General features: G+C 44.1%; 1 protein-coding gene across 1 annotated transcript; it reads right to left on the bottom strand.

The window, feature by feature from the left end:
* Positions 1 to 59,321: 59,321 nt before the first annotated feature.
* On the bottom strand, positions 59,322 to 121,599 carry LOC144699769 (multimerin-1-like). Its single transcript, XM_078571029.1, has 8 exons — positions 121,173 to 121,599; positions 114,596 to 114,715; positions 95,294 to 95,400; positions 88,455 to 88,550; positions 85,348 to 85,521; positions 79,666 to 81,708; positions 67,109 to 67,255; positions 59,322 to 59,813 (listed from the first exon to the last, which is right to left on the bottom strand). The coding sequence occupies exons 1-8, from the start codon at positions 121,580 to 121,582 to the stop codon at positions 59,392 to 59,394; spliced, it is 3,519 nt and encodes a 1,172-aa protein (XP_078427155.1). The 5' UTR covers positions 121,583 to 121,599; the 3' UTR covers positions 59,322 to 59,391.
* Between the last annotated feature and the right edge of the window lie 12,205 nt (positions 121,600 to 133,804).

Below are 133,804 nucleotides of genomic sequence, written 5' to 3' on the forward strand. Positions count from 1 at the left end.
TGTGCAGTGCAATGAACTCCCTGATTATATTATTGTGAAATTCAGCTTAATTCTGTGAATACGGAACTTCCTTAATTTTACCATCACCTTTTTTTTTGCTAGAAAGTCACTGGGAAATCACACTGTTTGAAATGTTATTGATGGGACAACAGGAAAATCAGGGCAGACAGAGGGCGATAAGATTGGCTCTGGCTCTGAGAAAGAAGAAGCAAAATCTTCCATATAGCAACTTCTTGCATTTATACAGCTTCTTTAATACAGGACAACTTCCCAAGACATTTCACTTCACAGAAGCATGTAATTGGATATGTAATAAGTTCTACAATCAGTAAGGATCTTCCATGGGAAATATCATTAGCCTTCCTGTAGGCAGGAGTGTGCAACTTCAATTTACATATTCTTTACATATTTTAAATTATAGCCAAAATAGAATACTATTTTTCTTGTTTTTAGTTTACTTGCATATTGTGCACCACGTCTCTCTCTACATAAATATGTCTTCCATTGAAAGATTATTATTTCACTGCACATGACCTTCATCCAAATTTGTCAATAAAGCAGGAGAAAGAAAGATCTGGGGTGAATCAAAAAATAGTGGTAAACTGATCACAAGCATGAATTTTAAAATCTTGCAGATTATAGAAAGGAGGAAAGATTTGAGGGAGGTAAGGAGTTTGTCAGTTTTAAGTGCCCCATCTATGAGCATCGCAATTTTAAGACATCAGTGCAAAATTAGACACTGCTTGCTTGATCTGAAATAGGTTGCGATGAAGCTCATCTGTCCATTTAAAGCTGTCTTTTTAGTTATTCATTTGCACAATGAATCTTTAATTCTAGCCAGGTTAGGAATAAAATGGGAACAATAAGCCATGAGATGCAGAGGCATAGCATCAGTGAAGACCTTCATGCCGTGGTGTGCAGCAGGCTATGTTATTCCACTGAGGTCTCCACATGCTGCCTGAAAGCCTGTTGCAAAGAAGTTGAGTGTGACATTGACCTTCAGAGCTACAGGCATTGGGTGCCCCCCAATGCAGTTGGAGATCTCTGGAGGGGATGATGATCATATTGTCCTTTCAGACTTTCCCTGTTTTATCAAGATTTGGTCAAAATATTCACCCATTTAATTGCCTTTGTGTCATATCCCTTGATATTGTTACCCAGCAAAATATCTGCCATACTCAGTCTTAAATTTCTGTTGATCCAGCACCCACAGCATTTTTGCTGATACAAGTTCCAGATTTCCACTCCAATTTGTGCAAAAAAAGTGCATCCTGATTTCACTCTTTGTGCACAATTGGTTTAGCCCTCCATGACTGGATCTAGCTTGACCACCTCAAACCACAGCAGGCATTGCTCTCCTCTGTCAAAATTATTTACTACTCCAGAATCATCCTGGTGAGCAAAGATAGTCTAAGGTTCCTTTTCCCTAACCAACTGCTTTCCTCACCCCATCTCCACTCTCACCCCTAACAATAAATTTGAGGAGCACATGGATTTATTTTTCTCCAAGATTGAGATGATTCATCCAGGTTTCTTTACTGCATACTCCATTACCTTTCTCCCCCCAAAAACAAAACCTCGCTCTAGTATCATTCCCATACTACTCCTGAACCACCAATCCCCAAGTTTCTCCTTATGTCCCCTTTGCCTTCTACAAGCTCATCTCATCCAATGACAACAACAGCTTAGATTTGTAGTGTTCAATTTTTCTGTGTTTGATTATTTGAGTCTGTTTAATGATGCTCATTGTGTTTGTTTGATTAAGCCTAGGTGTGGACTCAGAGAAAAGTAAACAAACTGTAGAAGGAGCTGTAAGCCAGAGCTGTAGCATGGGGAAGACATTTAAAGAACTGTAAAATCTGTCACACTCATAGAAACTAGTGTCATCTTTGCATATATCTGAGATTATAAAATATATAATAATTTATATAGCACCTTTTAATGTAATGAAATGTCCCAAGGTATTACACAGAGCATTATGAAATTAAGTGTGAGCTACATAAGGAGACATTAGGTCAAATGATCAAAAGCTTTGTCAAAAAGGTAGGTTTTAAGGAATGTCTTAAAGGAGAAAAGCAAGGGAGAGAGGCAGAGAGATGTAGGGAGGGAATTCCAGAATTTGGGGTCTAGACAACTGACAGCACAGCCACCAGTGATGGTGGAGCAATTAAAATTGGGGATGCACAAGAGGTTAGAATTAGAGGAGCACAGATAGCTTAGCGCAATGTGGAGCTGGAGGAAGTTACAGAGATGGGGAGAGGAAAGGCCATGGAGGGATTTGAAAGCAAGGATGAAAATTTTAAAATCAAGATATTGCTTAACTGTTCAATGTAGGTTATCGAGCACAGGGGTGATAGGGACTTGGTGTGAGTTAAGACGTGAGTAGCAGAGATTCTGAGCGCCCTCCAGTTTAGAGGATAGAATGTGGGAAACCAGCCAGGAATGCATTAGAATAGTTGAGTCTTGGGGTAAAGAAGGCATGAAAGTGGGTTTGAACAACAGATGAGCTGAGACAGGGGTGAAGTTGGGCAATGTTACGGAGGTGGAAATAGGCGATCTTAACGTTGGCACGAATATGAGGTCGGAAGCTCACCTCAAGATCAAACATGACAGCAATGTTGTGAACAGACTGGCTAAATGTCAGACTGTTGCCAAGGTGAGGGATGGAATTGATAGCTAGGAATTGGGAGCAGGGACAGGAAACAATGGCTTTGGTCTTCCTAATATTTAATCAGAGGAAATTTCTGCTTCTCCAGTACTGGATATGAGATAAGCAGTCTGATAACTCAACAGTAGTGGAGTTGAGAAAGCTGGGTGTTGTCAGCATGCCTCTAAATGTGAGAACTAATGCTGTGCCTTCAGATGATGTTGACCAGGGGCCGCATGTAGATGAGAAATAGGAGGGGGGGGTGCGGGGCAAGGATAAATCCTTGAGGGACGCCAGAGGTAACGATGCAGGAGCAGGAAGAGAAGCCATTGCAATTGATTCTCTTGCAATGATGAGACAGATATGACAACTTCCCCCTGTTCCTGTAACCCAAATTCCATTAAATTCCTGGCCTCCATTTTAACCAATATTGAAAATGGATTCCTCCCTTCAGGTGTTCTCCATCCACCTCTCAAAACTGTTTTTATCTCCCCATTCCTCCCAAAACTCACCCTTGAACTCTACTGTCTCATTTCCAACCTTCCTTTCTTCTCCCAGGACCTTGAGCTTATTGTCACCTTCAAGATTCATGCTCACATTTCCCACAAATCCCACTTTGTCACACCCCAGCCAAGCAGCAAAACCAGTTTAAGCAAAGTAACATTCTCTGCAAGACCACAATGCAGCAGCATCCCTCATTGATCTCTCTACAACCTTTCACACATCAATCATACGATTCTCCTCTAACACTTTTCCTTAGTTTTCAGTTTTCTGGGACTGCCCTCACATGCTTCCATGTTAATTTTCCCCAATTATAGCCAAATCACCTCAAGTAACGGCTTTTTTCCCACTTCTGCACCATCATCTCTGGCATTGCCCATGGATCCATCTTTACTCCACTACTCCTGTTCAACTACATGCTGCTCGTTGGTGAATTCATCCAACATCACATTCAGCTCTACCTCCCAACAGCTCTCTCGAACTCTACAATTCCTCCGCATTGTCAGATTGTTTGTTTAATATCCAGTCTTACATGAGCCATAACTTACTCCAGCTAACCATTATAAATATATTGTCTTTGGCCCCCAGCATAGATCCCACTGACTCCCACCCTCTTTCTTGGCCTATGCTTCAACCTGAACCTGACTGTTTGCAATTTCAACATCCTATTTGATTTGAAGCAGAATGTCCAATCCCATATCCCCTCCATCGCCACCAACTTCCACCTCTGACCCTACCTTACCTGTCACTGAAAAGCTCATTCATCTCTTGTCACTAACATTGTTTCAATGATCTCCTGTCCAGCCCACCCTTACTTAATCCTATGTCAAGTCATGTTTGCCCATCTGTTATGGCACAGCCGATGTTAAAAGCTGAGTTATTCAAATCCCAAAGGGAAACTTGAAACAACTGCCAAAGGTGTTTTGCAATTAGTATAAATTTCAAGATGCATGCCTTCAATTCAGTAGTAATAAGACCACTGAGTCTTATAGGTTTTTACAAAACTAGATTAAACATTTATTAATAGAAGAAATGACTTTAAATACACACATAGATTGACAAATTATGACTATGATAACTTCTAAATCCCCTACTTAATCTAACTCCCAGTTACACTTTCATTAAGGCAACAGTAAGACACCTAGATTTTAAAAGATGCAGGCAAAATGAACGATACCCTGAACAGCCAAATTCAAAATGAGTTTTCTTAACTTCAGTCCCTGGAGGCAGCAGTTTGGTACATACAGGCTGAAGGCATTCCACATTTGTTGAATCTTAGACTGCCCTCCCTTACACACAGCCTTTGCTCCTTTATACATAATTTCCCTTCTGAATGCAAATACCCATTGTTTATGTCTCTGGACTTTACCTTCCTGATAATAAAAATCTCTCATAGCACTAAGTTTTACCAGTAATCTTTGGGAGAAATAAATACACTCTTTCTAAACTTCACCTGGCTAGGTGACACATTTCACTCCCTCTTTTGTAAACAATCTAGTCTGGTTTATTTAAAAATGCAAATGTTCCCTTGACACCTATGTTTCTAAACTTCCCCATGTTTACCTAATTAACATTTCAAACCTAACTTCTCTTCTTACATCAAAGCACCCGGACTAGCTGCCTCTAATTCAATTAAGTCCCTCTCTCTCTCTCACACACACACACACTCTCTCACACACACACACACACACATAGATGCATCCAACCATTACTCTATTTTACAATAAATTCCAATAACCATTAGGAAAATTATTATATCTTCCTGACACCATTGCCACCAACCTCACTATAGCTACTTTGGCAACTAGACCCCAGTGCTCAAACTTTAAAATTCTCTAATTGTGTTTAAATCCTAACCGTGCCCTCACCACTCACTATTGCTGTAACCTGTTTCACCCCAACAAAGTGTCCCCGCATTTGACTATGACCTGTTGGGCGCTCCTGATTTCCCTTGCCCACCATTGATTACCATTATTTGAACATCCAGAACCAATTTCTGGGATGAGCTCCTTAACCTTCGCTGGCTTTCTACCTCCTTCTCCTCTTGTAAGACAATTATGCGAACTACCTCATTAAACAACCTCCTAGTCATCCTGCTTAAACTATCCTTCTTTGGCTTAACATCTTTGGGAAGTCTTTGCACTTTATTAAAGATTAAATAGTGTTAAATTGTTAAAATTAAAAATTAAGTCTTACAAATGTTTTTAATTTTCCTCCACGTTCTTCTGCAGAGGGATTGGTATCTTTTGATTTCACTGAGCGACAGGAATAATTATGCAGCTTCACTTGCTCAACCTTCATAAGAACATAACATAAGAAATAGGAGCAGGAGGAGGCCATTCAGCTCTTTGAGCCCACTCTGCCATTTAATGAGATTGTGACTGATCTTCTACTTCAACGCCATTTTCCTGCACTATCCCAGATCCCCTTAACGTTTTTAATATGTAGAAATCTATCGATCTTAGCCTTGAATATACTTGAGAACTAACTACCAACTTCAGTGTTTGCAGAATGACTCCATATATAACTATGTATCCTGTGCTGCTGTAGGTAGTAGGCAGCTGGGCCTTCCCTTCACAAGCTTGATGTGAATCAAAAAATGTGTCAAATGGGATGGGACCTTACTTGAGAATCAAACCAGCAATAAAAGCTTGCTAACTGGACTTGTCGATAAAACATTGTCGACAATATTCCACTGCAACCAGAAGTAACAGTGCCTTGGGCTATATGTCCTGAAGGTGCGCAATATGTGACTTATCCATATCATTAATTCTTACATTATCATTATCATTACATTATCTTACCTAATCATTAATTCTTGGCCTTTATTTCAAAGGGAATGGAGTATAAAAATAGGGAAGTCTTGCTAAAACTATACAAGTTAGTACTAGTTAGACCACACCTAGAATACTGTGAACAATTTTGGTCCCCTTATCTAAGGAAAGATGTACTGGCATTGGAGGCAGTCCAGAGACGATTCACTAGGTTGATCCCGGGTATGGAGGGATTTTCTTATGAGGAGAGGTTGAGTAGGCTGGGCCTGTATTCATTGGAGTTTAGAAGAATGAGGGGCGATCTCATTGAAACATATAGGGAAATATTTTTCCCCCCATTTTGGGGGGGGGGGTGGGGAGTGCAGGAGCAGGCATGGGCAGGTGTGCCTCAGATTGGTGCCCCCGTTTGGGGCGTGCTGCCATTTTACGTGGGCGGGCCAATTAAGGCCCGCCCAGCGTGATGTCCGCCAGGAAGCGCTATGCGCTCCCTGTGCAGGCAGTGGGGAATTCCCTCAGCTGGGAGTGCACTCTTTCGCACATGTGCACGAAAGAGCACACTAATCTCCCTGAGGCTAAGTGCTGCCTCAGGGAGATCAGCTCCGAATTAAAAATTGCAATAAAAATGATAGGAAAATTTCCCTGACATGTCCCCTCATGTGACACTGTCACATTAGTTGGGATATGCCCATAACTTTAACTGAAACCTTTATTAAAAATTTAAATACCCTCGTGAAACCTCATCCCACCCATGGATGAGGTTTCATGCTTTTGCTGAAGCCCACCAGGGCTCCCGGCCTGCCCGCCAACCTGAAGGTTGGATGGGCAGGTCCATTAATGATTTTAATTAGTTTCTCAATGGTCTCAATAGGCCGTTGACAGGTCGGCTGGCGCGCAGCTGACTCGGCTGCTACTCCACCGACCTGAAAATGGAAATGATGTGGGGTGATGTTGGGAGTTCCACCCAACGTCATTTTATGTGTTAGCGAGTGGGCCCCGCCCCTGCTTGCCAACCATAAGATCCTGCCAAGATTCTTAGGGGGCTTGACAGGGTAGATGCTGAGAGGTTGTTTATCCTTGTGGGAGAGTCTAGGACTGGAGGGCATAATCTCAGAACAAAGGGGCACCCATTTAAAACCAAAAAATTAGAGGGTAGTCAATCTGTGGAATTCTTTACTGCAGAGGACTATAGAGGCTGGGTCACTAAGTATATTCAAGGCTGAGATAGACACAGATTTTTAATCAGTGAGGGAATCAAGAGTTATGGGGATGAGGCAGGAAAGTGGAGTTGAGGATTATCAGAAGAGCCATGATCTCAATGAATGGCAGAGCAGACTTGATGGGCCAAATGGCCTACTTCTGCTCCTATGTCTTATGGTCTATATTGTAATTGGCTTGTGATTGCAAAGATTTGTTGAAGATTTCTTAGCTTTAACTTGATTAAACCATTCTTGGTATCTGGCAACATGTTGAAAATATCTACAAAGACTCTTCCTCAATATGGAAAAGTAAATTTCATTTTCACATCAGAGATAGACTTTCTTATGATTCAAAATGGTATGTTTAGCACTGAATTTCCGAATTGCTGTGTTACTTGCATTGCTTAAATCAAATCCCTAACAACATTGTGGGAGTACCTATACCAAATAGACTGTGGCAGTTCAAGAAGACAGCTCACCACCACCTGCTCAAGGGCAAATGAGGATGAGAAACAAATTTGTCAGCAACGCTCATCCCGAGAACAAAAAGTTTCAACCTTTGAGACCAAAAAGTGTCCACAAACTTCTCACACTTCACATGAGAGGATAGGATGTGGGAATGGTCAAACTGTTGGTCATTGGGAAGAGGAGCCTGATATTGTTGGTGGACTCACGCCATTGAAAGAAAGTCACAGCATAGCTTGGATTGGCCAAGCCATCTCTATAGTGTAAGGCCTGACTTCTGGGTGCCAGATGAACACAGATTTGATTACGTGGAGTTAGAAGCTGGCGGTGGTGTTACATTTCACTTGGATTCAGATTTGCTGTGGCAACATGCACTTCCACATGCCTGTTGTAGTCTGGAGTCATGGATAGTGATGGTGGAAGCTTCATAGTTCTTTCCATCACATGGCTGACCAGGAAACTTTCCCACTCTTACCACCTGCCTTTGGTGTGCATTGGAAGAATTTGAAGGCTGATACTCAACCTGTTTGAGCCAGTCTCTAGCCATCAAGTTCTGGAGTGGGGCTCGAACCTAAAGCTTCTTGTTCAGAGGCAGGGTGCTACCCATTGTACCACAAGATCCGATGCTAGTTAAAAGCAACAGCAGTGAAATAGAAATAGATAACCTTGATTAGGATAGGAAATCCATGTTCAATAGTTCCATGGACCAGGACAGTTGACAAAGCCATTCTACAGAGCAGCTGTGTCGTGGTGAGGTGTTGGATACAGGGTGGTTGAAAGGAGTATAGAAGGCATATTCACATCTAAAAAAAAAAATCAGTAAAGCACCTAACCCTTTGATCCGACCCCTCCAAAGTGTGACAAGACAATTGTAGGCCCACCTAATCTGAGAGATGTTGGGCTTAATGAGTTAAATCTTCTATGAGATGTGATACCTAGTTTATAATTAGGGGGATGATAACACATGGGAGTATACCTAAGTGTTGAAGAATCTCCATAAAGGAAAACATTTGACTTAGTTTACATATGAAAATCTTCTTCGCATGCAAGTTTTTATGTGTAATTCTTGTGGAATACTAACAGCTGTGTTGATTGCGAAAACAGGCCATGGAGTAGTTTACAACCTTGGGGTCAAATCGGATTGGTAAAAAAATAATCAAGCATAACTTAAAGACACTTAGAAATGTGACCTATGAGGACAAATGAGTCACAGGTTTCTCTATCTACCACCTGGCGAATCATCGCATGTTTGAAATTTATCAAAAGTGTTGTGAATTTGATGGATATTTTGTATCTGTAAGGAGAATGTGAACCTGTGGTTGACAATGGAACTGGGGAATCTTTCAGTGACTAATAACACAGGCACAGATCCATTTTAAAGACGAGGCATTCACAATTCACAACAGTGAAAGGAAGGAACAACAAGACAGCTGCTAGTGCTAGTGGTTCAATTGTTGGCGATCAATAAGTCTGTTCAAGAGGATTGGCAACAGGACGCAACCTAAGAATAACTGATATGGGTAAGATAAAGGATTGAATGCAATCAAACAAAGGAGACCATCAGATGGGAAAATTGGTTGAAGGGACAGGTCTGTGATTATTGATCATAACCAGCATTAGCAATAGACAGAGTAGCTGAGGTGACAAAACCTGGCAAATTGTCAGGTAATACAAAGTGGCTTGATTTAAAATTCAACTTTTCCATGGGAAATATCAAATCATTTGTGTTTAGGGTTTAATACCTGGACCTGTTAGATATGAGATAGTTTTTCATAGGATAACATGGGCCCAGTAAGTCTTTTAATATTTTGTAACTAAGAGTGTGAAACTGTCACTTTAGTTCATTCATTCATTTCCTTCAGTAGTTCCCAATCTTGAGTCACAAAAACAAGCTCCAATCACCCTATCCACTCTGTCTAGCAAGACGTGACAGTGCATGGTGCAAACCCATATCTTGGTCATCCAAAACTGAGGCATGTGTCCAAACTGGCACCAAGGCCCATTCATCCATCATCCCAATGCTTGCTGACCTACATTGGTTCCCAGTTAAGCAAAAGCTCAATTTAAAAATTTTCATCCTTTGTTTTCAGATTCTACCATGGTCTTGCTCTTCCCATCTCTATCATATCATCCAGCCCTACAATCCTCTGAGATATCTACACTCCTTCAAAAGCCCCTTGCACATCCTTGATTTTGATCAGTCCATCATTGGTGGCTGTGCCTTCAGCTGCTGAGGCCCTAAGCTCAAGAATTCCGTCACCAACTCTCTACGGCTCTCTAATTTCTTCCTTTAAGATGCTTTTTAAAATCTACCTTTTTCACCAAGCATTTGATCATGTAAGCTAATAGCATGTTATGTGGCTTGGTGTCAAATTGTTTGATAATGCTCCTGTGAAGCACCTTGGGACATTTTACTGCATTAATTGATGCTATTGTTGTTGCTCTTGCTGTAACTGGATCAAAAGTTTTGATGCATTTAACTTAATCGGAGGATAACTGGTGAGAAAGAAAATTGCTGGTCTCCAACAACGATGCATTGAAAGTTACAAGTATCCTTTCTCTACCCTTGTGCTGGAGGATAAAAGAAATGCCTCTTTGCCAGAACTATGACACAAAATGGAGCTTCACTGCTTGTGTGCTATGCAATCCGTTCACATATGCACATCCAATGAAACCTGATTTTGTCTCCTTCACAGATTTTGACCAAAGTCATTTCTTTCATTTCCAGACTTCAGTTTCCTTCTCACCCTTAAGCTCATTGGCACCATATTATCTGGCACTCATTTTAAATTTAAATAATTTATTATCGAAGCACTAAAAAGGAGGAGGCTCCAATTAGCTTGAAGCAAAGAACTTGAATTAAATTTTGGACTGAAAAGAAATTGCTCATTTATACACTATTAAAGAAATTATATCCAATTTGACTCTACCTATGAGTAGTATCTATAACTGCCAGCATATAAAATAATCAACATCGTCTCTATGAGAACAATCATATTGAAGTATGGGTTATCATAAAAGTTTCTTTCAAGAGTGAATGGTTGGTTGTCTTTGAGCAAGTTTGATCTTCATTTAATTTGATTATTTGGAATAAAATGACATAAGATGCAGTAAAAGGAAAGCTGAGCATAATTAGATGGTTTTAAAACCAAGTCCGAACAGATCTCCAAAAGCAGCATCACCCATGATGAATTTTATACTGGCTTCATGCCATGGTCATGCCATTGCCTCATGTTGTGTGGGACTAGCAACGCCAAAGTAAATTTGCTGAATCTGCTGAGGCCAACCACCAGGAAGCCTGAGTAAAAATGTAAGCACATCCGCCAAGATTACCTTGGGGTTGTCGGCTGTGTTAGACTCGCACACTAACACAGCTCAAAAAAACACACAAGCAGTTTATGGGGAACGCTACACACTGGAAATCATTAGACTCATTAAAAAATTACAGCACAGAGATACACCATTTGGCCTATCTGGTTGAAGTTTCATAGAAGCTGTCCACTCAAATCCCATTTCATTGATCACCATCACTCCCCTGCACCACCCCCACCTTACCCTCAAGATACCAAGCCCCAAAATGGCATTGGCAACCATGGACTTCAATTGGATTGGTCCATGATTATGCTTGGCAAACTAATACCATGATTGGCTATTGCCTTTTGCAGTGTGGTCGACCAGGAAGCTCTCCTGTTCTTACCACCTGCTACCAGGCAACTGGAAGGATTTACAGGCTGATAATCAACCTTCTCTGCTAAACTAAACACAGGCTATTTTTTTTTCCAAGCTCTTAACATAACTGCATACACTCATCCCAATGTTCATCCACATGAATCTATGTTGTAACCTTTTTCCTTTGTCCCAGCATCCAATCCAGAATGGGATGTGACTAACTTCAGATGGTGCCCCAACTGTTCGCTAATCAGTGCTTTACTTACAAAATATACAATATCATTTCCTAGTTAAATGCTCGTTGTACACCCAGATCACCATTACAGATTATTAATGCATTCAGTATATTTTCACTTTGTCTTTTTCTTGTAACAACATTTTCTTCACATTTACCTTTGAAATGTATTTACATTTTTCCTCAGTTTGCCATGCACACCCTCCTCATCGACCTCCCTTTGCCTTCCCCCACAATTTGGTAGCAACAGCAATTTTGATATAATTCCCTCTGTTATGCCTAAATTGTAGATAATAGAGGTCTCAAAGCTGGTTAGCTACTGGCTGTTTCTTGTTGACCTGAGAAGCAATCATCCTTCAATGTACGCCGTAATTTTAATATTGTAGGCTTGATCATCACAAGTCACTCATTTGGCATTCTTTTTGACAATTACAGAGCTTTTCATGGCCACCAAACAGCTCTGAGTTTTACTTTTGAAATATTGTTGTAATATGTCACTGTTGTAACATGGGAAGCACATGTACATATCCACAACATTTTCATGTATGTTTGACTAATTGGGTATATTAATCAAACACAATTTCCCCTATACAAATCCATCTTAACAGTACTTGATCTGTAAATATATTTAAGTGCTCATTGATGCTAACTTTTATTATGGTCTCCAGCACTACTTCTGGTGTAAACGGAAAATTAACTGATGTATAATTACCAAAGTTTATTCATTATTTGAAGAGGGTTACAAGTGACTTCAAATGACAAAGGTATGTGCAATGTTTCTAACCAACTCTGTATATATAAAAAAAATAACTGCAGTCTCCAGAATTCTGAACAAGACTCCAGTTTCTATAACAGACCTGGGCAAATACAACCCAATAGCTCCTTTCAATCACCCACAGATTTAAATTGCGTTAATCTTTTGGAGGACTGATTTGTAAAATCAAACAAGTATTTCAATCAAAAGGCTTCAAAAATGATTTTAATTTTTACTCTTTGTGGGGATTAAGTTTCAAGGCAGTAGAAAATCAGTGTCAAAGGTTTTCAGTTTCACCTCCCATTACAATAATGTCATTCAAAACAGGATTCAGTCTAAAATGTGACTGATGGCTAATCACCTCTGACAATTGACCTAGTCATATTACAGTGGCCAGGGCTTCACACTGGTTCAATTCACAATGGCTCTTGACTCAACTCCCCTCCCCCACACCTTCCACCTCTGATTGAATAGAGGCAACACTCACAATGAAGTGAAAATATGCTGGAAAATATCTCAAATGGAAATCAAAGGGGCTTTTCTATGAATTTTTTTAAAGTGGTACACTGTAACTTTAAAGCTATCTTGAATTTCTCCAAGCAAATGGTTGATGTCGGAACTGAAGAAATGTAAAAAATGAATCTAAGCACATGCCTGAATGGAATATAATAAGATGTTAGGTGCACTTTATGAAGTTCGCACTGGATCACATGTAATAGAATGTCAATTATTTTGATTTCTGTCCCTCTGCTGTACCTATTTGCCTGGCACTGATCAATAATCCAAATGGAAACAGATACTTCCATGGCACAAATCTTTTTAAACTAATATCTATTTTTTTTTAAAAATAGATTATTTTCTTGATTATAAGGAGCATAACCATTTATTTTTGCATTGGATATTTGTGTATGCAACCACTGTCTTTGCATCAGGCATTTAAACCTTAACAAATCACCCTGTCGTCAAGAATATTTGTTTTAATTTTCTTCCTTTTCTGCCCTGAAGGTGCTGACTCCTACTGCAGTAGAGTGTCATGGACAGGGGGAATTCATTCTGATATCTCTTCCATCCTTTAGACAGGATCCTTGACAATGGCTGATCATTCAGTTGCTGAAGCCATTGTAACTGAGTCCAGTCCCAATGTCAACTCAATGATCTTTCCAGCGTTATTTCAATGCATGGCAATCAGAAGCAGTAATGCTGGCAGACAGCCCTCGAGCTCAATGGTGGCGAGCTGGCTGCTTTAAATAGTCCAATCACCATCTTAGCTGAAATTGACTAATGCCACAGAGCTGCAATAAATAATGGGGCCTGTGTGGTGAGCTTAGCCCACAACAAGCAATTCATTTGCCAACTAAGTTAGTTGTGATAGTAGAAGCTTACTAGATTGCAGCTTCGCCTCTGACACAATGGGCTCAAGTCTCATGAGAGAGATTTGGGTATAAAGTCCAGGCTGACACTTTGAGGTGATGCTGAGGGAGTGCTGCACTGTTGGAGGTGGCATCTTTCAGATGAGCTCTAAACTGAGGCACATCTGCCTTCTTAACTGGACATAAGAGATCCTGTAGTACTACTTTAAAGAGGAGCAGAGGAATTTGCCCTGGTGAATATTTGTCCCTCAACCAACATCACAAAAAAGATCATCTGGTCAGTTCCACATTGCTCTTTATGGGAGCTTGCTGTGTGCAGTTTGGTTGTTGTGTTTCCTACATTATAACAGCGACTACACTTGGAAAAAGTGTTTAATTGGCTGTGATGCAGTTTGGGATAGTCTAAAGGCTTGAAAGGAGTTATAAAAATGTAAATCTTAAGTCTTGAGGGAGCTGGTGAACAATATTTATATGTATATATTTACAAAAACGTTGTGTTGCTCTTATATCTTCAATCGCATAATCTGCCTTTTAATATGTTGCACCCACCTGCCACAACACACCAAATCTTTAGCAACCATCTAATAAACATTCCTTTCAAGACATTAATGATTATGGAAAGGAGTCTCAAAGGAGGTTATTAGGGGTAGGTTTCCTACTCTGGACATGGTCAATGCATTTAGCATGGCTACAATGGTAATGAGTCTTGAGGGAATAGCTTGATACGTAAGGGACTCTCTGGATCATGCTCTCCGTTTCTGTGCACCCACATCAGTCAGTCTTTGGCAGGTGCTTGCATTAGAAATTTTGCTGCTCAATGGTCCGCAGGTTCATAGAAATAATTGCCAGCCTTATAAAACCAGTAATGTTTGTCCAACAAGTTACTGCAAACCATTAAACCTTTCCACACTGCTATTCACAAGAAACAGATATGTTTGAGATGTGAAATACTGAAGTAATATTATGAACATAGGGACATAGGAAATAGGAGCAGGAGTAGACAATTCGACCCCTTGAGCCTGGTCCGCCACTCAACTAGATCATGGCTGATCTTCTGTCTCAATGCCATTTTCCCCACTATCCCCATGGGCAGAACTTTTTTTACACTCCCCCCGCCAGCAGATTTGTAGGTGGGGGTTGAGCGTAAAATTCCTCAGATTGGCTTCTTGTTGGGTTCCCACCCACCCCAACCCCTCTGCAATTTTACCCTGGGGTAGGAGAGGCTGGCCGACATGCCCTTGCCCCAATTGAGGCCCTTAAGTGGCCAATTATTGACCACTCAAGGGCCATTTTCCACCCAGCCTCAATTTCAGGCTGGCGGGAGGCATCCCAGGGTATGGGGGAAGCCCAAAAATAAATTGGATTCAGGCCTCGGGTGGGAGGGTTGGGGGCGGAGCCCCCATCAACAGCCCCGTTTTAACCCTTAAGGTCCGGTACCCACAGATCCTCCCTGCTGCCACTAACTTTTCCACTGACACCCCAATCCCTTCTGTCCATCCCCTACCCTCCCCACCCTGAGACCCCAAAAACTTACCTGTTCCTGGAATCCCAGGACTTGCGCTCCAGGGACTGATTGCAGTCCAGCCATACCCACCACAGCTTCTGGCGCTGTATGGACTAGCGAGCTGCTGGCCACAGAGATTAACCAGTAGCTCTCTAAGGCAGGACTTCCCCTCGAGTGAGGCCTGGAAGTCTCGACTCCTGACAGGGAAACCCCTGTTCCCTGACAGGGAAACACTGCCATCCTAAAAATCCTAGCCCATATCCCTCGATATCTTGACTATCTAGTAATCTATCGATAAAGGCAAAATACAGCGGATGCTGGAAATCTGAAACAAAAACATAAAATGCTGGAAAAACTCAGCAGGTCTGACAGCATCTGTGGAGAGAAAGACAGAGTTAACGTTTTGAGTCCGTATGACTCTTCTTCAGAGCTTCAGATCGATTTCTGTCTTGAACATAGTCAATGACTGAGCCTCCTTAGCCCTCCAGGGTACAGAATTTCAAAGATTCACCACCCTCTGATTGAAGAAATTCCTCCTCATCTCGGTCTCATATGGCCTACCTTTTATTCTGAGACTCTGTCCTCTGGTTCTAGACCCCCAGGGGAAACATCCTTCCTGCACCTACCCTGTTGAACCCTGAAGAATTTTGGATGCTTCAATGAGATCACCTCTCATTCTTCGAAACTCTAGAGAATACAGGCCCAGTCTCCTCGATCTCTCCTCAAAGGACAATCCCACCGTCCTAGGAATCAGTCTGGTGAACCTTGTCAGAGGGCTCCCTCTATGACAAATATATCCTTCCTTAGGTAAGGAGACCAAAACTGTACATAATAATTCAGGTGCAGTCTCACCAAGGGTCAATTGCAGCAGGGCATTTTTACTCCTGTACTCAAATCCTCTTGCAATAAAGGGCAACATACCATTTGCCTTCCTAGTTGCTTGCTGCACCTGCATGTTAGCTTTCAGTGGCTCATGAACAAGGGCACCTGGGTCCCTTTGAACATTGACACTCCCCAACCTCTCACCATTTAGGAAATATTCTGTTATTCCTACCAAGAGGATAACTTCACAATTTTTCCAGTTATATTCTATGTTCTTGCCCACTCGCTTGGTCTGTCTAAATCCCCTTGAAGCCTCTTTGCATCTTCCTCACAACTCCCATTCCCACCTAGTTTTGTGTCATTAGCAAACTTGGAAATATTACACTTAATCCCCACATCCAAATCATCGACATAGATTGTGAATATCTGGGGCCCAAGCACTGATCCTTGCTGTACCCCACAAGTCACCGCCGGTCAACCCGAGAATGACCAGTTTATTCCTATTATTTTTTTCTGTTCATTAAAATCCATGCTAGTATTTTACCCCCAATCCCCTGTGCTCTAATTTTGTATACTAACCTCTTGTGTGGGAGCTTATTGCAAGCCTCTGACAATCCAAATTTACAATGGTTCCCACTTATCAATTCTGCTAGCTACATCCTCAAACTCCAACAGGTTTGTCAAATATGATTTCCCTTTCATAAATCCATGTTGGCTCTGCCAAATCTCCTACCATTATTTTCTAATGTCCAGTTATCACATCCTTTATGGTAGATTCTAGCATTTTCCCTACTACTGATGTTATGATAACAGGTCTGTAGTTCCCTATTTTCACACTCCCACCTTTTTTAAATAGTGGGGTGACATTTGCTACCTTCCAATCCGAAGGAACCATCCTAGAGTGTAAACAATGTTGAAAAATAATCACCAATGCATCCACTATCTCTACAGCCACCTCTTTGAACCCTCTGGGATGTAGATCATCAAGTCCAGGGTGTTTACCAACTTTCAGTCCCATTTATTTTTCCTGCACTACTTTTTTACTGTGTTACTCTTGTTACATACTCCTCTAATTTGATTTATATTGTGCCCTATGTTACCACTACTGTCTGGTGGCCTATTTAAATAAAAAAAACTCCCACCAAGTGTTTGCTGCCTCTTGCTGTTTCTGAGCTCCACCCAAACTGATTCTACTTCTTGGTCTTCTGATCTAAGATCCTCTTTCACTAATGTACTGATCTCATCCCTTATTAACAGTGCAACCCACCTCCTTTCTCTTTTTGCCTATCCTTCCTAAATGTTAAATACCAATGAATATTCATTTTTGAATGCTGTGTGCATTCAGAGAGTGCCTTTAATTTAGGCTTTTTAACATTTTTTTTCATATTTTGACTCTATTTGATGCTGGCCTTTGTTTCTGTTGCCTTCTGATTTTGCTTCTTGCTTTTCTTCCAACCATTACTAACTTTGTTTCTCTCCTACTGAATTCCCTTTCAGGTTCCCACCCCCCGCTGACAAGCTAGTTTAAACCCTCCTCAACAGCACTAGCAAATCTCCTTGCGAGGATATTGGTCCTGGCCATGCTAAAGTGTAACCCATCCTCCTTATACAGGTCCCACCTGCCCCAGAACCAGTCCCAATGCTTCAGAGATCTAAAGCCCTCCCTCCTGCACCACCTCTCTCTCTCCAGTTGCATTTTCATTTGCTCTATCTACCTATTTCTGTACTCACTAGCACATGGCACTCAGAGTAATCCTGAGATTACTGACTTTTGAAGTCCTGCTTTTTAAACACTTTTCTAGCTCCCTAAAATCTGCTATCAGGACCTCCTGTCTCTTTTTACCAATGTCGTTGGTACCTACGTGGATGATGACCTCTGGCTGTTCACCCTCCCCCAAAGAATGTCCTGCAGTCGTTCAGTGACATCCTTGACCCTGGCGTCAGGGAGGCAACATATCACCCTGGAGCCATGTCTACTGTAGCAGAAACGCCTGTCTTTCCCCACAACTATTGAATCCTTTATCACTATTGCTCTTTCACTCTTCTTCCTCCTCTCCTGTGTAGCTGAGTCATCCATGGACTTGGCTCTGGCTGCACTCCTCTGAGGAAACATCACCCTCACCAGTATCCAAAATGGAAAACAGGCTAGTAAGCGAGATGCACTCCGGGTACTCCTGCACTACCTACCTCATCCTCCTAGACTTCCTAGCGCTCACTCATTCCCTCTCTGCCTGCACTCTCTTAACCTGTGTTGTGACCCCCTCCCTAAACATGCTATCCACATATCCTTCGATTTCCAGCCTCGCAGATGCACCACAGTGGCTCCAGGTGTTGCTCAAGTCCTGAAACTTGGCTCCAGTTTCTGCAGCTGGTGACATCTGCTGCACATGTGGTTTTCTAGGCCATGGGATGTGGCCACGACTTGCCACATGTCACAGGATGCACATCACACATAGCTGAGCTGCAAAGCCTTAAATTTACTTTACAGGCTACTTATCATAAACTGGAGACTACAAAATAGAATTACTCACCAATCACCTCCTCCATTTGTACCAATGTCAGCTTTTATTCCTGTGTCGTGTTTAGAACTCTACCTGCACTGTACTCCTGTGGCCACTTTTTTTATGCCCCAAACACCACTTGCTACTTCCCGCCGATCTCTGAGTGTTTTTTCCTTTTGTTGATTGATTTATTTTCCTAATCAATTTATAGTTAGTAAACCCTACTACTCCCAATGAGCTTTATTACTGGTAGTAAACCTCCCTTCTACTAATAAAACCTTACAATTACTTATAAATTACGAGTTTTGATAGGAGAGAGCAAAATACTCACTAACTAATCACTTACCTGTTTCCCTGTGACATCATACACTTTGACTTTCCTCAGAATGTATCAGTCCACAGATTGAGTCCCAGCTGGCTCCGCTTGCTCCCGCTCCTCCTCACTGGCTCCACTCGCTCCTGCTCCCCCTCGTGCTCTTCAGTCTGACTGGGCCCATGATGACATGAAATATCTTTCTTTTCATTGCAGATATGTCAGAAAGATCCAGCTTAGTTTCAAAGATGAAACAGCGATTTGTTTGCAGAATCACAGAACAGCATGTAACAGAGCAAGGCATGGGGCGCTGTTTGTTGCTTTCAAAAGTAACTGTTAAAGGCTGCTGGGTGGAAATCTGGTGGTGTACATATTTCACTTATGATTGCTACAGTTAATGAGACTGCTGAGTGAAGGATTTCTCAGTGGGCTTCCTCAGTTTAATAGTTTGTGAGAGAACCCTGTTTGTAAATACAAGGACTGAATACTGAAAAATTGCTGCAAATTCATTTCCATTATCTCACCAATTTTCTTTAATATTCATCTTTCATCCACCCGCTGCACACAACCTCCGACCCTGCCCCCACCAGCCCCCCTCACCAACACCACCAGGACCATCAATTCTCTCCTGAGGGCACATTAACTCCTTGCTTTCATTCATGCCTTCATTATCTCCAAGATGTGACTATTCCAAAGTACTCCTAGCTGATCGCCCAGATTCTACTCTCCATTAACTTGATGTTATCCAAAAGCTCTGCTGCTTGTGTCTTAACTGGCACCAAATCCCATTTGCCCATCGCCCTCCAGACCTGGCTCAAAGCCAAGCAATGTCTTGATACTAAAATTTTCATCCACGTTTTCAAATCCCTCTGTGGCCTGGCCCCTCTCTATCTCTGTAATTTCCTCCAGTTCCACAACCCTCGGAGATATCTGTGCTCATCTAATTCTAGTTTCTTGAGTATCCCCTGGTGTAATCGCTTCACTATTAGTGGCCATGCCTTCAGCTGCCTAAGCCCTAAGCTCTGGAATTCCCTCCATGCACCTCTCTGCCTCTCTATATCACTTTTACTCCTTTTTAAGATGCTCCTACCCCATGAACCAAGCCTTTGGTCATGTAACCTAACCTCCTTATGTGGCTCAGCATCAGATTTTGTTTCATACCTTTCCGGTGCCTTGAGACATTTTCTTATGTTGAAGGCACTGTAAAATATAAGTTGTTGTTATAGTTGCTGAAATATCTCCTCCTGTACCCCACCACGCCCCCTTGAACACTCTGTTCTGCAGGACCTGCCAAAGTGCTTCACATCAGGCAATAAAATAATTTTTAGCAGTGCAGCCATTTTTATTATGCAGGCAAATGTGGTAACGTAACAGCAAAATGAATGACCACTTAATCCATTTTCGGTGGTGTTTCTTGAAGGATGAATGTTGTGTCCAAGTCCTGCTGTTTGAGCTGAACCCATGACCTTTATGACTTAGAGGTCAAGGGTGAGATTTGAATATTTTTTTTTAAACTGACACTGCCCAAGGAAAAAAAGATATCTTTAAGAAACAAACTGAACTAAAATAAAAACAATTGGTTGTAAATGTTCCATTGTTAATTTGGTCACAGCACCTAGTGGTACACTGAGTGGAAACTTGGATGACCTACAGTGGGCACCTCAAAGCACTGGAGAAGGAACATCAGTAGTGCCCTTGCACCATCCTCCAAACCTGGTGGCAAGAAAGCCAGCCAACAGCAGCCTCCTTTCCCAATTAGCCAACTTGCCCATCAGCAAAGCGCTAATCACACAAAACTAACTCCGCTGACACATGTCATTCATACACTTAACACCAGACCCCTTAAGCAACTGCTCTATACAGAACTCAGTCGCGGCAGGAGACTCCCAGGAAGACAGCAGAAATGCTTTGGGAATGTTCTCGCAGCATCCCTGAAAATGTCAATCATCCCCGCCAACTCATGGGAGACCCTGGCTTGTGACCGACCGAAACGGAGAAAGCTCATTCAAGAAGGTACCAAACTCATCGAGAGACTTCGTCAAGAATGTGCAGAGGTGAAGTTGAGGGAGTGCACACACCTCCAAACAACCCATACACTCAACACTTCAAGCACCACCTGCCCTGCAAGCGGCAGAGGCTAGAGATTGCACATTGGACTTATTGGCCATCTCCGAAGACATCAGGTAGGAGTGAAAGCAAGTCACCCTCGAACCTAAGGGGCTGCCTGGGAAGAGAGAGTGATCCAGTTATACTCTTCTGACGTAGTGGGTGTAAAGTGTGGTTTAGTGTACATAAAGTAAGCATCCTATTTCCCTTAGGGTGGGGTTGTAAAATCACACGTGGATTAGGTGGCTGTTGGTGAACAGCTAATTCTCTAGAATCGAGATACAATAGTTGTGTAGCTCTTTGTGATGGTCATAAAGTGACCCTCTGATTCTGCCATGTCTAATGTGGTCACTGACTGGTCCTACTGTCTTTCTAGTACATCTTCTGTCATTTTGAGGTGGAATGGTTGCTGGATGGGGTAGGTATGGTATCATCTTGGGGAACAGCCGCTTCATCTGTCCTTACTCCAGCCATGCTCTTGATTGTGCAGGAGAGCACATGTGGACACTGAAGTGTAATAGAGTGGCTTGCTCAACCCAAACTCCCACCGAGCATGCTGAGGCAGGCCATTAAGAACCCATGTGGTGGGTTGGAGTTTGGGGCCTCTGAAGCAGCCTTTCTGTGAAATTATCTATTTGTGCTTCTATAACTTGGATTCTGCTGTCCTGCAGCCTCAAGAAATAACCATATACAGCTGACCACTACCATTGCTGTCTCGTAGCCAGCTTCAGGGAGGTTTCTTTTATTCATCATGGGATGTGGGTGTCATTGGTTGGTTAGGTCAGCATTTACTGCCCATCCCTAATCCTTGAAGGTGTCGATGAGCTGCCTTGAACTGCTGCAGTCCATGGGGAGTAAGTACACCCACAGTGCTGTTACGGAGGGAGTTCCAGGATTTTGACCCAGTGACAGTGAAGGAATGGCGATATATTTCCAAGTCAGGATGGTGAGCGGCTTGGAGGGGAACTTTCAGGTGGTGGTGTTCCCATGTGTATGCTGCCCTTGACTTTCTAGATGGTAGTAGTCATGGGTTTGGAAGATGCTGTCAAAGGATCCTTGGTGAGTTCCTGCAGTGCATCTTGCAGATGGTACACATTGCTGCTGCTGTGCATTGGTGGTGGAGGGAGTGAATGTTTGTGGATGTGGTGCCAATCAAGTGGGCTGCTTTGTCCTAAATGGTGTTGAGCTTCTCGAGTGTTGTTGGAACTGCACTCACCCAGGCAACTGGAGAGTATTCCATCACACTCCTGACTGGTGCCTTGCAGATGGTGGACAGGCTTTGGGGAGTCAGAAGGTGAGTTACTCACTGCAGGATTCCTAGCCTCTGACCTGCTCTTGTAGCTACAGTGTTTATATGGCTAGTCCAGTTCAGTTTCAGGTCAATGGGAACCCCAGGATGTTGATAGTGGAGGATTCAGCAATGGTAATGTCATTGAATGTCAAGGGGTAATGATTAGATTCTCTCTTATTGGAGATGGTTATTGCCTGGCACTTGTGTGGAGTGAATGTTACTTGCCACTTGTCAGCCCAAGCCTGGATATTGTCCAGGTCTTGCTAATGGTGGTGAACATTGTGCAATCATCAGTGAACATCCTCACCTCTGGCCTTATGATGGAAGAAAGGTCATTTGATGAAGCAGCCGAAGATGATTGGGTCTAGGACACTATCCTGATGAACTCCTGCAGTGGTGTCCTGGAACTGAGATGAGTGACCTCCAACAACCATAACCATCTTCCTTTGTGCTAGGTATGACTCCAACCAGTGGAGAGTTTCCCCCTGATTCCCATTGACTCCCATTTCTTCCAATACATTGGCGTGTCTTACTTTTTTTTTCTTTTGTCCTTCCTTCGAGGATCTCTTTTCTTGCCAGCCCTGTATCTTAATGTTCACTGGGTCTTTTACACACTGCCACCATCTTTTGTTGTGGTCAGGATCTAGTGTGGGGATTGTCTATTCTCCCAAAGTATGCTGCTCAAGTCTGTAGTTTCTGAAAACCATTACTCTTTATTTGCAGCAAGTATTTACACGTTTGGAACTCTACACGAATTTGGAGCTTCTCCTCCTTCCGGATCTCCTTAGTTCTCAGTCTTATAATCTGACATCATTATTACATCAGCATCATCTATGCTTCTGGTGTTAACTTTTTACTTTACACCCTGCATTTTTTCTCAAGTACTTATCACATTCCCTTTTGAAGGCTATTATTGAATCTGTACCCCCCACACTATCAGGCACTGCATTCCAAATCCAAACCTCACGTCATGTAAAGAAGAATCTCCTTGTGTCAGCTCTAGTTCCTTTGCCAATCACCATATATCTGTGCCTACTGGCTATTGATCCATCAGCCACTGGAAATAGCTTTTCTTTATTTACAACTATCTCAACACCATGACTTTGAACACTTTAACAAATCTCTTATCTTCACTTCTCTAAGGAGAACAATCCTAGTGTCTGCAGTCTATCCACATAACAGTAATCCTTCATCACTGGAACTATTCTAGAAAACTACTTCTGCATGCTCTCCAAAGTCCTTGCATCCCCCCTGAAGTGGCATGCCCAGAATTAGACACAATACTTCAGCTGGAGACAGACTTGTGTTTTATAAAGTCTTAGCATAACTTCCTGGCTTTTGTACTCTCTGCCACCATTTTTAAAAAGCCCAAGGTCCTATATGCTCTCTTAATGACGTTGTGCATAGATTACAAAACCATTTTGATGTTTGACAGTGGCCACAAAACATTGACAAAAGCAATTGTGTGGGAGTGCAAAAATCCTGTTACCATGATCAACATGTCGTGACATAAAAGGATTTTACCAACTGTGATCAAATCAGGTACAGGCTGTCAAGAACTTACAAGCATTTTGACAGCAGGAATCAATCAAACTAATGCAGAATAATTCCATTTTCAACGTCATGCCACTGTCTTTACCTCCCGATATCTGCCCCTGGCATGTAATACACTATTCCTTCTTTAGACCTGAAATTATCCAATCTTACTTAACAGCCTCAGGCTGCCATGCATGTATCACTTTCATGTTATAACGGCTCTAATGCATTTGATAAATCAAGTGGCATAGTCTTTAAAATCTTGTAGTTATGTTATTCATAGTTTTGCTCCTCTGCCTTTTGATATTGTTATATAAATAATTTTCATTTGTTCCCTGCAGTTTAGCCTTTTTCTAAAGGCTAATAAGGAGATACTGGCTTGCCCCAATGCTATAGCAAGAAACCTTTTCTTTTAGAGGTGCCCCCATTTTTAAAGGGACATAACTAATCAAAGAGCGTAACCATAATAAGAAAAAACGACAACTTGTAAAACAAAATCATAACACCACTCACTCAAGAGTCCCACTTCAGAGACTTGAGCACAAAAATCTACATTGACACTCCAGTGCAGCACTGAAAAGTGCTGAATTGTCAGCGGTGCCGTCCTTTGGATGAGACATTAAGCTGAGGCCCCACTTGCCCTCTCTACTGAGCGTAAAATATCCCCCAGCATTATTTTGAAGATGATCAGGGGTGTTATCCCTGGTGTCCTGGTCCAATATTAACCTCTCAGTTAACATCACAAAAAAACAAATTTCCTGGTCATTATCACATGGCTGTTTGCAAGAGCTTGCTACGTGTAAATTGGCAGCTGAGTTCCCTGCATAACAGCAGTGACGACACCTAAAATTACTTCAATGGCTGTAAAGCACTTTGGGATGTCCTGAGGTTATGAAAGGCACTATATAATTGCTTTCTTTCTCCTCTTTAGTCTTGCTGAAAAGAGAGACATGTTCTTGAAGCTTTTCACCTTACACTCATCAGGACAACACAAGAGTGCCAAATTTCAAATGCTTACATCAATTTATACTACAGGAAAAAAAGGTGCTGATTGGTCGGCAAGCCAACTCTGACCGAGGTGTTGTCTAAGAAAAAGCAACAGGGAACCAAAGGCTCCCCAAGCTCCAACAAAGGTAAAAGGCTTTAACGTATTCCTTTTGTTTATAGAGGATGGATCCAGGTGTATGAATATATGTCACTACTTCTAGCAATTGTAAATGAGCCATGTCATGAGCTTGACCAGTTATTTTAAATTGGTTGTTAGTGTAGATATTAGCGCACTCATTGTGATTCTGTGAATTTTGAACATCGAACAGTAGACGTTTCTCTTCTTTCTTTCTCGTGGTGTAACAAACCACCCCAGTCCTTTGCAGTTCCCACAAGGCAAGGAAAGTCTCAAACATATTGGCGAACGCTGTGTGCTCCCTCACTGGAGACACCCGGGCAGGGACAGTTAATTGCCTGAATTGACTGGTAAGCTGCCTCTTGCTGGATTGTAGCCAAGCACCTGATTAGTTTTATTCCATCTACAATCTCGCAGAGGTGTTTGGCATCATAGAGCTGCAGCGGCTGACAAGTGTAAAGTTACTAATTGTCCAGCTGCAGTCTGATTTTCCTGTTGCATGTAATGCTCCTCTGATCCTAGCTCCCCACATGCTGCTAGTGGAGATGTATGTAAAATTTGTACACTGTTATAGATACCACGCACAATAATGTCATCAAGAATGATGGGGGTTCCATTCCTGTGAAATTGCAAACAATGAACATGCTTTTCCATGGGTCGCAATTAAATGGGTTCCAGCCCATGCGAGGGCAGCATTGGTTTTGGGCAGTTACTCTGCAGCAAATTGTGGTGCAGTACCTATATACGACAGACTGGGGGAGCCTCTGAGCAACACATTGGTGAAGGTTTCAAAACTGAACAGCTCTGGGCCGAGAGATTTGGACATTTCCGGGTTAATCCCTTCGTCCGGGCTGCACCTCAGCTGCAACCATTCCATTTCCCGCTTCGCCATGGCTACCATCTCGCTTGGGAAAGAGGAGGGAGGGAGAAGAAAATGCAGATAAGCCAACATTGCTCATGCAATGGGTGATGCAGTGTACAAAGCATAAAGCGAGAGTAAGTGAAAAGGCGATAGAGGGGGTCGTGAAAGGCGGGAGTTGACTGTATGTCGAATGCTACATTCATTGAAAACAACAATGATGACATGCCGTGTAAGGTGCGAAAGCATTATTCTACATTTTGGGTGGGGCTTATGTCTTTGACACCACAATGTCTAAGCGCTGTTAAGTAAGCACGGGGTGAGTTTAATTATTTATTTGTAGACAGGAAGGTCTTTGTTTTCAGGTTTCAGGATACTGTCTGCTTTTCTTATTTTAAGAGTATTGTTTCTGGTTCAGACTTGGGAGTGACATTTGAGTGATATCTGAAGCATGACGGAAGCACACAGCATGCAACATTTTTATATACATAAATGAGCAGATCTCCTGTGTCTGTGAGTCAGAGGTTGCCCTGAGATCATGGCCAAAATTTTCTGTTGGCGGGTGGGCGGAGCAGGAGCGGACGTGGGCAGGCGCAGCCTCGATCGGTGCCTGCAATCGGAGCCGCGCCGCCATTTTGCACGGACGGGCCAATTAAGGCCCACTCCAGTGCATTTCCGACTCCCATGGATAGCGGGAGTGTGCGGGCTGCAGTGGGCATGCACAGACCTCTGGGTCCAATGGTGACCCAGCAGTCTGTTTAAATGAAGGCCTGGCAACCTCCTGTAGACTGCTCGCAATGGCCGCCCGGGGATCCAACCGCAGGGGGTCTGCTCACCAGGGCACTCTGGAGGGAAGGGCAGAGGAGCAGGGCAGGCTGCAGGACCTGCCACAGGAGCAGGGCAAGCTGCAGGGTTGGCCAGTAGGGGGGGCCAATGTGCCCCTCGCTTTTCTGATGATTACCTTGCTGCCCTCCTCGAGGAGATGGCAGCATGGCGGGAGGTGCTGTTTCCCCAGGACGGCAGGAGGAGAGCCCCCCACATGATGAAGCGTACCTGGGAGGAGGTGGCAGAGGTGGTGAGCTCCTGCAATGTGGTGCGGCGCACCTGGATCTAGTGCCATAAGCGCTTCAATGATTTGTTGCGCCCTGGAAGGTGTTGGGCATTTAACCCAGCAGGTAGCCTTAGCCTTTGAGGGCTCACCACTCCTCCCCCCCCCCCCCCCCCCCCCCCCACAACCCCACCAAAGTCTTACTGTCATGACTGCATTGAACCATCTTATCATCTTGGACATTTCTCGTATGCTGGGTGGGCAAGCAGATAGTGCCCATGCTGACATCAGCCTCAGTGGTTCATGAGGAGATGGGTTCTCCCCCGCACCATGTGTTGGTCTTAGTTGCGCATGACTAGTCTGGGGGCCACCTGCAGGAGATGCAGCTAGGCGCATACTCAGAACTGCAACACATTTCCTATTCATGGTGATGAGATTGTGCAAGGGGAGCCTCAAGGCCTCGTGACCAAGAGCCATCTGCTGCCCTCGACACCGCACCTAGTTGCACTTCCTTGATATGGGAGCTAAGACCATGTGTTTCTGAAAGTGATGGACGCAGAATGTATCCAAAGTGGCCGTAGTGGGGTGGAGGGGGGTGGTGGGGGGGTAGTTGGAAGCAGGCGTACTATCTTTTTGTGACTGATCAGCAGTAGTGTGGAGAGGAGGCACTGGAGGCCTGATATAAGTCACTGTGGTTGAGGTGTGACGTGCACGTGCAGAGTCCATGTGCAATTAGCCGCAATGAATGGTCTTCTCTGTTTTTCAGGAGAAGAATGCTCACAATGCCTCTGAGCGTTTGCGGACTGGAGGCGGCCAGGCCCAGCTGATGGGCAGAATGTAGCCCTTGGTTGGTGGGCGGGTCCCACTGGCTCGGCGGCAGGCGGGCAACCAAGCCCCGCCACTGAAACGGGGCCCGTCGCCATTTTGAGTGGGTGGGCCAATTAAGGCCCCGCCCCCAAATCACCGATGGGAAAATCCTGGCCAATGATTTTGAGCCAATTCGAGCAGGAGGCCCTGGAGCTTGAGAGGCGCCATGTGCCCAGGTCCACAGGTGTCGGTGAGGCTGGAGTGGAGCGGCCAGGTATTTGAGGTCCACAGTGACATCCGCACTGCCTTCCCACCATCCATAGCACTGATGATTGTTTGAATCGTTGTTGTTGCAACATTGCTCATTCACAGACTGATAGAGTCAGAGGTGTGGATCATAGACAAAGGTCCCTCGACCCTTCGAAGATGCGCGTGTCAACCACCTTCCAAAGTCGCCTTATCCCATTTCCGATCACTATCCCCATGGCCTTGTATGCCATGGCAAGGCAACTGCACATCCAAATACTTATTACAGATTAGGAGAGTTTCTGCATCCACCACCCTTTAAGGCAGTGCGTCCCACATTACTGTGTGCAAAAGTTCCTCATCACCTCACCTGTCAACCTCATGCTCCTTACCTTAAATCAGTGCCACCAAGTTACTCATCCCTCCGCCAAGGGGACAAGTTCCTTTCTGTTGACCCTTTCATAATGTTATATAGCTCAATAATGTCACCCCTCAATCTCCTCTGCTCCATGGGAAATATCCCCAGTCTATGCTATGTCTCCTCATAGCTCCAACTCTCCAGCCCAGCATGCACCCTGGCCAGCGATCTCTGCCTTCTCTCCACTCCAATCACATCCCTCCCATGAAGCACATATCACAATTGCTGCATGCAGAACTATAGCTGTAGCTTAGGCAGCGTTTTTCGCACTTGCAACATGACGTCCCTGTTCCTATGTTCTATTCCTCTGCTAATAAAGGCAAGCATGGTATTTACCTTCTTAAACACCTTATGTACCTGTCCCGCTACATTAACGGGCTAGTCGACATATCCAGCAAGGTCCCTCTGATCCTCCTTCTTTCCACGGTCCTACCATTCCTCGTGTATTCCCATAGCGTGTTTCTCCTGCCCAGGTGCATCACCTCACACTTATCCACATAACATTCCATTTAGCAATCCTTAGGCCATCTGACCAGCCCGTCTGTATCCGCCTGTAAGGTTTGGGTCTCCTCCTAACTATTTGTCACCCCACCAATATTTGTCTCCATAGGTCCTGGAAGGTTCAACGCATAATAAGCCTGGGGGAAAGGGATGAAGTGTGTCACTGTGTGCTCGCTAACTGATCCACTGTCCTTGTTGTTATTTTCAGCATCATCAGAGCCTGTCAACCAGGATCGATTGCAGATGCCCCCTCTCACACCTGAGGGCCCTCAACTGTCACCTGCGTCACACCATTTCTGCGAGGCAGGCACCAGCGCAGATACTAGACCTTGGTGGGAATTGCAACATTGGCTAGTGTCCTGGGGCACAATGGAGAGGGCACTTCACAATTGCTGGAAGAGATGGCAGAGACAGAGTGCCAATGGCACCAGCAGCTGGAGGACTGCAGGGGACCAGGCACCTGCTGAGCCGGGCCGTGATGATGTGCCTCTGGAGTCATCCGCGACACTGCAGGAAATGTGGCCGGGTGTGCGGGAGCATCTGGGACTGTTGCATGAGACGATGCTTCGTTTGGTGTTCGTGGTGGAGTCCACGCGGAGCATCAGTGATACAATGAGCCTCATGGCAGAGCGTCATGCTTCCTCCATGGAGAAGGGGCTTCCAGGAGAACAAATGGTTTCTCCTGGGGTTACGCTCGGATCTGCAAGCCCTCACAACGCCAGTGGCCACAGTTGGTCATTGCCAATGTGGGAGATGGTGTGGGCTACAAGCTTCCCAACTCATTGTCCATCCATCGACGGTGAGCAGGGAGGTCCGGGCTGACCTCATGTCGGCAGAGCAGCTGCCTGTCGTCTCTGTGGGCTCCTCTCTCGGCGCACCGGATGAGGGCAACAGCTGCCCCCCCCCACCATCGCCCAGTGATCGCTTCATTGGGTAAGGCTGCGACAGAGATGCCAGCTGTGGACCTGGCAGATCCCTCCCTGGTGGGGACAGCACGGGCTCCACGGATCAGAGGACGACCGCCAAGGTCATTGAGGCCAACAGGTCAGCAGAGTCAGCAGGCTGGCTCAGATGCCACTTCGAGCAATGGGGCGGTACCAAGTCATAGCACCCGTAAACGTAAACATAAGGCACCTTACGCGCACCACAGGTTTCTCACTGGTGCTTTTGCTTTGGCCCGAGATTAGGGAATTATTATTTGTTTATGGTTGAAAAATGTTTTGCTTTCATTTTGTGTGACCTTATGATGGAGAAAATTAAAACCAGATTTGTTACCATGGCTGAGGTTGGCTCCTTGTTCCGCATTTGTATGTTTTACATACATGTCATGTATGTTTGAGAGAACACTGAGGTTTATGTCCAAAGCCCTTAGTTGCAGCTGATGAAGTGGCAGATGTAGCACTTAACTGCCGACTATGGAAGATCCAGGCAAGGTTGGTCCTCCTGATCCATATGTGTGGAGCTAGCTGAAGGTTCGTTGGATTAAAGTGTCCTGGATGTCCCTGCCTCTTTGGTATAGTCCCGAGTCAGCCTTTAGCCCCTCATTATTCCCCTGTGCTTCCTATCCTCAGAATCAGTGCTGGACTCATCGTGTGCAGCCGCATCCACTGCATCAACGTCTTCATCGTCCACTGCGTCCCCTGTTTCCAGCGCAAGATTATGGAGAGCGCAGCATGCACCCACTATCACCGAGACACAATCTGGGGGCTATTGCAGTGCGCTCCCTGAGCGGTCCAGGCATCGGAAGCGCATCTTGAGAAGACCAATGGCACTCTCCACTACAGCCCTTGTGGAGGTGTGGTTCCTATTGTACCACTGCTCAGCTTCTGTTCTTGGATGGCAGAGAGGCATCATGAGCCACCTTCTGAGAGGATAGCCCTTGTCGCCCAGCAGCCATCCATCCAGCCGGGCTGGAGCACTGAAGGGCCCCAGCACCTGGGAGTATCTGAGGATGTAGGCGTCATGGGAGCTGACCGGGTACATTGCACACATTTGCAGAATCAGCATCCTGTGATCACACACTATCTGCACGTTCATGGAGCGGAAGCCCTTCCTGTTGACGAAGGCACCAGACTCATCTGCTGGCGCCTTGATGGCCACATGTGTACAGTCCATTGCACCCTGGACACGGGGGAAGCCAACACTGGCCGCGAAGCCTCTGGCTCGCTGTCTGGCTTGCCTGATCCCAGTGGAAGTGGATGAAAGCCAATGTACGCCTGAACAGGGCGTCTGTGACCTGCTCGACACAAGTGTGCACAACTGATTGGGAGACACCGCAAAGATCACCCACCGAGCCCTCGAAGGAGCCAGAGGCATAGAAGTTGAGGGCAGCTGTGACCTTCGGAGCCACTGGCATGGGGCGTCCACCCACACAGTTAGGAGAGATCTCAGGGCCAATCATCTGACAGATATAGTTGACTGTCTCCCTTGACAGTTGGAGCCTCCTTCGGCACTGCACCTCAGTCATATTGAGGTAGCTGTTTTGCCGCCTGTAAACCCTGGCAACAAGATAGTGGCATCTTCTGCGGCCCCTCCCACCTTGGACTACGTCTTGGCCCTGCATCCCTTGTGCCTGCGCCTGTCCTCCCAAAGGTGGCTCCCCTGGAGGCTGAATGTGTACTCCTGGCCTCCTCCTTCTTCTAGCCCTCCCTCCTCAGAGGAGCTGCCTCCAGTGGACATTACAGAACCCATACCCAGGCTAAAGAGAGTCCTCCAGAAAGCTGCAGGCCCGATTTAAAGATGACTGGCTGCAGAGTGCTGAGCTGAAGGTTCAAAGTACACAGAAAGCTGCTGGAATTCGTTCTGAACTGCTACAGAACACACAGACAAGTTTAAAAAATCTTTCTGTAATAAATACTCACAGACCAGATTGACAACCCCACTGAGCCCTCTTATCCCGCCCGTGGATGAGTTTGATTAAAAAGTCGCTTACCCGTCTGCCCGTTGCACCCGTGCGCCGAGCCGAAGATCGCACGGGCGCCTGAAAATCGGCATCGATTGCCAATTTAAGGGCCTTAACTAGCCCATTAATTAATGGCGGGCGCGCATCGAACTTCATCGCGTGTTCGCCCAGTGAAATATCGCGATCGCACATGCTGACGTCGGGATGTTTGCCTGACGTCACCGTGCTGACGTGTGGGGCCCACCCCCACTGCACGTCAAGCAGAAAATTCTGCCCCATGTTTTGAGGATGCTGGGGTAAGATCCGTACAAATTCCCTGATCCCTCGGTTGATTTGCAGCTGGTTTATTGAGTAACGGTACTGAATGCTGGTTTGTAGGGAGGTTAGCCCACAGTGGGCACGCTGGGCAGAATTTAATGCCTTTCTCCATGGCCAGTTTGATGGCGGAGGGGCATTTGATCAGGCAGGAGGGCGGCAGGTGGGGACCCCACCGCTTTCCATTTCTGCCCCAATTAAGTCTATGGTGGGAAGGCTCGTGGACAGCCTACTCACCCCACCACCACCCAGCAGGGGGGAATTCCACCCCCAGGGCCCTTGACTCCGAGGAAGGCCAGCCGATATTCCGTTAAATGCCTGACCAGCACTTAATGCGGGATCCTTCCCCAAAGGAGGCAATACAGGGTTCTCGCTGGTCTCCAGCCAGTGGATGAGGTCCCTGCCACCTCCATTAAATCCCCCCTGCCTTCCCCCCAACCACCCACCCCACCCTGCTGTATGGGAAGGGCAAGGCAAGAAGAAAATGGAAAAAGTGTAATGTTGTGGTGAAGGATGCCTTGATGGACCAATCAAAGAATGTCAAGAAAGACACAGTGGGCCGCTGTGAATTCATTCGAGGGAGATTCAAACCTGGGACGGTTGCAGCACAGTAAGAAGGCAGAGGGGGTATTGATGTTTGGGGTAGGGAAAAGCATCCAAAAGGAGGCAAACCAAAAGTGTCATGGCTGAGTATCAGGGACCAGATGAATTTGAGGGGTGGGGGGAGGAAAGGCCCAAATGGGGCAAAGAGTAAAAGAAGGGAGATAGAAGTAATGGGGTCAGGTCCTGTCCAACAGTGAAAACAGAGAAGAAACTCAGGTTGCAAACACTCAGCAGAGCTTAGAAGAGACATAGCCTGGCCAGCAAAAGAGGACTCTTCCTCCTTACTCCAGATGCCTCCTATCAAATGGTTTAAAAATGGTTGCACTTCACACTACAGAGGCACAGAATCTTTACAGTGCCAAAGGAGGCCATTCAGCCCATCGAGTCTGCACTGGCTCGCTGAAAGAGCATTCTTCCTAATCCCACTCCCCTGTCTTAACCCTGTAACCCTGCACATTCCCTCTTCTCAGATAGCCATCCAATTCCCTCTTGAATGCCTCGATCGAACCCACCACCACCACCTGTAATGTTATGTTGAAATGTTGTGATATTTAATTAGCTAACATTCAGACCAAAGTTGCAGAACTTCATTGGATCAACCAGCCCACAAAACACAGACACTGCAAAGAGAGGTTGAAAACCTTAGCAGAAATTGTGCATTCTTTTTTAAGCAAGTCTGATGCGGGTTCCATGGGTAAAGGCACCAGCCCATGCTCCATGCTGATTCGCTGGTGGTTTACTGTGTTACTGCATCGATCCCTGGTCCGTGCTGATTTCCCTAAGCTGTGAACTTCGACCTTCAAACTTTGCCTGTATACAGGCCATAAGCAATTTCCACCCCATGATTTTTGATTTTTCTTTCCACGCATTTTCCTTGACCACTTTAAAAAAAGGGCTTGCATTTATATAGCATTTTGACACAACTACAGGATATCCCCAAGCACGTTACAGCCAATGAAACTGTTGTAACATTAAAAAATCCAACAGTTGATTTCTGCACAGCAAAGTCCCATGAATGGTCTTGCTGTACTCTTCTGTGCTGCTGCTCTCAGAATGGCCTTATTGAAAAACAGGCACCAACAGCAGTTCTATGCCTTTTAACAGCATGAGTAGAGAGAGCTCCTAGAAATATAAATGCTGAACAACTTCTTCAAGATCTATCGTGCCCATTACTTCACAAACGGCATTCCTTATCTATTTCTTGAGTGGAAATAGGTAACACAAATCGTTAAATGTACTTATTTGAATGTGATTTGCTATGAGTGGCTTGAGTGATGCTCGAGTACTCCAGTTGTGTTCCTAAAAGGTGCTTGGCATATACCACGGTCCACACAATCTGTTCTGGACAGCTGGGATCTATGATTTGATGGCACTTATGATAATACAGGTAATGCAGTGATGACTACTTAGGCATAACCATGTAATTGTTAGCAATTTCACAGAAACTGCAAAATTGTCAAGGATTAGACAGTAATTCCTAAGTAGTCGTCACCAATCCCATTTGACACCTAATTGGATATTCAAAGTGTATTAAGGTTTTATCATTATGCAAGACCTACTGGGATATAAAGGGATACTTAAGTGGTGACCTGAGTTTAATTAGCTAGAATTCTGAGCAGACAGACTCTGCTCGCAGGATGTAAGCAATAGCCCAGAGTAAACCAGAAGGCTATTAAATAGAAGATTGTGCTGTGGGAATATGGCCCAGTAAACTGCTAGGCCATGTGTTACACTGTGCACAGGCCAGGGAGAGAATTGACTGCAGGCTGCCATCGGCAAAAATCAGGTTTCTGACACTTGTGGTTTGTCCAGATCTAGGAAAGTTATGATGAGCTCTGAGACTAAAATAAGAGCAATTTTATAGCAAGGACCAGAGACAAAGCAAAAGCTGTTATGAAGAGAATATTGTAGACTCTACAACATAAAAACAGGCCATTCGACCCCAACTGGTCTATGCTGGAACTTGTGCTCCACTTGAGTCCTGTTCATGCAGCTTCACCTCTCTGAAGAGATATTTGCAAAAATTTACAAACATGCCTGTATAACAACACAAACACTAATAATGTAATAAATCATTTCAAAGTTAAGGAAGCAAATCAACCCATCATGTCTGCTAGTCTTTTTGCTAGAGCAATCTAAAATGAATTCCTCTGCCCCCACCTACACTCCACATAGCTCTTTACCTGGCAACGTAGGAACACAGGATATAAGCAAAAAACTGTGGATGCTGGAAATCCAAAACAACAACAAAAATAAAAATATCTGGAAAAACTCAGCAGGTCTGACAGCATCTATGGAGAGGAACACAGTTAACGTTTCGAGTCCGTATGACTCTTCAACAGAACTAAGGAAAAATAGAAGAGAGGTGAAATATAAGCTGGTTTAAGGGGGGGTGGGACAAGTAGAGCTGGATAGAGGGCTAGGACATAGGACTTAGGAGCAGTAATAGTCCATTCGCCCATTCAAGCCTGCTCCGCCATTTGATTTGGCTGTGGCCTCAACTCTGCTTCAAATATTGGTCTAATTTTCTCTGCCTCACCCACTGCCTGTGACAAAGTATTCCTCAGTGCAATTATTCTGTGTAAAGCATTTTCTCATAACCTCGCTCCCCATTCTCTTCCTGACGATTTTAAATTGTTGAGCCCTCATCACACACCCTGCAACCAAATGAAATAGTCTTCCCTTCATTTTAAAAAACCTTTAGTGAATTCCTTCGTAGCCTTCTCGATCCCAATAGGAATGCTCCAGTATTTCCAGCCTCTCCTCATTACTGTAATTTCCTACCCTTGGCACCATCCTGGTGAAGCTATACCCATTATATACTCTATGCATAGGGGCGAGGCAACTGAAGGCACAGCCACCAATGATGGAGCAATTAAAACCGGCAAGAGGCCAGAAGTAGAGGAGTCCAGATATCTTGGAGGGTTGTGGGACTGGAGGGGATTACAGAGGTAGGGAGAATAGCCAGTCTTGGATGTGAATTTTAAAATCGAGGCATTGCTTAGCCAGGAGCTAGCCAGTGAGACGGGGTGGATAGGTGGACGGGACTTGGTGTGAGTTAGGACACGGGTAGCAGAATTTTGATGACCTCAAGTTTATGGAGGGCAGAATGTGGGAGCCTGATCAGGTTTGCATTGGTACAGTCAAGTCTGGAGTAGCAAAGGCACGGATGAGTCTTTCAGCAGCAGATGAGCTGAGACAGGAGTGGAGGGGACTTGATGTTAAGAGTTGGAACAGACCTTCTTAGTGATAGCGTGAATGACTTATTAATCGGGAGCTGCCCTTCACCCCCCAGCCATTTGATGATTGACAGGGCAAGTGTGCTCCTCCCTGATACTAACAGCCGAGGGAGTAAAGCGGACTTAAGAGCTGGGCGATCATGGCATTTGTCACCCACCAGTTTCTGCGATCCATGTCGTCCGCCAAGAGTTTGGCCATCAAGCACGTCACGGTGATTGGTGGCGGCCTCATGGGCGCTGGTATTGCTCAGGTAAAAATCGGGTTTGAGCGTCGGTCACTTAGCGAGTGAGTGAGGGGGTGGCGGAGGGAGCTTCGAATCGCCTCCCCCCCTCCCCTTTGGTGACTCGAGGCCTGGGTGAAAGGTCAGCACGCGGACCTAGCCCCTCCCCCCCCTTGCTGGTGCGGCTGCGCGACCTAGCTGGGGGCCGGGGCCGGGTTTGAAATTTGAATGTCAACGGTATCTGGTGTAACGTTCGAATGGAGGCGCCCCCCCCCCCCCACAATTACAACAACAACTGGCGGAGATGCATCCCTCTGGCTCACTGTCTTTCGCCTTAGATTCTCTACAAATCTTTGCAATTCCTTTTTGAAAATTTCTAATATCGCAGCTTCTTGAACCCAGGGCAGAACTTGCATTCCCAAGATCTTTGACTGGCATGGCTGCCATTTATTGCCCCATCTCTGATTGCCCCCCGTCGGAGAAGATGGTGGTCATTGCAGCCACCATCTTCCTGAACCGCTGAAGCCCATGTGGTGAAGGTGCTGCTCGGCAGGCTTTCAACCCAGCGGCGTTATTATTATATGACCCAAGGTGGGATGGTTGGCAACTTGGGGTGTAGCTTTTCCAATACGCCTGCTGCCCTTGGCCTTCTAGGTAAGTGGAGGTGCTGTCGAAGAAGTCTTGGCGATGGTACACACTAAGGCCAGGTTGCACCGCTGCTGGTGCAGGAATGGGCGTATAAGCTGTCGGATATCTCTCCCCTCTCCCTTCAGGTATCATACTCTGGATCTCCATGTTAATCTAGCTCTGGAGGCATGGATCATCTTCATTGGTGGTACATTCATGCAGTTTGCATGGCTTTTTAGAAAGATCGTTCTTTGACTACCTGGATCTCTTTTACCATCGATCTTTCCCATCAGCATCAAACTTTCTACATCATGATTTCCTATTACGTGCCCAAGAAATTCCAACTGTCTCTTCCTGATCTTGGTCAGCAGAGTTCTTTTGGTCTCAAATTTTACTAGCACCTCTTCATCAGCAGTGTGACTTGTCCAAAATATCTTCATTATTCACCTCAAAAACCACAACCCTGTAGCCTCAATTCTTCTCTGCTTTGCTTCACTGATCATTCATTATGGTGCCGATTAAGTGGACTGTTTTATGCTGGATGGTGTCGAGCAGCCTTCATTTCTAAAGTACTTCATAGCAAAGTTTGGAGAGCGTTTGATAGCAAATACTGCAGTCGATTATTTTACAAAAAATTATTTGTTCTTGCAATGTAACAGACAACATATATTTTCCATCCATTGATCAATCATGTTGGCAAAGGACTGGATTCACGTGTAGACCAGACTTGGTAGAGGTGGCAGGATTCAAGAGAACTAATTGGGTTTCAACTGTAATTCAACTTTCACATTACCAGATACATTGGTTTAGTTTCTTAGACGGCTTTGCTGGGATTTGTGTGTTGGATTAGGGTCACAGTTGGTGTCTTTTAGGGTTTAACTCCTCCCAACCGTGTTAACATTGAGGTCACTGATTCTATTGATTAGTCTTGAATTTACTCCCTTCAAACACCTCTGGTCTCCTCTGCTTGTACTGTTCTGGGCAAGGTTAAACAGCTTGTTGTTCTCCACATTATCTAGCCCATTTGAAAGCCGAGAAACAACAGTCTTAACAACAATCTGCTCTTTCCCAGTGACCGGCACATTGCACAATTTCTGTAATTTTCCCAATTTTTATCTTGTTCTATATATGATGAGTGGATCAGTGCAGAATGCTGACAGTAAGGTAATTTTAACTATGTCTCGGCTTTCCTGATCATTACTGCTTAGATTTGGCAAATAGACAACTCAGATGTTAGCATTCCTAAATGCCTCTGTCTTTCCAGAGTCATCAGAAAGTTGAAATTCTTTTTATAGGATAACTAATTCTGTTCCACACCACAAAGTGAATGTTCAGCTTGGTTTATTTTCATTCAGCTTATAAATAAAGAAAACCTCAGTGATGAGCTTAAAAGTTGGTATAGGAAATGGAAGCGGTGGTGACATCAGGTTATTTTCTATCATTTTGTTTTTCTTCGAGCGTTTGGTCACCTACACAGTGAAAGGTTCAGCCCATGTTGAATCACAGAACATTCCCATGACAGACTATTGAAGAACTAACTTTGAAGCTAGAAATGAGTGGGCAGCATTCATAAACGCCCATGGAAGTTTGCAGGGCTGCCTGTTACTGTATGTGACAAGGTGCAATAAATCCCCAGTATGAAAAGGGCTAAGAGTGACCTACTGTGCATTTGTGCGGAGGAGGCAAAGCTCAGCTGTGTGTTATTTTGTAAGAGGATACCTGGTGACAGGGTTAATAGCTGAAGGCAGGACCACCGGTGGTGGAGATATTAAAATTGGCAAAGCCCAAAGGGCCAGAATTAAGAGGATTGCAGATATCTTGGAGGGTTGTAAGAGTGGAAGCGATAGAAGGAGGGGAATGTTGTGAAGGGATTTGAAAACAAGGATGAGAATTTACAAATCAGGACATTTTTTGACTGGGAGCCAATGTAGTTCAGCAAACGGGGTGAACAGGACTTTTTGTGAATAAGGACATGATTGGCAGAGCTTTTTGATTACCTCAAGTTTACAGAGGGTAGAATATGGAAGACTAGCCAGGAGTGTATTAGAATATCAAGTCTGGAGGTAACAAAGGCATGATTAAGGTGAGGCAGGGGTGGAGCCGGGCGATGTTACGGAGTTGGAAATAGGCGGTTGTAGAGATGGCGTGGATATATGATCAGTTACTCACCTCTAAATCAAGTATAACACCGAGGTTATAAACAGTCTGATTTCAGACGGTTGCCAAGGACAGGGAGGGAGTAAGTAGCTCTGGGGACCGAAGGCAGTGGCTTCATTCTTCCAAATATTTAATTGGAAGCAATTTCTGTTCATTCAGCACTGGTTATTGGACAAGCAGCCTGATAATTTAGCAAAGTGGATGAGTCGAAAGAGGTTGTGATGAGGTGGAGCTGGATGATGTCAGTGTGAAAACTAATGCTGTGTTTTCGGATAATGTCACCAAGGGGCAGCATGTCGATGAAAACTAGGAAGGTGCCAAGGATCAATCCTTCGGGGATGCCAGTGGTAATGGTGCAGGAGCAGGAAGAGAAACCATTGCAAGTGACTCCCTGGCTACAATTAGATAGAAGAATGGAACCATGTGAGAACAATCCCACCCAGCTGGATGACAGTGGAGAGGTGTTGAGGGAGGAGGGTGTGGACAATCTTGTTAAATGCTGCATACAGATTGAAAATGGCAAAGAGTGATCATTTATCTTTGTCACAGTCACACAGGATGTGATTTATGACTTTGATAAGAGCTGTTTCTTTACCTAAATGGGGCAAAAACCTGATTGGAGGGATTCAAATTGGAGTCCTGGGACAGATGGGAACAGATTTTGGAGGTGATGACACATTCAAGGATTCTTGAATGGAAATTTCAGAAGCACTAGTGATAATCCTCCAGTCTTCCTTAGACACAGGGGAGGTGCCAGAGGACAAGAGAATTGCATATGTTACACCCTTGTTCAAAAAGGGATGCAAGGATGGTGCCAGCAACTACAGACACTAGTTAGGCCTCATCTGGAACACTGCTTCCAGTTCTGAGTGCCTTATTTGAGGAAGGATGTGAAGGCATTGAAGAGAGCTCAGAGGAGATTCACAAGAATGATTCCAGGGATAAACAACTGTAGCTATTAAGATAGATTGGATAGGTTGGGACTGTCTTCCTTGGAAAAAAGAAGGCTGAGAGAAGACTTGATAGAGATATTCAAGATCCTGAGGGGTACAGACAAAGCAAATAGTGAGAAACTGTTCCCACTCAAGAGAGCATCGAGAACTAGAGGGTACAGATTCAAAATAATTGGCAAAAGGAGTAGAAGTGATGTGAGGAAAAGTTTTTCACCCAGAGGGTGGTTGGAGTCAGGAACAAACTTCCTGAAAGGGTGGTGGAGGTAGGTTCGATCGAGGTATTCAACTGGGAATTGGATTACTATCTGAAAAGAAAGAATGTGCAAGGTTACGGGGATAAGGCAGGGGAGTGGGATTAGGTGGAATGCTCTTTCAGCGAGCCAGTGCAGACTCGATGGGCTGAATGGCCTCCTTCTGCACTGTAAATATTCTGTATTTTAAAGTGGTAACCTCTTGGTTTCAAGTCCAATATAAGGTCAAAGGCTCAGCTCAGGTCTAGATATGACACTTAAGGTCGTGAGCAGTTACAGCAGTGCCTACACTTCAAAAGTGCTTCACTAGCTGTAGTGCGCTTTGGGATGCCCTGAGGTCATGAAAGGTGCTATATAAATGCAAGCCTTTCTTTCTTCTTTTCTTGTATTGGTGTGAATTAAACAAACTGCATTGTTCATACAGCCTTAGAGTGTGGACCTTGTGACTTTGAATACTCAGCACAGGAAACTACTATTTATTACTGTTTAGCAGACAGTCATGACATCTCTTCTCAATGCAAAGAGCAATATCATCCCTAATTCACAACCAATTACATTGTTACTGGAATTCTGATGTAGGGCAGCTAGTTGTTAACACTGCTTTATATTTAGCTCCCCTATAGGCACACTATCTGATGAATTTCCTCAGCTATCATAATTCTCTAAATGTACTCCCTTCCCTGGCCAGTGACTCAGTCTAAATGAGATTGTTTACAATCTCAGTATCCTGTTCAGAACTAAGCTGAGCTTCCAGCCCCCTATCCTCTCTATCACTCTACCACAAAGATCACCTCTGCCCCAGCTCAGCCATCTTCCACTGAAACTGTCACTCACATAATGGTCACCTCCAGACTTGATTACTCTGATGCTCTCCCGACAGCCTCTCATCCTGTACCCTTCATAACTTTCAACTCATCCAAATCTTGGCTTCTTGTATCCTATCCTACGCTGTCACACTAGCCCATCATCCCAGCCTTCACAGACCTACATTTACACCCAGTCCCCAAACGTCTCAAAGGTAAAATTCTTCTCTTCTGTTCAAATCCCTCAATAGTTTTGCCCCTCCCTATTTCTGTAACCAACTCCAGTCCGACACCTTCTCTCCCTTCCCAAACTCTCAGTTTTGTCGACTTCAGCCTCACTACTGAACTGTGTCCCTCAGAATGATATAGGAATAATGAATCATAGGAATGGGAGTAGGCCATTCTAACTACTAAATTAACTTTGCTTAACTTAAGTAAATGGTACGTGTCAGCTGGCAATTTGTTGCAAACATGGCAATTCTTTATTAATGTCCTTAAGTATGTAATTTAATACACATGTATTAAACTGAGAAAGGTTTGACCATGTGTTGGGACAGCATCAGTGCACCTTGCCATTGAGGAATACAGACTTGAAACATCACTGCCATTGACTGTACGGTCACTGTGGGGGGAGGGGGAAGGACCAGCACAAGTCAGATGGCAACGCACAATGAGAATGAAAGTGGAGAGCTGTTTGTAGGCTGCTCACGTGCTTTTTATATCACTACAGGCCTTTCAGCAAAGTCCTGTTGTAAATGGTGTGCAGCCCAGGAATGCTGAGGGACTTGGGAATGAAAATAAAGGAAGTATGGCACAATCGTAACATTTGTAAAAGTATGATACATAAATCAACAAACTCTTGGTGGTTCTCATCTCCAGGCATATGCCTTGACCTTCTCCCCTCACCCCAAGCCTGTAAACCTACAACAAACACCTTGCAGCCCTAGACTAGATGACGGGACTTCAAGAATATGTTTTTCCTACTCCTATCAGGAACATCAAACCCCAATTGCAGGCACAAAGTTACAGAAATCAGAAACATGCTACTCACTGTTCAATATTTCTCTCTCCAGGCAGTAAAGCATTGTAGAATGGGAGATCCTGCTGCATGTTGCCTAGAAGTCATCCATTTACATTTAGTTTAACAAACAGGGAGTTTTCGGTTTGTTTGTTTTTAAACTGGACAATCCGTGTTCATTATTTGTTGCTAGATGATAGAATTCCCAGCTCAGTAAAAGCTATTGGAAAACCAGGAGCAGAGGCCAAGGTGAATTCTGCATTAGTTATCGATCCTGTCATTGTTCCATGCCACTCACCATCCTCTTTGTGAAATCCAATCCCAGGATGCAGAAATCCCCTGAATCTGCAGAACATCACAAATCAAAACAAATGAGATGCACGTCATGGGCTTTCTTATTTGGGAAATGATATCTACGGGGACCCTAAAGCTTTGGACTGAATTTCAGGAACAAGGCACCTCATGAGCCATTGACACTGGAGGAATCTATCAGACTGTGCTCTGCACAAGTCCTTTGTGAATTACAATTTATTTCCATTCTAAATCCAGTGATAGCTGACCTTGTGCAAGAATGAGATTAAAACATTTCGCTGCCACCTGAGCAAAAGCTGACAGCTCAACTGTGTTGTAAGCCATAAGGCCAGAGTTTTAAACAAGGTTGATGGGGACGGTTTAATGGTCTCCCACATTTGGGCCACAACATTTAAGTGTTTTCAATGCAAGATTTGAAGTTCATAGGGGAAGGCAGTAGTAAGAAAACGGAACCATTTGCAAATGTGCCATCCAATAATAGACAAACAGTTCCCCATGTCCAAAACGGAAGCACCTTCACTATGGTCTATTGCTGAGCTACTCAGGCATTCAGCTAATCTGAAAAAAAAACATACGCAGAAGATGCCCGTGTGCCCCCTTTAAAACTAGAATATCCACTTCTCGTCAATCCACTTTCAATCAGTTTCAGACCAGGTACATCAATTTAAACGGAATGAACCATTTGAGCCATTTAAGGAACGGGGTTGTCAGCGAAATGATTGAATTAAATGTCAGTCGTGTTCAATGGAAATATAATGACCCTTTGCTGCCTTGTGGAATGTGCTGGGAGAGGGAAAACCATAGTGGAACCACAATGTCCTGCAGCGCTTATGTCATCTCCCACTTCTCTGTCATCACCCCCAGCGCCAGACAGTTAATATACACCTGACGAAGGCTGTGAAAAAGAGAAAATTTGCATTTAATATAGCGCTTTTCACAATCACTGGGCATCTCTAAGTATTTTACCTCCAGTGAAGTACTTTTTGCAGTGTAGTGTTGTAATGTAGGAAACGCAGCAGCTAATTTGCACAGCGCAAACTCCCACAAACAGCAATGTGATAATGGCCAGATAATCTGTTTTTGTAATGCTGATTAGGGATAAGCATTAGCCAGGATACCAGCGAAAACTCCACTGCTCTTCTTCAGAATAGTGCGATGGTATCTTTTACATCCACCCAACCAGGCAGGCTTGGTTTAGTGTCTCATCCAAAAGACAGCGGAGCAACCCCTCAGGCTGCACAATTTCAAAATTTGCAAAGAAGTATTGTGAACTGTGAGAAGAATAGTGTTTAACTTCAAAAGAACATAGGCAGGTTGGTGGAATTGGTGGACAAACCATAGAGTCATAGAATGGTTACAGCACAGAGGAGGCCATTTGGCCCATCATGTCTGTGCCAGCTCTCTGCAAGAGTAACTCATCTAGTGCCACTCCCCTGTCTTTTCCCTGTAGCCCTATAAATGTTTCCTCTTGGGGTAATGATCCAATTCTCTTTTGAAAGTTGCATGAATCTGCCTCCACCACACTCAGGCAGTGCATCCCAGATCCTCATGATTTTGAATTGCTCTATCAAATCTCCTCATAACCTCTCTTCTCTAAGGAGAAGTACCCCAGCTTCTCCAACCCATCTCTCCAACTGAAGTTCCTTGGTCCAGGAACCAATCTCAGGAATCTTTTCTGCACCCTCTCTAATGTCTTCTGTTATGGACAGGATTTGTGTGGTCCCTACCAGTTGACAATCAGTATGTTTGTATGTAAGGTGTATGTATTTCCTTACCCTCAGAGCAATGTTCCTTACTTTAAAATAAATTGCAACAGCAGGCTTTCTGATGATTTTTAAAAATAAAGAAGGTTATTTATTATCCCACATTTGCCCCGGATGTTGGAACACAATGTCTCAATCACTCACCTCTCTCACACTATCACACATGCAAAAACTAGATGCAGATGAGGTTAAAGTCAAAATCATCAAAGTGGAATTTATAACTCCGTCTTTATATCGATGCAGGCCTGGTGTCGTCTTGTTTGAGTTGGTACTTTAGTTGAAGTGAAGGTCTTCTAGAAAAAGGGGATTCTCAAGAAGCTGTTAAGCCTCTTGCAGACAAATAGCCAGGAGGTTGGTTCTCAAGTGGACTTGGAAGCTGGAATAAGTACAGTTCGATGACTGCACTAGAAGACTTTCACCTATGATGGTTCAGCTGTTTCAGATGTTTTCTGGTGCTTCAGACATTTCTCTCACACACAGAGATTTGCTTTGTTCAGTTCATATTACATAATCCCTGAAAGTTAGTTTCAGTCACATGACTGCAGGGTTAACACTCGTTGGCTGCAGACCACCACAATACAATAGCAGTTGACAATGGTCATTTACTCTTATCTCTGTTCCAACTTGAGCTCAAATAGTCTCTTTTGTTCAATATGGCAGTCAGGCCAACAGTCTAGAGATCTCATATCCCTCAAAATGCTCTTTCATCCGACACAATGAGATGTTCAAACTGCAGAGGTTGCTGCGAAGTACCCTTATTCAGGTCCATGTTTAACTAAATGTTGACCACAGAATTGAATACTGTCCACAGTTTAACTCTCCATAGTCACATGTTAGGTTGCAGCCATCTTAAAAGAGTTTGTGACCACTTTCACAAAATATGATATTACAGTCTGTAATATTCAATAACTTCAGGCTTGTGCTGAGTTTGACACTTCACATCCATCCTAAAGTGTGGTGTCCAGAACTGGACACAATACTCCAGTTGAAGCCGAACCAATGTTTTGTCATAACTTCCTTGCTTTTGTACTCTGTCCCTATTTTATGGATTATAGCCTTGAATGCTTTATTAACTACTCTCTCAATCTGCCCTGCCGCCTTTAATGATTTGTGCACATATACCCCACCTTCCTGAACAAATAGTGACTTCAATACAGATGGGATGGCCTGGGCACCATTGAAGAATTGCACCATTTGGCAATAAGGGCAATTAGCAAGCCCTTAATTCCCACTAATACATAGCGGGTGATGGAATTCGTAGCTTTGTCTTCAGATCCTGGGCCCCATGGCATGAAACTCCCTCCCTAAACCCCCCCTCCACCACGCTTTTTTTTAAAAAAAAAACCTTAAAATGCAAAGCTGGAAATTACTGTTGGGAATAAATTTTTAGCTGCTTATTCTGGCACTTCTCTCTCTCCTGTTCCAAGGGAGGCGTGAACCCATCACTGGCCAATCTGTCAGCCTCTGTCCTGTCCTCTTGACTGATCTGTATGGTTTAAACTCCAACAAAAAAGCTGCTTTGTCTTCTCAATCACTGTCAAGTTGCTACTTGTGTTGAAAAGCTGACTGTCCACTTGGAAAGAAGGCAATTGACATGTGGGTATCAGTCTCAACTGAACTCAAGGTGGAGTTCTACAGGTCAAGGATTGTTGCTAACAGACAACATTGCTGACTCTTTTTTTCACAACCTCTTTAACAAATGTATTTCTATTTCAGGTTTTGAAACTAACAGGGCAAAAACTCCAAAGATTGATGCAAAAAACCCAATAGAAGCTGTTTGCTCATTAACTATCTCGTCCTTTAATGATCCTACATCAAAATCAACAAGTCATTTGAAAAGGTCTGGAGATAAATCTTTATAACCCGTAATTGGTAGAGAAAGGTTTGTACCGGGAACACATTTCACACCTGATGTGTTGTTTCCAGCCTTTTCTAGAATAATATTTGACACCGAGACATGCATTGGATGTATCTGACAGCACTGTACACTTGCATCTTTATCTTTATTATTAATATTCAAATTTTGAATAAACATATTAAAGAAAAACAAAACTTCTCAGAAAAACAATTTATTTGATGTCAGAATCTATCCTCATTTTCATCATCATTGTTGAAAGGGCTGATGTGCAACATGAAAACCCATTCAACGTGACAGAAACCAATTTGTAAGAAGTTAACCTAGGCTATGTTTTTGCTTTTTGTCACTGAAACACTGTGCAGTGCAATAAATTACCAATACAAATGAATAATATATTACACAGATGCACTATAATATAAACTGGTGATGAAATGCCCAACTGAGGCAAATAAGTTGATAACATACAGAATTTGAAATATATTTTAGTCTCAATCCTTTGCATTCTCATTGAGCAGCATTTATTCAATATATATTGGTCACATTTTATCTGATGAATGCATTGGAAACTACACAAAAGCTGAAACAGGCAGGAGATACAGAATTTATATTCGATAATAATTTATTTTGACAACCATAAATATAAATGAACAGCCACTTTCATGTTCACCCACCTTGTTGATTAACCAAAATCCTGTAACATAAGGAAGACTTTTATTCATTGGGCTGTAGAAATAGGGCACTGTGGTCGAATCATGTGGTGTGATATTCAAGATGAATGTGTCTCAAACGCAGTTCAAAATTTCTTAGCACACTATTTATCAAAGGCATTATCATGTTGAATGTGAATGGGTCATTGACCAGGTAATCTAATTTCTTTGTGGTCATATTGGTTGAGGGAGGAGGGAAGACCAAAGATCAGGGCTTGGGAGGGGTGGTGAGGTTGGGGGTGGGCGGTTGTGGGAGTGGTGGGGGCTGGACGGGGTGGGAGGGTTGTAGAGAAAGACACCATCACATGGTTTGCAATCTGCTCTTTAAATTTTGATCACCCCTGTTCCCTGCCCCTCTCCTTCCCATCATGGGCAGGATAATATAACATATAGCAATATTCATGTTAATGTGGAGGCCTGTGTCTCTATTCCTAGAGCCTATTCCTAGAGCCAAGGATCCTTGGCTTTTTAAGCAGCCTTATCAATTTCTCTTGCACCTTCAAAGATTTGTGTATGTGCACCCCTAGGCCTTACTGTTCCCACACACTCTTTCACATTGTCCCATTGGAGTTAGATGTCGGGTTGAAGTCCAAATGTTTTCATGTACATGAGGAAAGAACAGCTATATATCTCCAGTGTGGAGCTGGTTGTGACACAAGCATAGGGGCTATAATTCCCTCCTTATTGTGATTCTATTTGTGAACAGATGTTAAGGTTCATTGGTCTGTGTAAATTGAGCCATGGACATATGTGAGTAACATTTTTTAACATACTCACAGCTCAATAGAAAATATTAATCAAAGTGACAGTTGTATTGACTTTCAAATGTCGTTAAATAAACAATGATGAATACACAAGACATCTTGTCTCTTTATTCTTGTTGTGTTGAACTATTGTGTATTATAAAAGACAGCCTTTGTGCAACACTATACCTTCTTGTTGTTAAAGACAAATGTGAGGCATTTATCATTGCACTCTGTGTTGCTGAAGTTTCCAAAGTGCTGGAGCAGATACAACATGTCAGCTCAGCCACTGGCTATAGATGGTTGGAAAATTTGTACTTAATTTCAATTGTTGCAGTGTTACTTCAGTTGAGAAACTGTATGAAGGAGTTTTTATTGCAATTCGTAAGGGGGGCTGTTAGCCCTCCTCCATGTGGAAAAGGGGCAGTAGCCTCCAACCCACCCAGGAAAATGGTGGGGAATGATTTACCATCGCTCATTGGTAGTTTCACAGGCTGATACTGGGTGCAGTGGGTGCAGCATATGCTCTACTCTGGTATTGCCCATACAGGGTCCTATGTGCATCATAGAATTCCAAACTTGCCAGGCCTACTGCCTGACTCTGGTCAGTGGTCCACCCATCTAGCGAAAGGCCCAGTTGCCACATTCACAGTGAATTTGAATATTAATAATAAAGATAATTTGGCTTGTATGCTGCAAGTGTACGGTCATGTCAGATACATCCAGTGCATGTCTCGGTGTCAAGTATTATTCCAGAAGAGGCTGGAAACAACACATCAGGTGCAAAATGTGTTCCTGGTACAAACCTTTCTCTACCAATTACGAGTTATGAAATTTTATCTCCAGACCTTTTCAAATTTTTTTTTTTGATTTTGATGTAGGTTCATTAAAGGACGAAATAGATAATGAGCAAACGGTTTCTGTTGAATTTTTTTTTGCTCTGTTTGGTTTCAAAACTTGAAATAGAAATACATTTATTAAAGAGGTTGTGACAAAGAGAGTTGGCAACTTTGTCTGTTAGCAACAATCCATGATATAGAACTCCACCTTGAGTTCCCACTGTCACTGTGGCAACCAGGCCTTTTGCTAGATGGGGGGACCACTGAGACGAGTCAGCCAGTAGGCCTGGCAAATTTGGAATTCTATGATGCACGTAGAACACCGTATGTCATTTTAAGGTAATACCAGAATAGAGCACATGCTGCACCCACTCTGCCTAGTATCAGCTGGTGAAACGGCCAATGAGGAGACCGCTGGTAAGTTTTATTTTTACTTTATCGGGGCCAAGGGAAGCAGAAGTGTTCCGCCAGGCTTCACCAAACCAGCCTAGGCCTCTGTTGCTCCAGCTCTTCTGCCCTGCTCCCGGACTGGATCCCCACCCTGGAACTATCTTCTGGCAGAGCCCAGATGGAATCTGATATAATGGCAGCCTGGAGACAGCCAGCTGCCCTAAGGTGCAGGACATAGGCTGGGCCTGTTGGGCATTCATATCTCGACACTGGGTGGGAGCAGGGGAAATCTACCCTTAGTGACTGGATGGTGTGCGAAGGAAGATCAAACAAAACCATTTAAATGTGACTGCACATGAAATCATTGGTAAAAGAGGAATTGTGTTCTTTAAGAGGTACGGTAGTGCAGGGATTATGAAATTGGAGTAATGAGTTCAGAGTATATGAGATCAAATCTCAACATGGCAGCTTGAGAATTTGAATTTAGTTTTTTAAGAACTTCTGAATGTAGAAAGCTAGGATCAGTTCTGACCATGAAACTGTTGGATTGTTGCAAAAGCCAAACTGCATCCCAAAATATCCTTAAGGGAAGAAACCCACTGTTTTACCTGGTCTGGTTTATAGATGAATGCAGTCCGACATTGACATGATTGACTTTCAAGTGCCCTGTGAATTGGCCTTTGAAGCCATTCTGTTGCATGGAGAAATTCGAAGCATGTCAAGAAGTCTGCCCATCAGCACTCCCTCTAACAATTAGAGATGGACAATAAATGCTGCCTTTGCCAGAAATACCCACATCCCAAGGACGAATAATGATGCAAAAAACACTTATACACAAGATAAAGTGAGTGTAGCCTTTATCCAATAATTAATATTATGTGTACGGTATGTGAATTGGAGCCTTGTGCAAGTAATCCCATTGACCGGCTGTTGCTGTTTCCATTTCTGTTTTTGAATATAAATTCCTTGTGTCACAGAATTTGTGCATTTCCTTTCACTGTCCATGATCGGTGTGTTTGTATGTAAAAGTGAGAATTTTCTTACCCTCAGAGTGAGTGCCCCAATGAACTAATTCCAGCAGCAAGCTTTTTGTGAGTTTTAAAAGAAAGAAGGTTATCATCCACCTGCCGAGCTAAAAATCCTGCCCAAAGTTAGGTTGTGAAATCAGACATGTGGCACAAATCCTATAATGATAACTCTCAGGCTTATGTCAACAGAGTGAAATATAAAGAACTGTTTTCTTTAAACTCCACACTTTTTCAAACTTTAAAGTCCAGCAGAGTTAAATCCCTTGATAGCTTTGGCAGTTCCAATGAGTTTTGCCAGTTCTTTGACAACTTGACAGTTTCAATGAATTGGTGCATTTTTTATGCACAATCATGTCTACTTTTAACAATCCCAAAGGGTAGCTGACCTACCCCAAAGGGTGCCTTACCTCTCCCAAAGTGTGCCTTACAGTCACCAAAAGTATCCTGGGAACCTCTCCAAAGGGGTACCATGGCTATCCAGATGAGGGCCAGATGATGCAAACTGGTGGCAGATATTTGCCCTGTTTTGCACTGGAGGGGTTGAGGGAAGATATTTATGCTTTTCTCTTTCCTGTGGGAGCACGTTAACATGTCCTGCAGGATGGAGCGCGGGACGTAGTGGATCACCTCTCAGCCCCCAATTCCTCCTTCCCCTGCCCCTCATTTTACACCCAAGTCCTCCCTTTACTCCCCAATGTTTCTTTCTATTGAAGCTCCTATGGTAATTTTTAACAATCGGACAGCCAGCCAGCTGATTGTGCCATTGGGTCTCCCGGCCTATTTTGAGGCTGAACCTCATCACCGTGTGGTCACCGGGGATATGGGTGTGAATTATATGTCTCACAAAGCCCTTAGACTGTCTGTTTGACTTTGTAACTTCTTGCTTCAATCAAAACAACTTATTGTTTCCCCAAATCTAATGTCATCTACAAACTTTGATATGCACATAAGCATAAGAAATAGGGGCAGAAGTAGGCCATTTGGTATCTTGAGTCTGCTCCACCATTCAATAAGATCATGGCTGATCTGTTTGTGTTTCGAGTTCCACATTCCCATCTGCCCCTTTGATTCCCTTGCCTAACAAGAATCTATCTAACCCTGCCTCAAAAATATTCAGTGACCCTGCCTCCTGAGGCAAAGTTGCACAACCCTCAGAGAAAAAATTTCCCTGTCCTATAAGGGCAAACCCTAATTTTAAAACAGTGCCCCCCTAGCTCTGGACCCACCCACAAGAGGAAACATCCTTTCGAAGTCCACCTTGTCAGGACTATTCAGGGTCTTATATACTTCAATAAAGTCCCCCTCACTCTTCTAAACTCCAGTGGAAACCAGCCCAGCATGTCCAACCTATCCTCAAAAGACAACTCGTTCATTCCTGCATCCAAGTAATGAATATATATTGTTGAAAAGCAGAGGTTGCAGTACAGATGCCTGGGTGACACCACTTGTCACATTCTAACAGTTCAAGTATGTGCCCTTTATCCCTACTCTCTGTATCTTCTATCTCCCAACCAATTACCAACCTGTGTCACAAGGTTCCCTCTGATTCCATGCGCTTTCATCTTTTCTCATAAGCTCTTGTGTGAAATCCTGTCAGATGCATTCTGGTGGTCCATATAGATAGCATTTGACTCAGTAATTGCGAGGCTCTGTGGATTGTGCTCCAAAGATTTGGATATCCAAGAAACTTCATCACAATCCTGCAATTGCTTCATGATGTTATGAGTGCAAATGTCTTAAGTAGGACACCTGAAACAGTCGCTTTCAAACTCCAGACCAGGGTCAAGCTAGGCTGTGTGATAACCCCCATACTGTTTACAATCTACTTGACATTGGCTATTCACGTTATCAAAGATCAGCAGCTCTCTGGTGTCAGCATTACATATTATCTAGATGAAAAACTCTTTAACCTCAGTTGCCTCCATGCCAAAAGTAAACTGACCATCATAAATATACGATTTGATCAACAGTTTGTGAATGAATGAAGTGCCATTGCCCACTCAGCACCAGATTTGTAAGCCACTCTTGATCTCTTCAATTCTGCACAGAAGAAACTCAGCCTGTCCTTGAATGTTGACAAAATAAAGCTGATATGTGAACCCACACCTGCTCAGCCAAATATTTTACCTTCCATAGATGTTGAAGGAGAGACTGGAATGTGTTGAGCACTTCCCACACCTGGGCAGTTATCTCTCTCAAAAGGCCACCATAGATGAGGAGACCCACAGCAGATCAGCTGTGCCAACACAGCCTTCTACAAACTATGGCAGTGAGTGTTTGATAACAAAGACATCTGCAAGTCAACAGAAGTGCTTGTGCACAGAGCAGTTGTCATCACCACACTCCTGTACTGCGGTGAGACCTGGACTGTGTATCGGCGATACATAAGGGCACTAGAGAAAGTCCATCAGCAATGCCTCTGCCGCATCTTCCAGATTCAATGGGAGGACCATCGAACAGACACAAGTGTCTTTCTTGAAGCCAGGTCCACAAGCATTCAAGCAAAACTGCAAAATCAAGATAAAAGCGAAAAACTGCAGATCCTGCAAAATTAACTTTGATGGGCTGGACACTGTGTCTGAATGGCCAAAAAGAAGCTCGCTTCCAGGTCCTGTTATCCCAACCCACAAATAGCCAATGTTCCGAGAAAGAATAAAGGAAACACTTCAAAGAGGCTCTGAAGTTCTGCTTGAAGTGCAGCAGCACTGACATTAATGACAGAGAGGAGCTTGTTATCAATCACTCAGAATGGCGACAACTTGTCCATCAAGCTGCATCACACTTTGAGTCACAACTTTGAGGCAGAATAGTGGCAGAGGAGGAAGGAAAAGGAAGCAAATTCTGCACTCCAGATCCCACTCCCTCATGGGACGTCCTGCCCCATGTGCCCAAAGATCTGCAGGTCAAGAATCGGCTTGTTCACTCGCATGATGACCCATGGCCAAAACTTACGACCCCGAGTAGACGTCATCCTCGAATTGAGGGACAACCGATGACGATGATAAATAGCATCCCTAAGCACTCCCTATCCACCATGCCAATGACACCCGCCCAAAGTGATATCCGCCACACTGGGTGTGTGGATGGGCCAGTGAGCTTTTCCCACCAGAGACTCCAATGATAACATGAAATATCTCCCATTCTGTATGGTGCACTGTTCCCATCTGACAGGTTGCATGTGAATATCCTATACCTAGCTTTCTTCTGTTCTGTAACAGGGGGCTAGGAGATGCATAGGCAGTGCCAATGTAACACTTCCTTATAAGGAAACTCCTGACCTCCTCAGCATGCGCAGGTGAAATTCAACACCTCATGGAGAATCATTGCTGCATCCTATAGCACTACTGAACCATGACACATTAAACCAACACTGCAGCATTCACTGGTGTGCATTGTAACATAAAATGATACAAAGGACCAATTATTGTTCAAGTTATTATAATTATCTCATGCAATCTTATCTTAATATACAATATGGACATAAAGGAAACTATATCAGTCTTCATTATATTATTGGTTATTAAACCTGCATGCTTTGTTATATTGTTGAATCTTGCAATCTGTACCGAACTGACACATGACAGTTATAATTTTAAAAATGCAGCATTTGTATACCAGAGCCTTACATGCAAAATTTATGACTAATAACATTAAATAAAATATTCAGATATCCATAGCTTTTTAAGTTCATTCATTCATCAGTCTCCTGCAGTGTAGCTGGCGTGAATGTAAATAAGAATAATTACAAGTGGGGATAGAGAGAACGCTGCATAATTCCTATTTTACAAGCTAAACATTTTCATTTGTCATTCAAAGTTACATTGACGTGAATGAAATTGTTATAGAGCTTACTAAACTGTAAGAGGTTACATTTAGAGGCCTATGTGTACATCATCAGCACAGCATAAAGAAGAAAACTACACACCGCTATTGTCTCATAATCCCATTTTTGAGATGGGATGGCAATCTGAGACCCCTCACTTGCCCTCGCAGATGGATGTGAAAGATCCCACAGCACTATTCCAAGGGAGAGCAGGGGCGTTCTGCTCGGTGTCTTTGCCGACATGTAATTCTCAATCACCATCACAAAAACAGAGCATCAAGTCATTGTCACACCCCTGTTGGGGAAGCTGTGCAAAAATTGGCTGCCGCACTTACTACATCGCCACCACAGATGATGGGCTGAATGACCTTCTTTGGTGTTATGAATTTTCTATGAGCCTATGATTACAAAAGTGACTACACCTCAAAAGTACTTCATTGACCGTAAAGGGCTTTCAGGATTTCCTGAGGTCATGAAAAATGTTATGTAAATGCACGTTCTTTGTATGGAAAAGTGCCAGATGATCTGATTTTCTTCCTGATTAATGGTCAGTTCAGAAAATTGCACTTACAGGAGCCGTCTGTTGTTCACATTGGAACAAGTCCAACACCAAGCAGATCTTCAAAAAGTTAAGAGAGGCAGCAGGATTTTCCACTTCACAGAAATCTTTCGCGAACAGCAAAAGGTACATATGATCTGAAGGGAAACCAGGACTACCCATTTGTGATTTACCTGATTACAGCGAGCAAGAAATATTCTCCCATTTGACATTTTATTTGGCCAGTTTCAAGGGGGAGACAATTTGCCACTGAATTGGCACCAAGTGACAGCTGTATTGTTGTTGGCTGTTGTTGCTGAGTTAGCATTACAATGAGATTGTTTTGGATTGAAACCATACAGTATGATTTGTTTGGTGTAAACAGGTTTAAACTATGCACCTCATCCTAAGGATCTGATACCCTCAAATTAAGATTGCTTAGTCTGATTTGTTTCGAATATTGGCAGAATAAAGACAGATCTTATAGCAGGGCTGCTGATTCATCAATAAAGTGGGAGACAACAGTCTTTTTCAGTGAGGAGTGGAAAGTGAGACACATTTTGGTAAATTGTGAAAGGTTATACATGTCAGTTAACAGGGAGAGGGAGGAATATTATGAAAGAACAGGTTTAAATACATGTTCTTTGCAGACAGAACACCACTACCTTCTCAGGTGCAGCTAGGGATGGGCAATAAATGCTGGCCCAGCAAAGCCCTCATAAGACCATAAGACATAGGAGCAGAAATTAGGCCATTCGGCCCATCGAGTCTGCTCTGCCATTCAATCATGGCTGATAAGTTTTTCAACCTCATTCTCCTGCCTTCTCCCCGTAACCTTTGATCCCCTTACCAATCAAGAACCTATCTATCTCGGTCTTGAATACACTCAATGACCTGGCCTCCACAGTCTTCTGTGGCAATGAATTCCGTAGATTCACCACTCTCTGGCTAAAGAAGTTTCTCCTCATCTCTGTTCTAAAAGGTCTTCCCTTTACTCATCCCGTGAATGAATAAAAAAAAATGTGTACACATTTCACCTGTTTCAACTAAACAAAATAAATGACAGCTATTCGTTGATTCATTTCTTAGGGCAATGCCTTTACCAATCAGGGTCAAGCTGCCTGGTTTAAATTTCAAACAATACTTGGCAGTTAACTGTCAGTCACCATCGCTGCTGCATTCTCCATGGCAACACCACTTGCCACCCAATGAACACTCTCTTCATATACAGCCTAAATTATCATTTTCCCATTTTATTGGTAATCCTGTGAGTGTCCTGATGAGTGCAAGGTGAAAAGCTTCAGCATGTCGCTTTTTTTTTAAGCCATGTTCAGGCTTAAATTTTCTTTGGGCAAACCCCATACTGTCACTTTTGCAAGTCAGACGCTGTAATGTCCTGTACAAACATGTGACATTTCACATCCACCATTTCTTCTTCAAAGGCAAAGTTTCTGAAGTATTTCGTAAAGTGGTCACCTCTCGAAGGAAGGTTTCCTTTGTTAAAAGAAAAATACTGCGGATGCTGGAAAGCTGAAACAAAAACAGAAAATTCTGGAAAACTCAGCAGGTCTGAAGAAGAGCCATAAGGACTCGAAGCGGTAACTCTGTCTTTCTCTCCACAGATGCTGTTAGACCTGCTGAGTTTTTCCAGCATTTTCTGTTTTTGTTTAAGGTTTCTTTTGTGTTTGTTTTTCCTTCTATGGTCCATATTTTGCACTCATCAGTCTGAAAAGCATTGGTCTTGGGGAAAGGAACATTTTTGTCACTTATTTCCCCAGATCTGTATTGTGTAGTTGTACACCAGAGTAGTAAAGCCAGGAGCACAATTAAAGCTCCCTGTACTGTGCCTAAAATGTCTTAATCCCAACTTCAGAAGAGCAACCATTCCCTCCAGCCCTTACAGCACTTACTTACAATTCCACCTATTACACCAACCGTTTTTGGCATCTCCAAGTGAGGTTTTGAATTTCCTGCCAAAGGAGTATAACTTCATAGAGTCACAGAGTCGTTATGGCACACACAGAGAGGGCATTTTCCCCATCAAGTCTGTGTTGGCTGTTGAATGATCCAGTCAGTCCCATTCCCCTGCTCTATCCCCATATCCCCGCAAGTTTATTTCCCTCCGGTGCCCATCCAATTTCCTTTTGAAATAATTGATTGTCTCTGTTTCCATCACCCTCGAGGGCAGTGAGGCCCAGGTCAATACTACTCGTTCTGTAAAAAAAAAAGGTTCTTCCTCACATCCCCCACTGCATTTCTTGCTCAAAACCTTAAACCTGTGTCCCCTTGTCCTTGTACGATCAGTCAAGGCAGAAAAAGAAAAGCTGTTCCCATTATCTAAACCTGTCATAATCTTGTACACCTCTGCTTTGCTCCAAGGAGAACAACTTCAACTTCACCTTGAATTGAATAGAAGAAAAAAATTGAGCAAAGTGCTTAAGGAGCTGACACTTCTCTTTTGTCTGCTCTGTACCATTGCCAAGATGAAGTTGTATTCCAATGTCTCCAGCAGTTGTGTATTTGTTTTACCTGGGTTACATTCTTGCTATTTTGGTTCCCATCTCTGAGACAGTCTGGGACAAATGTGAACTCAAGCCCATTAGATGAGAGGCCAATGCTTCACTCAGACACCCGCTAGTTCAGAAAATATATATTGATATCATTGCCACAAATTCAGGCCCATGGCACAACTGATCCCTTTAGCGACAAAATTCCCTTCACATTTTTCTTTCATAATGTTAACTCAAAATCTGATGATTTTATTATCCTAAATATTATAAAGTTCATTCACATGGTCTTGAATTCGAATCAATCCACAACGTCCATCCAGTAATGGCTTAAGAGCTTCAGAACAGAAGGCTATTGTACTTTTGAGATCATATGGTTAAGATTCATATACATGCCTACATTACTGACGATCAATAACTATGGATGGTATTTTACGTGAGGGCCGTGGAACCAACTCACCAGCCACAATGTTGGGCCAAGCCTGCTTCCATAGCCCCTGGAAGCTATGATGCTCAGGTGGGATGTCTCGCCTCCAAGAGCTTTTGGCCATTTAGCATGCTGGTGGGCCCTCAGTCCCAGCAGCGCCACTGGGAGTGGTGGCCACTGCTGGGACTGGAGGCAGTCCCCAGAGCCAGGAAGAAGGAGGCTTGGAGAAGTGGTAAATGGAATTGGGGCTTGCGGGGGCCAATCAGGCAGGCCCGGGTGATACGGGGAGGGAATGGAATGTAGGGGCGGAGTTTGTCTTCCATGGAGGGCGTGGGGAGACTTCCATGGTCCACAGGGTGCCAATCAGGGGGTATTCCCCCACCGAGCCCTCAGGGAGGCTGCCAGTTTTAACTGGATACCGTCCCCAGTGGCAAAGTGCACATCCGCCATTGATATTTTAGTGGTGGCAGGAAGAGGCCCTGAAGTGGCCACTCAAGAGCTTCAATTGATCTAAGGATGGGTGGGCTGCCCGCCACCTACACCTCTGCTGGTAAAATACCAGTGGAGGCGGGAAGGCGATGGGCATAGCAACCACACCCCCCCCAACAACCCACCTGATTTTACACCCTCCAGCCACCTCCCAGTTCGCCCTCAGGAGGGATGGGGGTTAAAATTCTGGCCTATAATGCATGCACTTTGCAACACAAGGAATTACCAACTGGCCAGCAGCATGGCCTTCAGGCAGTGGCTTCAACACAAGCTCTTGCCAACCTCTTAAAATATTTCCATTTTCCAATAGCCTTTCGTGGTGATCAGTAGTTGTGCATTTACTTCAGGCCTTGTTACATTATTATACTATGATGTTGTATTAGCTGAAACTTCATGTATTCTCCCAGTTTATTTAGTTTCTGTTTTGCTTCAGCTATACAAAGCCCTGATTAGACTGCACCTCGAGTACTGTGAGTGGTTCTGGTCACCACACACAAGGAAGGATATATTGGTTGCTTTGGAGGAAGTGAAGTGTAGATTTGCTGTAATGATACTGGGACTCTTAGGGTTAAATTACAAGGAGAAATTGTACAAACTAGGGTTAATGCCCTGGAATTAAGAAGGCTAAGAGGTGGTTTTATCAAAGTTTTCAAGATATTAAGGGGAAAAGATAGCTAGAGAGAAACTATTTCTGCCGGTTGAGGAATCTAGGATTAGGGGGGGCAGAGTCTGAGAATTAGAACCAGCCCTTTCTGGACTGCAATTAGGAAATGCTTCTTCACACAAGGGGTGGGATGTTCAGGTCCCACCCGCTGCAGGAATCGAGGCAGGTGGGATGGAAAATTTGACGGACCAGCAAAAGGTCCGCGGAGGGGAGGGGGGAGGGGGTGGGGGAGGGGGGGTGCATTTCCAGTCCCATGGCGGGCGGGGCAGGAAAATTCTGCCCAATGTGTGGTAGAAGTTTGGATCTCCCTTCAACAAACGGCAACTGGTGGAAGATCAATGGTTAATTTTAAATCTGAGATTGATAGTGCAACAACAAAATCTTGCATTTATATAGTAGCTTTAACATGAAAAAAGTCCCAAGGAGAAAACAGAAGCTGACCCAGAGAAGGAGATATTAAGAGGGTTGACTGAAGGGTTGGGTCTCAAGGAGGATCTGAAAGAAGGGGAAAAGCAGAGTGGTTTAGGGGGAAATTCCATAGTGTGGTACTGGATGGCTGAATGCATGGCTGACAATAGCAAAACAAAGGAAGGAGGGCAGAGTCAAATAATAAAAGATTTTGGGGAAGGGTTGGGGGTGAGGTGGGTGGGCTGTAGGGCCAGAGGATAGTACAACAATTAAAAGGGATGAGACCATGAATTTAGGGATTTCCCGAGAAGGCATTGGCAGTGGCAAATTTCACTGGGACGCCTAATGAACCTAATTTACCTCTGTGCAAGTGGATGGTTGTTGAATGGGTTAACATGGGGCCCAAATTGTGTGGAATCTCAAGATGAACATAGTTCACAAATCTAGCTCTTCCCCCCTCAACAAAAACACAAGTGTAAAGCAATTTTCATAAATATATCCCTGTATATTTGAATGCTCTTTTGATCTTTGGCTGTAAAGCGCTTTGAGACGTCCGGTGTTTGTGAAAAGTGCTATATAAATACAAATCTTTCTTTCTGAATCTGCCATGCTCACTGTGCCCATGAAATCTCAACCTTTGAAATGTGCCAAGATTGGAAGCCAAGTCTAGAACAGACACAGCCGCCAGTTTTGGAATTCCAGAGTCACAATATTCTTCTCCAGGAATTTTGACATTTATGTGTGCATAAGAGATTTTATGATGCTACATCAGTGTTGAATAGTGCTTTCTTTTGCCATGATTTCATTGAGTTTTTTTTTAAACAGTTAACTTTTACATAAGTTCACAGAACAGGAAAGTAAAACAAAATGTTGGCACCAGCTTCTAAAGATTGGGGAGACTGGTGGAATACTGCAGTGCTAATTACTGCTGTTTAGTGTCTGACTTCAGTAATTCTTGCTCAGGAGAATGCAAAGGAAGAAAAATGAACATTGAATAATACCAATAGATTTGAATTCTCCTCTACAATGTCAAGCGTCTCACTTTAGTAATTCAGCAGTAAAACATGCTTTATTGTTTTCTAGCAGTTTATATATCATATATATGTGCTATTGCTTTCTCTTATGTGCGATACAATAGATAGCCACCGAATGTTGTCACGGGTGGAAACTTTGCTGGAATTAAGCCTGATGCCAATCTTAACCAAACGTTTTGCCCGTAGTTTAGTTCCAGCATTGCATCACCTGTCACAGCTCTGCTGCCAGAGACTCCACTGTCGGTATCTTCAGACTGAAAGGCGAGCTTATCCACTCCATCAACCACCAGGTATCCAGACAAGCGTGGGCTGGAAGACTCAATGGTGTATTCAAAAACATAAACGCCAAGGTAAGGAATCAAAAACTTCCCACTTCCGGGTGCGTAGGAAGCACCATAATTGACATAGAGATGGTTAAATTTGATTGCACCAGCACTTTTCATCTCGTAAGTGTGTGCTACGAAGAATGTCACCATTGGGGCGTATCTGTAAGATCCTCTCGAGAAATCTAACAAAGAATTCAAAGGAAAGTCAGGTGAATGATTTGATAACAACGAAGAGACTGTCCTTGAGGTATTAAATGCTTTCACTATCCATCGTTATTGTAACATTAAACTGCTGCAATGTGTAAGCATTCTTCACAGCTATGATAGTCAGCAATAAATCAATAGAGAATTCAGGAGGAACTTCTTTACCCAGGTTAGAATTTTTTTATTCATTCACAGCATGTGTCATCACTGGCTAGGACCTTCTTAAATGCTGTTTGAGAATCAACCACATTGCTGTGGATCTGGAGTCATACGTAGGCCAGACCAGGTAGGGATGGCAGATTACCCTTCTCTCCCTGAAGGAAATTAGTGAACCAGATGGGTTTGTTATGACAATCAACAATGATTTTATGGTCATCATTTGAGTTTTATTAGATTCAATTTCCATCATCTGCCATGGTGGGATTCAAACCCAGGTCCCCAGAGACCCCTGCCCTCTTGATTACTAGTCTAGTGACAACACCACTACACCACCAATGCAGAGCTTGCTATCATATGGAATAGTTACAATGAATAGAATGGATGCATTTCAGGGGAAACTTGATAAAGACATGAGGGTGAAGGGAGTAGAAGGGTATGCTGATGGAGTTAGATCAAGAGAGGTGAGAGGAAGCTCATGCGGTGGATAAACATCGTCACGGATTAATTGGGCAGAATGGTCTGCTGTAAACTCGATCTAAGTTTTTTGACTGCAGCAACTAGAGCGTCCTCTAATTCTAAAGTCAAATTTAAGGCAGAGGTACCAGGGTTAAATGGTAACTTAATCGCAGTGAGCAGCAACTCCCTGCCACTGGGTTGGGAAGAAGAAGATCTAAATTTCAAGTAACAGGCAAAAACCTTTGACCTCAGCCACTCACCATCATGAGGGAAACTTTGCTATATGTGTAAAATGGCAAATTGCTTGAGCAGAAGCTCATTTTGCTCCTTCTTGTGACTTCAGTTTTAAAGGGGCAAGCAATCCGGATTTAACTTTTTTTACACATTGGACCCAAATGTATGCTTTGGAACATGGTCTGATTCCTAGGTTGGTGCAGCTTCAGCCTGCTCTGCACAAACCCCATGTATAATCTCGCTTGGCCAAAGGAACTAGTAGGAAACCGCGTCAAGAGTGGTCTCCCTGTTGACCAAGTTAAAGTGAAATGATTTCACTTTGATTCTTTTGACAAATGTTTGAAGTGATGCTATTGCAAAAACTAACACAAAGCAGGTTCCACGATTACTGCCAAGTTACCCCAAATAAGCTTCACTTTGTTTAGAAGTGTAAGAACGGAGGGTAAAACTTTGGTTCGGCTCCTGACAGAATTCTGGCTTCCAGCTCAGAAGGCTGAGTCCAAGCGCCACTCCAAGATGTAAGTGTATAATCTGTGTTGACACTTTAGTAGTGTACTGAAGGATTGCCACATTGTTGGAAGTGCCTCCTTTCAAATGAGATGTTAAATTAAAGCCCTCTGTGCCTGCTCAGGGAAACATAAAGGATCCCATGGCACTGTTTGAAAACCAGGAATTTCTCCCAGTAACCTGAAAATCACTCACCCCTTAATCATTACCATCAATAGCTGATAAATTCATCATTTATCTCATTTATTGTTTGTGGGACTTCAGTCTGTAAATTAGCTGCAATGTTTGCTTACATCAAAGTGGCTACACTCCAGAAGTAAAGTGCTTTAAGATGTTGAGGGCTGTAAAAACAGTCTACAAATACACATGCTTTTTTCCTTATATGAGGTTTCTGAAAGGTCACTGACTGCCAAGAAATAAATGGATCACTGCTGTGAGCAACTCTGAGCTAATATCCTAAGCCCAACCAACAAATTTCTTCTAACAATTTGAAGAAGCCTTTGTATCATTTGAGAAGTTTGGTCCTGAGCAATGCTGGGCTTAGATTCACTTCATAGTTTAATTGAGTACTATCATTAAGTATCCATACCACCCAAATTTTCAACAAGTCCTATTTCTTCAAATCTGAATGGCAGGTGGTTATCTTGAAATGTTGAGATGTAGGCTCATTGAATCATTTTTGGTGTATATATTCTGATTTAAAATACATATGCAATGGAGCAATTTGGGAAAACATAGAAAGATTTCAGTCTGAATACTTGTGAGGAGACAGTTCCTCCAGGAAATGCAGCCAGAGCCAAGTTAATGCAATATGGACTGCTCAGCTGTTCTAGCAGGGTGGTGGGGTGTGGAGGAAGATTTGGAAAAACAATAGTGGTAGGAGATTCTATAGTTGAGGAGCCAACTAGCATAGATGGCTAGCATGGGTATCAGATTAATGCCAACAGCATGGTGTTTGAGCCCCTTCCTGGCTGAGGTAGACTCAGGGACCTGCCTTCTCTCCCCACCCATCGTAAAAAATCATGCTAATTTGCACCGTTTGATGAATAATCGCCAAGGACATGCCTTCAGGCAGAGAACTGAAGAAGAAGATTCTATAGTTAGGGGAACAGATTGGTGTTCCTCTTGCAAAGGGGCAACATGAACTTGACAGGTTGAATGGCTTCCTTCTGTGCTGTAATAATTCAATGATTCTATGAATCCAGTCCATAATAAGTAATTTGGATTTGGGACTCCCATAATTAAAAGTGAAACTGGAGGAAGAAATTGGTTAGGGCCCATTTTCGGGTGCAGAGCCAATGGTGCGTGTTAATGAATTGGGTGATTAATTGTATTCAGGTAACTGACATTAAATGGGTGTTCACATGTGCTAATATTTATAGAAGCAGACTGAAGCTCTGGATTTTGGATTGGAGGTGGACGATATGCAATGTCTGTATCTCTAAATAAAGGCTTGTAAGTGTGTAAAGACTAGACTCCAGTTTCATCCTTCACTGTCTGGCTACCTGAGTTAGAACAGTTCGTGTCCCAAGTGGGAAGTCTATGCCTCACCTGAAATTGAACTTCAGATCTCATTTCAATAAATTGGACATTTAAGTCCATGGATGAGGAGGACAATGGGGGGGACCAGATGATTATGAGCTGGCTGTGTCCCTCAGGGCTGCTGCAGAACCGACAGGAGCTCTCCCAGCTCAACCTCAAACTCTTTAAAAAAAAAACCTGTTTTTGGGTCACTGCCCACTGTTTAGCCACAGCAATCGCTGAAGATTCCTGAGGACATAAAACGTAGTAGAGGGAGATCTTAGAAATGGTGTTAGACCTTTATTTACATTTATAAGGAGCTTGTTTTAGGCAGCTGGCAGGACACTAAAGGATCATCAAACATGTCTTGGACTGCAAGGCATTGCCCTTAAATTGTTACTTAAACTTTTTCCAGGAAACAGGTGCAACAAAGATTAATTTCTCCTCTTCCCCACTCTCCCCCACACTACCCCAGGGTGTTGTGCAAGCGACAGACTAAGTCATTGTATAATATCTGTTCTATGCATATACAATGTCACATTATTAGGATCACTATATCATCATATTTCTCTGTCCTCCTGTCATTGGCTACAACTTATGTTTCAGTGCTCAATTTTCTGACCGGCTTAGAATCCAGAATTCCATTATCCTGATTTTCTTTGGAAGGGATAGGCAGTTAATGTGTCCCCAGTTGCAATCACTCTCATTATTTTTCAGATACCACTGACTCAGATGGGACCATAATTTCCTTGGTGATTTAGATTTGCAACTGCATGCACCTAAAATGATTTTTTACCCACGAGTATAAGAAGCTGTTAATCCAAAGTGTAGCTGGCAACGTAAGGATAGCAATTACAGTCTGTTATGTTATCATACAATTTTCGGTACTCACAGAACCAAGTCATCCCTTTGCCATTTTATTGGAGGTCTTAAACTTTTAAAAAACAGTTGCATTAATGGTGCCATTAAAATATTAGAGCAAGATGTGATACAGATGCATTAATTATACAAAGAAAGGAAGGACTTTTATTTATGTAGTGTCTTTCACATCCTTAGTATGTTCAAAAGTCCTTCACCAAAACAAAACAACCTGCATTTGGGGAAATATTCACAGCCATGTAAGTATTTTTAAAGTGTAGTTGTTGTAATTCGGGTAAACACATAAGCAAAATCCTTTTACCAATAATCAGATAAAGGACCAGCTAATCTGTTTTAGTGATGATGGTTGAGGGATAAATGTTGACCAGGACAATGCTCTTCTTTAAATAACACCATGGGATCTTTTACATCTCTTTTAAAAGGCAGCACTTGTGACAGTGCAGCACTCTCTCAGCACTTCACTAAAGTGTCAGCATGGATTTAGTTTTACTTATTCATGGAATGTGGCCATCGTTGGCAATGTCAGCATTTATTGCCAATTCCTAATTGCCCTTAAGAAGGTGATGCCATTTTTATGAACCGCTGCAGTCCGCGCGGTGTAAGTATACCCACCCTGATGTTAGGGAGGGAATTCCAGGATTTTGACCCAGCGCTGATGAAGGAACAACGATACACTTCTAAGTCAAAGTGCTGTGTGACTTGAAGGGTAACTTGTGAGTGGTGGTGTTCCCATGCGCCTGCTCCCCGTGTCCTTCTCGGTGGTAGGGGTCATGGATTTTTAAGGTGCTGTCAAAGAAGCATTGGTGAGTTGTTGCAGCACATCTTGTAGATGGCACACACTGCAAAGTGTGCTGATGGTGGAGGAAGTGAATGATTGAGATAAGGTAGGTGGGTTGGCAATCAAGCAGGCTGTTTTGTTCTGGTTTGTGTCAAGCTTCTTGAATGTTTTAGCAGCTGTGCTCGTCCAGGCAAGTGGAGATACTCCATCACACTCCGGACTTATGTCTTGTGTTAAGGCTTTGGGGGGGCAGGGGGGTGTTTTGGGTGTTGGATTGGTGGTGGTCAGAAGGCTATTTCCTTGCCATAGAATTATCAGCCTCTGATCTACTCTTGTAGCCACAGTATTTATATGGCTGGTCCAGTTAGGTTTCTAGTCAATGGTGACTGACAGCCAGGATGTTGATGATGGGGGACATCACTGCAGGAGTTCCTCAGGGTGGTGTCCTAGGCCCAACCATCTTCAGCTGCTTCATCTATGACCTGCCTTCCATCGAAGGTCAGAAATGGGGATGTTTGCTGATGATTGCACAATGTTCAGCACCATTCATGACTCCTCAAACACTGAAGCAGTCCATGTGCAAATGCAGCAAGACCTGGACAACATCCAGGCTTAGGCTGACAAGTAGCAAGTAACATTTGTGCCACACAAGTGCCAGGCAATGACCACCTCCAACAAGAGAAAATCTAACCATTGCCCCTTGACATCCAATGACACTACCATTGCTGAATCTCCCACTATCAACATCCTGGGGGTTACCATTGACCAGAAATTGAACTGGCTAGCCATATAAATACTGTGGCTACAAGAGCAGGTCAGAAGCTAGGAATCCCACGATGAGTAACTCACATCCTGACACCCCAAAGCCTGTCCACAATCTACAATGCACAGGTCAGAGTGTGAGGGAATACTCTCCCCTTGCCTGGGTGAGTGCAGCTCGAACAACACTACAGAAGCTTGACACTATCCAGGACAAAGCAGCCCACTTGATTGGCACCCCATCCATGACCATTCACTCCCTTCACCACCAACACACAGTAACAGCAGTGTGTACCATCTACAGGATATACTGTAGAAATTCACCAAGGCTCCTTAGACATCACCTTCCAAACCCATGACAGCTACCATCTAGAAGAACAAGAGCAGCAGATAAATGGGAAAACCACCATCTGCAAGTTCCCCTCCAAGCCACTCAGCATCCTGACTTGGAAATATATCGCTGTTCCTTCACTGTCGCTGGGTCAAAATCCTGGAACTCCCTCCCTAATAGCAATGTGGGCGTACCTATACCACAGGGACTGTGGCGGTTCCAGAAGGCAGCTCACCACCACCTTCTCAAGGGCAGTTAGGGATGGCAATGTATGCTGCCCTAGCCAGCAAAGCCCACATCCTGTGAATGAATGAAAAAAAAAGTCAAGAGGGAGTTGTTAGACCTCAGAGAATTTGAAGCCAAATACTACTGTGTTATGAGAATTTCAATTTGGTTTAAAAAACTGATGAAGGGGTGAGCTTGAAAAACCCAATCAGTTCACTAATGTCTTTTAGAGGAAGTCAACCTGCCATCCTTAACTCAGTCGCACTGCATTAGATCAAGATGACTCTTTTGTCTGTTTGTCCAGCAAAGTTCATTAGCTTTTCTCAGTTCTGGTTTTGCATATATTTATGGAATTTAAATGCTAATCACTGAATGTTTCTTTTTGGAAGGGTTGGGGAGGATGTGGGAGGAGAGAATCCAAATTTGAATACAAATGTTGAAAATTGGAAAGTTCAGAATCAGCAATGTCAATGTTACTAATTGTGCATTAGGAATAAATTGAATACAGGGTCGAGCACCTCCAATTCGGTTACCCGAAAACCGGCAGTGTTCAAACACTGGACATTTTTAGAGATCTTTACTGATTGAGCCATTGCACACTGGGTTTAGTCTGCTTGAAAAATGCTTGCCCAGATGAATGTCCATAAAGAAAACAATAAATCAATTTGAGTCAAGCAATTTGAGTAACCGGAAATTTTTGAAATGGCGCTGGTCAGGCACTGTACAGGTTGAGCCACGCTCTGGGTTTGTTTTAACTTAGAGCACGAGGAGTCAATTGTTGCTTACTCTCTCTGATCCTGATTGGCTACACGCCGTCAAAATGTAAAAAGCAAGACACAAACTGCCAACTAAAGATCGACATTGCGTGAGAAGTGGATGAAAAGCTGATACATTGAACTCCATGTGCGAACCTATTGCATGATAACAGAAAGAGTTAATTTGAATGACACGCTGGGAAAATCTGAAATCTGGCAGGGTCTCAGCCCCGAGGGTGCCGAATTTGGGTACTGTACCTGTATCTTGAATAATTTGCTTCAGGATGTGAACAAAATGCTGAATTAATAAAATGGAAAAATGTTGTCTAAAATTTAAGGTATGTTTTACAAACAGAATCAATCCCTGCCTGGGCTACTTCCAATGTGATGTAATCAGTTCGAAATGCTTCAAGCTTTGACTGTGCTACAGTGCCTTGTATTGGAATAGTTAGCTTGTTTGAAACCACACACTTGTTGACATCTTATTAATGGGTATCGAGTTATTCTCTTGGTGCAGCAGCCCATAGCACAACTGGAAAAAAAGCAGTTCATTTTGGTCCATTCAACTGGAAAACCCATTGGCTAAAGCGAAACCCTTGTTGCTTTCTCCAGGGGCCAGGCCTTGTCTATTCTGCTGTATCGTATAAATGGAAAATCGAAGAACCTCACCTGTCTTCAAGGCATTTTCATCCAATAGCTTTATGTCACAGCTGGGACCACCAAACGGGGGACGACAGGCGCACACAAAGCCTTTTCTTTGGTTTATACATGTACCACCATTCTGGCATGGGCTACTGTTACAGCTGACAGAGTCCACTGAAAATATAGATGGCAAGAGTCATTATAATATAGTTTAGAATTTGACAGTTCTCACTTTACATTTACACAAAGAAATTTTGAAAACTTTCAGCCACTTTTATTGGTGCCACTGTCCTTGCCCTCTTAAGCAGCCATCAATGCAATGGCTCAATCAGTAAAGATTTCTAAAAATGTCCAGTCTTTGAACACTGCTGGTTTTTGGGTTACCAAATTGGAGGTGCTCGACCTGTATTCAATTTATTCCTAATGCACAATTAGTAACATTGACATTGCTGATTCTGAACTTTCCAATTTTCAACATTTGTATTCAAATTGACTGTCGATTATCACCCCAAAACTACTGTTACCAGGTTCCCTGGTTTTGGGCCTTGTGGGAAGTATTAGCCAATAGAATAGCACGGTGCAGCCATTGGCACATTTTGTGAAAAAGTTTATTTCAAGTTCATCCTTGTAGATTCAACGTTTCAAAATTCTGATGCTTGTTTTCAAATTCCGCTATAGCCACCCTGGCTCCTCCCTCCCTCTGTAACCTCCTCCAGTCCTACCAATTCCTGTGATCCCTGTGCTTCTCCAACTCTTCCATATCCTCAATTTTCATCACCTAGGCCATAAGCTCTTGAATTCCCTTCCAAAATCTCTTCACCGCTTTACCTAGCCTTTTTTCTTCCTTTAACACACTGCTTAAAACCTTAAGCCTTTGATCATGATTTTGACCACCTGTCTGAATTGTGAAGTGCCTTGGGACGCTTTTCTACATTAATGGTGCCATATAAATATAAATTGTTGTTGTTTTGTTGAACACTTTAGTTGCAGGTTTCTCAAGCTTTAATGCCACCCAACTCCACAGTCACATCGACCTTTGCTTGCTGTTCAAATTGCTTCAGTGTGGTTTCCACCCTGCCCGTTGTAACAAAACTGGCCTGTTCAAAGTGACCTTTATGGTGGAAAATCTGTTGCCGAGTGACTCCAGAGCCACAGAAATACGGTTGACCTTTACCTGACCCCTGAAATGGTGCATCAAACCGTGAGAGAAGAACGCACCTTGGGTGTACCTACATCACATGGGCTGCAGTGATTCAAGAAGGCAACTCACCTCCACCTTCACAAAGGCGATAAGGGAGGAGAAAAAAAATCTGGCCTTTCCAGTGAGGCTTCATCCCAAGAACAAATGGGTAAAAGTATTTTGCTTATGTTTGGAAACCTGAATTTCAGTTTTTAAAAAATTAAACCTGGGCCTGAATTTTCAGCTCGTTGGGTAGGCGCGATTGGTGGGCCCGGGAGTGGTTGGGAAACGGACTGCTGACTGCGATCGGCCCCTGATTGCGATTTCACTCTGGCTGGCCAATTAACAGCCAGCCAGAGTGAAGCGCGTGCTGAAATTCTCAATGCTGCCTGGATGAAGACGGGAGGAGGGGGGGGGGTGCAAGATGATGTTTCCGCGGGTGCGGGCAAAAACTGAGACAAAGCTCCCTGAGGGCAGAGAGCTGCAGTCCCGAGAACCATGAAATAAGCTTTTGAAAATCAGGAAAAAAAATGTCCAAGCATTACAAGCAGTCATCTGAACATATAGGTGCTAAAAATGCTGTCCACAGATTTTTAATTTTTTTTAATACAGGAAACCTCATCCCACCCTTGCATGAGGTTTGATGAAAAATGCAAAGTCCGCCTGGTTGATTCGCCCATCCGCCAACCGTAAGAAAAATCAGACAATTGCGCCGTTAATGGGCGCTTGGTTGCCTTCACAATTGTCGATGGGCGCACTTCCGACATTTGTGCGCACCCGTTTAGTGAAATATCAAGTTCCACGCTATTGTGTTTGAGTCTTAATGGCCCTTTGAAGTGAAGGAAAAACCAGGAAAACTTGGAAATAAGTAGTACTGGTCTGAACTGGAGTTCCATTTTAAGGTCTACAGACCAGTACCAGCAATTTCGCAAGTTTTACTGGCTTTCCTAACAAGCCACAGGGTTGTATGAAACCACTAGTGGTTTAAAAAGACGTTCTAAGGACAGCTAAGGATGCATCATGAATTCCAACTTTGCAAACAATGTCCACATTCCAAGAATGAATTTTTGGTAACTCTGCACATATACTTCCAAGACGATTCCATCATCTGTCCTTGACCTTCTACTCTTCACTGAATTTTTGAGAAGCCACTTAATCTTTTTTATTCGTTCATGGGATGTGGGCATCACTGGCTAGGCCAGGATTTATTGCTCATCCCTAATTGTCCTTGTTCAGAGGGTAGTTAAGAGTCAACCACGTTGCTGTTGGTCTGGGGTCACACGTAGGCCAGACCCAGTAAGAATGGCAGATTTCCTTCCCTAAAGGGTATTAATGAACCAGATGGTATTTTTAAATGACAATTGGCATTCCGAATTTTTATTGAATTCAATTTTCACCATCTGCTGTGGTAGGATTCAAACCTGGGTTCTGGGGCATTAGCCTGGGTCTCTGGACTAACAGTCCAGTGACAATACCATTATGCCACAGCCTACCCGATCGATGGATATAGATGCCTGGTTCAAGAGGCAATCAAAGTGGGAGGAGTGATGTGTGGAGTGTAATAACTGCACAGCTCAGTTGGGTCAAATGGCCTGCTTTTGTGCTGTGGATTCTTATGTAATTCTATGTGATATTCTTGTTCCTGTTTACAAACTCCTCCATGGCCTCATCTGTTCTGCTTCTGAAACTTTCTCCGGCTCTATATTCCTCTGAGGCATTATTGATGACAGAACCTTCAGCCATTATGGATATTGGAATTCCCCTCCTAAATCTTCCTACCTTGCCACATCTCTTCTATTCCTTTAAACCCACCCCAGTACCTCCCCATGTGATCACATCATTACACCCTTCTCCAAACTCTCTCTTTTTTCCTGTTTATTGTCCTTTTGTTGGAATTCTATCTTTATTAGCCGTGCTATAGGAACTACATAGATTTCCATATGAATCAACAGCACAGAAGTAGAAAGAAAAGACTTACATTTATGTAGCACCTCTCATGACCTCAGCACATCCCAAAGTGCTTTACAACCAATGAAGTACTTTTGAAGTGCAGTCACTAATGTACTGGAAGAATTGGGGCAGCCAATTTATAAGCAGCAAGCTCTCACTAAAAGCAATGCAATTGTAACCAGATAATCGGTTTATGTGAATTTGATTCAGGGATAAATATTGGCCAGGACACCAGGGATAAGTCCCCTACTCCTCTTCAAAATAGTGCCATGGGATCTTTAAATCCACCTGAGAGGGCAGACAGGACCTCAATTTAATGTCTTATTTGAAAAATGGCACCTCAAAGTGCATCACCTCCTCAGTACTGGACTGAAGAGTCAACCTTGATTTTACAGCTCAAGTCATGGAGTGGGACTCGAACCCACGACCTTCTGACTCAGGGGCAAGAGCACTACCACAGCTGACAAAAGGACAGAGATGTAGGTTGACTTCTTTGAGAATGCTATTGCTGTTTTGCATGATATTGTTCCTGCCTAAAGTACTATCATTAACAAATGCACTGCTATCTTCTCTGGCAATTTGTCTTCCTTCTCTGAAGACACTGCACCCTTAGAGGACAGGAGAGACAAAAGCTTAACAACCTCCCTTCCATACTTAATTGAAAGTAGAATGCGGAGGAAGCCAATTATGAGCCTGCATCCTAGAAGATCAAGCTGGAGTGTGAACATCAAACCTGTGCAAGGTTGGGACCCAGAAATGATCCTGACTCCTGGAAACAAACTAGCACCAGAAGATTTGTGTTTCTGCTATACAGATCAGTACTAGTTGCATATATGATCAATACTGAGTGCATTGTAATGAGGCTATTTATATCACTGCTGTCTTTCTTTTTGAGAGGGTTGCAGGTGACACAATTTGTTATCACAATTAGAATAAAATCTGACATGGATGTAATATTAGGGCAGCTGCAAAATGCAGAAGTTCTTTAGTAACTCTCTTGTGATGGATCGGTGTGCTAACATCTGGTTTCAAAGCAAGGTCAGTCCTTTACAAACTTCACACAGTAACATTGTAATTCTAGCTTCAAACAACACTGTGACTGTGATTTCAAGGCAGATGTATGACAGACAATCTATCCCGCCGGGAGAACTGAGAGCAGGTAAGTACTTTTTTTTTCCTCCCCCATCCCCCAAGAAAAATGTTTTCAAACAGAGCTGTCAGGCAGAAGGAAAAAAAATGAAAGCTCAGTGGGATAGATTTTCTATCTTTGCTGCCCGGGCGGTAATCTGGTAGAGGAGATCGCGCGGTTTTTGGAGAACACGCCCAATTATCATTCCATTGATTCCATGCTTGGTCACAAGAATCCATGCAAATAGTGTCAATTTTGACTTTGATGGGCATCGTGAATGGTAAAATGGGATCTGAAACCAATAGCTCGAAATTGTTTGAACTAAAAAGGCCTTGTGCTCATACAGTGCCTTTCACGGTCTCAGGTCTTTATCGGCCTAGGCTCCATGCTCTGAAATTGCCTCCTTAAGCCTCTCTGCCTCTCATCTTCAAGTCTCTATTCAATACTGACTCCATTGAGTCAGCTCCTGGCCACCCATCCTAATACCTCCTTCCCTGGCTTAGTGTCAGCTTGTGCCTGATTACATTCCTGCGGGTACTTTGTTCAAGGTGTTATATAAATGCAAGGTGTTATTGTCATTGATGGAAATTAATGGCCTTTTTTTAAAGCTTTTCTTTTAAAAATAAATGAAGCAATTTGTTTTGAGTTGCAAAGGCTCATCCAGCTAGGAGAAGCAGAAAGTGTTAGGTTTCACAGGAACAGAGGAGGTCATTTAGCACCTTGAGCCTCTTCCACCAATCAATGAGATCAGGGCTGATCCGCGACATAACTTTAACATCTTTGGATAGCAAAAATCTATCAATCTCAGTTTGAAAATAAACAATTGGTCTAGGATCAATTGCTAGTTGCAGAAAAGAGTTCCAAACTTCTACCAACCTTTGAGTGTTTCTTCTTTCACCCCTGAAAAGTCTGGCTCTAATCTTTAGACTGTTCTCCTATCCCTAGACTCCCCAACTCACAGAAACAGTTTCTCCCAATCTACCCTATTGTTTTCCTTAATATCTTGAAAACTTTGATCAAATCACTCCTTAATCTTCTAAATTGCAGAGAATACAACCCTAGTTTGTGTAATTTAACCCTAGGAGTCCAGATATCCTGCTGATGAACCTGCACTGCACCCTCTCCAAGGACAATCTATCCTTCCTCCTGTATGGCGTCCAGAACAGCTCACAGAACTCTAATTGTGGTCTAACTAGCGCTTTGTATAGCTGAAGCATGACTTCTAGTCCCTTTGATATAAAGGCTAGCACTCCATTAGCCTCTTTTCTTTGCATCTTGTACAAACACCGGCCCATGATTGTCTCAACCAACGATACTGATAATTGCATCTAATTCCCCCCACCCTAATCTATGTTATGAACGTCAGCAGGTGAAAAGAGACTTTTCCTGGAAATCACGTAGCAGGACTTTGTATTGCGGAGGCGAGTGCACCTGTATTGCTTCTATTAAGGCATTCCGTCACAGAGAGTACTTCAATCACCATCAGTTTGCTGACAGCAAATACAATTTTGAGCTGTAAATTATCTTAAAAGGCACTGCCCGCTGTTTGACACTAATGCTGTTTGCACTGCAAATGGATGACTCCGTCTGAATGCAAGGATAATGTTAAGGTTGATTTCTCCTGCTAGCAACCTTAGTGAGAATTTTTCTCAAGTGGGAGATTCCATTTGGTAAACAGCACGCATGGTAAAGGAGAGTTCAGTGGGTGGTCCAAGTTACTGCTGTGTTGTGTGTTGATAAAACTACGGCAGCCTCAGTCCTTTTCCCACCAGAGTAAGGGAACACAAATATTGCATGAAAATATTTCCTACATTAAAAAATGTCATCTTTTGGATGAAACATTAACTAATCTGCCCTCTCAGGTGGATGTAAAAGGTGTAAAAGATGGCCCTATACAAAGAGAAGCAGGGAGTTATCCCAGGTGTCCTGGCCAATATTTATGCTTCAACCAACATCATTAAAACAGATGGTCTGGTCATTTATCTCATTGCTGTTTATGGGAGCTTGCTGTGTCAAATTGGATGCCATATTTCCTAAATTACAACGGTGACTATGCTGCCAGAGTGCGTCAATGGCTGTAAAGCGCTTTGGGATGTCATGAAGTTGAGAAAGGCACCATATAAAGGCAAGTCTCTTTTTAAAGGATCATCTGTTGTGATTTACATGCAAAGAAAATTGTTTGCATTCACCCAACATCATATATTTTCTTTGGTAACATTCTTTCCTTCAAATATTTTATTGGGCCTTGCAACATTGATACAGCAGACAGCCTACCCCCATTCCCCCCTGTCAGTTGTACTCCAGCTGGCTGCTGCCAGGGCCTGGTAACATTCCAATTTCCCCTTTCTTTCCCTCGGTTTTCAAATCTCCCCATGGCTTTGCCCTCTCTATTTCAGCAACCTCCTCCAATTCTACAACCCTCCATTACATTTACATTCCTGTAATTCTGGCCTCCTGGACATCCCTGGTTTTCATCACCTCTCCCTCCCTTAGGCAGCCCCTTGGGATTGAGGCTGTCTTGCTTCCACTCTGGGTCGATGGGTTCTGACATGGCTGATGAGTCCAACATGCGACCTGCTGAGTCTGCATGGGGGGGCGGGCGGTGCTTGAAGGGTTGGGCAGGTGGGCTGTTTGGAGGTTTGAATGCTCCCTCTGACTCCTCAACTTGGCATCTGCACTTTCCCGACAACATCTCTTGATGTGTTTGGTACCTCCCCAAATGTGCCTTCTCCATTTTGGTCAGTAACAAATCAGGGTCTCCCATGATTCGGCCGGCATGTTTGGCTCGTCAGGGATGTTTTTTGGACACCCCTAAAGCATTTCCGCTGTCTTACTGGGAATTTCCTTTGCCCATCCATATAAGGGCATCAGTATAAGGAAAGGGGGGCATCCTGGGCTCATAGGAACCCAACATAGCTTTGGGTACCAGTCTGCCAAACGTACTGCAAGAGTGGGAGTAGGCTGCATTGGGGAGGAAAGGAGCTCTAGTTTGATTTCATCGTCTGGATCCCTAATGAACCCAAAATTTATTTATGAACTACTGGCCCCTCTACTGCACCTCAGGAAGTATATGTTTGTCTTGAAGGAGATGTAGCACCGATTCACCAGAATGATACCAGGGCTAGGTTATAAGGACAGATTATTCTCTCAAGTAGAAAAGGTAATAATTGAGCTGTCTAAAATGATTAAAGTATATGATGAGGTGGATAGAGAGAAGCTGTTTGCTCTGGTGGAGGGGGTTACAGAACAAGAGAGCGCACCTTTAAAATTCGAGCCTGGTGAGGCAATGAGAGCCCGGAAACACCTCTTCACACATCAGGATAGTGGGAATTGGGAAGTCTCCACCCCGAAATGTTGTTGAGGTTGGGGCCAAGTGAAAATGTCAAAACTGAGATTGATAATTTTTTGTTGGGTGAGAGTATTAAGGGATCAGGAACCAAGGCAGGCTGATAAAGTTAAGATACAGATCAGCCATGATCTAACTGAATGAGATTGGAACCGGTTTGAGGGACTGAATTACCTATTTCGGTTCTTACATTCCTAAGGTGTGACACAGGTGCCAATGGGATCAACTTTGAAGGGCACTGTCAGATGTGTACATGATGGAATTGTGGCCTGTGGGATTTCAGAGCCCCAGACTTTACTTACATTCACAATCCTGGTTTACTAAGAGGGTGAGTCTCAGCAAACTTGACATGATTATCTGTGAGGCAACAAGGAGCATTGGTCCAAGAAAGTGACCTACTACGCTGCTCAAGCACTCCACCTGGTGGGTTGATCAGAGAACAGTACTGGTTGTGCAACATGAAGGTGTTCGCAGATTGAAATATTCTGTTGGCAAAGGATAGTTTGTTAATTATAATTTTATTCTCAGCTATTATGTTGGGCAGTTTGCCTATTGGAGAATAAGTGCTCTCACGTCAGAAGGAAGAGAAGGCAGTGAAAGTCAACAAACTGAGAAAAATGGAGCTTAAACTTGTTAGTGACCAAATCCATGCCTGATTGCAACAAAGTGCACCAGAATGGGAAGGCCCGAGCACCATCTTAAATTGGTCCTTGGGCCTCGTCATCATAATACTAGCAAACTGCAAGAGTCAATTGGACAATTGGCCATAGCTTGCTGGATGGCACCTGGCAAATTTGAGGCCACAGCTGAGCCTGCAGTGGGAGGAGAAGGGAGGTTCATCTTTATTTTGGCACGTAGAAATGTTTATTTCCTCTTATTACTTCTTTTAGATAGACACTGTGCCGACAAATTACATTTTGAATATCTGAAAAAGCAATGGACCACTAATGCTGTAACTAACGCGCATCGTCATCACTTTCCCCGGCAAAATTCCCATGAGAATAATACTCGTACTCCCTTTTTTCCCTTTCTTCATCTAATGCTTTTCTGGTCCTGTGCACTTGATGCTTAGCTTTGGCTTTTGAGTCCTCATAACCTATATCAGAGTCTGAGATGAGGAGGAATTTTTTCTCTCAGAGGTCCGTTAGACTTTGGAATTCACTTCCCCAGAAAGCAGTGGAGGCTGGGAATATACTGTTGACAGTAAGGAGTCAAGGGTTATGGGGGGCAAGCAGGAAGGTAGAGTTAAGGCCACAATTAGGTCAACCATGATCTTATTGAATGGCAGAGCAGGCTTGAGGCCACATAGCCTACTCCTGCTCTTATTTCTTATGATCTTAGTCTTCATCATCCTCACCATCCTCATCTAGAATCCTCTTTACCTTCTCATAATAGTCTTTGATAACTTTTATGGTTTTCACTTGGAAAGCTGCTATAGACAGTAACCGCCCTATCGAAGAATTTCACCTGTTTCATCATCACTTTCACAGGTGGATAGAAAAGGTGCACTCTACCCTTCCGTAAATGTGCCGTTCTGGGCATCCCTCTTGCTCCTGCTCCACTTTCACTCTCTTCAGCTGTCTTCTGGCACAGCCGGGGAGGTAATTATTTTCCCCCAAAATACACTTTAGTCATAAAATTTGTAAAAGTACATTACAAATAATTTTGACTTCAGAATGACAGAAAATGCAATAAAATTCAACCTGCCTCCATACAGCATATTCCACCCTGAGGTACCTCTATTCAACTTCAATACTCTTGATATTCACAATGTACATTCTATGTCAGGCGTACAGCACGAGGGGTTTTACACAGATTCTAGTCCCTCGGTGCACTATGGCTGAAACGCCTTTGACAGTGACCTTTCCCCATTGCGCCTCTGCAGCAGCTGCCGTAAGCTTTAATGCATCCGTCAGCACGTAGTCCTGGACCTCAGAATGTGCCAGTCTGCAACACTCAGTCGAGGACAACTCTTTGTTATGGAAGACCAGCAAGCCTTGGGCAGACCAAAGATGATGGTCCTCCAGCTGCAGTTGATATTTGTCTTGGTGTGAATCCCTGGGAACAGCTCGGGATGAACCTTGACAAAAGCCACTGCATCTCATTCCAGACCTACTTTGCAAAGCCTCATTCCAGGAAGAGGTGTGTGACAGGATCGTCCCCACCACAGCCACCTCAAGGACCATGTGTGGAGGGGGTGAGGCTCTAAGTGAGTAGAAGGATCTGATGGGGAGGGCCTTTCTCACAACCAGCTAAGCTATGTCTTGGTGCGTGTTTGAAAATACTGATGATGAGGCATTCTGCCAAGTGACTTTGACAGTCTGCTTGGGGAACCATCCAACAGGATCCAGCATCTCCTTTTCCCGCAAGGCCTCTAGGTCACTACATGCAGACCACTGCCTAATGGACTTGTGGTCAAAGATGCTTTTCAGCATAAACTTTTCTCCAAGGGATAGATGGCACGGCCTGGTTAAATTGCTTGGAGCGTTCCTGGGCAATGTGGCCAGACTCATCCTTCGCAATACCGGGGACAATTAGAACCTCAGCATTTGGTGGCACTTAGTGTGCGGCTGCATGGATCCTTGGTATGCAAACACAAAGGTGGTTATCAGGATGAGGGCATTTTTTTACCCCTTTATCTAGAGGTTTGTACATCATGTCCCTGCAAACACAGTCCATTTTCGACTTCCAGACAAAGTGGAAGATGGCTCAGGTGATCGCCGCGGTGGAGGACTGAGGAATGAGCCACACTTGTGCCACATACAGCAACACCACCTCACACCTACTGACCAGGTTTCTACCCACAATGGAGAGGGAGCATTGCTCCAAAATTCCAGATTTTTGTTTTAACAGAGCAATGTGTTCCTTCCAGTTTTTAGCACATGTCATGGTCCCTCTGAACCATATCACCAGCACCTTCAGGTAGTCCGACCAGACAATGAAAAAGACAAAGGATTAGTCATCCCAGTTCCCAAAGGACATGGCCTCACTCTTCCCGCAATTTACCTTGGCTCCCGGGGCCAGTTTGAATTGATCACAGATGCTCTTTAGTCTGTGCACCAACAGTGGATCTGAGCAGAAGATGGCAACATCATCCATGTACAGGGAGGATTTTACCTGCATGCCTCCATTTCCAGGGATCATCACCCCTCTTATGAACAGGACAGGGGAGAGGGGGCACAGCTCTGCATGACTCCAGATTTGATCAGAAAACTTTCTGATTCACACCCAATGATTGAAACTGTGCCACTGATGTTTGTGTAGAGAGTTCAATCCAGTTGTGGATTCCCTCCTCAAACCCCAGGACATCCATCATGCAGGCCTGATGAGGCAGGTGTCCTCTCCCCTGTCCTGCACGTAGGCAATCGTATTCCAAAATGGTGTGAGGCTATCAGAGATCTTCCTGCCGGTACAGCACAGGTCTGGTCAGTGTGAATCACCAACTCCAGAGCAGATTTGACTGTGCAATGACTGGACAGAATTTTGTAATCCACACTCAACAGTATGATGGGCTGCCAGTTTCTAATTTCCTCCCTTTTCCCCTTCCATTTGTAGAAGAGGGTGATTATGCCTTACCTCATGGATTCTGACATGTTGCAAGTCAGAAGCTACTCTCGTACACTTCTAGCAGGCCTAGGCCAACCCAGTCCCATGGAGTCAAATACAACACAGCAGGTAAGTCATCGCTTCCAGAAGTTTAACTCTTCTCGAAGGATTGGAGGGCCCTAGTCAGCTCTTCCAACGTTAACAGTTTGTCTAGGCTCTCCTGTGCACTGTTGTCAAAGACCTCTGTAACAGAGGACAGGAAGGACTTGGAAGCCATGGTGTTTGTGGGTTTTACGTCATACAATCTAGCATAAAAAGGATTTGCTTATCTAACTGCAATGAATTTACAAAGCCATCTCATTCCTTCAGGCTACTGATCACAGGACTCTCCCTGTGTACCTTTTGGATGAAGAAATGCGAGCATGTCTCATCCCACTCCATGGAGAGGACTGGGGTCATAATTGGGAGACAGTCAAACACTGGCCAATTGCAGGTGCGGACTCAATATGGAGTCAATAGGAGCTCACCTGCTCTCCCTGGCTCTTTCTTAAGGTGAATTAAAAAATAAAATACCTGCAGGCTTCTTCTGCAAGTAACATCAGGTTAACTCACTGTCAGTCCTGAAAATAAGCTCAGAGCTTGTGGAAACACAATATCCAACTACTATTAACCAATTATGGAAACAATCAGAAATTTTAGCAGGAACCTTATTTCAATACTGAAACAAAATCTGTGCTCATTTCATGTGCTTATCATGGCCACCTAAAGAAAAGCCATGCCAAATTTATCAGTGATCTAAACACCCAGGCAAATCATGCACACAACTTGCTGTCACTCAATTTACCATTGTTATGCCCATAAAACCTGGATAACATTGAATTTCTACCCCATTCAATTACAAATGGGAGGGACACAGATATTGGGTACATAAAGCATTTAACATTGCGGGATTCCACGTGACCAACTACATTTCGGAACAGGAGGAGTTCATTCAGCTCCTTGAGCCTGCTCTGGCATTCACTAAGTTTGTGGCTGATCTACATCTTGAATCCATCTACCTGCCTTGGTTCCATAACCATTAATGCTCTTTCCTAACAAGAAACTATCAATCTCAGCATTGACATTTTCATTTGATCCCCAGCCTCAACAGGTTTTTGATGGAGTGTTCCAGATTTTCAATACCCTTTGTGCATCACCTCTGAATGGCCTGGCTCTAATTTGTTAATTTTTGTTCTGTAAATTCACTAGTACTTTTGCTATGATGACTGTCTTATGGCACTTATACTTCCTTCCTGCTTATGTGTATCTTTTACTAATCAGTTAACCTGGGTTTCAGTCACAGACTGATCTATGTCCCGTCTCTGGATGAGTAACTGCATAAACATTAATAGTTCTTGAAAGAAAGGTATAAAATAATAAATTAGAGTAGTTACCTGGACCAACGTCCTTGTCAGCATATCGTTGGCTTCTTCCAGTACTGATTGTATTATTAATGGCTCTTGGTCTCTTGAATAACACTTTTATTTGCTTCTGGATCTTTGTAATATTCCTGATAATATTAGAGATGGCCTTATCCATAAACACTGTAATATTAGTGAAAAAGATCTCCACAGAGGTCTCACTGATAGACTGCATGAAGTCTCTCAGGTCTTCTTGAAGGGCGGTAATGTTTGGCTTTGCCATTGTTGAAGCAGTCTGTGGAATACTGGCATTGACCTGAGCTACCAACAGGGACAAATTCTGACAAAATCCCCAGGTATTCCCTGTCTCCACCTTCATTTGGGAGAGCCGGTCATTCAGGTTAACCCATTTGGACTGCAATCCTGACACTTTGCGGCTCAGCTCCTGGTATTTTGGAGGAGCAAGCTGGACTTTGCCTTGTGTTATTTTGGGTTTCTTAATTTTAGGTAAAGATTTTGAGCTTGCCATTATAGAGCTCAGGTGTGATTCAAGTGCCAGAATACGTGATTCATTGTCTTTAGTTTCTGGAGGGGAACGAAGGGCATTTTCTTGCAAATGGTGCATCTGCTGTTGGTGATCTTCAATCCTGGCCACAGTTCTATTCAACAACTGAGACATCGTAATTAGATTTGGAAGCAAGCTTGTCTCATTGTCCTTCAGATCCTGGAGGACACCTATAATTTTCAAAGCATTCTGGTGCCTCACCATGTCATCCAGCAGCACCATAAAAGAGGCATTCAACTGAGTAAATAGTGGGATCACAGTCAAAACGTCCTTCTGCTTTTCAATACTCTTGTGATACAGTTCCAAAGCATATTGCCTTAGGCCAGTGACATTATTTTTCAGGATGTAATAACCATCTCTCATGGAATCGACAGCATCGTTAATAACCGTCATCGTATCATTCAGGCTATCCTCAATTTCGAGACGGCATTCAGCTAGAAACCCGTTGAGTGTCTCATCTCCAGATCGGTTTTGTTTTCCAAACTGTGGACTTTCTGCTGTATCTTTGACAAATGCAACTAAGCTCTCCACCGTAGAACTGAGAATGTCTAAACGTTCAGCAAGAGCCGCAACTTCAGCACCATGGTCAGCAACAGCACCAAGACCCGCAGCAGCACCATGGACAGCGGCAGCACCATGGTCAGCGGCACCCGTTTCAACGAGCGGCCCTTGCCCTTCAGTAACAGGTTGAAGGATTTCAACATCGTACGACAAAATGCTGATTCTCTCATTCATTGAGCTTAGGATATCATCTAATGAGGTGAAAGTATCAGAGAATGTCATGGTTAAGTTGTGCATTCGGTTCTCCATCTGGTCCATCCGGATGTCCACTTTACTCTTGCATTCTTCGACCATCTCTTGGCAAGTTCCAGTCAGCATGTCCTGCTGGCTGCCAACTGAATCCGTGAGGTTGGAGAGCTGCAATCCATGTGCATTTACTTCAGTGTACAACTGGAATATTAGGCGGCCCTGCATTTTGACATTTTCGGTGATATTGAGCAAATACTTTTGGAAGCTTTTCTCTCTATGCCCTCCTTGTTCCACGGGGATGGTGATATCTGGGAGCATCTGATTGGAGACCAGCATCTCATGAGCTTCTCTTGCCTGTGAAAAGGTATGGTTCATGGTTTCAAAGACAGTGCCAATCCTATTGTGTTCCTTTTCCAATTCTGCTTGAAAAGACTTGAGCTTTTCATTTAGCTTCTGAGATGTATCATTACAAGCCACTGATACATAAGCTGTAAGTACTTTCATTTCATCCCTAATCTCTTGTAGTTCAGTACCAGTTGAGAGATTTTGCTTCACTGATTTGGAGTGGGGATTCTCAGATAGTGACAAAATGGTATCATTTAACTGATTGATTGCTTCTTTGGTGCTTTCAAGTTCCTCAGTTAAACCTGAAATAGCTTTGTAGAGCTGAGCTACCATCTCCTGCATGTTGTTTTGAAACGACTGAACTTGTTGTGTTACAAGTTCTTTTACCAGCTCCTGAATCCCTTTTGATTTAGTTGCTGAAACAAAGAAATGAAGACAATTTAAAGGAGTGGTTCTTCGCTGACAAATCATTGACAGAAAATCATTAACATGGTGATTGTGTGTCCATTGGCAAGCATGTAGAACCAATCAGGTTTTATTGAATTGTGTTAACTTTCTCCCATCAACACAATACACAATTTCAAATGGGAAATCTCTCTTTCTTATCTTTGTTCCATTTTTTCTCAGTAATTAACAATCTGCCAAATGAAATTAGATTTTCTGAATCTAATTCAAAGTTGTGCCTTCCTTAGATTCTATCATTTCAGAGAAGCACACAGAGTTCCATCTTTCACTTAAGGAGGATTTTACAATTTTGTGGTCTTTTCTTAGATGTTCTCACAGATGTAGCACTGGTGGTCACTCCTCTAACTGGTCAAACATCTCATATCAAGGGGCTACCCAATATGTAAATCTAAGATAGCATGTAGGTGTCAACTGTGGCTCAGTGGAAGCATGCTCACCTCTGATTCAACTGATTTCAGAAACCCATGGGTTTGAGAAGTGCATTAGAGAATTGAGCTCATAACCTTGGTTGACACTTCATTGCAATACTGAAGGAGTGTGCACTGCCAAAGCTGCTTTTGGGTGAGATGTTAAAATGAGGGCCCATGTGCCCTCTCAGGTGGCGGTACAAGGTATTTAAAAACAGGGGAATTGTCCTGGTTTCTGACCAATATTTATCCCTCAACCAACATCACTAAAACAGATTATCTAGGTCATTATATCATAACTGCTTGTGTAATAAGCTACTAAATTGGCTATTGCTTTCAGTCTTTGGGGAAATTAATGTTTTAACCTTTTATTTCCATGTTTAGTTTTAACACTTGTGTGAATGCACTTTGCTTTAAAGCTGAGCATTTGAAATTAATACATTTTCCAGATTCTTTCTGTGGAGAAGTTATCTTTAAACCTCAAAACACGATGAAGGGATTTAAGACCTTTGCAGGTCTATTGCCTTGAGTATGTCAGATTTCCTATCACATTGCTGGAATTCCCATATATGGTAGAGTTTGACCTGAGATACAGAAATTCTTGTGACAAGCCAGTCAACTCTTGTAGTTCCCCACCACCATACCACACCTGACCCCCTCAGCGTGAAGGAGCATATTGTGCTGCTGTTAACAGCGACTGAAAACCATCCTGTTTCTTTCAGTAATTCTCATTAATTAGTGTTGTACTGTCTGACTGGATTTGAATAGGTACAATCTTAAAGTGTCACCCACTTGCCAGCTCCTACCATTTTTGAGGACTCTCCCAATTACTAACCTCCGCCCTAAGTGTTGATTTTAGCCTTTTTTTTTGTTGCTTAAAAAAATCTGTGTTATCTCTTCTTTAATGCCCTATAATAATACTTGTACATTCCTCACATTCACTTTCTTTACAGTTGTTCCTATTGTTTGCTCTTTTATATTTCCATCCCCCCTCCACTGCCTTGTTAACTCTGCTGCAATTTCTTTTCTCTCTCCTCTCCTACAGACCATGCTGTCTATTCCAATGTATCTCAGGTCACCATGGATGGAACTGAACAAAAAAAAAAGGTGTGATTCTGTGCTTTCCAATTTCATGCACCACACCTTATGAACCAGCTGTGTCAGAATGAGTACATTTTGCAAAGAAGGGAGCAATCTCCACGACACAGCGTTGAACATCTCTTAAATCAAATGAGGTATGCAGCTTCTTTTCACAGGAATTCTCTAAACAATGAAAAGCTTATCCAACAATTTCCCATTCCAAAGTCTTTTGATAGCCCAGCCCTTTTAGAGCCTTGGGTCACAAACATATCTGACTATGAAACGAGGCAATTTCGGCTCTGTGCTGTGGACTCAATTGTACTGGGACTAAAAGGAGCCCGATACATAATTTAACAAAAGACCTTTGACCTTCTGCAGCTGCAGAGCTCAGTCAATTTCCATTGATTGTATGGGGACTCATGTATCTGCGGGGACAGGCAAAACACATTTGCAGTGCGGGCCAGACGAGTTAAGTGCACCACATTTTTAAAAGAAAGAATGAGTTAACAGTTCCATGTGGGGTTAATCAAACTGACAGCAGCATACATCAATCCAGCAGCCCACTGTAAAATTTACAACCTATTTGTCTGCTGTCAGAGTAGGCATGTCAGAACTGGATGCAGGCATCCTCCTTGAAGGAGAAAGACAGCTTCATCAGCTCATTCTTGGTTATACTTGAAGCAAATTGGGGTGGAGAATGGGGTGGGGTTGCGGGGGCGAAATTTCCTCGACCATTTCACTAAACTCATGTCACAATTCTGATTGGGTTGCCATGGAACCGATGGGAAGAAGATCAGGACCTGGATCCAGTTTTAGTTCGATTTCATTCTTAGCTTGGTGAGGGATGGATCCTTCTCCGGACTAGAGCAGACTGGGGTGGGGATGGTGGTGACTGCATTGACAACGGGGTAGGGGGTGGTGGTGGGAGGGGATTGGAAGGATGTGCAAATGTGAACACTGCCTGCGTGCACATCATTTGCAAGCTGGTCCTGAGGAGGCAGGTCCCATTCATAACATGGCAGGATTACCTCCTGCACCTGAACTGCAGATTCAAAAAAGCAAAAGAAAGACTTGCATTTATATAACATCTTTCAAAATCTCAAGGATGTCTCAAAGTGTTTGACACCACTGAGATATTTTTGAACTGTGGTTATTATTGCAATGTAGGACATGTGGCAGCCAATTTGCACACCGCAAGCTCTCACAAACAGCAATGCGATAAGGACCAGATAATCTGGTTTCTCTTGTGATTTTGATTGAAGGATACATATTGGCCAAGACACAAGGAATCACTCCCCTGCTTTTCTTCAAAAGTAGAGCCATGGAATCTTTTATGTTCACCTGAGAGGGCAGACAGGACCTCAGTCATCTCATCTGAATGACAACACCTCCACACTGCAGCACCCCCTCAGTACTGCACTGGAGCGTCAGCATTGATTTTGTGCTTGAGTGATGAAATGGGGCTTGAACCCGAAGCTTCTGACTGTAAGGTGAGAGTGCTACCAACTGAGCCAACACTCAGCAACTCAGCTGATGATTCAAAGAAATTTGCAATCCACACTCTCAGAATTTGAAGTCTGACTGCTCAGCCCCAATTGGCAATACCTATATATCAGCCATTTTTTCCACAAAGAGATGGGGATAGTTTGTTTCTGTCTCATCACAGAGATCTTGAGGTGCAGGGGGTAACATTCATGCTCTGAGCCAAAAGCTCTGGGTTTGAGTCTCTCTCTAGGACTTGATGGCCATGGAAGGTGCATTCATAACGGGGCCAGACAAGTTGATTACTAACCTGTAAATCCTTCCAATACACCTGTCGCAGGTGGTAAGAGTGGAGGAGTCTCCTGGTTAGTCATGCTTGATGTGCAGTGGTGCCCCTCAAGCCCCTGGTGACAGGCTGCAGACATATTTCAGGAAAACTAGCCATGGAATCAGACATAAGCATGTGCTTCGTCTGCCTCATGTGCCATGAGGCATGGGATAGAATGAAGAAAGGAAGGTTCTTTGTCTGAACATCAGTGGGATCTGTGTTAATGAGGTTGATCTGATTCTGCCCAATTTCGAAGGTACATCCCTGTTGCAATCTTGAAGCATGTGTCATACCTTTTGAGGTTGATTGCAGATCTTTCCCTTTATCTTCATTTATTTTTCCCTCCAGAGAGTACAGCACAATCCGCACATCATTCATGTTGGCAGAAATGTTTTCCACCTTCTTTCGCAGTAGGCCCAGTTTAATTTCCTGATTATATAGCTTGTCGCTGAATTTTGCCGTTAATGCTTTAAAACATCAAAATGAGCTATTAAAGTTATGATTCATTGGGCTAAGACTACACACACATTTCAAGCACAATATCTAATTATATGAACAATAGCAGAAGGAGGATTACCTCCTGTGAGAGATGTTATGCTTTCTATCTTATAAAGATCTATCTTTTTTCCAGATCAAAAGATTGCCTTCCACTTTAGTGCCTTTTATATAAAAAGCTGCTACACCTGCAATGCGAAATTTGCATTTTGAACATATTCCCTATGTAAAGCACAGATATCTTCCCTAACATTGCTAATGTATTTGATTTGAATGTCAAGATACTGTAAGGTGAAATATTCTCAGGGGTACATTGAATAAGGGTCTTGCTGTCAATCACAATTACATTGGAAGGGACACAGGACATGGAAGCAGCTGGGTAACTGTTTAATTCAGTGACATTCTCCCAGGACCACGTCATGATGGATTGAACGGGCATCCGTTATCAGAGCATTTAATTCTTTTTATTGACTTTTTGAAAGCCACTTATTCAAAATATATTATCAGTGCCCCCAACCCAAATATTTCAACAAAGGGATGGAGCAGGGGGGAAAACACAACCACAAAGCATCCACAAAAGGTATGCAGGAATGGCAGATTTAGGAATTTCTAAAGAGGGATACAAATATTGAGACGCGTTGGTGATTTTGATTTTCAACACTGGATTTGGGCAGTTTCAGACAGTTTGAAGCCAAAAACCGTAATTCTGTCAAGCCAAAACAAAACAACCCAGGTAGGACCTATTTTATGCTTCTGCATAGGACCTTGAGGTGGTTTTCTATGTGAAAGGCGGCTGTACATGCAAATTGTTGTTGCTAAAAATATATTGGGCCAAATATGTTGTCCAAGATGTGTCACCTCATCATTAGCTTCATGAAAATGGCAAACCACGACTGCATCAATATTGAACTGCATTGAATGGTGTGACATTGCTGTATTTGATGGTAGCTATGAATTAAACTCACCACAGAAAGTCAAGCCTGTCCATTTTAGTTTAAATGCCCTTTCAATTTGTGATAAATGTACTTACTGCCAATCAACCTCTCTGGCTCTGATATTTAACAATTACAGATGTGGGGCTTCATTCCTTCAGGATTTAATTGTTGGAGATATAAAAAAGTTACATTTAAATTTTACATTTTTTCATATTTTTCCCATCTCTTTCCCCCCCTCTTAATTCAATCTTTCGTTCCCTATTTATTTCTTTCTCTGCACCTATTGTGACATTGAATTCACCCACTCTAACTTACACTTTCTTCTCAGTTCTTGTGCTGTTAATTTTACAATCCTTCAATTTGTTAAAGAGATGCATTGTTGCTTGCCCTGTTAACTCATGTCCCTGATGTCCTGGTTCGCTCACTGCACTGTTATAAACTTGCAGTTGCCAAGTAAAAATGTTATAAAAACCCAAGCTTGCAAGTCACCATTAAATTCTCTGCCACAGCAAATTATGCTTCATTGTAAGAACAGGTTTTTTTCCAATGAAGGAGCAGAAAACTCAGCCTGTAGAATATACCAGGTGCTGGAATAAATACAAGCTCAGTATTTAACCTATTTTACCTGTCAGATACAGGGTAGGTACCTGCCAGGCAATCTACTTAACCCCGCCCAACCTTCCCCTCCATTGGCTGTCAGTTTAATGGGGGTTAAAACAGAAGAGTGACTTAGACCTGGCAGGGATTGTGGAATCACGTTCCATAATTCCTTTAATTTTATTGGAAGAGAGTATCCAATTTTGAAAAAGGAACTCTATTGACTCCTGTGCCCATGATCTGGATGCAAAAGCTGTTTTAGATTGCTGAATAGATGAGATATTTTGTTGGTAAAATGCACAGCTTGAATCGCAGTGAATGGCTCATCTTCCCAACAAGATCAGATATTTCCCTTTAATTTCCTGTGCACTGTTACTTTGTTGCTGTAACTGGCTTTGCCTGTTTGTTTCATGTTGACCTCCATTCAGTCTTGTAATCATAAATTCCCAATTATTTTGTGTCTTAATTCTATTTTCTTCCTAATTAAATTAGGCTTTGAAGAAAATTACTCTCAGAGCCAGTTGTGCATTGACTCTTTGTATGAATATTAGCCGTGAACAGTTTTCATTCAATTATCAACTTGCTTTGTGACAGGTCTGCGAGTGAACCCCAGAATGATATTCCACAACAACACAAGATACTTAAGTTTTACATCAGAATTTGGGCTTTCTTGTGACCTAACCCCATCAAGTCTCTTTGCCTCTTGATTTTCCTGCTGAGCCTGCATGCCCACAAGCGCCTCCTACATAGGGTCATCAATATCATGCAGCACAGGAAATTTGAGTGTGGCATGCTTTCTGCTTGAACAAAAGTGGACAAAGCAGTGGTGGGTCCTAATGCTGACTGTCTACATAGCAACAGAAGTACGTCATTCAGCCGATCAGGCCAGTTCGACTACATCGTGGCTGTATCTCAACAGCACCTTGGTTCCATATCTCATAATATCCTTACCCAACAAAAATCTATCAATCTCAATATCAATTGAAATTTTCAATTGACCCCCGCAACCTCAACAGCCTTGTGGAGGAGAGAGAGTTCTGGATTTCCATTACCTTTTGTGTGAAGAACTGCTCCTGAGCATGAGCCCAGAATGGCCTGGCTCTAAGGTTATCCTTGTGCTGGACTCTCCAACCAGAGGAAATAGCTTCTCTCCAACTACCTTACCAATTCCTTTAATCATCTTAAACACCTCAATTTGATTATCCCGTAGATCAATCTATGTAAGGCACGGGTGATTAATGTTTATGTCAGGTCCTGGAACTGAATAAATGTAGCAAACAGTGTGCTTTGTCTTTCTCTGTAACAAGTTTTCCTAATAATCACATTTAATTATTTGGTCCCAAGATAAAAAGATAATGAAGGGTTTTCCAGACCTGCATCAAGAGGCTGTTGAGGTTCCTGGGGCATATGAGCTCCAGTTGTCTGACTCTCAGCTTGATTTTCTTCCGCTTGTCTCCTTAAATGTTGGTCTATGAATAGAACAGAAGTTTGTAACTCATCATAACAATCGCAAAATAACATTGGAGGAAGCACTAACATCTTTCTGATATCATTTACAAATGCTACAGGAATGTAGGGCATGGAGCAAGCCTGCATCTCCTTCACTAAGACCACAGATGGGGTAGCTACCCCTCCAGAATTGTCCTGGAGTCTCCAGGATTAGAAAATTAATCCCCAGGACACTGCTGTGAACAACTCAGGAGTTAAGTCTTGGGGGGAGGGGAGGGGGTGAGGGGAGGGGTGGCAGGGGGAGGGGAGGGGGTTAAAAAAAAATGCATAGTTTTCATTTTCATTTCTTGGTAATAAAAATATTTGAGAAGGATCGAAAAATTGTACTTCGAATGGGTAGGTGATAATAGGAGGTCACTTCAGGAAGAGGTCCATTCAAAGTTGGCACCCCATGGCACAGTGAAGCATAAGCTGAGGGTCTGATAGCACAAGGAAGTCATCCGAAGCTGCAGCTGGTGTTGGACAGCTTGACTTTAGGAACCGATGGCTGTCATTGAACCAGAAAACATCAAACTAGAAATGAACAGCTGTTGCTTGTTGGAATGGATTGTAGTGTTGCCCAACGAATAGAGTGCAGCTCAAATTAGCTCAGTAAATCACATGAATATTCAGTGACCTAATTTTCTGCTGGAAGTTTGCCCAATCCGGGGCAAACTTAGGATGGGAAAATTCAGCTGGAGAGATATTCCACAGACTCTGACATTTGACATTGTAAAATGACAAGAGTCCCTTCGGAAACCTCCAATCCAAATATTCAAACTGTGCCCTTCAGCATTGCTATCGTGGGCAGGAGGCGTTTTCAATCTTAAAGGTCTCTCGTTAAAGCAGTACAACTGATCACTCTACAAAATCCACAACTTCTGAGAGAAAGAAAGAAAAGACGGCAAATTTGGCCACATTCTACACTTCTTCAGGAGTTTCTGCAAAGTCCTCTTAAGGGCAGAGGTGCTGCCTACTCAAGCAAGAGCAGCAGCACTGGATCGGTTGCAGGGGGTGGTGTTGGGGAGTGGTGGGGGGTAGAGACAGGGACACTCAGGCTTATCACACGTTCCTGGCATGGGAGAACATCCAAGGACCATTTTACCGTAAGTACGCAGGCTAATTAGTCTTCTGATAGGCGGGAATGGCACCCACCTTTCGGGTCCAGGTCTCTAATGTGGCCTCGGTACCTGAAGATTTTGTAAATCCTGTTCTTGTCCAGGTGAAAAGGACCAATGACCCCAATGCAGCATGCTCATGGCAGGACCCCAAAACAAAAATTCCACCTTTAGCAGACCAAGTACCCAAAGCCACATTTTACGGCCTATTCACTGGGGGTGGGGGGTCTGAGGTACACCTCTGAGGACACAGGAGCCCACTCCATGTTTATATAAGAAGGGAATCCCTGATCCTGTGGGATCAGTGCAGGAGTTTACTGACAGGCGAAGGCCAGGACCAAATATCACTAGATTTCTGGAATCAGTGATTGATACCAGCAAGAACAGAGAGAGGAAAAAAACAGGGAAAGAGTAAATAACAAAAAAAATTTCAGCACGAATAAAATTACAAGATGTTGATAGAATTGTTTATCTTGATCGAAAATTGCATTGATCTCATTTACAATCTAATGGGAAGGGACTGAAGTCTGATCTTGACGGGTGGTAAATACTTGTCATTATCTGTGGAGCTGCTTTAGCATGGTAATTAGAGATGGAATGCCAAGTGATAGCAAAAGTGTGGATGACAATAATTACACAAACAGCAGGGGGGAAATACAAGGCTCTAAGAGGTTAGTAAATCTTCTCCCACCCCCTTCACACACACTTCTTCCTCGTCCTTTTGCAAATTGCACATAGACTGAAACCAAGGACTGAATTTTTGCTCCCCTCCCCATCCCACCCTACCACAGCACCCCCCCAAACCCAAGGTGGGAATGGAGATGGAGGGGCCTCAAAAATACGGGGCACTGGGCAATGTTGTCAGTTGCAGGATGTCATTCCCAATGCCAGGCCTTTTGGGGGAAACAAACCCAGGGCCCAGGAAGGTTGCCCACCTCCACAAGGTGGGACCAGCAATTAGTCTCATCATCTCTCTCTGTCTTCAGGTGCCATGCCCTAGTTAGGCTCATTATGAGCCTTTTTAAAGATGAGTGACTGGAATTTTCCATAGGCCTTCGGTATCCCGACACAACGGGTGCAGATCAACTGCCTGGAGGCGGGCAGTTGGCGGCTGGCTGGGTGGGGTGGAGGGTGTGGGGTGGGGGTGCTGGGGGGGTGCTGCTGGGGGTGGGGTGAGGTGGGGTGGGGGGTTGGGGGTGTGGGGTAGAGGGGTTGGTTGGGGGGGCGCAGGGCAGTGCTCCAGGTAGGTCTATAGGCCCTCCCTCCCTGCCTGCCTGCTGGGTGGGGGTGTAGCAAAAGGTCACCTTATAGAGGGGCTTCCCCATCAACAGGCTGTTTTTCTCTGCTTTATTAATAAAGTTTTTTAAAAAGTGGCTGAGAGGGCCCCTTCTTGTTGAGGCACCTCTCAGTACTGCAGCTGGTTGCTCCTGTCATTGGCCCCCCAGCTTTGAGGGCCTGCCTGCCGTCCTTAGACAGACGGGAAACCCTTCTCCATGCCAATCAGGGGCTCACCCACTTGAAAATCTTAACTTTAATCGACTTCCTCTGGAGAAGGACAGGGTTCTGACTTAAAAGCAAATCCAACTCCCGTATGCTACCTCCCCGGTCAAACTTCAGCCCCAGGTGAGTCCCGAGTCTTTACTCTAAGGCTTGGCCTTAGATAGCATGGCAACGTCCAATTAATGCATAACATGCAATTTGCCTGCCAAGTACTGTGTAATGCATTGTGTGAGATCAATGAATTAGTGTTAAATCTGGCCACACATTGCCGCTCTAACTTAAATGTAGGAGAATGCTGAATAACACCATGTGGGGCCTAGTTTTCAATTTCTACAACACCTTGGAGTAGATTTTTGACTTCACTGTCTGGGTGCTGATCTGGCGGAGCAGATTTCAGGCCCTTTGTCAAGTCCTCCTGATTTTTATTCCATTAATTTCAAAATGAAATCTACCTCCTTCATGTTCAGGCAGTCACCTCAGTGCTTCACGTTAAAGGAGAAGGACAAGAGAATTGTGGATGGCAGGCAAGAGGAAAACGAGGGCCAGAGAGAAGGGGCAAATGTATGTTTGGAAAGAAATGTGTGGGAAAATAGGCAGCGAGCTCCAGAGGACAGAAGTATAGTTGCTAGGCAAGTGGCTGCCAGTGGTAAATACTGCAGATCGAGGGGTAGCTTAATGTCAGAGATGGTGCATGAGGAGATGTAAAGCTTGAGGGGGTTAGTGAGGTAAGATGGGGGAGAGGCCATTGAGGGAATTGAGAGCTCGGATGGGAATTTTGAAACCTATTGGAAGGCTCGGGAAGCCAATGGAGCTGGCAAGGAGCAGGATGATGAGAGGCAGGGATGTGCGTGGGTGAGGTAATGTTATGAAAGGGTTGTAGCTGGTGGAGAGCTGAGGTGGGTAGGCTGGTGGGATAAAAAGTCAAGCTTCAAGGTGATGAAGATGTGGACTAGGGTTCCAGAGCATTGATGGGGAGGGATAAGGGCGGAGGTGGGAAATGTTGAGGAGGCTGAAGAAGGCGGCCTGGTAATGGAGTGGGTATAAGCAATGAGGCTGAGCTCAGCATCAAGCAATGTGTCAAAAACCTTAGCTCCTGACTCAGAATCTTCCCTCAAAATGGCAACCACGGAAGACAAGTGACTTGCACCAGTTTGCAATGGGTTTTAGGCGGAGGGGGCAAATTCATTTATTCCAAATCCTGCAACAGGATTTTCCGGTTGTCGGGCGGGCTCGGCGGGGGTGAGCGTGAACGGCCGCGGATCAGACCGCTGACCGCTATTGGGCCACGACCACCATTTCACACCGGCTGGCCATTTACCGGCCAGCCAGCATGAATTACGCGCTACAATGCTCAGCGCTGCCTGTGTGGGGCCGGGGGGGCAGGAGGGCGAGCGCGGAACTTTGCACACGCGCGCGAGTGCGCGTGGTAAAAGCTCCCTGGGGCACAGAGCTGCCTCAGCGAGCTGGAGCTTTTTGAAAATAAAAAAATAAAGAATTTAAAAATGTTAATAACATGACCCCTCTTGTGACTCTGTCACATGAGCAGGGATGTGTTACAAATTAGTTTGAGAAATTTTTATTTTTTTTTAAAACGCTGATCAAAACCTCATCCCGCCCGTGGATGAGGCTTCGCAAAAAAATCCAAAGGCCGCTTGACCTTCTTGCCTTCCCACCAACTGTAAGGTTGGATGGGGCAGTGAAAAATTTCATTTAATTAGACCTTTAATGGTCTTAATAGGCCTGTTAATTGTCGGCGGGCGCGCAGCCAATTCCCGCTCACACCCGCTGACCGAAATATCGCACGAGTGCGCGATGATGTCGGGACGCTCGCCCAACGTCATCGCGCGTCATTTTACGCTTGTTCAGGTTGGGCGCGTGCCCGCCCGACGAGTCCAATATTCTGCCCCGACACTAATCTACATCTAGTGAAATTCTCTGCCCAAATACTGTAACTTTGCATAAGAAGTCCCAGAGGCAGTGAAAATGCTAGCCTGAGTGACACATAAATACTGGTAGATCATTGGTGTGTTTGTGTTAATAGTCTGTTTTGATTTTCACATTCATGTTCAGCCCTTCATTTAGATCAAGGATAAGAGTTGCATTTCACATAAGGGGCAGGACAAGTTGATGAAGCTGTTGAAAATAATTATACAGAATACTGCAGCTTTTCAATAGAGACAGGCCGGTACAGCGATTAAGCAATCTAGGTGGTTGGGTAGGGTGGCAAAATTTGGGGGCTGCAGCAAAAATCTCAATAAGCTATTCATGAAACTACATGAGTAAACAAACAGGCTTCAGCATTGAGAATGAAAGGCCTAGATCTACTGATATATTTCCACATATACTGGCGTACATATAGATTTACATGTATTTACATTGCAGTCTTTCCTGAAATTTCATATTGCATTCCTCATTCTGTTTATGCCACAGTTTTACAAATTTATGCATCAAATGACTATTCCAAAATTGCAAACCAGTAAATAATATCAAAGAAGGTAATTTGATCTATCTGACTCTATCGTAATGATTATTGGTTGTGTAAATTGTGCATAAAATCATCTAGTAGCTGTTGCAGGAACATACAGTCTTATATCATGTGAGCCACATCACACATAATGTACATTTCTTCTAATACAAATCCCGTGAAAAGCATGGAACAATGCTATTCTCCTTTATCAGGTAAAATAAATCTGTAATTATAAACGCAATTTTTTTATTCATTCCAACGCACAATATTCATTTTTGAAAGTTAATTGCGTTGAGGGCGGGTTGGAGCTGGTGGTGAGGGGGCACGCAAGTCTGAGGGTTTGCCAAGGGCACCAAATACTCTTGCACTAGACTGTAATAGAGACAGGGTGGTACAACAGCAAGGAGGTTATGACAATCCTTTATAAATCATTAATTGGCCTCAGTTAGAGGAATCCGTCCAATTCTGGACACCACACTTCAGGATGGAGGTCTTGGAGGGGGGTACAAAGGACATCTACCAGAATGATACCAAGGATGAGAGACTTCACTTAGGTGGGGAGGGTGGAGAAGCTGAACTTGTTCTCCTTAGAGCAGGTAAAGTTAAGGGGGGATTTAATAGAAGTTCAAACTGATGAGGGATTTTGATGGGGTAAATAAGAAAAAACTGGTTCCACCAGGGTTTGCTTCCTGGAGAACACAGACTTAAGTTAATTGACCAAAGAACCAGAAGGGAGATGAGGTGAAAGCAAAAAACTGCGGATGCTGGAAATCCAAAACAAAAATAAAAATACCTGGAAAAACTCAGCAGGTCTGGCAGCATCTGCGGAGAGGAACACAGTTAACGTTTCGAGTCCGTATGACTCTTCAACAGAATTGTCGAAGAGTCATACGGACTTGAAACGTTAACTGTGTTCCTCTCGGGAGATGAGGTGAATTGTTTTTAAATAGTGAGTTGTGACAATTTGCAAGACACTTCCTGAAAGGGTGGTGAAAACAGATTCAATAATAACTTTTAAAAGGGAATGCTTGACAAGTTTTCTGAAGAAGAGCAAATGAGCGATAGTAACTGGGAGCCCTTTCAAAGACCAGGTGCATGGGAGAGAATGGTCCCATTCGGTGCTGCAAAATTCTATGATATGATAAGTTACAGCTATTTAGTGCCGCTCATGTGTCAAATGCCCAAAATTACTTCACAGGTGATTATAGGTGATCATACTATGCAAGAAATAGGAAAGGAGTGGATGATATGTAAGAAGGTGTTAGAAGACATTGTCAAAATAGAGGTTTGGAGAAGACCTGAAGACAGTGGTGAAGGTGACAACGTTTGGGATGGTCAAGTGAATAGTGAAGCACGGTGAGGGGATTGGGGGGGTGGTGGAAAGACATATTATGGGCTCAATTTTAACTCGTTTAAAACACATCTACTTTACACAGAGTTAAAATCGTGCCCGTAAGATAAGAGTTGGTAAAGCGCCAAGTGTACTCCAGGATTGGCTGAGATTACAGGGATAGGCAGGAGTAAAGCTGTGTTGGGATTTGAAAACAAGAAGGGGGAGTCAGTGACAAGAGTTAAATATGGGACTTAAATGGGCTAAGGCCTGGGCTTAAGCACTCAGACTGATAAGCTCAATACTGACCTTTAGGCTGGCAGTTAGCTCCAGTATATCCAGGGCAGCACTTCCATTCCAATGATGTCACTATCTTGTGCCTCATTCTGTAGGCTGGGCGGCTCTGCATCTGGTATCTATAAATAGAAACATCCAGAAGGCTTAGTGTGGAAAACAGCTTTTAATTTTCTATTTTCTTTAACAAGGCAATCTTATTTTTTTTCAAATTAAGCATGATGCACTTCCAGATCAGCCATACAGCTGGTGATCTACCATACCAGAATCCAGTGGTCATCAAACATGGGGCCCCTCATCCATTTTGTTACCTCTAGACTTGACTATACAATGCACTCCTGGCCGGCCTCACACATTCTACTTTCCAGAAACCTGAGGGTATCCAAAACTCTACTACGGGGGAGGTGATGGCATAATGGTATTGTCTCTGGGCTAGTAATCTAGAGACCCCAGGGTAATGCCCTGGGGACCTGGGTTTGAATCCTGCCATGGCAGATGGTAGAATTTGAATTCAATAAAAATCTGGAATTATAAGTCTCATGATGACCATGAAACCATTGTCGATTGTTATAAAAACCCATCTGGTTCACTAACGCCCTTTAGGGAAGGAGATCTGCCATCCTTACCTGGCCTGGCCTACATGTGACTCCAGCAATGTGGTTGACTCTTAAATGCCCTATGAACTAGGGGGCACTAGGGATGGGTAATAAATGCTGGCCGGGCTGGCAATGCCCACATCTCATGCACGAATAAAAAAAAACCTGTGTCTTTACTCACGCCAGGTGTCCTATTTACATCTCACCCCTGTGCTCACTGACCAACATTGGCTCCCAGACAAGCAACAACTCAACGTTAATATTCTGTTCCTTGGTTTCAAATCCCTCCATGGCCTTGCCGTTCCCTATCTCTGTGGCCTCCTCCAGCGCTCTGGGATATCTTCACCCACCTGATTCTGGCCTCTTCAGCATCTTGGGTCTTTAATTGCTCCACCATTGGTGGCCATGCATTCAGCTGCCTGGGTCCCAATCCCTGGGATTCCCTCCCTAAACCTCTCCGCCTCTCTGTCTCTCTCACCTCCTTTAATACACAACTTCAAACCTGCCTCTTTCGCCAAGCTTCTGCTGTAATATGGCCTTATGTGGCTCAGTATTTAATTTTGCTTTTATATTGCTCCTGTGAAGTGCTTTGGGATGTTTCGTTGGGCTCTATTTAATGGCCATACTTGTGGCTTCATTCACTGGCCGGAAACTGGTGGCGACCCTGTCACAGCCTTTTCGGGGGACCCCGATGGGACAGTTAGCTGCCTGTTGCCGGGGTTTCTGTGCCTTTAAAGGTGATGTTTTCACCTAACCCAAGTAGCTGCTGGGAATGGTGGTCAATGCTATGACCTTGAGCAGCAGCAAAAATGGAGGCCCCAGGAGATAGGTGAGCTCACCTGGGCTAGTCAAGTAGGCCCCTGCGGGGAAGGGTGGGGGGCGTTTGGGGTGCAGGGAGCAGCTGGTGGGGATGGGGGACAGTGTTAAGGGCAATGGATGTTCTTTTAGCAGTGGGAGTTGGGGGGAGGCAATCTTGCCTCTGATGCAGTCCTCCGTGAGGCACAGGGAGAGCTCCCTCCCTCCTCTGAGCCTACAGGGAAGCCGTCAGAGTATACCTGGCAACCCTGCCTTGCCATGTGGCATACATCTTCCCAAACCCTGCTGCTGGTAGAATACCAGTGGTGGTGGCATGAGGCCCTGGAAGACCAACTTCGACCTTCCCCACCCAGGTCTTAATCAAGGGGATTTTTATTCATTCATGGGATGGGGGCATCACTGGCTAGGCCAGCATTTATTTCCCATCCCTAATTGCCCTTGTTCAGAGGCCATTTTAGGAGTCAACCACATTGCTGGTAGGCCAGGCCAGGTAAGCATGGCAGATTTCCTTCCCTAAAAGGCATTAGTGAACCCGTTGGGTTTTTGCAACATCAGACTTTTAATTCTAGATTTTTATTGAATTCAGATTTCCCAGATTTCACCATCTGCCGTGATGGGATTTGAACCTGGGTGCCCAGAGCATTACCCTGGGTCTCTGGAATACCAGACCAATGACAATACCGCTATGGTGGCTGTCCACCCTGTACCTGTCTACACAATTATATGCCTCACTTCCCCACCTCCCAGTCTGCTTCTGGAGGGCAGGAGCATTCAATTATGCCCATTACGTTAAAGATGCTATAACAATATAAGTTGTTGTTGTCAGACAGGCCTCGAACTGGTACCTAAGGGTCAATGAAGGGTTAGGAGGAGAAATGTTACGAGAGCCCATTCCCTGTTTGGTTTGTTTTTGAGGGGAGCATAGTTGTAGAACTGGGCATGGACGTCAGTTTTTTGACTTTCAATGTCCTGACTACACCCCCCCATTCATCACTGGAAATTCAGGAGCATAGATCCATGCCAGAGTCTCCCACTGAGCAAGATTTTGGCTGGGATTTTCCGGCCCTGTTGTGGCAGGACCTGCCGCAGGAGATTCGGCATTGACTCTCGGCAGGACCGCACAATCCTGGCGGCTGGAAAATCCCCGCCCTTGTGTTAGAATTTGACAACGAGCATGCATTCTGAGGGGAGATGGTGATGTAGTGCTAACATCACTGAGTTAGTAATCCAGAGGCCCAGGCTAATGCTCTGGGTATGTGAGTTCAAATCCCACCATGGCAGCTGGTGAAATTTAAATTCAGATTAATAAATCTGGAGTTGAAAGCTCATCTCAGTAATGGTGACCATGAAACAATCATTGATTGTCATAACTCCAGTGTGATGTGGTGGACTCTTAACTGCCCTCTGAAATGCTCAGTTCAAGGGTAATCAGGTATGGGCAACAAATGCTGGCTTTGCCAGTGATACCCACATCCCATGAAAGGATAAAAATCAGCTTGTTGCATTGTGAAATGTTTACCTTCATCATCTATATTCTTTACATCACCTGTACTTTGGTAATTGCGCAATTTTCAACTTCATTTTGAAGTGCTCAGAGGATGAAGCAGCCCGTGCCCGCATGCAGAAAAGGCTGGACGTTTGGGTTTATATGTGGCAAGCAACATTTATGCCAGACAAATGCCAGGCAATGGCCATCTCTAAGAAGAAAAGATATAACCACCTCTTCCTGGTAGTCAATGGCAATACCATTGCTGAGTCCCCACAATCAACAACCTGGGGGTCATCATGGACCAGAATCTCAACTGGACCAGCCAAAAAAATTCTGTAATTGCAAAAGCAAACCAGACATAATCCTGACTCCCTTGACTCTCCATTACCTACAAGGCACAAGCCTGGAGTGTGGTGATAAACTGTCCTTTTGCCAGGATGGGTGCAGCTGCACAAACCCTCAAGAAGCTTGACACCATCCAGGAGAAATAGCCTATTTGATCATCCACCACCACATCCTCTCCCACTACCACCAATGCACTGTGGCTACAATGTGTGCCATCCACAAGCTGCACTTGGGCAACTCTTCTGAGGCTTCATTGACAATGCCTTCCAAATCCACACCCTCCATCACCTGGGACAGCTGGCACATGGAACGCAACCACCACAAGCTCCTGCAAGTCAGACACACCATCCTGTGTCGGGAATATATTGCGGATCCTTCATTGTTCTTGAATCAATTCCTGGAACAGGATTGTGGGAGCACCTTTACGACACAGACTACCATGGTTGAAGAAGATGGCTCACCACAACTTTCTCAAGGGCAACTTGGGATGGGCAGTAAATTCTGGCATTGCCTGTGGTGCCTGTATCCTGAGAATGAATAGAAAAAAACATAGGGCTGAATAATACGGTGGTGGTGGTGGTGGGGGGAGGTGGTGGTGGGTGTGTGGATGGCATGCCCCCCCCCCCATCCCTCCCCAGAAACCACATCAACGTGAATTTGACCGACAACACTCTGAGCAGCCCCGCAGACCCTCTGCAGACCCTCTGCAGGGCTCATTAACCAGGGCTGAGTGGGGCTCCACCCCTCATTGAGGTGGACGTCCTGCCCTCTGGAGCTGCCGGCCAATCTGATTGGCCTTGCAGCGCCAGGAAGGCATCAGTGGCAGCTGCTGGGACTGCAGGTGAGGAGCGGGGCACAAGGCTGTGGATCCCCGGAGAAGATAAGTCTGGGGTCTTGGGCTGGGCAGGTTTTGGGAGTGTTAGGGACAGGGGCAATTAGGGGGAGAGGGTGGGTATAAGAGAGGGAGTGGGTAAAGGGCAGCCCCACGATTGGCAAAGGGCAGCCCCCGAAAAGCAACCACCGCCCCTTCCCACCCTTTAACCATTTCAGATTAAAAATTGGGATTCCCACTCCAGCGCCAGTTGGCCACGCCAGATGTACTATGGTGTGGGCGGCGTATTATTAGGGCCAATAGGCTTGATAACAAGCCTAATTGACCCTTAGTTGGTCATTTTAATATGATGGATGGGCTGCCCATTTCATGCCCGCCTACCCTCTGTATTACGGGGATGAGCACTGGGGGGATGGGAGGGTGGTGGCATGGGGACCCACCCCATTTTACATGCCTCCCCCTCCCCCCCTACTGAGGGCACGTAAAATTTGGCCCATAGCTACCACCCTTATTAGTTGGAAAACCGTTAATGACCTCTATTGACACCAAGGTGGATTCTTATACTGCTGTGAGTTTTATCATAAACTGCAGTGAAACTTTAATTTTGCATTAACGAGTTAAAGAAGTGTTTGCTCAACATGTTAATGAAGCTATTTTCAGGATTACCTCACATTATTCCTGGCTATGGTGGCTGGTATTCAGCTGAACAGTTGGCTTGTGTTTTCATATCAAATTAATACCCCATTAACAGTGGAAAGTCTAGAAATGCCAACAGATTGTATAAATACTGCCACTAATGGGAGCTTAATTCAGCCTCTTATATGACCCTGCAAAGCAGAGCAGGAAGCCAGCTGTCGGAAACTGTGCGAGAAAATGAGAAAAAAAATCATCCTTGTCACAGTCCTTAACAAGTAGCCAGCAGTAATGAGAGGAGATGGAGGGTGGGGTGTGGGGAGTAGTGGTGGCAAGGACAGAAGGAGAAAATGGTGCAGTCTATGTCAGGTTCTGATGACAGCAATGCCAGTGGGTGGTAGTAAATGGATATCCATTGGGAGCGAAGGCCACTCAGCCCACTGCCTCCTATCTCCTAGCAACTGATGAGAGAGATATTTAGAGAGAACCGTCAGTCAATCGAGCACCCCAACCCTACTCCACTCTGCTCCCTCCCCCGCCCTACCCACAGCTACCCCAACAATGAATAATATTTTCTTTGCTTAAAAGTCGGGGTAAGGGAGAGAATGTCCTCCCCAAATAGAAATAAAACAGCCTTTTACAGCCTTTCGGACTGAATATTGAGTTCAACAATTTTAGATCATGAACCCTCTCCTCCATCCCCACCCCCTTTCTGATTTTTCCCCCTCCTTTTTGTTTTTTCCAATAATTTATATAGATTTTTCTTTTCCCACCTATTTCCATTATTTTTAAATGTATTTCCATCCATTGTTTTATTTTAGCCTTTTTTGATTCCTTTACCCCACTCCACCCCCACTAGGGCTATCTATACCTTGCTCGTCCTGCTTTCTACCCTTAATTAGCACATTCCTTAGATAATATCACCACCTTCAACACCTCTTTGTCCTTTTGTCTGTGACATCTTTTGGTGATCTCCACCTATCACTAGCCCTCTATCCAGCTCTCTTGTTCCACCCCCCCTTAAACCAGCATATATTTCACCCCTTTTCTATTTTTCCTTAGTTCTGTTGAAGAGTCATACGGAGTCGAAACGTTAACTGTGCTCCCTTCCACAGATGCTGCCAGACCTGCTGAGTTTTTCCGGGTATTTTTGTTTTTGTTTTTCCAGCATCCGCAGTTTTTTGCTTTTATGAAATAAAACTGATTTTGATAAAATGCCAGGTCCTTTTAATTGCGAGGATTAGAGAAGGAACAAAGACTTGCCCCCCCACATGCATTTGACAGCAATTTAACACCACATCATCCTGGCAATGCCAGCACAGCATGTGGAGCATTGCTCATTTGTCAACATTTGGAAGGTAGGCTGTGGGTAGAAAAATTCAATGGTGTTGCACTATGTTTTGGGCACTAACTGGGTGCCTGAGCCTTCAACATGACAGGCAGGAAGCACATGCTCATTATAAACCAGAAGTGTGCTGTCTACCATCTTGATTGGAGCAAAAATATAGGCATCCAGGGAACATGCCTGATACATGCTTCAGGCATATTTTTTTCAAATAAGGGACCTGCTGCCTGTTTGAGGGCTCCTGTGGGAAATTGGGCTACTTTGAACATAGCCTGTACCAGACCAGCTGCACTACGAAAACCCGATCCAAATGCGGCCTAACCGCTTGTCCTTAAAGGACCCCTGGAGGCCTCCACGAGAAAGGTATAGTGAGTTTGTGAAAGAAAGATACCTAGCTGAATGTGGAGCTGAGAGATGGAGGAGTGATCCTCTCCATTTCAGTCAAACCATGGTTTACTGCAGGTCATTGCTCTGTCACAGTCCCCCTCCCAATTTGCCATGGCGCTCACCACCTGCATCCCCGCCACAATCTACAGTTGCATTCACTCTTTCCCTCACCTGATTGCTGCCATCGCCGCTCCCCTTCCCCCCTCCCCACCCCCCCCAAACTCCAACACCACGCCTGCACCAATCAGACACTTCTCCATCACCTTCCCTTCTCCATTAAAGGCTTAACTTAATTTTAGGCCTCTTTGTCAGTGAGCACCCAGTATTTTCCACTTCGGTCAATGCCATGTCAAATGGTGCAATTCATCCAGTGAGTCTTTGAGGGGGAAGGTTAGGTGAGGATCTGCACCAAATTACTCAGCTCCTGACACCCCAAAACCTTCCTACAAAGCACAAGCCAGGAGGATGATGGAATATTCTCCTTGTACCTGGATGAGTGCAACAATAATACTCCGGCAAAACTCAAGAAGCTCAACACCAACCAGGACAAAGCAGCTCACTTGATCAGCACCCCATCCACTGCCTTAAACATTCACTACCTCCACGACCGAAGCACAGTGGCAGCAGTGTGTACCATCTACAAGATGCACCGCAGGAATTCTCCAATGTTTCTTCAACAGCACCTGTGACCTCAACCACCTAGAAGGACAAGGGCAGCAGATGCATGGGAACAGCACCACCTGCAAGCTCCCGTTCAAGTCACTCACCAACCTGACTTGTAAATATATCGCCGTTCCTTCACTGTCGCTGAGTCAAAATCCTGGAACCCCCTCTCCAAATAGCACTGTGGGTGTACTTACACCACATGGGCTGCAGTGGCTCAAGAAGGCAGCTCACCACCACCTTCTCAAGGGCAATTAGGGTAGGTAGTAAATGCTGGCCTAACCAGCGACGCCACATCTCATGAATGAATTTTTAAAAATCTAGGTACCAACCCATCGCTTCTCCTTCACCAGCGTGTATTCAATATATTCAACTAATATTTTTTTACTTAACACAGACATTAGGGGCGGAATCGTCCCAGATTTGCACTGTGTGGTAGCAATAGCAGTTTTTCAGGCCGTATTTTCTCAAACCCGCCGCATTAATTATGCATTCCTGGAACACATGCTGTTTCCATGGCGGGCGGGCACTCATTCACCCGCCATGCCATCATGTCGCCACTTCATCATGCTGGGCGTCATATTTAATGTGCAACCATGCGCACGTCTCTCAGTGCTTCCAGCCCATGACTGCTGCAAAGAAGACATGGCCCCAAAAGACAGAAAGACTGCAGCCCCCAGGTTCAATGATGCGTCACTTGAGCACCTTTTGGACACAGTGGAGGCTCGCCGTGATGTTCTCTCCCCCTGCTCTGGCCGCATGATGGGCAGCAACTTCACTAATCTGGCTTGGGAGGTAATAGTAGCGGTGGTCAGCACCAATGCCTTGCAAAAAAGGACAGCCACCCAGTGCCACAAGAGGATGAATGACCTCCTCTGTTCACCCAGGGTAAATTACTCATCTCATCACTCTCAACTCACACACTCACAAACCCATCACACAGCCACAGGGCCCTCACTCACTGTTAGTTCATGGGACATCACCTTTCACTCTCTCACACACGCCTTCATTGTCCTCATCCTGTCCATGGGACCACTCACCACCCACATGTGCCAGGCAAACTTATCATCTGACCTGGCGGGCATCCTGTTTACATTCTCTCCAGCTCTACTCATGCAGGACAAGCTGACACACAACAAGAGGGAGAGGTTGCAGACCACTGGGGGAATGTCTGAAATTAAGATCCTCATGGAATTTGAAAACAGAGCCATCCAGCTGGCCGGCGAGGATCTGGACCATTCCTGCGCTGACAGTGAGGTCGGTAGTGCTCTACCAAGCGAAGATCCAGCAGTGCAACATCCATCAGACAACCATGCTGTGAGTGATATTCCTGTTTCACAGGTCACTGCCATGGACTAATTATCTCCCCTGGCTTCCGCAGGCACATCTGGGAAATTGTCGACAGAGCCCATGATCCAGGGCATCCAATCAAGGCCCGAAGAAACCTCTGAAAAAGAATCTGGAAGCGCCCTCCTTGAATTCACATCACAGCGCTCACCCACACCCTCCACCAGCGCAGGGAGACACACCTCGGTGGGACCTTGCTTCAGAGTAGTCTTGAGATCACAATCTGGTCAGCACATCGCACTGTCTGATCCACAACAGGCGGTGGCAGGAACTTCCCAGGTTTCCGGCACTCGGAGGACTGCTAAAGGCCAGATATTTGCCGAGTCTGAGTCAGATGAGGAGCCTCTGGACTCGGTCATGTCACAGTTGCTGGAGCTGCAAAGGCAAGCTCGAGAACATCAGGAAGGGGTGTCCACTGCACACCTCAGATTGCAAGGCAAGATGGAGGAGTCAGTCCACCTTCAGACTGTGATAGTGCTGACATGCCAATGCACCAAGGTCAACACTAGTAGGATGGCGGCCACCATGGAGACTTTGGTCCAGGATGTCGCTCCTGCACTGTTGCATGAACTCAACCCCATTGCTGATGCCATAGTTGGCCTCCAACAGTGTGTCCGAGAGGGGTGTGGGGCAGCTCAACCTCGTTCCAGCTACCCCTTCCACTCAAGGAGTCAGCCAGGGGCCCTTGGTACCTATAGGGAGGAGGATCAGCAGGTGTACCTCCCCCTCCCCACCAGGCTATCCATCCAGATGACTCCAGGGGTGTCCGGCCCATCCAAATTTCCTCTTCTTGTGACCTCAGCAGCTCCAACTCCACAGGCTGAGGAGGGTGCCACTGCCACACAGCAGGATCATGAAAGCAGGCCGGGGCCCGCCAGGTCTCGGTCCCCAGAGGACTCCTGCCAAGGTCATCACAAACGGGGCATAGCAGTCAGCAGGCTGCCTCCACCTCCATTTTGGATGGCTGGGGAGTGCCAAGACATAGCAGCAGGGTTACAAAAAAGAAAATGTAGTTGCACAGCCTGAGCATGGCTCCTTGTTCTGATGAGCAGCGTTTGTGTCACTCGGATGTGAAACCTTTCTGCACAAGATAAAGGCAGGTGTCTCAGCCCAGGGCCTCTTCCCTGTGCTTTGTGCAGCCTTCAGACCAAAGTGATGGTCCAGCCTCACACTCCCTGAACACATTAGTGATGCCTGCACCTCGATGGTGCTTGTCATTGCTGTCAGAATGTTGTGGGCAGGCGTCAGAGTTCCATCATTCTCTCTGTGAGCTCTCAGCACCTTTAAGCTGGGACTGGCCCCCATCTCTTCAGCATCTGTGACCAGTGACGCTGTGCTCCTGAAGGGCTCAGATGCTGAAGACGGACAAAAGGTCAGATGCTTCCAAAGTTTCATGGCTGTGTATCTATGATATGACCCTGACCACAGAGCGCAAGTGAGCTGCCCTTGGACAGATAGGAGTCAGACATTCCCAGAGGCTATGTGAAGGTCTATAGAGTGTCCTCACTGCATGTCGTTATCATCCTCCAGCAATCGAGTGACTATTAGGACCTCCAATGCACCTCCATGACAGGAGCATTACCACAGAGGGTATGTGCATTGCCATAAGCCAGACTGGAGTCAAACGTTCACAGATGCTATGTGAGGATCCATGCGGTCTGCTAACTGCATGTCATCATTATCCTCCACAAATCTAGCAGCCATGAGAGCCTCCCGAGTGTGCCTGCCTCATCTGCCCAGTGCAAAGGCCTCATCATTGTCATTGTCGCCTTCGAGGACCTCCTCACCCTCATCCCCATCAGTGTCCTCGTCGTCAGAGGAGATCTCCGGCTCCCCCATCTCCTCCTCAGCCAGCTCCTCGCCCCGTTGCAGCACCAGGTTGTAAAGGGCACAGCAGGCGACGACAATGCATGACACCCTCTGTGGACTACATTGCAGGGCTCCAGCAGACAGGCCCAGGCATCAGAACCTCATCTTCAGCATCCCGATGTCTGCGCCACCAAGTTGTGAGTCGCAGCATGAGCCTCGTTATACCTTCACTCTGCTGCAGTCTGAGGCCGCCGCACGGGTGTCATCAGCCACGTCCTCTGCGGGTAGCCCCTGTCCCCAAGGAGCCAACTCTGTGGCCTCTCTGGACCCTGGAAGACGTCAGGGATCTGAGACCTACTAAGGATGTAAGAGTCATGGACGCTCCCTGGGAACCATGTGCAGACCTGTAGGATGTGTTTGTGGTGGTCGCACACTCAGCTGCACATTCAGCGAATGGAACCCCTTGCAGTTGACATAGTTGACTGTGTGTTGTGACGGAGATCTGAGCACCACTTGAGTGCAGTCAATTGCACCCTGCACCTGTGGGAAACCCAAGATTTGGGCAAATCCAATCGCTGTCCTGGTCAACGGGCAAAATGCACAAACTTTGCCCTCGGGAAGATGGAATACATGACCTCATGGATGTATTTGTGGCTGGAGGCTTGTGATATCCCACAGAGGTCACCTGTGGAACCCTTACAGGAGCCACTGGCATAGAAATTGAGCACCGTGGTCACTTTTAGGGCTACTGGCAGTGGATGCCTTCCATGTTCTGTGGCGCCAAATCCTGCAGTAGCTGGCAGATGTGACCGACCAGTTCCCTAGACATGCACAGTCCTTGGCGACACTGGTGCTTGATCATCTGCAGGAATGAAAGGCAGCACCTATAGACCCTGGTCTAGCTCGGCGCCAACCACCGACGGCTCGCTATGGCTGTTTGGTGGTGTGTGCAGGAGACCCAGCCATCCCTTCTTCCAGAGGGTGCTGCTCCTCCCTCTGCGCAGCCAGGAGCCTCCAACGCTCTCTTCTCCATTTTCTTCACTCTGTGTAAGCCACGAGGCACACAGCTAGGTCATCAGGCTCCATGATCCTGATGCACTCCTCCTGCAGGAGGAAAGAGAGAGACGCGTGGGTTAGCATGGGTGTACTAAGAACCTGTCCCAGTTAAGTCTGAAGGCCCCTTAACGCATCCTGGAGAGTGCTGGTCACCACTTGGATGGCCAGAGATTAGTGCGCTGCATGGACTGCCCGAATCCCCACCCACCACCGCCCCACTCCAGCTGCAGAGGAATGGTCACTTTATACAAGGCTTCCCTCAGGCATGGCCGCTTCCCTCACCCACCCCTGCCTCGACTCCCAAGTCACCTCAACCGCAGGGCAACCCTTGCCCCCCCCCGCTAAGTCGGCTCAACCGCAGGGCAGCCCTTGCTCCCACTACCCCCACCGTACCTCAACCTTGAAGTCTAACAGGCGACCCGGGCGAGCTTTCCGAAACATTGCTGTGCACTCACCTCCGAGTTCCCCTCAAAGTGCAGCCCGCCAAGTGCGCGCCTTTTATATGCTGTTGTGAAACAATCATGCCGAAGTGGGCGGATGATCCAGCCAGGGAGGATGGGGGTGAACGATTCTGGCAGGCTGGGCTTATAATGATATACTGATGTATTACAATGAGGTTCCCAACGTCTGATGGCGGGGAATGTGGCCCGCTATTGACGGGCCGAGCAGGCGATTGCTAACTGATGTCGTGAAACCGATTTTTGCCATGTTGTCTGCTCACGCCACTGAACACGCCCGATGCCAGCGGGCACAGAAAGTCCCAGCCTAGGGGTCATTCACAATTCTCATGATTTTAATAAGAACATGGAGGGTACCAGTTAATCCCCCATCCATTCCTTATGTGAAAAAATGCTCGTAACCTTCGAAGGGATGAGAGAGCAGACCAAAAGACTCTCACAAAAGGGGATATGGACTGCTGGTGGGGCTTCACTATATTGCACAGTATTTTTTAACATAGTGAGGCTGCATAAATATATTGATTAAGGTGACTTGAACGATTTAAATAAATTACCTCATTAACAATAAGAGTTCCGACTGAACCATAATATATACTTACAGGGTAATAAACATTGCATGCAGCTCTATTCAGTATAAGGATCAGCTGATGCAGATGCAGCAACATCTGGCTGATGTTGATGATGGGGGTAAATGATGCATCTGTCCGCTTGATATTTAATTATTACCTCTTCACTCAATTTCTGCAGGAAGAATGCTTGATTCGATAATGACTGCTTTTCATTTCTGCCTCGGAGAATAGATTTGATGCTTTTTATTGTTTCAGGGTGAATGGGCTTGATTGCATTGCAAGAAGGAAAGCAGAAAGCGTAATCTCGGTCAGACAAATATGTCAGTGTCGCTGATGATATATTGTATTTTGAATAGCATTAGCAAGTGCAAGCCCATTGCTGGGGATTCTACATGATTTCTCCGCTCTTGGCTCCTCTGACAAGAAACACCCTATTGAGGCACAGTCCCACAGGCAGCAGGCGCTCCCTCATCCTGCGCCCAAATTGCTGCTATCCACGTTTGACTTTTCACCACCAGACCCTGGCTGAAAGAAAGCCTCCATTTTTCTATAGCTCTTTTCAGTACCTCAAGGATGTATCAAAGGGTTTTTACAGTCAATGAAGTACCTTTGAAATGTAGTCGCTGTTGTAATGCAGGAAATGTCGGTTTACAGCACAGCAAGCTCCCACAAACAGGAATGAGATGAATGATCAATACGTCTTAGTGAATCTGGTTGAGGGTTAATTATTGGCAGGGACACTGGGGGGACACTTCAATGCTTTTCTTTGAAATCTGTGAAATCTTTTATCTCCACCTGAGAGGGCAGATGGGGTCTCATCAGAAAATGGCTTCTCCACCAGTGCAGCACTCTCTCAGCACTGCACTGGAGTGCCCACCCAATTTATTTGCTTAAGTGCCTGGAGTAAGGGTTCAACCCATGTTCTTCAGCGTGTTACCCATTGAGCCAGGGCTGACACCTTTGATATTACAGGATTGGTTAGGGTGGAGTATCATCTGCTCTCCAGCTGAACATCCCCACACTTTACAGCAGGAACCAACTTTGGAATCAGAACAGGGCCCTTGGCTAATCTTTCCCCTCACTAACCCAGGTCACCGATAGCACTCAGCAAAGTCAGGAGGGTAAGAGGAGGATACGAGCTGGGAATTTCCTCATGGATTCTCCCAGTCGACTGCCATGACAGATCAGTGGGAAGCCGTTTTACACCACTACACGGAAGTTCACTCCAGTGTTCCACCAAAGTTATGTTAGCCAATCGGAAGAACACCCAAGGAAATATTATAGGGATGTAGCACACAGTAGGAGGCCATTTGACCAATTGGGCTTGTGCTGCTCTTTGAAGGAGCTATCCATTTAGCTCCACTCCTCTAATCTTTCCCCATAGTCCTGCAAGATTTCCTTTATCAATTCTATTCTATCCTATTCCCTTTTGAAAGTTCAATCTGCTTCCACCACACTTTCAGGCAATGCATTCAAGATCAAAACTCGTTGTGTAGAAGAGTTCCCTTTACCTCTCCTTTCGTTCTTTTGTCAATGACCTTAAGTCAAAACAAAGAGAGTAGTCCTTTATTCTGCTATTAACACCTGCCCTGAACCAATGCTTTAGACTTAGACTTTAATGCTATCATTCCCACTCCCTTTGTCCTGTATTCCATGACATTTTAGTCATTTAATCTCCATGCCCTCTAATTTATCCCTGACCTTCTATTTTGCCCCACCTGCCTTTCACCCCTTTGTCAACAGCATAAAAACACATCACATTTCGACCTCTCTCCAGTTCCAGGGAAGTGTCACATTGGACTTGAAATGTTAACTCTGTTTCTCTCTCCACAGATGCTGCCAGGTTTATTGAGTATTTCCAGCATTTCCTGTTTTTATTTCAGATCTCCAGCACCTTTCAATATTATGTTGACGCTGTTCATCGATACTGGTGTTAATTACCTCATATCATAGGTTTTTATGAATTAGGATAGCTTCAGAGTCTTCAGAGACAAATAAAGGGGAAAGATCACCCAGTCCTGACACAGTTTTGTATATTCTGCAAGTGAAAAGCAAGTCTTCTGAAGAAGAGTAATGCTTGTACCCTCCCTGCTGAAGACCCAAACACCTTTTTATTCTTCATTGGTAAATCCAGCCCTCATATTGTATGGCTCACAAACCCTGAATTTCAATGGGGATTGTATATAAAAATGAAGGACAGAAAAATAATTGACTCATCTAAACCCATGCTGTATAGGTGTGATGCCTTATGAATCAGGATACACCCACTCCCTACCCAATCTCGCAGCCACTTAATCTTTTTCCAGCCAGTGTGTAGTGTTCAGTTGTTCAGTGTTTGATTATGCGAGTCTGTTTGCTAGAGAGGGATGCTCACTGTGCTTGATTAGTTAAGCCTGGGCGTAGACTCAGAGAAAGGTAAGCAAACTGTAAAAGTTTCGAGAAACTAGAGCTAGAAGCACGGAACAGACATTTAAAAAGAACCTCGTAAATAAAGTCCACACACACACAGAAACTGGTGTGTTATCTCTACATAGCCCTGAGATATAAAATATGCAACACAGTACACCTCCAAAATAAACTTTGGCCTGTCATAGACCCATGTGAGCCTTGCCTTCCGGTTTCACCACCCATTAAGACAGGAGCTGATCTGACTTGCCTCCCAGCTCAACATGAGACCCAGCCAATTGTTCCAGAACTGGTGAGCTACCTGCTTGATTCCCCTATCACACCAGAAGCATATTAATAAGGACTTGGCCTCAAAATGGCCACGGCCTCCCAACAGCAAGAATTAGCAAGCAACATGACTGTTCCCCTGATTCCGGGCCCCTTTTGGGAGAAAGTTGAAGATTACCCTCAATTTTCAAGATTTTTGGCGACCCAACCTTGTTTTGAAATTTCATTTAGGAAGTGTGCCATCTGGCATCACAACAGTGCAGTACGTTAGGCTACCATATCAGGTCACCGAGGCAATGAAGGAGAAGATAGGTTACAATCCCCTGCCAGTAACCCTGCAATTTTGAAGAGCCAACAGACAGAGTTGCACAGAGGAAAAGGAACACAGCAAAGAGGAAGAATTGTCCCTGGGGCTGGTCTTGTATACCATCTAGTGGAGAAGCAGGATTGGTGGAGGCCAGGAACAGAAAGGCAACCACGTGCTTCCTTGATCAGAGGATGTGTGTGTTCTGAACAGGACAGGACTCGAACTAAGGACCTTCTGTGAGAATATTTGTCAATCAGTCATATTGTGTCGGCACAATCTAATATTTAAAAAAAGATCAGCAAAAAGCAATTAGTCACTTTTAAAAATTAACACCAGTGTGTAGGTAGGTTTAAATCACAGAAGACTCAAGAAATGGTTCAGAAAAATCATGGAAGTAACATATCACAGAATCACAGAATCTTAATGACACAGAGGGAGGCCATTCGGCCCATCATGTCTGCAGCGGCTCTCCAATGAGCACTATGGCCCAGTGCCATTGCCGTGCCTTTTCCCCATACCCCTGCACCTTGTTTCTATTCACGTTGAAGTATTTTTTCTAACTCACAAGAGTAAAGATAAAATTTGCTTCCATAATGCCTAACATGATGATCAAATTGGAATTGTTTTCATCAAAGATTTATTGTACAATGATTTATTTACATTTAATGTATACTGTACACAGTGTTCAGAAAGAAATGGTAACTTGCTTTATTCAAAGCAAAAAAGTAAACTTGTTCCTATTTTACTGATGTGAAGGAAACGTGGGTCAATGGGTCAGAGGCTGTGCACAGCCTGTAACTGGCAGCTTGAGATGGATGTTCCTTATCTGCACATCTTCCCATTTTTTTTGTGGGCTGCTTGGCTAAGATATAGAGGAAACAAACTTCCTATTTATTGAACCTACAGAAGCCACAGCTCACTTAATGTATAGCCACTGGAACCAGTTGTTTTAGTGTAAATTCATGAAATTGTGTTAGTAGAGAGCTCTTATGGCATTGTAAAGAGATTTCTATATAATACTTTATGTAACCAAAGAAGGAAGGGTAAACACATTTAAAATATATCATGAGTAAATGGAGTCTGTTCTTCCTGACCACATCCAAAATGGAGAATGGTCGAGTTGCCCAAGACACAAAGTCTGGGGATTATCCTTTTTCTTGCCTCTCCTACTTGCATTTGCATCACTAAAGGCTATTTTTTTGGAAGCACAGTAAGTAATTAGGAAAGCTAATAGAATTTTATCATTTATTGCGAGGGGAATTGAATACAAAAGTAGGGAGGTTATGCTTCAGTTGTACAGGGCACCAGTGAGACCACATTTGGATTTATCAGATCAGCCATGATCTTATTAAATGGCTGAACAGGCTTGAGGGGCTGTATGGCCTACTCCTGCTCCTTGTTCATATGTTGATCTCACTTTCCACAGAAACTCCCCAAACCATGCCCATGGCTCCCCTCTCAATCTTCCCATTTCTCACCGCCTCTATGCTCCTGAGGTCTTGATCAGCTAGTCCATCCTGGACTACTACCCTATCTCCCTTGGTGCCCTCATTTCCAAACTTTCTCCCAGCTCCACAATCCTCACCATCTGAATTAAAGAAACACGCTCCCCCATATAAACTCAGTAGTTCTCCTCTGGCCCCACCACTACCCATCACAACACCTCTTATGTTGTTAAAAGCAAAAAACTGTGGATGCTGGAAATCCAAAACAAAAACAAAAATAAAAATACCTGGGAAAAACTCAGCAGGTCTGACAGCATCTGCGGAGAGGAACACAGTTAACGTTTCGAGTCCGTACGACTCTTCAACAGAACTTATGTTGTGCTTTTTTCCCCCCCATTGTCTCCACATTCATGTTGGAAACTCAAATGTACCTGACACAACTGGTCTAGTCATTCATTGCCGGGATTATCCCAAGTACAGTCCTGGTGCCAAAAGGATCCAAAGACTGCTTTCCCCTGGAAGTAACTACCATCTCCACCCTCGCCTCCAATACCTCATATCAAGAGATAATTTCTTCATCTTTAAGATTGAGAACATTCATGCAGTTCCCTCTGTCACTCTTCCCTTCCCTCTCCCTGCTTTTATTCTCTCTCACGTGGTACCGTGGGCTGGAATTTCTGCTTTGGGTGTATCCAGCAACTCCAACACAAGTTGCCCCCATTTTGAAAGGGTTTTTTCTCAAGTTTCTGCTCAAATTCCTTTGCATTTCACCAACGCAAAACCTGCCATGATTCAGTGGAATCGGACAGAGTTTTAAAACGTAACTTTATTCTTCAAAGAGAAATTTGCTTTTTAAAATGTTCCCGGGTATATTTAAGAGTGATAACTTGGTGAAGTTTGATTAATGCAGCTGAATATGTGTTTTTAATCACAGTGTCAATTCTCGACCCCGATAACCCGATTTTAAGTGACTGAAAATGACTAAAAAAAGTACAGAGCTATTTTCTAGTTACATTGCTGTACAGTGGGGGATTCCTTATTAAAGTTATAAAGCAAATAATTCAAATCTTTTCAAAACGTGTTTTTAGTGTCCTTGCGACCAAAAGATCCAGATTAATTTTTAGACCCTCCATGAAGACCCTCCACAAACAGACAAAATTAATCGCAGCACACAATGGTGATTAATTCACCCTTGGATCGTGGTCAGTTTTGTGTGTGGGGTCTGCTTCTCGTACAACATTTTAAAAACTAGCACAAAAGGCCATGGAAACTCGAGTTGCACTGAATGCAATGTGTGCTTAAAATTCTGTACTCTTTTAAGCTGGTTATGCCAATATTGGGGAAATTGTGCAGAATATACCAGTGCTATCACCTGGAAACTCTAGGCTCCTGCCTCTAACTGTCTCACCCAGTTACATTTATGAAACTGTTAAATGAATGTGATTAAAGAAAATGAATAAAGCACATTTTTAAAATAACTCCATGCTCTTTCTTCTGAGGTACTTGCAGCATTGCCCTGGGGCTAAAACTTTAATTCCCAAAGACTCTAGGACAAGCTTGGAGGATTGGCAACCCTAGGTCCATTTTGATTTTACTTTTTTAGTTAAAGGATGCACATGCATTGGGCCTTTTTTATTCATTTACTGAGTGCGAGTGTCACAGGCAAGGCCAGCATTTATTGCCCAAATTGTCCCTGAGAAGATGGGTGGCTATATTATTCATGTTTACTCTTTTCTGATACTTGAAGGAGATGGCCATGATAAAGTAAACTGCACTTCATGTAATCACACTCTTTGGGATGCTTAATGGATAACGTGAACAGACGCCATGAGTACAAATGATATAATAAGCCTTCTTGAATGTAACCATTTCAGAGGGCAGTTAAGAGTCAACTTCATTGCTGTGAGATGCATTTAAGAAAAGATATCTATGTCAATCATGACAAGAGGCATGACCTCACCAGTTGCTTTGTGAAGTGCATCCCAAACTACAATCATACCTAACAATTGATAACTCACTTAGCAACAGAAGGACCGGAGTAGGCCATTTAGCCCCTTGAACCTGTTCACCATTTAATTACATAATGGCTGATCTGCTTCTTAACTCCATTTACCCACTCTGGTTCTGTAACCCTTAGTGCTCTTCCCGAACAAGAGATCTATCAATCACAGTTTTGAAAGGCTCAATTGACACCCCCAGCCTCAATTGCTTTTTGGGGCAGAGAATTCCTGCTTTCCGAGAAGTGTATAAGCGCTCCCTGATATCTGAATGGTCTGGCTTTAATTTTAAGGTTATGCCCCCTTATCCTGGACTCCCCTACCAAAGAGAATAGTTTCTCTCTATCTACTCTATCAAATACTTTAATCCTCTTAAATGCCTCAATTAGATTACCCCCTTAATCTTCTTTACTTCTGTGGCAAATATCTTCTGGTATGCACTTGGTCTCAATTCAGCTTGTTTATTTATTTCATCAATGAACGGGTCTAACACTTTGCACAGTAAGCAATTTTCCAATGTCAATCAATATAGACAAGCGGTGAGACATACCTAGGCTGGCAATGCTCCGCTTTCAACGGGCATGGGTTTGTTGTTTGCATCACGTATGTCTGTGAGTTCTCTATTGTCACAGTAGGCGAGAGTCTTGTATGGACGTAGGCACACCAGTTCCTTTGAAACAAAACAGGAAACATTACATTGAATTGGGAAAGGGCTCAGGAACTCTTTGAATCCCCTGCACACTCCACAACAGAAACAACCCACAAAGGCAAGACCAGCAGAGGGAAACATGCGGGGGTGGGGCAGGGGGGCAGTTAATGAGACTCTGGTGAAAATGACAAGGAGCAGGTTAATTGGTTTTTTAAGACCCAAGCCCTGGTTGGAACCTAATACATTCACTGTGTAGTTTTGATGGAATACTTCTCCAGAAGCTCACAGGCAATAAGAGTTATTTTGCATAATTATTTAACCGAGTATTGCTGAAAAGAGATTGACGTTGCAGTACAGCTTGCACTCAGCAGGACAAATGCAAGACTGCCAAATTTTAAATGAGCACAACAATTTATACTACAGGAGAAAAGGCTACTGATTGGTTGGAAAGTCGACTCTGATTGGCTAAGGCATGGCCATGGAGAAATCAACGGGGGCCTATAGGCTCCCCAAGCTTCCGGGTAATTCAAAGAAAGGCACAAGGCTTGAACATATTCCTTTTGCTTTATTTTGTTAGGTGTTATTCCACGATGGGATAACATTTGTGAACAATCCTGAATGTGCTAATAGCTACACTAACAACCAATTTAAGATAACCAGTCAACCTCGTACTGTAGCTCATTTACTCTTGCTAGAATTGACATGCATTCATATGCAAGAACCTGTTCCCTGCAAACAAAAGGAATATGTATAAGCCTTGTGCCTTTTTTGAATTACCTGGGAGCTAGGGGAGCCTAAAGTTCTCTATAGCTTTGTCCTTGGCAACTCCGCAACCAATCAGATTTGATTTGCCAACCAATCAGCACTCTTCTCCTGTAGCATAAATTGTTGTGATCATTTGAAATTTTGCATCCTTGTGTTTGACCTGATGAGTGCAGATGAAAAACTTCAGCAACCTGTCTATCTTTTCAATGATATTCAAATTATTTAACCTTTATATTTGAAGTACATCTGAGTTTCTGAAATATCCATTTGGCTGAGAATTCCCCTTTTATCGGTTAAAAGATCACCCAATTTCCTACCAGTTTTAATTGACCTATTAATTTTCATTAAAGCTTTTTCACTGAAGCATTGCGTGATTTGATAGGTTAGAATAATAGACCTGTAGTGCTGTAAGTGACTTTGTGAGATAGATAAGCTATTTCCTCTGGTGGGGATATCCAGAACAAGGGGACACAGAGCCAGGCCATTTAAGGCTGACATGAGGAAGCACCCTTTCACACAAAGGACAGTAGCAGCCTGGGACTCTCTCCCCACAGAAGATAGTGGGTACAGGAAGACAATTGGAACTTTCAAGACAGGGATTGATCATTTTTTGTTGGGTAAGGGATATTAAGGGAAATGGAAAAAAGGCAAACAAATGGAATTGAGGTATAAATCATGACCTAATAGAATGGCAGAACAGGCTTAGGGGGTGGGCTAAATGGCCTCCTCCTGCTCCCAGGAATCCGCTTTCCTTTGACTCCACAGTGGTGAAGAAATTTCAAAAAAACTGAGTTTTCGTTTGTTGAAAAAGTGCTTTTTCTTCAATCAAATTTCAGATAGAAAGAATTGATTGTGTTCAAATACATTGCCCGATCGCACTGGTCCATGGAAGTTTGTGATTACATCAATGAATTTTAGTGGAAACTTGATCTGCAACCTGACCAACACAATTTCAAGCCCATTTTAGGTGCAATTTCCAGATTGTGTCCACAGCAGAAAATCTACACCCATTGTTATGGTCTTCTCATTAGATGGGTTTCTCCTTAGAAACATCAAGCTTTATTTACAGGCTGCAGCAGCAGTTACATGCTTCCATCAAGCTCCACAACTAGAAGAAATCCCACTCTAAGGTTCCCCACACTTAGAACTGATTTGTTCACACTGTCCTATGATACTATGCAACACACTAAGTCTTAAAGCTACAGTCGCTATGTTCCTTAAAGCTACAATTACTACACCCATCATACGTTATCTGAGTTTTTACTTTATCCTGGTTTCGGTTGCACTGACGAAATTGTCCCTTAAACAAATTTCTACCTCAAAATTAGTGCAGGGCCTTAAGGGGATGTATTTCTGTGGATGGTCCTCCCATTTATCATTTGCAACTTTGACACAAAACCTTTAATGCTTTTAGTCTGTCGTTTCCACACAGGTTATGGCCAGGGGATTTCCGGCTCCACTTAATTCAACTTATAAATTTCCAATCCTAGGGACTAACCTCCTAGCTCAGTTGTTTTATGCAGTGAGTGACTGAACCACACAGAGGGAGGGAGGAAGGGCTTAGATCTGATGTGCCAGCATAACTGGACTGGATGTTGGGGCACTGCAATTGGCCTCAGTTACCCTGAAAGGTGGCGGGGTGAGTGGAGAGAGGGAGGGTATCACCCAGGAGCTCCGCTCCTGATCACTGTCTGGTGGCTTTTGCTGGAAATGTGCATGCATGGGTGTCAGGGAATAGGACTGGTGATATGTCCCCACAGTCAAATGGCCTGTTGAGCACAGTCACAGCTGGCACATGAATAGTGTGACCAAAGTTATCTGAAGCTGTACGCCTGTAAGAAATTGACTTTCAAGAGGGAAGGGGAGTAACATGATCAAATAGAAATATAATATTTCCAATCCCTGGTGATTCCTAAGGAACATCACAAGCACCTTTTGAAGTATGCTGACGAGTGCGTTTTGCAGTTAACCATTTTTGGAGAACCCTGTTCTATTTCCTCCCAGTTTTCAGTTGTGTTCATGCAGCCACTGACCAGCAGATGGTAGCATCTTACAGCACAAACCAGGTGAAGTCCATTTTGCACGGACCGAAGTTTGTGTGTCTGGGCGTAATCATTCATGCTTGTTCGAATTCCACTGCATCCCAATCTCATGCCCAGAGTAGCAGGATAAGTGAAAACACTTATATATATATATCGAGGCACTTAATGCTGAGGGACTGCCAGAATACCATGCTAAGTACCACAGTGCAGGGGGTTAGAAAACTGTCTTTTATACTCCTCAGTCCCTACTAGCTAAGAAAGAATTTGCATGTGTACAGCAATTTTCACCTTCGCAGCTAATGTAGCACCTTTGAAGCATAATCACCATTGCAATGTAGGAAACACAGCGGCCAATTTGTGCAGAGCAAGATCCCAAAACCATCAATTTGATCATTGATGTTGGTTGAGAGATGAATATTGGCCAGGAAACTGAAGAGAACTCCAATGCTCCTTTTTGAATGGGGCCATGGGATCTTTTAAGTCCACGCGAAAGTGCAGGCATACAGACCAGAAGGAGCGGGTTTGATGAACATCAGGCAACACAGGGGCTGCCCACATGAATCGAGGGGAGGCTTTCAGCAGCAAGGTCAGTTCAGGGGGGCATGGTTGAAAGGGCAGGGGAATCCAGATGGCAGAAGCCCAGGGGAGCAATTCTGCTCCCTTGGCCCCGCCAGGAAGGGCTATTCTACTGATCTTCAGCAGCCCTGCCATGGGCAGTCACACCCTAGCGCCTCTCCCCACCACCCCCTCTGCCCCCGCCACGGGATAATATTTCATCAGGCACCAATGCTTCTCATTTAATTAGCATTTGTAATCGAGGTTCACACTGGGCATCCAAAAGCAGCAGCTTAATTTGAAATGGCAGGAACAGAGTGAGAAACTGAGCCACTCTATTTTAACTGCACCCCTGCTCCTGGCTCATTATGATGACCCCCGAGGCCGTTGATATTCTGACATTGACTCACACATGAAGAATGACCATTTTGAGAGGGTGCCAGAGAGCACCATCCCCTGTGACACTGGACCTCAAGGAGATCAGTGGCTTCAGGAGAGGAATAAAAAGGAAGAAAGTGAAAGCTTATTTAGTGAGCAACAACTTGTCCTTATATAGCACATTTAATGTAATAAAACATCCCAAGGCACTTAACGCTTTTAATGGCCCAACCCTTTTTTTCCATAAGAAAGTATTGGTGGGCTTTCTCTTTGAACCACTACACTCCTTACTGAGTTTGATAAAGGAATAAAGAGCCTTATATTTAGCACAGTTAGCAGTGAAAATGAGAGCAGATATTTGCAAAGAGGCATTAATGAATTAAATAAATGGCAAAACTGAGGTAAATGGAGTTCAGTGTGAGGAACTGTGAGGTCATTCACTTTGGACCCAAAAAAGTTAGATCAGAGTATTGTCTGAATAGTGAGAAGTGAGGAGTGAAGTGCAGAGAGATTTAAGGGTCTGCGCAGAAATCACAACAGGTTGGTGGACAGGTCCAAAAAATAATTTAAATGTTTTATGGAATATTAGCCTTTATCTGAAAAGTCCTGGAATACAATGGGATAGAAGCCAAGCTGGGTATAGAAAGCCCTGGTTGGACCCCATTTACTGTGCTCTCTTCAGTTCTTGGCATTGCACCTCAGGAAGGATATATTGGCTTTGGAACGAGTGCAGTGCAGATTCATCCTTTTACCAGAGTTAAAAGGATTTTATGATGAAAGTAGCTTTCATAGACTACGTTTGTTACCCCTGAGTACTGAAGATGAGGGGGTCTTGTGGTGCAGTGGTGGTGTCCCTATCTCTGGGCTAGAAGCTCTGTGTTCAAGTTCCACTCTGGGACGTGATGGCTATGGAAAGTGTGTTCATAACGTGGCCATACAGAGTGATTGTTAGCCTGTAAAACCTTCCAATACGCCTGGCAGCAGGCTGTAAGGGCGGGAGAGTCTCCTGGTCAGCCAGACTGCAGAAGGCAATGGCAAACCACTGCAATACTTGGCCAAGCAAAATCATGGACCATTCAATGGAAGTCCATGGTTGCTAACGCCCTCTTAGGGAATGGTACCTGAAGGAGGTGGAGGATTGAAGATGAAAGGAATCTAACTATATAGTTTTTAAAATGATTAAATGATTAATTGATAGGGTAGAAGAAGAAAGAACTATTTCCTCTGATTAGGAAGTCTAGATCAAGGGGACATAATCTTAAAATTAGAGCCAGACTGAGAGGCGATGTCAGGAAGCCCTGCTTCACACAACGGATAGTGGAAATCTGGATGTGATGGAAGATAGAAAATAGAAAATAAATACCAAAAAATAATTAGCTTCTCAATTCTAAAATAGAGCTTGGCCAGCCTATTGAACCATCACCGTCTTCATGATGTTTTTTAAAGTGCCTCACTCCAACTGTGTTTCTTTAGGCTGTCACATCAACGATATATATTTCTTCAGTGACAAGTATGCATTCTATTGTCAGACCTGCACGTAGATTTTTTTAGGGAAGGAGAGATATCGGAATTCAGATAAAGATCAGCAGTTGGAACACTCTCAGTTTTCCGTTCACTAGTCCAGGACCAGTGACATCAATTGTAGCATCCCAGTGCTCATTGGCCAAAGAGCTGGACTAGCCATATAAATACTGTGACTACAAGAGCAGGTCAGTGGCTAGGAATTGTGTGACGAGTAACTCACCTCCTGACTCCCCAAAGCCGATCCACTATCTACAAGGCACAAGTCAGAAGTGTAATGGAATACTTCCCACTTGCCTGGATGAGTGCAGCTCTCACGACATTCAAGAAGCTTGACATCGTCCAGGACAAAGCAGCCCACTTGATTGGCACCACATCCACAAACATTCACTCCCTCCACCACTGACACACAGTAGCAGCAGTGTATACCATCTACAAGATGCACTGCAGAAATTCACCAAGGTTTCTTCGACAGCACCTTCCAAACCCATGACCACTACCACCTAAAAGGGCAAGGGTGGCAGATAGATGGAAACACCACAACCTGGAAGTTCCCCTCCAAGCCACTCACCATCCTGATTTGGAAATATATCATCGTTCCTTCACTGTCGCTGGGTCAAAATCCTGGAACTCCCTTCCTAACAGCACTGTGGGTGTATCTACACCACATGGACTGCAGTGGTTCAAGAAGGCAGCTCACCACCACCTTCTCAAGGGCAGCTAGGGATGGGCAATAAATGCTGGCCCAGCCAGTGAAGCCCACATTCCATGAATTAATTTTAAAAAACTTAAAATTAAACTTTCCTGTTCTTTATGACTAGGTGCAACAATGCAGGATAAGTTTAGTTACTAAGTCATCTAGGATATATATACACTGTTACGTTGAGAATTAAACTCTGAAACATACACAATGAAACACAGATATTGCTTCCTACAAATCTGCCCCTATGTGGATGACAGTAGGTAAACTGTGGATAATACACAATGAAATGCAGGCAGCGATACATGAGAAAAAAAATAGGGATTGCTGAGCACAGATAGATGTAGATAGATTAAAAATAGTTGACTACTTGTACATTGTTTAGTATGGGGATATACAGATAGGAAAATATATGGAGATAGAGAGATTACAGATTGTTGAGTGCAGATAGATGGTGAAATAGAGAAATAATCTGAATTCAACATGTGCTCTTATAGTAAGTTTTTGTCGCACTTACTTTCCCCTGGCTGTTTCAAAGTTTGGTTTGCCGTTTCCAGGTTTGCTGTAGAAAGAACGCTTCTGACTGGGGCTGGACTTATGCACTCCTTTTTCCACAGTGTAACCCACCTGCCTTGGAGACCTGTTACCAACAAGCGGAATGATGGAAGGTGCAACCCCAGCCCCCAGCTTTCCAAGCGTATTTCTCCCATTATCTGTGCCGTTAAAATTAGTTCCATTCTTGGTGTTCCCAAACGGTGTCGACTCAACTGGGGATTTTGCAGCAAGAACCCCATCACAAACTTTCAGAAAAGGGAAAACGATCCCCAAGACAATGAGCCACCTCATTCTTACTGAATTGAAAGTAATACTTCTTCCTTCTGCATAATCCACCTCCACGTGGTATCTCCTGCTCGCACAAGTCTGCATGAATGAAATGAGCTCGCTCCTTTGGCAGCTTTTATGCCTTGTCAGAAAGGAAATAACTCCTGCATTTTGGACGTGACATGAGGAAACAGAGGAGCCCTTCCCAGGAAATTGGTAAAACAAAAAGGTCTGAAGCTGTTTCTGTCAGACCAATTGAAAGAAATAAATCATTGATTTTGAGAGGGAAATTAGGGATTCCATTCATGTTGTTACATCAGAGATGAAAGGTGAAGATGTTCAAACCCCACAGCTCCTCCTGCTGCAGCAGCCTTCCAGAAATGAAAAGATACAAAATATGTTCTTGACGAATTTAAGTAATTATTACAAATCTAAAAGGCGAGAATCCAGTTTTTACAAAGATTCACTGCTGTCTCAGCTGCACACAGGTTTATTTAACGTTTGGAAAATGGACCAGCAGTAAACGGGTGAAAATGAAATTTGGAAACGCCATCAAATTCTTGAGTTGAGATGGAGTAAATTTTCACCCGAACTCCCTAATGTAAAACTGGCATTTGTCAATGGGACACCCATTGTAGAAACTCCCCAGTTTTAATTTCTGTTGAACTCAGTGAAGAAGGCAGAGAGATTTGCTGAGAGAAAAACAGGAAAGAACACTCTAATCCGAAACATTTTACTTTTGAATGACCTCCTGAAAGGTAAACCAAAGTTCCATTCTCTGCCTTAGAATGAGCCAGCGCTTTTAGATCTTAAGTTCTCTCATTGTGGGTGATACATTTTATTCTATTAACCAATGTAAGCAGAATAATGTCAAAAACCAGCATTAGAAAGAGCCTGTTTGATACCTTGGCAAATGTTTTCCCTTCAATTATGTTCATTATTATATTGTTTATGCTGTAATTGAGCTTTGAGCCAGAAGGACATGACTTGGTTTGGAGAGGACACATAGTTCTCTACCTTTTTTCAAAGTCAGAAATACCAATGTATCTCACTTAGTTGCAATCAGATCTTTCCCAATTGTTTTTTAAGTACCGTAATCTTTAACATGGTGAAGATATTGTTCCCTCTCCAATTCCCCTTGGTCTACCAATAATTTGTACAGAAGATAACAACCTTTATAAAGCACATCTCCTTAAATTGATATGCCTTTTCCTGCTAGTCAGTTCAGTTAAGGGAATTTTTCCCATCCATTATAAGTGTTGTCCTGTGTGGAAAAGGAACTTGGCTATCTGAGTTCAGCTGCTATGTTGACATCTTACCCAGGGTTAAAGTTGGGTCTGCTGCTTCACCTTAACTGACAGGAGATGCTTAAGCCTGGTTTGTCCTGCTTGCATTTCCACAGCTAAACTTTTTGTAATTAATCTCTGGGCTGTGGGAAAGCTCAGAACTTTCTGTCAGGTTGGAATGGTTATCAGACGTCTACTTATGCACTGTTTGGAGATGAGTGGTGCAATCTTGACATTTGTGGCAGGATGACTGTCTGGTGCTTCCACAAATTGGAGTGAAATAAGTTGTGGGATGTAATAGATGGACCTGCTGTTATTTTGTGGAACTGAAACTAGAATCAGGCAAAGTAATTTTAATAGGAAATAAGATTTGCCAGTGGCCTTTTGGAGACCACTTTTGAACTTAGGAATTGAATTAATCTCAACTAGGGTCTGACCCACTGTCACAGGCTCTCTTCTTTGATAGTATCAGGGTATTTTCTTTCTATATTAATTGCAGGGTATTTTGGTTATAAACAACAATTTGCCAGAACATGAAAAGACCATTCATCTCATTTTCATGATTCAACCCTAGGACCAGGTTTCTGCAGAGCTTCCAAAATGGCGGGCGGGACCTGGATGTGGAAGCCGCAATGCCATTTCCGAAAGATCCCATTTTTTGCTGGGAGGGGCAAAGGTGTGAATCACACATGAGGGGGACCCAAGCTCAGCAGGGCCATTTTAACTTAGTGCTGAGTTCAAACAAGCCCCATTTTGGCTGTTTGACCTTAACAGGAGTCACAAATTTATGCAGTAGGCATAAAGATTCCCGAAGGGTGGATAAGGTCTGTATAACAGTCATGATGTGAAGTTTTTAAATGCCCTGCCCTTTAAACTTTGAAACATACCGGCTGTCGCTGTTACAATAGCTGTTTGTTTGAATTTTCCTGACGGGTCTTTACGAATCCTTCGTTGATTTCCAAAAGCTATAATTATCTCAGCAGAAGGTTCTGAATTCACAGTTTGATGAAAGCTCAATGAATGATTGGCTGCTTCTGATGTGGGGTTATGAACAACAGTTTATTTTTACAAGAGATTAACCACTTGAAGAGAACCATGCTGGAGAAATAATAATGGGGAACCAGGAAATGGCAGAGGAGCTGAATAAATACTTTGCATCAGTCTTCACGGTAGAAGGCTAAATATAAAATACTAAATAATCAAGGGGAAAAATGGGGGGAGGAAATAAATACAATAAATATTACTAGAGAAAAAGTACTAGGGAAACTAATGGGGCTAAAGGCCGATAAGTCTCCTGGACCTGATGGGTTTCACCCTAGGATATCAAAAGAAGTAGCTACACAGATAGTGGATGCACTGGTCGTAATCTTCCAAGAATCCTTAGCTTCTGGAAAAGTCCCAGAAGATTAGAAAACTGCCAATGTAACGTCCTTATTCAAAAAGGGAGGGAGACAAAAAAACAGGTAACTATAGGCCAGTTAGCTTAATATCCATCATTAGGAAAATGTTCAAGTCTATTATAAAGGATGTAATAGCAGAACATTTAGAAATTCATAATATAATCGAGCAGAGTCAGCATGGCTTCATGAAGGGGAAATCATGCCTGACAAATTTTTTAGAATTCTTTGAGGAGGTAACAAGCAGGATAGATAAAGGGGAATCAGTAGATGTAATATATTTGGATTTCCAAAAGGCGTTTGATAAGGTACCGCACAGAAGGCTACTTAATAAGATAAGAGCCCATGGTGTTGGGGGTAGCATATTAGCATGGATAGAGGATTGCCTAACTAATAGAAGACAGAGAATTGGGATAAGGGGGAATTTTCAGAATGGCAACTTGTAACTAGTGGAGTGTCACAGGGATCAATGCTGGTGCCACAATTATTTACAATATATATTAATGACTTAGATGAGGGAAATGAATGTACTATTGCCAAGTTTGCGGATGACACAAAAATAGGTGGGAAGGCAAGTGGTGAGGATGGCACAAAGAGTCTACAGAGAGATATAGACAGGTTAAGTGTGGGAAAAAACTTGGCAGATGGAATATAATGTGGGAAAATGTGAGGTTATGCAGTTTGGCAGGAAGAATAGAGGAGCTGAATATTATTTAAATGGAGAAAGCCTGCAGAAAGCTGCAGCACGGAGGGATTTGGGAGTCCTCATGCATGAATCCTAAATAGCTAACATACAAATTCAGCAGGTAATAGGGAAGGCAAATAGAACGGTGGCCTTTATTTCAAAGGGAATGGAGTATAAAAATAGGGAAGTCTTGCTAAAACTATACAAGGCACTAGTTAGACCACAGCCTAGAATACTGTGAACAGTTTTGGTCCCCTTATCTAAGGAAAGATATACTGGCATTGGAGGCAGTCCAGAGAAGGTTCACTAGGTTGATCCCAGATATGGAGGGATTTTCCTATGAGGAGAGGTTGAGTAGGCTGGGCCTGTACTCATTGGAGTTTAGTAGAATGAGAGGTGACCTTATTGAAACATATAAGATTCTTAGGGGGTTTGACAGGATAGATGCTGAGAGGTTGTTTCCCCTTGTGTGAGAGTCTAGGACCAGATGGCATAATCTCAGAGTAAGGGGTCACCCATTTAAGACAGAGATGAGGAGGAATTTCTTCTCTCAGAGGGTAGTGAATCTGTGGAATCCTTTACCGCATAGGCTGTAGAGGCTGGGTCGTTAAATACATTCAAGACTGAGATAGGCAGCTTTTTAATCAGTAAGGGAATCAAGGGTTATGGGGAAAAGGCAGGAAAGTGGAGCTGAGGATTATCAGATTAGTCATGATCTCACTGAATGGCTGAGCAGACTCGATGGGCTGAATGACCTACCTCTGCTCCTATGTCTTATGGTCTTATTTAAAATAATTAAATGGGCTTTTAAGTATGGAAGTTTTTTTATTATAGTGAAGGCTGAATTACATTTTTATAGCTTTATCTTATTTCATCTCAACATGGCTCCTGAGTTCTTCCTATGGCAGATATTGGGTGAGTTGGCATGGAGGGTGTAAAGGGCAAGGGTTATTTGTGGGGTTGACATGAGTTGGTAGTGGGGCTATGAGGGGCCATGGGGGTGGGTGGGGGCATGAGTTGGGATGGGATTGAGTTTGCATGGGAGCATGGAGGTAGCATGGAGAGTGAATGGGCAGTTGATGGGATGTGAGGGATAAGCGCTAGAGAGCCTAAAATTTACTAAAACAAGTGGGGCAAAGTCCAGAAGGCTGAGGTGGGATTTTTAACCAACCTGCCTCACCACTTGGCTGCCCCTGTAGCCGCTTTTGATCTGCTTCCGGGAGCAGTAGGCCTGACTGTATCACTGGCCAATTCCCCCTCCCGCTTACATGGAGTGAAAATTGGATCTGTTGGTCACATTCTACTGAGGCAGGTCTGCCGAGCCAGTGGTGAAAATCTGACCCTACATGTCTTCTATGTTAGAGGCAAGGTACTAGCATGGATAGAAGATTGGCTCTCTGGCAGGAGGCAGAGAGTGGGGATAAGAGGGTCCTTCTCAGGATGGCGGCCGGTGACTAGTGGAGTTCCGCAGGGGTCAGTGTTGGGACCACAACTTTTCACTTTATACATTAATGATCTAGATGAAGGAACTGACTAAGTTTGCAGATGATACAAAGATAGGTGGAGGGACAGGTAGTATTGAGAAGGCGGGGAGGCTGCAGAAGGATTTGGAGAGGTTAGGGGAATGGGCAAAGAAGTGGCAGATGGAATACAACATGGGGAAGTATAAGGTCATGCACTTTGGTAGGAAGAATAGAGGCATAGACTATTTTCTAAATGGGGAGAGAATTCAGAAATCTGGAGTGCAAAGGGACTTGGGAGTCCTAGTCCAGGATTCTCTTAAGGTTAACTAGGACGGGTTGAGTCAGTAGTTAGGAAGGCAAATGCAATGTTGGCATTTATTTCGAGAGGACTAGAATATAAAAGCAGGGATGTGCTGCTGAGGCTTTATAAGGCTCTGGTCAGACCACATTTAGAATGTTGTGAGCAATTTTGGGCCCCGTATCTCAGGAACGATGTTCTGGCCCTGGAGAGGGTCCAGAGGAGATTCATGAGAACGATTCCAGGAATGAAAAGCTTAACATATGAGGGACGTTTGAGAACTCTGGGTCTATACCCGATGGAGTTTAGAAGGATGAGGGGGGATCTGATTGAAACTTACAAAGTACTAGAAGGCCTGGATAGAGTGGACGTGGGGAAGATGTTTCCATTAGTAGAAGAGACTAGGACCCGAGGGCACAGCCTCAGAGCAAAGGGAAGACCTTTTAGAACAGAGATGAGGAGAAACTTCTTTAGCCAGAGAGTGATGAATCTATGGAATTCATTGCCACAGAAGGCTGTGGAGGCCAGGTCATTGAGTTTACTTAATACCGAGATAGATAGGTTCTTGATTGGTAAGGGGATCAAAGGTTATGGGGAGAAGGCGGGAGAATGGGGTTGAGAAACTTATCAGCCATGATTGAATGGCGGAGCAGACTCGATGGGCCGAATGGCCTAATTTCTGCTCCTATGTCTCATGGTATTATGGTCTACTGTAACCCTCGGTCACTGTGGGACCAATTGTTGCTTTCTATGCCTTCTATTACCAGGGTGGTAACAGTCTCAAAGCAAGGTCCTGTTGAAAGATCATAGACCTGAAACATTGGGCTGAATTCTCCCACAGGAAATGGGAGGCAGGTTCAATTCTGGGCAGCAAACCCGTCACTGTCGTGAAACCAGGACCAGCAGCAATTTTCCCGGAGTTCTGTCCTTAAATAGAGACGGGACAGGCCTGCCATCCAGTTAAGCCGCCAGGATTAAAGAACGGAGGGAGGCTGCCTCTGGAGCAGGCAGGATGAAAGAGCACCTATAAATGAGTCTATAAGTGTTCCTATGTAGAATTGCTGCTTTAAAACATGTTGTCAGCCAATCATTAACATGCACGGTTGTCTTGATAAACTCCCTCCCGCACTATTTCAAACAAGAGCTGGGAAGTAATCCTCGGTATTTTTGTGGTCAATATTTATCCCCCAATCATTAAACACCACTAAAAGCACGTTATTTAGTCATTGTCACAATGTTGTTTGAAGTTGTGCACAAATTGGTTTCCTTGATTCCTACCATTACAACAGTGACCACACTTCAAAAGCCCTTCCTTGGCTGTAAAGCACTTTGAGGCAGTCTGAGGTAGTGTAAGGCTCTTTATAAGTGCAAATTATCTTTTTCTTTCTGATCAGGAAAAGGACCTCAGGACAACAGTGTAAAAGTCTATAAAGTTGTCACCATAGTGCTTCGCTAGAGTAAGGGGGCCAATAAGCTCCTGGGTCCCAGGAATAAAATACTAATTAAAAGAGATTGCATTTTTGTTGTAACATTAAAAATAATAAACAATGCAAGCTTTGACCTTGCTATGGGTCCACCTTCACTTTCTTAATCAGTATCACTGAACTGACTGGCATTCATTTTGAGAGAAAGAGTTGGCTGGTTCTTTGAATGTTTCAAACTCAAATTTACCTTCTTCTCACCTGGAGGGAAACCCCCAAAAGTTTAATCATTGGGCGGAATCATCCCAGATTTGCACTAATTGCGGTAGCGGGCGGGTAAAATGATGTTCTACCCGTTGGCCTCAATGGCAGCTTTTCATGCTGTATCACCCCAAACCCGCTGCATTAATTATACACTCCTGGGAAACACGCCGTTTCCATGGCGAGCGGGCCCTCATTTGCCCGCTACACCAAGACTTCACCGCTTCAGCATGCCGGGCGCCATATTTAAGGTGCAGCCACGTGCACGCCTCTCAGTGCTTCCAGCCCAGGACTGCTGCACAGAAGACAGGATGGCCCCGAAAGGCAAATAGACTGCAGCCCCCAGATTTAGGGATGCACCCCCCCTTTTTGGATGCTGCAGAGGCCCGGCGTGATGTCCTTTACCCCGTTCTGACGGAGAAGGGGCAGCAACATTACCATCCTGGCTTGGTAGGGTGACGGCAGTGGTGATCCGTGCCAATGGGGCACAGAAGAGGACAAATGACCTCATCCGTGCTGCCAGGGTAAGGCAACCATCTCATCGCTCTAAACTCACACACTCAAGCCCATCACACATTCACTGGCATCTCACTCACTGCCAGCTCAAGGGACATCACCGCTCACTCTCTTACGCACACCCTCACATCTCTGTCCAGTCTCATCTCCTCTGGAGACTGCCCCTTCAGCCCTCACCATCTTGAAGCCACTTGCACAGATCAAATTGTGCCCCTGCACAAACCCTGGGATAACCCCCTTCCCCAGTACAGCCCTCGCCCTGCAGCTGTTGTGTAACATGTCAGCGTGATTGCATGCTGATATGGGCAAACGATCCAGTGGGACAGGGGTGGGGTGGGGGTGGCGGGGTGGCGGGTGGGGGGGGGGGGGGGTGGAGGATGAGTCTTGCGGGCTGACTTTATAATGACATGCTGACATATTACAGTGAGGTTCCCGACATCCGATGGCAGGGAACGCGGGCTGCCTTTGACGGACGGAGTGGAAGGGCTGCTATTGACGGGCGGAGTGGAAGATCGCAAACTGGTTTCACAATGTCGTGAAACCAATTTTTGGCCTTCTCACCACATTGCCCTCTCACGCCACCGAACATGCCCAACACCAGTGGGCACGGACGATTCCACCCATTGTCTTGAGGATTGGTCCATTAACCTACAAATAATGGTCAAATTAGCTAGGACCCCTGCTGGGCTCAAAGAGTAAAACAGATCCAACATGACATCCAATTCCTCTCTGAAATGTGCTGGCGAAATTTCCATTGTCTCAAAACTCATATGGTGATATTAATTGCACAGTCCTGTTCATTACTTTTATCTGGTACCCAGGTAATAGATATTATTAGCATTTCCAGAAAATTCTGCTTGTTGAGAGTTCATTCCTGGGGTACAAATAAGTGGCAACAGCCACTTAACAGGAATTAACCTGAATTCTCATCTAGACCAATTAGGCAAAAAATATTGAAACATGAAGACATATAAAGAAGGCAAATCATTGAATATAACATCTACATTGCATTGTGGAAATTAATGAGTTATGCAGATACTACTGATATATGTGTAAAATCAATTTTTTACCACATGTTTACATCATGAAGGTAGTACTAAACATGCAATTAAAATAATTCAGCATTTATTATTGAGATGTAATTTTAATCATGACTGTTGTAAGCATTAACATTTCCCATAACTTCAGTTGAAGTGCCAGAACTATTTGAAAGGCTCGATGGAAATGTTGAAGTTAGATGTGGGGGGAGCGTTCAGTCCTGTTGCATTTTGAGCCCAATTTGCCTCATTCATTGTCAGTGCAGGCTAACCTTCAAATCTCCACCATTTATCATGTTTCTGGTTTAAAGTTGTAGCTGTATGGCTGTCTGCCTTTGAAAGTATTCCAAAACTTGTGAATTAATATTTCCTCTGTGCCTGCAATGCAAAGTGCCAGTACTTAAATTATCCTGTCAACTTTGGGATCCTCATTACTCAGGTTGAAAGAACCAGCCAGTGGCTTCAGTGAAATAGGATGTACTTCCTTTTTGCTGTCATTTAACATAAGGCCCCAGCCTTAAAATGTAATTTTGACTTTGTGTCGAGTGATGAATCAGAAATCCACATTGACTCTTCAACAAATTACTGAAATTATTGAAACTGTGGCCAGAATTTTCGCGTCGGCGAGCGGGGGCGGGACCCAGCACGCCAACGCATAAAATGACGCGCGGTGACGTCGGGCGTGTGTTCCGACGTCACCGCACGTCATTCAGATCTTTAGTTCGGTGGCCGCATGCCGGAAGCGGCCGCGCGCCCGCCGAACTGTCAAAGCCCTGTTAAGGCCAATGAGAAACCAACTAACGTAATTATCGACACCGCCCGTCCAACCTTAAGCCCAAGCGGCCTTCGCGTTTTTCAGGAAACCTCATCCACGGGCGGGATCAGGTTTCCTGAAGGTTTTATTAAATAAATAAATATTTTTCTCACATTTCATAAACGTGTCCCAGCTCGTGTGACACTGTCACATGAGGGGACATGTCTAAATAATTTTTCTCTTTCTTCATTCAAAACATTCCATATGAACTTAATCTCCCTGAGGCAGCTCCGTGCCACAGGGAGATTTCCGCGCTCTTTCGTGTGCATGCATGAAAGAGCGCAGGCCCCGCCTCTCTTTCCCTCCTCCCCCCGCCCGCACAGGGTGTGCTCGGCGCTACCAGCCGTGCGTCACGCTGGGCGGGCCTTAATTGGCCCGCCCACGTAAAATGGCGGCACGCAGCCAATCGCAGGCGGCGATCGGCCTGCCTAACAGGCAGAAAATTCAGCCCTGTGACTGAGGACTCAGATGTTTATAGGAAACAAGTTACCTATGTCTGAAGCTGAATAAACCGTATCATTGAGAGATCCTTGAATGACAAGCAATTATTCAGCAGTCTGTACCTATGGAATCAGCCAATTCGTATTTTACAGTGCCCAATATTTAGCTAGCCTTATACCAACATTACCTCTGGCACGCAATTTATAAAGCTGCCTCACTTAGTGATAATTGAAATAAAAGCGTTACGAAGTTAGATACGAAACAAAGAAATTGTGTTATCATTAGGAAGTCTTGTGATAACACCCGGAACAGCTTTTGTCTCTTTGATATATTTTCTCAATGTGACCCAGACCCTTTTTAAAAGAAAAAGGCTCTATCAGAATCAATTCACAGTCTGAGTAATGTGGTTCCTTTCTATTATTTTCAAAGCCAAAATACATGAACGCTAAAGGATCCAAAGGAATATTCTTTGAATTTCTAATTCAACTCATTACCAGTAGGCAATGATTACTACATTTGATTTATGTTACAATTGGCCTTGAGGCACTGGATTCCAAATGGATAAGCTGTCCGTGCCCATATGCAGCAAGGCCTGGACAACATTTAGGCTTTGGCTGATAAGCAGCAAGTAACATTCGTGCCACTCAAGTGCCAGGTAATGACCATCTCCAACAAGACAGAATCCCTTGACATTCAATGGCATTACCATCATTGAATCCACCACTATCAACATCCTGGGGGTTACCATTGACCAGAAACTGAACTGGACTAGCCACATAAATCCTGTGGTTACAACAGCAGGTCAGAAGCTGGGAATTCTGCGGCGGGTAACTCACCTCCTGACTTCCCAAAGCCTGTCCACCATCTACAAGGCACAAGTCAGGAATGTGATGGAATACTGTCCACTTACCTGAATGAGTTCAGCTCCAACAACACTTAAGGAGTTCAACACCATCCAGGACAAAGCAGCCTGCTTCATTGGTCCTCCATCCACCACCTTCAACGTCCACTCACTCCACCACCAACGCACAGTGGCAGCAGTGTGTACCATCTACAAGATGCACTGCAGGAACTCACCAAGGCTCCTTAGACAGCACCTTCCAAACCCATGCCCACAACCATCTAGAAGGAGACAAGGGCAGCAGATAGATGGGAACACCACCACCTGGAAGTTCCCCTCCAAGCCACTCACCATCCTGATTTAGAACTATATTGCTGTTCCTTCAATGTTGCTGGGTCAAAAACTTGGAACCCCCTCCCTAACAGCACTATGGGTGTACCTACACCACATGGATTGCAGCAGTACAAGAAGGCAACTCACCAACACCTTCTCAAGGGCAATTAGGGATGGGCAATAAAAATGCTGCCCTAGCCAGAGACACCCGTATCCCGTGAAAGAATTTTTAAAGAATTGCAAATCAACAATATCCTTCACTTCATATACACATGGAAAATGTAAATCAATGACATTTATAAACCAACTGGGAGGTTAGATTACATGACGCACAAAGAAATTGTGTTATCATTCGGAAGTCTTGTGATAACACCCAGAACAGCTTTTGGCTCTTTGATATATTTTCTCAATGTGACCCAGACCCTTTTTTTAAAAAATGGCTCTATCAGAATCAATTCACAGTCTGAGTAACCACCAGCTGCAGAGTTTCTAGAGGCACATAGCATTTATTGCCCATCCCTAAATTCCCTTGAGAAAGTGGTGGTGAGTCGCCTTCTTGAACCACTGCAGTCTCTGTGCTGTAGGTACCCCACAACGTTGTTAGGGAGAGAGTTGCAGGATATTGATCCAGCGACAGTGAAGGAATGGTAATGTTGTTCCAAGTCATTGTGATGTGTGGCTTGGAGGGGAACCTGAAGGCCATGGTGTTTCCTTGCATCTTTTGTTCCTTTCTATCTAAGGGTAAAAGTTGTGAATACAGAAGGTGCTGTTGAAGGAGAGTTGGTGAGTGGTGCAATGAATTTTGTAGGCGCTACACACTGCTGCCACTGTGCATTGGTGGTGAAGAATGTAATGTTAAAGGTGGTGGATATGGGTGCCAGTCAAACAGGCTGCTTTGCCTTGAATGGTGTCGAGCTTCTTAAACATTGGACTTGCACTCATCCAGGCAAATGGAGAGTATTCCATTATACTTGTGACTTGTGCCTTGTAGATGGTGGACTGACTTTGGGGAGTCAGAAGGTGAGTTATTCACTACAGAATTCCCAGACTCTGACCTGCTCTTGTAGGCACAGCGTTTTTATGGCTAGTCCAGTTTAGTTTCTGGTCAGCGGTAACCCCAGGTTGTTGGTGATAGGACTTCTGCAATTGTAAAGCTGTTGAAATCAAGGGGAGATGTTTAGGCTCTCTCTTTTTGGAGATAGCACTTTTGTGGTGTGAATGTTACCTACCATTTATCAGCTCAAGCCTGAATATTGTCCAGGTCTTGTTGCATGCAGTAACTGAGTGGTTCAGTACCTGAAGAGTTGAGAATAGTGCTGAACATTGTGCAATCATCAGCTACTAGCCCAATTCTGACCTTATGATAGAGGGAAGGTCACCGATGAAGCAGCTGAAGACACTAACCTGAGGAACTCCTGAGGAGTGATCCTGGGGCTAAAATGATCGACTTCCAGCAACCACAATCACCTTTCTTTGTGCTGGGTATGATTCCAACCAGTAGCAAGCTTTCCCCTGATTCCCACTGGCCTCAATT

Source organism: Cetorhinus maximus, chromosome 1 (assembly GCF_964194155.1).
Source record: "Cetorhinus maximus chromosome 1, sCetMax3.hap1.1, whole genome shotgun sequence".
NCBI classification, from domain to species: domain Eukaryota; kingdom Metazoa; phylum Chordata; class Chondrichthyes; order Lamniformes; family Cetorhinidae; genus Cetorhinus; species Cetorhinus maximus.

What these genes read in the sequence shown, in the direction of transcription:
- LOC144699769 (XM_078571029.1), bottom strand. Translation starts at nt 121,582, where the DNA reads ATGCAGACTTGTGCGAGCAGGAGATACCACGTGGAGGTGGATTATGCA. An exon ending in TCAACAGCCTCTTGATGCAG is followed by an intron (nt 85,522 to 88,454) that starts GTCTGGAAAACC and finishes GATGTTTTAAAG; the next exon opens with CATTAACGGCAAAATTCAGC. An exon ending in TGACAAGGACGTTGGTCCAG is followed by an intron (nt 67,256 to 79,665) that starts GTAACTACTCTA and finishes CTATATTTTCAG; the next exon opens with TGGACTCTGTCAGCTGTAAC.